This window comes from Hydractinia symbiolongicarpus, chromosome 12, assembly GCF_029227915.1.
Source record: "Hydractinia symbiolongicarpus strain clone_291-10 chromosome 12, HSymV2.1, whole genome shotgun sequence".
Lineage (NCBI taxonomy): Eukaryota > Metazoa > Cnidaria > Hydrozoa > Anthoathecata > Hydractiniidae > Hydractinia > Hydractinia symbiolongicarpus.
In genome coordinates, this window is record NC_079886.1 from 19,880,855 (window position 1) to 19,992,864 (window position 112,010).

The window sequence follows — 112,010 nt, forward strand, 5'->3', positions numbered from 1 at the left end:
TTTTCCCTGACATCTCTTTTTGAGTAGCTTCGCTCAGAAATGTCCCAGAGACAGGGTCTTTCTTCGTACAGGTCAATCAGTTTCTCGACTAATTCATCGTTTTATTTAAATTTTTGTTAACCAGGAGTTGTAGTTGCAGGATCAGCCAAAGCAGTAGCCAGGAGACCCAGCGTAATTTTTCTTACCACCGGGAAATCGGAGTAGTTAAGGTGGGAAAAATTACGCTGCCATACTATCGCCAATCTTTATATCATACTGTGAAAGTTGCAGTTCTTTGACAATTCACGAAATTACAACGTGGTAAACTATTTACATGGTTCTCTAGAACAAATTGTTAATGATAGATTTGCAGTGGAAAAACATCATTATAAACGGAAGGTACTGTAGAGAACAATTACCCAGAGCATTGCGAGACATGCCAAAACAAAATTTTAGCGAGATTAAAACAAGACTTAGTTAGTGCTGCGGAACCGTTTCTTGATGTCTAAAAACACCATTGCTGCTGACAATAAGAAGGGGAAGCAGAAAGAAATGTTACCAGGACGTAGTATGGATAAGTATGAAATGGAAAGGCAACTATGAATTCTTTGAATGTAAAACGGTGAAAAATCAATAAAATTTAGGTGAAAAAATCGGTAATAACTAAAACACATATATGTCGAAACCATTGCGATATCTGAGCTCAGAGATATGCATTATGCAACAACAGCTTTGGGCATCTTCTCCACGCATATGACAGGATTTTTATCACTCATTAATAGCATCTTTTAGTTTCATGTCTGCCACCACATGCACTATATACTTAGAAAGGACGAAAGTACCCACGCCTTTATATGATGAAATCACTGAGAGATGCAAGGTAAGTAAAATTGAATACCGAAAGGTAGTCTTTTTACAGTGCCTATCGGGACTACCTTTCATGAGTTTTTATTACTACCTTTCGTGAGTCAGATTTACTCTTTTTAGAGAGTCAAAATTATACACAATTGTGAGTAAGAATTACGACGTTAGGTAGTCATTCGTAAATGACGATCTTTCGTGAGTCAGGTTGACAAACTTTAGTAAGTCGAATATACTCAGGTCAAGTAGTAATTTCTACTACCGTGGTGAGTCTTTTGACTACCGTTACCTAGTCCTAATGACTGCTGTTACCTAGTCCAAATGACTGTCTTTACCTAGTTTATGACTACCTTACCTAAAGTTGGTGAAAAGAATACATTGGTAAAAGTTTTTTCTAGTAAAGTATAACATTGAAAGAAAAAATATATGCATAAAAATAGGAATCTTTCATAGAATAAAGAAGTTACAATGTTAATGTTAAAAGTTTCTTCGGAATAATTAAAAAATAAATATATTATATACATGCATAAAAATAGGAATCTTTCATGGAATATGATACAATTTTAAGGATACATGAAACACCAAAATCGTTATTTTTGTCAATTTTTTGATTTTTATATCATTGGAAAGCTTATAATTCATAGAATATTTATTTTAAATGTGTTTTTTTCTTAAAAATAAATTGTTAAGATATTTTCACAGTGTGAAGGTAAAAAGAACAACAGAGAAGCTCGAAAAGCAACTTTTCGATATAAATTCAGAACTAGACCCTAAAAAGCCAAACCCAGACACTATTTTAGTACTCAATTGGAGTAGATTTAAATGGTGTGATTTTTTGCGATAAGCTTTAAATGCCTGTACCTTTTAGACTCGAGAGTTGGCAACTCAAAAAATGTGTTCGATAATTTTTTATGTTTTCCCAGTTTATTATTTTATGACAACAATAACACTATTCGATAGGAAATTTATGTGGCTATCAGAAAATATATACTTTTATTTCGCAGTTTAGGAAATATAGACACTCTTCTCAACATGGGTAATATGTTTCATGTATCCTTAATATAAAAATTATCTACGGCATAATTGAAAAATAAATGATATACACTAATATAATAATCTATATACTAATCTGCAATAAATACTTTTGGAACAATTTTACTAATTAGCCCTTTTGGTCATTTATTAAACAGACTTTATTATCCCGATAATGCAACAAGTAAATTTTAGATATACCATTAAAGTTTGCTAAATAGTGAATTTTAATTACTTTAACCAAAGTCACAAAATGTCAATAGTAAAACTAACAAACAAAAAACACCTTCTCAATTTACTCCAAAAAAAGTAGGAACACAGTATTATTAAGCATACTCTCTTTCTTCTAACATTTTTAAACTATTATCTTAACATTTTATATACAACATAACAAAAAAGTTGTAGATTATTATATACTATTTGGTGCATAGAATGTAGTGATGAGGAGGCATAAACATTTCCTCCAAATGATAAATACCCAGAGGGTGGTAATCATGAAAATCATCAACCCTGACTAACGCATACACATCAGGAATTCTTTTCATGGAAAATGAATTGACATGTTTAGCAAAAGATAATACTTCCAACTTGTTGCACATAAGATAGGGTATATCATGTACAATAAAAACAGATATAATCTCACCAAATTCGACCTTGCCAGCAAAACATGATAAAACTACAGCATCTCCACTGTAGTATTTTTGGCCCTGATGAGTAACGCCACGCGCCTCACTGATAGACTCACCAAAAATCGAACACTTTTTATTTATTAAATCAAAAAACTTCTCTGGTAACGAGGACACCAGAACTTCCTTTAATCCAACGACTTCTATAGCTGATGAAAAATAAAAATCTTCTTTATGTTCTAAATACATCAGCATTTGGTGGTGTACAGCCATAGATTTGCATAAATTTATTGTATTTCGTGATGCAGCTACACAAGACTTCAAGTAGCCATTCTTTGATTCGAACCGCAACGTCTTCACAAGAGGACCAAATAGACGAATATTCATTGGATAGTGAGTGATAAAATGTGCTTTAGGTTTGATTGAGTCATCTGGAAATATTGTAAGAAATGTTTCGAAAAAAAATTTGATTTCTTCCTCAAGTTTACATAACTCTTCCTCATTAAAAGATGGTGCACACAGCCTTTCAACTATATCTAGAAAATGAATGAAGCACATCCATGCAGCATTATCATGATCTATATCATTGCCAATCATTAATGGAAACAAGCGAAGCAAGTTCCACATTTCACATGCTGTTTGTTTAAATCTTAATTGGGTTAAAGGTCGATCTGCATATGGAAATTCATTTATCTTTTTGTTGATGTGTGGTATTGTTAACAATTTATCTTTCAAAAAAATAACAACCAGCATTGAAACAAAATCCACAGCAAAACCCTCAAAAATATCATGTGCAATATCTCCAGGACAACCAGTAGTTATATGAAAATATTTTAACTGGTTCAGAACTGACCTTTCCTTGATACCATACAATTTTGTCAGTTCTGGATTTTTTTCTACTTCCAGTACTTGTGCATCGTATGCCTCCTTGGTTCTCAAAATATCATGGCAAGTCATATCACAAATTCTTGACTTCACACGATTACATACGCGACAAAATCTTTCCACAGTGGAAAAGTTCTGATAATATCCGCCAATAGCATGGGCAGCAAGGTTATCTGCTACAAGCATCGAAAGAGATCCAAAAAACTTTATCAAAGATTGATCAAATTCAATCTCAATTCCAAATTCTTCTAACTTCTTGATGTCTTCAATGCAGGGATTTAATACTGTCTTATATCCATATTTTTTTACTAACGATGCATTACACAACAAAGCTAGCTGAATGTCTTTCAATCTTGATCGGTGCTCTGGTTTTAAATTTCCCAATATAAAATAAAATCCTGAAACTTTACATTTATGTGTTTTATTCCCAAGAGGGTTGGCAACTTGGAAATCATCATGATATAAGACTATTTGTAGTGCATTTGGCTTATGAGAAAATAGGGAATTAGCTTGATGCAATGATCCATCAGAAAAGCGATTCAATCTTCCATTCTGACATTCCACTGTCACCGGCTGTAAAACTTCACCCAACACATCTTCATGGCATAACATACTTTTCAATGTCTCGAAAATGGGGACATATTGCATGGTTTCTTTTGAACCACTGTCACTGTAACCAAGAAAAACTTCACTGGGGGCCACATACTCAGGCTTTTTTGCAACAAAATTAGTCAAGACTGTCCCATTTCGGAATCTATCAAGCGATTTTTTGAAAGGACTTTCACAATCAAGAAATATTTTTGTCTCTTCATGAATTAAGGGTCCAGGATTATCATATAGTGAATTAACAATTTGCTTTTTGTGCACTTCTCTATCAATGCAAAGAATATTGCACACTTTTTCACAAATGAATGAAACAGCGTTTTGAGTTACATAATACCTTTCTCTGAGTTCGACTAGTATATCAGCAATGATTGAATCGAAATCAAGTGACAGTGGTGAACATTCAGATACATCATCAAAACAGGTATCCTCCAATTCAACCTCATTAGCATCTTTTTTGATGAGTGTCTCATAATTTACATCATCTTCAGTCTGCTTTGAAGTACCCACTGCTTCAGGAAAATCAGTTGTATACCTTTTCATATGATTAAGGTAAAAGTTTCCATGTTTTAATTTCAGATGTCTCAGAAAACTTTTCTCATTTCTGAATTTTTTTATGCAACTGGAAACGCCACAAACAACAGCAAACTTTTGAGATAATGAATGGAAATCCCACATATGTTTAATAAGCCACTTAAAACAAACTGAAGTGTGCTCACAAAATTGACAATTGTATTTCATTTTTCTGTTTGCTTCTATAAAACATAATATTTTTCAGTTTCAAAATTACAAAAACATATATATATATATACTTTTTGATTGTAGTAAAGCACACAAAAATGTTGTATTTATATCTTGCTTGGAAACCTACGAGAACTCATAAAAACACAGAATTTATGTCAAAGAATAATATAACGAAGCCCTATGTTCAATGATATTTTGTTCAAAATAGCATCTTTCTAAGTAATTACATTGCCTAATTTATCACAAATGTTTTACTTGTTTTTTATTGGTAATTATTTAGGACATTAATTATTAAACACTGGTGGCCTCCTTCAGAATAGTCTTTGACTAATAGGTGTCTCCTATCAATTAGTCATTTTTGTAACAAAATATTTATTATTATTTATTTATTTATTTAGTTTTACATTGTACCTGACTTATTGATAAATAAATATTACTACTACTACACTACTAGCTAGAGCTAGCTATAGGTATGAAAAAATTCCACCAGGAGAACCTAGCTAGCTAATATCAAAACAAGTGACAAGGGGGAATAAAACATGCAATAACTTTGTACGCAACTTATAAAAGATATGCCCATGCAATACAGATGTTTAAAAAATACTAAAGTAATTAAAATAATAATTATCCAAATCCATACCAAAAGGATTGAGCTTCCGATCAACAAATCTACAAAACTGCTCTAACAAATTTGCAACATCGTCCCCAGGACCTGTTAGGCTTTTTTATTTGAACAGCCTTGTTCAGGCCGTCTAAATATGAAAAGCCTATCAGGTCCTGGGGACGAGGTTGACATTTTTGCAGAAAAATCCTGGCAAAATTTGATTATTGTTTTGTCTCGCTTATTTTGATCTATCTTTGCAATCAATCAAAACTATATTGGGAAACGAGTTGTCACATGCTAATTTCATCCAATGAATAGCGTGCGCCATTGTTCGAATTACCGGGAAAACTTCATCCCCGGCCCTTTTTCTTTCAGTGCACAAGAAATGGCCCCAGTGTTATTTTGAGAGTATCTTGAGGCCAAACGCTCACAAGTTAGTGCGGAAATTTTATAAACGCCCGATATCAATATATATGTACTGATATATGTATACTAACGGAGAACTGGGTGAGAGTATTGGACGAAGTTTCAACCAAACATCACGTTCAGATGGTTAAATGGGCATTTTTAATTTTCAAAATTCGCAGTTAACCCTTGTGATGCGGCCTGTTTGTGGAATGACCCTTTTTTTTCAGTGAACAAATAAATTAGCTTCGCAAAACTTGAGCTGCGGTTATGGTCGTAGCGGCCTACTGGGCGAGGGGGGCGCATGTCCCCTCCAAAATTTTTGTCGACCATGGTTAAGATTTGATAGATTTATGCTATGCTTTTTTACCAATCTAGGAGGTTAAAATCCCAAATCCCCCCCCCCAAAAAAATAAATAAATAAATAAATAATAATAAAATAAAATTTCAGCTTTCTATGACTAACTTTATTGACTATCTAATGTAGTCAAAATGACTACGTTGAAGGGAGTCATTTTTTCTCAACGTGCAGTGACTACGTTAAGATAGTCACAATACCACTTTTTGACTATCATAGGTCGTATTTCAGTAATGACTACCTGAACCTAGTCAGTATGACTCAATGAAATTTCTCAGATGATGGATTTATTCGATGTCATAACCCCTAATCTATATTAGGGTTTGCCGAGATTTGTAGCAAGAGCAAACTGTACAAATTTACAAACTTTGATTCCTCATCAATAGGGATTATGCGAAGTTCATCACACCCTAAAGCTAAGCCCTTACTCCAAAAGTTTGACAAAACATAGTAAAGGTGTAATAGAATGCACTGCACCCATCCATAGATTCCAGGCACAAGTATCAGCCTCTCTGATCAGCTTATTATCAGATATTTATGCAGCGAGACACATACTGCTACAAGTAGATGTCAATGTACCTTCAGAAATAGCAAGAACAAGTGAAGAAGCTCTTGCCACAATCTGGAAGGTAGACATACAAAGAGCCTTGTAAGAAGTGATATCTCTGTCACTGACCATAGAGAACAAAGACCCTCATGGTCCGTTACAGTAAGCAAAACGATGTCATTTTTCCAGAGATTCTCCGTCTCCTTTTGATCTAGAACTAACTGGACTGAATAGGAAAACAACCATAGTGACAAAAAATGGCAAAAGTATTGAGTATAACGTAACACCTTAAACGCAAATGAACTGCAGACTACAATGTACTTGTCGTATGAAGAGACCTCTACTTTTGCCAAAGTTTAAACGCAAAATCTTATCAAAAAGGTACGATACGGGTGCTAAAGATAAAGATGTGAAGTTAAAGTTTGGTATAGGCATATTCGCCGCCTACAAGAATACCTTTTGTATCCCTCTAGGGAGAATGGTCAAGCTTACTAGAAAACCGTCTTTCTATCAATCAGGGAAGTATGATGGGTTGAATATCGCTTTCCATTTGTGCCGTATCGGCATGTGATCAAAGATTCAGCTGCTCCAGTTTCAACAGCTGTCAGAACTGCTGACGAAGTCTATAAAATTAACAATATTTCTCTGAGTTTGACCGAGGAAAGTTACATTCCTAAGAAGGAAGATGCTAACTGCAAGACTTCTTCTGTTCATAGATCCTAAAAAGTGAAAATATACTCAAGCGTTTTACAACATAAAACCGATAAAGGTTTTTATCATTGTGAAACAGAGATCTAGTGAACTTCACTTACATGCGAAGCTTTCTAAAGACCATTTCGATCAAATATTGTTTCTACAGTGACAATAGCACGAGAGACGGCGATGTATAACAAAATGAGAAAAAAGCCCTGGGATCGAGGTTGGACAATTCTTAGGAAGAAAACGTAGGGGCAATTGACGAAGTTGTGAATCAAATTGCTTGTTATTCAAAAATTGTAGAAATAACACAAAAAAATCAAATCTGCAAAAAACGACACAACAAGAATTACCTGAAAATATTCCAAGAGCGATGGTATTTGCAAATGTATAAACAAATCTGGGGGTAGTCAAGTCTATAAGCACAAGAAACAAAGATTTCTGTGCAAATAGACAAAAAGGAAGAGGTATCTACGAGCATACGTTAATAACTCTGAGCATAGGAAACAAGGGAAGTAACTTAGTACTACGAAGTACCTTGCAATATCATTCTGTTACGGGAGCCTATTAATGCAAAATCCATTCAAAAGATGTCATGAAAGAAATATGGTTCAACTTGGTTTATAGATCATAAAGTAACAAACAAAGTATCGAGATAATCGCGAAAATCACTAAATTTCCCTTATGAGTATGCATTCGTACGTTATTCCGCACAGTTTATTATGGAGTATGCAGAGCAAGTTAAACTGATTCATTTTATTTCGCTTTCCTATGTTAAAATGAGAGTAATAAATATTTTAGATTCTTAAGTATGTCGGAAAAAGTAACTGACAAGAAAGCCAGTGTACTAAGTTTTTGCAAAAAAAAATTTCTAGTAGCGCTTTGAACATTGTTTCAACCCCTCTTTTACCAACCCACAATTAAGTACTTCTTTTCTTCTGGAGATTATATAAACAGTTTGCGTGCAGTTCTTCCCAGCGAAAAAAATATATATATATCATCTTAAGAGAATCTTCATCAAGTTTTGCTGGGGACCTTATTAGCCTTAGGGTCTTCTAGCCGACTAGGACATACATAAAGACCCTAGACTTAAGTCTACCACTGTTTCTCGAAACCAGTCAATAATCTCTTCTCTCGCGGGTGGTCATTTTAACGTAACCATCTCAAAAAAAGCCTAAATCTGCTTGATTTTGTATGCGCTGTTGTTCCTGCTGAGACGTTAGGTAATAAACTGATGCGCGTAGCTGCTGCGTGGTAGTTATGTGTACTATATGCACTGGAGTTAACTACTGTTGACAGTGTGTTTTGTCTGCTTCAGTTCTTCCTTCTTTTTCTTCATCGGTGCTGCTAACTTGTGACTTGTGCTGGTCTCCCAGCAAATTGAAGACTTCTTTCTACTACATGTTTCGAAAAAGTTTATATTTTCGAGGCAAATTTAACGAGCACGTTTCAGAAAAACTGAAGACTTGCAAAAAATCAGTAAACGAGGTAAAGCAAGGTTCCCTGAGGCGCTAATTAGCATAAACTAACGCTAAAAAATAGTGCTTACTAGCGCCCAGCATTAAAACTACCTGTCTTGAAGCTAGCGCTGCTAAATGGACTCAGAAGAAATATACGGAAATGTATAAGAATTGTATATTCTTTAGATGTGTCCGCATGTCTCCACTAAGATGTGAGCATTTGCCTCGACTAGTAGTTCCTCTTGTTGAAAAGAATACAACCAAATAAAGAATACCTATTTTTGCGTTAAAAATTAGAGTTGTAATTGAGATATTTAGCGATAGGTGAATCCTAGCAATCATTGAGTTTTTCCTTTCGAATTGAAAAATCCACAATGAGTATAATTATTTCCAAAAAGGCTGTAGTAAATTACAGTGTCCCTAAAGATCCAGTCTAAAAAATACTGACGTCAAAAAAAGAATGGTACCTAATTTCAAGAGGATTTAAAATAAATTGTAATTTTCCTCACTGTATAGGAGCAATTGACTGCAAATATATTTGCATCAAATGCCCCAAAATGACAGCATCATGTTAATACAACATTCACTTGCCCATATTGAATCGCCGCTAAGGGAATTGAACCCCGATCTTCCGCACAAATCAGGAGAGTTTTAAAAATTAAGCTACCGAGCTTTATTTACTAAAGCAAAAAATGTTATTTCGAAGAAATCTCAAGCACAATATCATTAAATAGATTTGAAAAAATTAAGAGCTATTCAAACCCCCGGTTTTTTGAGGACAAAACAAGATCAAAGAAGCCGCTGCTACCATTTTGTGTGACCGACAGACATGCGTGAACAGGTATTATAATACAGGGTTAACCCGTGAAAAAATCCACGGGTTCGCCCATCTTTTATTTATTGCAATTCGTGTTTCCGTAACACGACTTTTTTCTCGCGCGCAAACAGACAGACGGAATACGGCTATTATTAAAGAGATTTACATTATAGTCATAACATGACTCGCCCTAACAATTGCTCAGACCGACTATATAAAACCCGACCTATTTTCGACCACCTGCAGAAAAAAGTTTCTGAGTTAAATCCGTCAGTAAAGTTGTGTATTAAGAAAAAAAGGGTTCCATTCAGAGTGAAATCTGTGCTCAAACCCACAGCAACCAAAGAAATGGGGATATAAATTGCGTGTTTTCATTGATGATCTAATTCACAACTTTGAATTCCGTACTGGTGCTATTGATGGTTTCCCAACTTAACTAGATTTGAAAGCATCGGGAAATATAGTACTGATATTGCTGCAGAATATACCCAGACGCACATGAGATAATTTATATTTTGACCGTTAGTACAGAGGTTTTGATCTTGTGACGACTCTTCAAGAACAAGGTAATGCAGCTTGGGTACAGTACGAGCAAATCTACTTCTAAAACACAGGATGCCCTTTGATCAAATCATGAGGAAGAACTATGGACACCAAACTATGACGGCGTATTTGAGGACTATCAAATGGTTTGATAAGCTTGACGTGACACTCTTATCGACATATGAAAGTGTTGACATCTATGCATATCTACTGGTATAACCTATAATAAGTGTATGGGTAGGGTATCCTGTTAGATGTCCTTCTTAGCCTACACAGAATAAGCGTGAGATCGAAAAAGTGACTTTAAGGGCAGAAACTTTCGTGGGCAAAAACCTTTGTGTATAAAAAAAAAAGTTTGCGGTTTCTGGAACAAATTTTGCGAATGAAGTAAAAAGTTATTTTCGCTTGAAAAAACTTTCGCGAATGAGCAAAAAATAGGACATTTTTTAAAATTTTCTAAAGCAAAAAATAGAACTTATTTTTTTCAACTTCTCAATCAGAATCAGTTTCGTCATCAGTTTCTCCATCTTCACCATTTTGCTACCCCTTAACAATTCAAGTTCTTTTACGTGACATCACAAACAGCTAGTAGATGACTGTTATCATCCACCTGCCTGTCATCATTACCCAACATTGGGTCGATGTCACGGAAAGGATAGATGGATGACATCTTGTCTGAGCCGAGCTTAATAGCATCAAAAATTCTGAAACCTTTTCAATCACCATGGATAATGTTTTTTCTTCTGTAGTAGTTATGCTTACCTAGCATGTAACCAATGCTAAATCAAGGCTTATATTGAGCCTGAAAAAAACAAAGCCATTGGCAAACCCCAGTCGTGAATACTCCACCTGTTTCAGCGGGAAATATAAAAAAAAGAGAAAAAAGCTGAAGATATTAGCGAAATTTTTAGCATTAGCATACAGTTAACTCGAACTTTTATTAGCTGGAACTGTTTTCTACGGTCCCTTGGACATTTCTTAATACTTTCTTATAAAAACTACTCGTTAACTCGATCATTTGTCTTCTCGAACCATTTTTGGTTCCCCCTCAGGTTAATTTCTTCGGATAACTCGATCTTTTTAGTGACTAAGTAGAAAATAAATGTTCGAAAAATGAATACTGGTATGTAATGTAATGAAATTTTGAAAAACCTGTTCTTACATGGTTCTCATAAATTTTCCTTTTGGTTGCAATATGATCAAAGAGAAGGCTTTTCAATTTGCTGAAAGTTTTGATCTTGCAAATTTTAAGGCGTCAGATGGATGGCTGGAGAAGTAGAAAAAAAGATTAGAAAATAAATACATTCTTGCACGTAACAAAAAGTTATTTTTTAACACGTTACAGTCCTTTTTTAAAATATAAGTTCTGTTTTTTTTTTAAATGTCCACCAAACACTTTTGTCCTGACAGTTGGATAATGCAAGGCACTTGCATGCCATCGCAATCCAAGATTTACTGCTTTTGCAGTAATAGTGATAACGCATCTTCCATAGGGATTGGCACGTAGAAGATAAAAAAATCGTTTTAGCAGCCTTCTGTTTTCCCTAACGGCAAATGATCAATCAGTTATTTTCCCATTCGTCTTAACATTGACAGCCTTATTGTCCACAGGGTTGTTAAGTTCAATTTTGCCATAAACCTTTTCTTACAGCACTGGTTTCCAAAAACTTTTATAGATGTAGAACCCTTTAACGTAAGAAACGATATTAGTCAAAGTCACAAGTACTAATGAGATACCTTCGGTCTCTTTAATATCTTTTCCCATAAATTCCATCGCGTTCCATTCAATACTGCGCTTACAAAAAACTAAAAACGTCTTCTCAGTAGAGCAGTGGCGTTGTATAAAAAGTTTGAAAGTATATATTCCGAACATATAATATATTTTAAAAATATATTTCGAATCTTTCTTTCACAAGAAGTTTGCATCATGACGAATCGCCTTTCGAACTAAATCTCATTTTTGTCTAGTTTCGAATTCAAGGAACTTCGCTTAAGTCGAACATTCGTTAAGTCAAACTGTTTTTCTGGTGCCTTGGAGGTTCGATTTACCGGGAGTTAACTATAAATAGACTGAAAAAAGAAAATTATTACATACGTATTAAAAATATCAATCCATGTGTCATTGATTTTTGAAAAAACTTTCGCGTTTTTTAAGTAAGCAATAATTTCGCGTGAAAAATTTTTTGTTTTGCTGTTTTGTGATTTAAAACGCAAAAACTTTCGCGAAAAAGAACCAAAAACGCCAAAGCGCAAAACTTTCTGCGCGCGAAATTTTCTGCCCTTAAAGTATACTATAAGTTACTGTTTCACTTTCTTGACATGTTTGTTGTCCAAGAATGGGTTTTACGTCGTCCATTACAGCTAAAAATTAGAATTTAATATTTAGATTAATGAATGCGTAATGCAAATAACCATCTATGCCAAGTGTTGAAAAAGACTTTTAACAAAGCTACAGCATCCCTGCCAACAAAGGCTATTGGTTTAGATGGAGTTTATTATTGGCCGGTGTTTATGTCGGTGAGGATGCTAAAAAAGGACGATTCAAAAATGAGGTGAGGATGCTAAAAAAGGACAAGGCAGAAATCCTTAATGCCAGCAAATAAGAGCTTATTGTGAAAAATGGAAATTAAACTTCACCGCCAAATCTAATTGTTTCAATCAATTCCACACAGAGTAGTTCTGCTTTGACTCCTTATTATTGTTGTGAATACCAAAGTATTAAATTTACTATTATTATTTTGTTCTTTTAAACTTTGATTGCAACAATCTATATGTTTGGAAAATAAGGCTAAACAACGTGACCACCACACTTTTGAAACCGCTAACAATGACTGATCCTGTAAGATATTTTATTAATCAAAGGTAAAAGAAGTCCTTCACCAGTCATATTTCCTTGCACTTATATTTTGTAGATTTTAAGGCACTTTATTAACCATTAGCTTTCTACGATTTTATATCCTTGATTGTATAGTTGTTTTAAAGAAACGAATCCATAAAAGACCCCGAAAATGTTTGCTTATAAAATTGCAAGTTAAATTCAACCATTCACTTTAAATTGTTTCTGCCAACAGTGAGTAAGCATGCCAAACACGGTTACATAACAGACTTGCAAAGTATTTACAAACCTCAATAAAGGACCTTGAAAATGGCTACTGCTATCTGCATAGATCGTCCTCCGGTCGTGTTGCGACCGGCTAGAACTTTATGTTGCTTTCGCCAATTGAATTAGACAGAAACGTCATGGGGCTTATACTAAAAGTAACGTATTATAATCTGTATATGGCTAGTCAATAAGGCCCGTTGAACTTAGTTAGGTAGAAGAACAATGAAAAAATAGATTGTTTTGGGCTTTTTGCGGATGTCAGCGGTGCATATGAGAAAATTTTTTGACGAAATTGAATTCATAGTTACTTCCAATGTATAGAGACTAAGTCGCTGATTAAGAAAATATATAGAAACATGTCATTTTGAAAAACAGTTACAGAGATTTGGGGATTTAAAGGGTTTTTTGATGACGTCATTAACGCGTCTGTTCCAGAACGGGTGGGTTGACCCAAGTTTGGGAAATTGATCTCATTTTGGTCCTAGATGCTCCCATATTACCCACGCATTAGATAACGTTAATTATTTTTACCCGTTTTCCAGTCATTAAGCAAAAAATCCACTTAGGCAGGATAAAAATGACCCGTCCATAAACAAAAAGAAAAAATATTTTAGAAATTTGTGTGCGCATTGCCTCTATTGTGTATAGCCTGAATGGTTAACCAAGAAAATGTGTATGATCATATGCTTATTTAACAATTTTTAACAAATCAGCAAAGATCCGCCAAGTTACTCACGGGGGAGAAGGCGTCAGTTATTTTCACCCATTCCCAAGTTATTTTGCCTCAAAGTTATAACTGCAATGCAATGGCTACTCTAACTTAAAAAATGCTTTTCACGTCGATCTTAACTGCATTAACGTTCTGCTGGAACACCAGAAAACAAATGAGACATAACTTTTTCGGCTGCATCAAAGGAAAATAAAGATATCTCCTTTGCCTGTCAAAGACAGACAGAAGTAACTTAATAATGTAGGCAATTAAATGAACCTCCGCTTTGGTGATAAACAGCATAACGGTATCGCTACTAAGATATCATTTTGTGCTACAAACATATATAAATAGCACGTGGAAAATTTACGGGAATTCGCTTATTACAACATAGTCGATAAAAAATATCGCTTTGTTTTAGTAGCATGAAGATTTCGTACGTGCTTAGCACGATCGGTTTTAGCCGACTTGTAAAATACGGTTATTTCTCTAGAAGTAGATATATCCATTGGCAGTTAATATAGCATAATCTTCAAAACCACAAAAGTCAATCAATCTTTATCTAGGATTATTTGATTATTATTATTCTAATTGTTTTTAAAGTAATTTGCTAATCTCTTATAAACCAACAAATTCAAAAGTAATAAGAAAAAGCCTTGCATTTCATCGTACAACCACGAATATCTTTTCAACTTGCATCCAGTATTGCAAACATTAGTCCGACTGTCCGAGAGAGAAAAATCGGTGCTACAAACACACGAAATATAATTTTGTTTACATTGGTTTCGCGTTGCTTTTATTTAGCACCTCCGCAGAGCTCAACAGCTAGGGTTTTTCACGGGTTAAAAACGGGTTGGTCATGCCATCCAAAAGCAATTAATCTGAAAAGAAAGTTGTAATTCTTATGTTTGGGTAATTGCTTTTGTAATAAGTGGAAAGTAATTAAGAATAATATTTAAAATCCTATGACCTAATGGCGTGAGTTAGAAATTCAGAAAAAAATGGCATGGTGTAAATAAGAATGTTCCCGACAACGAGGAAAATCGATTTAGTTCTTCAAGCGACTTCAACATTCCCCTGGGTCCATGTCATATATATTTATGGTAAATAAACTTTAAAAAATAAACTGCTGGTTTCAAAGTTTCACAATATTACAAAGTTACTGGTTGATATACTGCTTGTTGAAGGGAACCCCATATAGTTTATGTGTTTTCGGGATGCCGTGCAAAAGGAGCATTGTTTAGTAAAGAATGTTGTAGAAGTTTCCCTTAGAAACAGCTAATTCATTTCTTTGCTAAAGACAGCAAAGATATAATCTGTCAGATTATAACCGTGCGTCATCAAATAAACGATCCTTTATTAAAACTGCGCGATATTTGTGTCACAAAATGCAGGATTTAACTGAGAACTGTTTCTGTATACCCAACAGAACTTGAAATTTTTAGCTGTTTTTTGTAGAGTGCCTGTAGGGTATCACCATCTACAGACTGTTGAATTTCTTATAGAACAAGGAATAAGAACCAACACAACAAAAAACAACAAATAGAAAGATAAATAATAATATTGTATAATTTTCAAAATGACTAGAAGCATACAGTAACTTACCTTTTCAACAAGACTGACTATCAAACATCATGTTCGAAGTACAAACATCTCTTTATTGAAATCAAAAAAGGTTAATCTGTATTTTAAGTTTGATGTAAATCCAAACTCATCATTACACTCCTTTTTATCATGTTTGCATCATATTACCAATCAAGTACGGTTAAGAAGGAGGACACAACTTTAGAACCTTGATGATTTCAGTGGTCAGAAGGTAATCCAGCATTGATTAAGTAAAACCACATACAACGAGTTGTACGAAATGATGTGATAACATGAAGCTGTCATGAACGCGTTATGAATACTAAGCAACGGGAAGTGAATGTGTTTTCGTGTAAAGCTTAATTATATACTAATTCCATGAGAAATTTAAGCGTAAGAATGCCAATACTTAATGTCATTTCAAATCGAATCGGATGTTGTTCATAATAATCACGGTCGCCATATCAATATTCTGGAAACTCCCCTCAACTAAGCCAATTTTCATATTTTCTCTGCAACTGAGGGTACGGGGTGAGGGGGAAGGGAGGGATAGTCAAACAAGGGTCACGTAAATTCCTTCCTGCAAATAAACCTTTTTCAACATCCACTGTACAAAATATCTAGTTCGGCAGCAAAAATTAATATCCGGTTTCCGTTCGGCCAATTTTCCGCTTTTGTGGAATTTTCCGCTTAAATTGCATGTGTATATTTGCAACTGTTTCCAAAGCGGAAAAAACGTTAATGTCCAGCGGTAAAATTTCTGGTTCCGCATATCGTTTACGAATTTATTATTGAGAACCACAGAACAAGAAACTTCAATATGGCCGTTTAAAAAAAACGAAACACAGATCAACTGATTATACCTATGGAAACGTTTCTATAGTTATGAGAAACTGTGATCTCATACCATGGATGTTTAGCTGCATTAAGTTAAACTTTTTGCTTAAATTCTTTGCCCTGACACTGCTGACACGGGGGATCAAAGGGAAGAAGTTGTGGTTTTTACCCTTGATTTCTCTAAGAACGGACAAAAAAGGGGTTGAAAAGTGATTTTTACATATCTAGAGACTCAAAAAATTCCTGGCTAGCTACGCAGAGATAATAATAACAAATAATAATAACAAAAAGTAACTTTTCTATATAAAAATATTCTTGGTTTATCCAACTTAAAAAAGGGTCGAAAAGTCAGCCTATCAACTTCAAACGCAGTCATAAAGGACGTCAACAAGCTACCTAAGAATGTAGCTTCTTTAATTGAGCAGATTTCATTTTAAAAACGTAAAACATTACTCACTACAATCATAAAGTTTGGAGGAAAGATCCTTTCTTATGTTTTGAGATATAAATTTCTTTGCTATCACGTAGTGGCGGGATGGTAGCACATTGGAAAATGTGTTTTTGTGGATGCTTACACCCGCAACTTGCAAAAGTGATTTTCTTTCTCAGAAAAAAATTGTTTGTTTACGTTCATCATAGCAAAACAAAGCTCATAAAAATAGCTGTAAGTTATGGCGTCAAGCCAATTATAAAAAACCTGAAAATGAGTTAGTCGACAAAAAATGAGATTAAGAATGAATACTGGACAAATATGTGCATTGTCTCATGACCTAGATTTGACCTGAAAGGAAACATATGAACATTTGTCAACATTCTATAATAACGTTAGCCGTAATGAAGGTCAATGGGTTCCCTAATCTCAAAAGTGATCTAACAATGGTCCACTTTTGGCATCTGTGGCAAGGAAGGGGAAAAGGTGTAACATCCGGATTATTTGCTAAATTTTGTCAATTTTAAACTTAAAGAACTGTTTCACAAGATCTCTAAAGCGTAACTCATCATAGACCATTGTGGAGGAATTTTCATAAAAGAAAAAAAAACTACATAGTTGAATATCCTGCACTGTTGTTGTAAAATTATATAAAAAAAATTGATAAGTTAAAATGATTTTGTTATAGCATCTTTGTCCAAGTGTTAGATAATCTGTGGCAAGAACAAAGTACAAAATTCACACTGAGGTCGCAACAAGGCAAAAGTGTTCAGGTTAAGGAGAAGTTTGAGTAATAGAATGTTGAGTTATAGAGAGTCTACTGTATAAGTAAGTTTGTATATTTCAGAGTTGCAAAGTGATTGAATCTAATACATAGCACAGGAATAGTGAAGAAATTGCCCAGCAAGTGAGAGGTCATAAATTTAAACTACCACTCGAACAGTCAACCTTCAAACAAATTATTCCCTTAACCTTACCTCACAATACCAAATTTTTCCAAGACATGAACAGAATATTTGATTTAAGACATCTGAATAACATAAAGTTATTTGACAAACATGTTTTTCATACAACAATGTTGGCTACAACTGTCGATCATGAATCAAGGCCATTTTAAGCAATCAGATTCAATACCTGACATTCTTAAGCACTCTTTCTCGCACTTACTTAGCTACAGTGTGTTTCAAAGGAAATGCTATTCGTGTGTTTACTTACTATTGACTAATACGATTTAAAGGGTTAAGATTTCTAATGCCAGTATCTGTAAGCGTCTACAAAGAAAATGATTAAGCAACTTTAGAGTAACCTGCAAGAGAATGCGAAAAGAGGGCAACCTCGTCCCAAGGCCTATTTGCTACCCTTTTTGATAGCTCAAGAAGGATACAAAGAGCAAATAATTTAAACACTAATACTAATGAGATTTTCCCCTGAAAGCGCCTTTCATTTAAAAGTGCTCATTTAATCAGTACGATAAATTTAATTATCGTTATTTATGTAATCAAGTAATTCCTATTTTTGATGAGCTATGCATATGAAAGATTTCTGTTTCTTCCCTGTGATAATAATTTGTATTTTTTGCTTGGATAATCTTAAAAAGATGTGTGTATCCATGGATAAAGACATAAGTATTCAATGTTTACAGTTATGAATAGTGTAGATTGTTTTCGTTTTTACATTCAGTTTAAATTCTATTGGAAACACTGAAAACAATGGTGGGAACAGAACCAGACGAGAAAAAGCCGTGCTCGAACTAACACAGCTAACGGATGTTTATATTTATACTTGAAAATTTTTTTGTTCGTACAAAAATATTATCAAGCTGATAATTCTCGAAGTGTGAGGTGACTGAAATCTGTTAAAAATAACACGTCGCCAACGTATCGCACTTTTATTTCTGTTATCGTACGACACGGTATATAAACAAAACGGTCAGTATTTTCGACGTAACAAGTCAAGTGAAACCGCGATTTAGTATTAAGTAATGTGTGTTTTGGGAACAGTTGTCAATCAATCTTGTTACTGTTGATGAAATAAACAAAACAAAACGTTCATAATTATCACAACATTCATCCGATTCTAAGACTTACAACATTTGAATGATACTTGGATTATGTTTCGATAAGAGTGGAAGATACAAAAAACACATACTATTTGTTTCATGATCACGCTTTCAAAATGAAGTCGGTATTAATATTGTTTTTGCTTTTTTCAACTACGTTTGTTGTCCACAGCAGTAAGGCTTGGTTTTTGAAGAATAATATGACTTGCAAGTATTGTCTGAAGAAAATATTTTTAACAAAGTTTCTTTCCAGACTTCCTCATTTCGCCAGCGTGGTTGTAGATGTCGACTTGAATTACAAAAGATGCAAAATTGATGAACGGTTTTTGTCTTTCTCCATTGATACGCTTGAAATGATGAGAAAGTTTCGTTGTGTTCCATTACGCTTGGAGAAGTTTAACAATCTGGCCAAGGCTTTGAAACCTGCATATTTAAGAATTGGAGGCACTCCTCAAGATTATCTTACCATTTCTACAAAAACACGTAAAGAAAACGCGGGAAAAAGTTACCGAAGCAAAAGAGACAAAATCAGGCAAGCGAAAGAGACATATAATTGCACTCCTTATTTCGAAAATTGGAAAAAAATGAAGCCTTACACACTCCCCGTGTTTTATTTTGAAGAAATTGCGAAGTTTGCGTCAAGAAATGGTTTGAAATTAATTTTTGGTTTAAATGAAAAACAAAGAAAATCGCATAACAGATGGAATGCTAAACACGCTCGAAAAATCATCAGATTTGCTGAGAGAAATGGGTACGAAGTGGACTGGGAGTTGGGTAACGAACCAAACCGATATACAAAATATGGCGAGAAGTACGGTGTTACCGGTGAACAACTTGCGATAGATATTTCAAAACTGAGATCGCTAGTTAAAAGGAAAAGCAGTCAAGTATTTGGTCCCGACATTACACAACCTAATTACAAGTCGTTGATGTTCATGGAAGAATTCCTTACAAGCAGACCTCGTGTGGATGCTATCACTTATCATCAGTATTATATGCATCAAACTGCGTCAACTTTAGCGGCTTACTTAGATCCTACCTACCTGAGTAAGCTCAATGAACAAATGGCTTGGCAACGGCGTCTACTTGAAGTCACAAACACAACTTCCCCCTTATGGTTAGGGGAAACTGGGAGTTCCAGTGGTGGAGGAGCTCGTGATCTATCTGATACATACGCGTCTGGTTTTTTATATCTTGGCAAGTTAGGCCTTGCATCAACACATTGTCATAAAGTAGTAATTAGACAAAGTTTTTATGGCGGATATTATGGCATGCTGGATCCAGTTACCCATAATCCTTTGCCAGATTATTGGTCTGCTCTTATATTTAAGAAACTTGTCGGGGATAGGGTGTTGGATACAAACAGAGTGGTGGAGAGTTATTTTCAAGTGTTTGCTTTTTGTTCCAGAGCAAGTCGGTATGATATTGTAGTCATGGCAATTAACTTGAACCTAAACGAAACTATCAGATTCTCCATTCGTGGTTTAGAGAAAAAAGAGGTTGAGGCGTATGTCCTAACTGCGCCAGATAACAATCTTCAATCAAAGATGATATTATTAAATGGAAATATCCTCACTTTGACGAAAGATAACATTATACCAAGTATTAAAGGAGTTAAAGCAAAAACACCTGTATTTCTTCCGCGATCAAGTTACGGATTCTTTGTGTTCAAAAACGTCAACGCTAATGGATGCATGTAGCTATATAAACATATAACCGAACAACGACAACCATGCATTGGGATCATAAAAAAGGATTTTTTGAGAAATTTAATAGGGATTCAAAATGCGTTTAAAAATATGACTAGATCTTCACTTTCTAATACATGCATCTTCCAATAAACGCTTCCTTCTTCCAAATATTCCCTTCCCTATCAGTTTTAATAACTATTCATTTAGGCGCAATGCAGAGTTATTGTATATAGCCTTTATTTAAAAGAGCAGTATTTACATACAGTATTCGCTCGAAAATGATCTTAAAGATGATGAAGGCAAGACAACCTCTACCAAAGCTCTGCAGCTACACATATTACAAAATAAGAAGAGCCCTTAAGGTTGCAAAAATACATTTGCGTCATTGTTCTAGATAAAAAAAATGATTTTCTTTTTTACATATGTACCTTTCGTTTTAATGTGGCTTTATTTCCCGCTTCAGCGCAAAATGTCATTAGCGCATGCGCAATTTGTCAAAATTACCGCTGCTCGAGCCATGAACTCAGTGACAAATTTGAATTCATTCTACTTATAGTGATGTTTTTCTTTCTACAATCCTGTTCAAATTTCTTTGGAAATAGCATTTTGTGGCCATTTCTCAAAATAACTAAATTTATCGTATAACGAATACTTCGCAGCTGAAAGATTTGCTAGGAAAAATGTGTAGGCTGGCTTAGAAATATTAAAAACGCGCCAATCGCAGCTTCTTTGATATGCGCATTGTAGGACAGTTCTAGTAAATCGAGAAAATAGATCTTGCTGACGGCAGCAAGAATCATCACAGTTTGAGCTCAACCAAATACCTGAAGATTCAAGTCTTGACATTGACAGGGGAGTTGTGAACATTAACAAGGTAATTATGACGAGTTCAAACTGCGTGGGTCTCGTATCAAAACGACACGAACTTGTTTCAATAATATTTAAACATGATTGTAGCATCCAAAAGCCAAAATATAGTGACTTTATTTTTGCACGGATTTAATTTCGTAGACAATGGTTTAGATATATTGCTGCCGGATAGTTAATTTAAATACATTATTATTTACAGTCTCGTCGTTAACAAGAAAGAATGCCACTGTAATTCATACATACGTGGTCGTTAAATATATTGCATTTGTTATTTTGCGTGTCCTGTTGTGTCCTATTATTAACGGCAATTTAAAAAAATACATGAAGTCCATCAAATAAAAAACAATTCAGAACTACTTGAGTTAAAAGAGCTATGCTATGTTAATTTCACTAGTCGGTAATTCTGTAAATACAAAACTACCACCATGACTCATAGCGTATATTGTCTTCGTGTAAGCCAAGCTTTACTAAAGCTCCTTTCATACTTAACATCATTGGTTCCGGACCACACAAATATGCAATAAGATTCGGTATATCAGAAGTCGTGGATTTTACAGCATCACTTAAGTCCTCTTCAGTAATTCGCCTTTCTAAAAATTAAATAAATTTTTCAATCGAATAATTCCAATGATTTGGAATGAAAATATATATAACAAAAAGACTGATGAACGCAGCAACAGATGAAAATTTTCAACTTGTATTTTTGTGTGGAATGCATAGTCAAGTCATTTAAAGGTTTACGATACGCTTGACCGGGCGTTTGTCAAATCTTACACTTTCAAGCTATTTTAGGATTTCTTTCTATTTTCGGCTGTTTTTTTAAGGTGACTTTCCTCAACTTTTTTGTATTATTGCAACTAAAGCATGGAGGCACATTAGCACGAGTTACAAGACAATGTATTATAACTATTTAAGAAAGGTAACTTTTACGTATCACCACAAAATATTGGCAATTAAATTTTACTGCTAAGTTTTTTAAGAAAATGCTGGAAAACATGCTAAATGTAAACATTAATGAACCAGAAATCCCCTAAACTTTCGAAACAAACATGAAAAATGACGTCTTCTTCTGTAACTGAGAAAGTTTTGCTTGAAATAATGCTTAAAAATTCCCTTTTCGAAACACGAAATATTGTAATATTTCGAATGGTGAGGACATGATATTTTTAACAGGCAGAAAACACCATCTTCTATATAACGCATAAAAATACGGTCTTACCGATTATGTTTTTGTTATTCAAGCCTGTTTCCCTTGTAACAAAGTAGAATGACGTCATTTTATCGTGGCTTGACGTAATTAAATCCATGTCATCCTAGAACAATAATCAAACTAAAATAAGTAACACAATAATTTCATGTCACATACTTGCCTTGATAAGAAAGGATCGGAAAGGAAAAGATCGGAAAGGAAAGCACCTTTAATGGCACATATATACCTTCTCGCAGGTTTTTGAGGATATTTGAGAACTCTTGATAACATTTATTTGTAATGATAGTATTTTCATAAAAAACTGAGGAGATTTAGGGAAATTCTTAAATATTTCTCAAAAAAAACTTGAGGTGCTTTTAAAAGCGATACCATGGGTGAAGAACAAAATATTGCTGTACAAATGTAGCATTTCTTTGTATTTTGAAAATAAAAGCAAGTGACAGGTTTTAGAACTAAAATTGTGGAGATTTAAAGAAAAAGTTGTTAAAAAATTCTATTTTCAGAGGAGGCGTGGCTACCTGATAGGGCTTTTATTTAAGCCTGTTTGCTTGTTTTTCAGTTTTTTTCTTCGGGACAGTATTCAAAGCATTGCAGCTATCATACAGTTACAAATATATCCGGCTACAACGGTTTATTAATTTAAACTATATTTGATCTTTGCTTGATGCCTATCCTCATAATAGATAAAACTCTTCTCAATGGTGTCACCAAAGCGTAGTTTCCACTTGCGTAAAATAAGTTCGTCGCCTATTTTGATAAGTGGGAACGCAAAGATTCGTCGCGCAAAAGTTTGTCGATTATTTTTAAAGGCGATGAGTTTATTTTCAATATCAAGATGTTTTAATATTTTTTTTAAAAAAAACATCGCCTATTTTTTGACCTCATGGTCATATGTTTAAGATAAAAAAAGTACCGACTTTTAACAAAATAGAAATATATCTATGACTTTAAATCAAACAAAAGATCTTTTTATTTTCCTTTTAAATACACGTGCGCATTCGAAACAATTTTTATCAATGTTTGGATTTCGAAAAACTGCACAGTGAAAAAGAAGCAACATGCTGAGAACAGTAAATATGAGATGATCAAAAACTAGCCCAAAGGGTTCAAAAATTTAAATGTATCCATGATAAAGCTGATGCAGGCCACGAAGAAAAAGACTGCATTAATAATGCATTAATAGATCAATCTTTGAAAGAAGGGTAAGCAATTTCCATTTTACTTATGTGAATATTTATGTCAGATGCGAATTACTAATACCACTATTTTTCTTTTACTAGAGGCAAAGCGACGGTTTGGGAATATGAAGAAGGGTTTTGGCAAAAAGAAAAAGACACTGAAGAAAGCCACGCGTGATAGATTTTTTCCAAAACCAATAAGGAGTATAATGACAAGGATGATAGGAATGCGTTTTGGTGACATGCAAAGGTACCTACATATCAAAACACAATAGATAAAGGTTTTTCCAGAAATTTGAAAATGTCTAACGTAAAATAATTAATAATTATGCACCTAAAAAGGTTTTCTATGTCATGAATTTGTCTCAAGTTTTTAATTGTCACCGTAAATGCACTTCACTTTTTTTTCTTTAAAATCTCTTTTACCCAAATCTTGCGCCTTAGATTTTAAACGTTTTTGCCTTCTTCGCTTATGGATAAAGTAAAATAAAGCAAGCAGTTGTTTTCTTCTCGATGATCATTCGTGTTTTTCTCTTCTTACAATACTATATCACTAATTTTCCAAAATAATGTTCACAAATGCAAACACAATAGGGACGAATAATAAAAATCAAATCAGCGGCGAATCTAAATTTTTAGGTGACGAACTTATTGGGTAACAGGCTTAAAACAGAACTTTCTAAAGCTAAAACGTGATAGCAATTTTCACGATTGCTAATTTAGTTCCAAGATAACAAAACATATTACAAATCAAAAGTTAAAAAAAATAAAAAATAGGAAAAGGTCTATCAGCAAAAAAATTATTTTGTACCGTAGCAGACTGGTTTTGTATGATGTGGTTATTGCTTCCATATTACAGGCTTGGTCGTATATTTTACCATTAGTATTGAAAATAGAATGGAAATGTATCAAACAGAAACACGAGAACAAACAAACAAATGAAAGAGCAACATAAGAAAAAACAAACAAACAGAAAAACGAACTAAAGACTTCCTACAAACCTTAAATATCAATTCTTTTAAACTTGTTGCAGTATACAACATTGTTGTCTGCCCAAAACATTTTTTCACATCCTTGTTGCATTCGTGGACTTCAGAAATATGTTTAAATACTGAATACAAAGGATTAATACCAACACCGGCACCAATAAGCAACGTATCTTGTTTTAAACCCTCTGCAGCAACGTTATATAAAAACTCTCCACCAATTTGAATGGATACTTTGTCTCCTTTCGTACACTGAAAAGATGAAATTTTTTCAATCAAAATCATCCTATCTATCACAATCAAGATGTATCTAAAACTAAAATTACAAATGCTGCCTGCAATTACATAATTATAAGAAATAGGTGGGTAATTCTATCTCTATTAAAGGACCTACTATAGCAAGTTGTCTGTCAATTTTTTTACCATGATTTTCGACCATAAATTTGCTCCATTTTAAGGTTTAGAATTACATAGACAGAAGAAAAATAACAATAGGTATGAGAAATAAAGTAATTTAATATAATACATAAAAATAGTGTCAGAACATTTAAATCAAATGGAGATTTTTTTTTAATGTGTGAACACAACATCCTACTACAAGCAATGTTTCGTAAATAAAGATAAATGTTTTTGGAAGTATTCATATTTCAAGTTTCCTCCCTAGAGATTGATGGATATTCTAAGGTCACATAGTCGAGTTGCAGGGTATTCGAGGTCTGAAAAGACACTCTGTGTAAATTGACAGTACCTTTGTGTGCACCCATACAGCTGGAGGGTGGTCACTATACTTGACTGCCAAATGAAGTTGTTTTTCTTTTTTTAAAAGAGCCGGTGTAGAGCACATTGAATAGCCACCAACAACTGGTAAATTTGGAATATGTAAATCCAGCCTGTAATCAGAAGAGTTTTAATACAATCTCATTATCATGTGACAAGACAATGTATATTTTCCTACAGAAGCAGTCCAAATTAGTAGAAATATGTGTTAGTGCTACATATCAAAAATCAAAATTTATTGCCAGGGTTAAAACATTGTATGATCAAATTGTTGCTTGAAATAATAATAATAAAAAAATCCATTTTTTCTTCACAATAAATAACTTTAGCAGTTTTGAAAAAGTTTCAACGAACTGTTTGCTGATACTGTATGAAGTTACGTTTTTTTCTTATTATTAACAATAAGGTACAAGTATTTACAATTCTTCTTGAAGAAATATTAGGGATATAATTCATAATGGCCGAAAAAGTATTGACGTTGGAAAATATAACTTACCACTGACCTGGCCGAAATGTTAAATTTGCATTATCAACAGTAAGATTTAGCCATTTGATTGTAGGAGATATCGCTTGTACATCTGTGATTGTGGCTGTAGAAAAAACCTATGTAGTGTACATACTTAATGGGATTACCACAACAGGAAACTGTTAAGATATATAAGATTATTTAGAAATTGTTCGCAGAAAAAAAATTGTTTGTAAAAAAATTAATTTTAGGGGTAAATTTAAAATAATTTTTAAAAGTTGTTTTCTAAGGAACCATTAAAATTGTGAAAGACATTTTTCAAAAACTATTAATTTGAGGATATAATATACAATTGTATTCGTATCATAAATATAAATATGGCAATAAAGCATATACAACTTCTATTATATATAAATAAAAAATATATACCTTTTCTCTTAACACATCTTTAGTTCGATCCACATGGTTAGACATCTTTCTGAAAAAGAAATGATAATATTTTTCATATTAAAGCAAAACCACTTTGGGCACCACTAACATATATCTAAAGGCGAGTGGGATGTGATCTGTGTTTAGTTTTCTAAAAAGTGGGTATACATTTTTAACACACAAACAGAAAAGGGATATGCTAAAGAGGAACTTGCGGAAAAGGAATCAAATTTTTGTAATCTTACTGTAGGTGAGAATCAAACAGACTCTTATCAAGTGCCAGCTACTGCTACAGTTTTTAAACAATATATAATTAAATATATGCTGCATACAAAAAGGCCCTTACTATTAGATCACTCACTTACCCACCCTTTGTATTTTGTAGAAACTATATATTCAGCCTTACCACAACCTGTAAGTTTCCCATGCGAAGTGTAAGTGAGATATAATATTTTGAAATCATTCTTTATGTTTAAATTGATTATATATATAAATATGATTTTAACATAAGCACAAATTAGTTTAGGGGCAATAATATATACTTTTAAAAATCCCAAAGCAACACTTCTTAAGCAACATGTAAGGCCTGAGAATCCAAATTAAGGCTGACTATTCTTGGATCCGGGTTAACATTATTAAATTTTGAAAAAAGAAAACAAAGAACTGTTGAGGAAAATGAGTGGCATAATTGTATTTTATTTAGAACAGATCTTATTAAAACTTAAAGTTTTTAAATTTTATAAAAGTTTCACCATAATATTTAACTGCAGTAAAAATGTTTCACTGCAGTTGATTCCAATTGTCATTTCTTCATAAAAAGTATGCTTTTGTTTTTAAAAACAGTCTAGGTAAAAAAGTTAGGATTTTTAGCACAGGATATTTTGTAATTGGCAAACTTTTTCTAATTATAGCTACTACAGTACTGGAATCAGGACACCTAACATCTTAGACCTGTCGCAATAGTAAAAATATTTAGCACTGTGAACTTTTAGCATTGTAGGGTGTACTTTTACGAGGCATCATGATTTTTGCAATCCACATTCACAATGATACATCTTTAAACATAATAACAATTAATGTCATGAGAGAATAATAAGTTATATTTTGTTGTTTTTTTAAATTAAAAATATTTCCGTCGTCATAAGCTTCTTTCTTGTTTAGACGACTCCAACTTAATTAGTTGTTCCACAGGCACGACCAACTATAATTCTCACAAAGAGAAAAATATCAAGCAAAAAAGTTTAAACGAAAAAAAGAAAAGAAAAACAAACAAATATTTTATATCCCATCTTGTGAAAAAAGATATTATTGTTGTAACACCCTCCTTCGTAATGATATATAAATATATATGTTAAAATTACGCTTGCTAAAATCTATTACTGCAAGAGTTTTAGTCGATACTATTTAGCAAAAATAATAAAAACAAGGTATAGAATACATTTGTCGTAACACCCTCTTTCATTATTAATTTTCAAGTATAACTTGCTGTGTAACTTTAAAATCAACACAAGTGTATTCTATATAACTTTCAAAAAAAGCACAAGAATAATTCTTGCTGTATAACTTTCAACACAGCACCAGAATAATTCTTGCTGTACTTCCAAAACAACAGAAGAAAAACTCTTGCTGTGTAAATTATTATTTTTTCTTCACAACTTAAAATATAAACTGTGAGTTTATGCGAAAATACCTAGAACAATATGCTTGTCGTAACACCCTCGTAACAAGCTACTATTGACTTCGCCTGTAAAACAACTATAATTACGTTATAGTCTCCAACTTTCTAAAATTAAATTTCCAATAAAAATATATTACAGGATGTACAAGAATTTTTAAATGTGTAAACAACAACAACAAAGACACAAGATTATACGCATCTAATATTTAATATTTTTAATGTCATTCATGATCCATCATGACAGTTACAATTAATGGTGACAATCGCAATAGCATCATTATTTTTTATACATCGCGACTATAGCGAAGTTCTTTGTTAACAAATTCTATCGCGATGGTCAAAATTGGATCGTGGATCATTCGTGTGGCGCATGAGACGCGCTCACAATGTTAGGTGTCCTGATTTAAGTACTGTAGCTGACTATAGATGTCTTGCGAATGTTCACAAAGTTTTGTATATGTGTGCGCACCTTGACAGACAAGAAAAGAAGGACCACAAAGTTAAATTGAACCTTTAAGGTTTAAAAGGAATTGGAATTGTTTTTTTTGCAACTCTTATCCTGTCTTTTTAAGAGAAGACTTTACCAATTTTAGAGTCAGTTTTTTTTACACTTAATATCTTTGATCAACGCAGTCTGTTGTTTGTATTTTTTGCTGGCACTCGCGTGCGCATGCCCATTGTTCTCAATGCAAAATTACGTATATATGCGCATGCATCCTAACAGACAAGAAAAGAAGTTCCACATAGCCAAATTGACTCTTTATACTAATTTATAGATTTTTAGCAATATAAGTTTTAAAGGAATTGGAATTGTTCCTCTCAACTATTATCCTGTCATTTTAAGAGCAGACTTTAGCAATTTTAGCGTCAGTTCTTTCTTTAAACTCAATATTCTTTATCTTTTTTGCATGAGCACATGCGTACACATGTCCATTTTTCTAGGTGCAAAATTAAAACATTACGTCACACTGCAACACATTATAAACTGCAGCACGCCAGCTAGCTATCAGTCAGGGAAATCCTCTTAACTAAGCTGTACAGTTTATTCTAGATGTCAGCTTAATTATGAAGTATGATACAGTCTAATTAGGCATTTTACAGCTTAGTTAAGATGTACAAAACTTTGATCGTCTAAAACACACATTTAACTGAATTTTAGCATCTATCTAACTGAACAAATCCAATATTTACGTGCATATAAATATCTCCAATACATTAGTTTTTTCGTAGCACCCTGGAGATCCGCTAAATTTGAAGTTTTAAAAATATCCGTTTAAATAGGATGTATCATGTGACGTGACATCCTAACTAGAATGCAGTACAGCCTAAATAGACTATCGCTAACAATGAACCATTGTTTATAGTCCATATCTTTTGAACCCGGAGTGCTGGAAATACCGTTCTTCTTTTATAATATAGTGGTCAAACTGACGATGAAAGAGCTGCAGTGCTGATTCTGCTAAAATTTACATTTTTCGAGAAATCGGGGAAAAACTTTTTCTACTTCCTAATTTAGATGTATGTCACCTAATTAAGCTGTGATACAGCTTAATTAGGAGATTTCCAAATTAAGCTATACAGCTTAATTAAGAGGATTTCCCTGACTGGCTATAGCTATATGATAAAACACAATTGGCAAATTAAGAAAGCGTTGATATTGCTAGATAGCTAAAAGAAAAATTGCTTAGTTGATATAAAGGAAAAATACTAAACTTGGGTGCTTATTAGGGGAGAGTATAGTCAGATACTGACTGCTGGAGAGCCTCAATCAATTTTATACATAAAATTTTAAGCTATACCTAGATAACCTGACGAATAACGAAAATATCTGGAGGAGTTTAGCCACCATCTAAGCAATGAGCTATAATTACTCATAGAGGGATCCGTCGCGTGTCAGACCCTCACGACGGTAGACTCTTAAAATGGACTTTGGATTACCATGTTACTTTAAAATATGGCATTTACATATTTACGGCCTTACAATATGACATTTAGAGAGATGTGTAAACATTATAATGGCAGACATAAAATCAAAACAATGATTGAAGTGGATGTCAATATTTCAACTTTTGTAAGCAGGTGCTCAGGCTGTGATGTGAAATTTAGCTAGATCTTCGCTAAAGTTATTGGAAAATACATTTAAATTGGCGAAGACTTACCTGGGAGCTTGTATTAATTCCAGATACTGGTTTGTAGAGTAGGTTTTTTAAAATATATTTTACTTGCTAAATTAGATATTCGATGCCACTATTTTTAGGTTTAGAATATGCCTATACTACGCCTATTTGGAAACAAAATTAAAAACAGAAAACATTGTCTACCTTAGAATAAGTGTTTTAGCTTATCACACAGTTTTTATATCTACGGAGTGGGTATCTTTAGGAGTTTAAATAAATACATGAATGAACAGGTATATATATCTACAGTGGACAATCTTTTTAACAAAGTTTGAAGCATTAATAATCTTTAGTTAAAAATCTGCTGAAGAAGTACAATCTATAGCATCTTTTTGTTTGTCACAAAGCTGCTTGAGCCAGGCTTATAAATGTCAGAAAAGGAATAAACTGACAAGTAAACAAATAAAGATGAAATATATGTAGCTGCTATAAACACTGTTACTATACGTTTGTTTTAGATGGAATTTTACAGCATTGAGCACACAGAAGATGACATAGGTAATATACCATTAGATATATCTTTTGGTGATTCTTTTGCCTCAGTAGACGACCAAGAAGACTCTTCGTATACCAGAGTAAAGGTGCTTGGCCGAGGAGCATTCGGAGAGGCTGTACTTTACAGGAAAACAACAACAAATGAATTGGTAGTTTGGAAAGAAATCAACTTAGTAAGAGCAACAGAAAATGAACGTAATGGTGCTTTAAACGAAGTGGAAATTCTATCCCAGTTACAACATGTTAACATTGTTGCTTATTTTAATGACTTTTTTGATGGCTCCTCCTTATTTATTGAAATGGAATATGCTAATGATGGGTCTTTATATCATAAAATTGTTGCACAAGATGGCAAATCTTTTGAAGAAATTGAAGTTTTGCAGTATTTTTATCAGCTTATATCTGCTGTTGATTACATTCATGCATTTGGCATACTACACAGGGATATAAAAACTTTGAATATTTTTTTGACAAAATCAAAAATCATTAAGTTAGGAGATTTTGGCATTTCCAAAGTTTTAGAAGAAACCTATGGAAATGCTGAAACATGTGTTGGTACTCCCTATTACATGAGCCCTGAACTTGTCAAAGGGGAATCCTATAATCAAAAGAGTGATATTTGGGCATGTGGTTGTGTCTTATTTGAATTGCTGACATTGAATAAAGCATTTCAAGCGAGTAACCACTTAAAACTGCTAGTATCCATACTTGAGAAAGATCCTGGTGATATTAGTGATAAATACTCTAGCGAGATTAGAACTCTTGTGACGGAAACGTTAAAAAAAGAGGCATCGGAGCGACCATTTGCAAAACAACTTATGGCATTAGATGTTTTCAAAAAAGCGAAAGAATTTGTGTTAAATCAAACTAAAATAGCCGCTCCTCTAAGAAGAATATCGTCACAGCGATCCATAACTCAACAGTCCACTTTTTTAAGTCCGACAGTGTCAACATTAACCAGTGACGTTTTTTATTGGGGTGGTGGAAAAGCTGTTCCTCAAAAGATAGAACGTTTTAGTGAAGGGAGATGCGGTATGCAAGTTTCTGCAGGTTTTTCACATTTTGCTGTTGTTACAATCGAAAAAGAATTGTATACTTGGGCGAATATTCAAGGAGGCACCGAAATAGTGGGACAGTTAGGTCATGGTAACACAGCGATGTATCGCGCACCAAAGAAGGTTTCGTATTTTGACGGAATTGCAGTTAGCCAGGTTGCTTGCGGTGAAGACTTCACTGTGATATTAACATTGAGTGGCGAGGTATATACTTGTGGATCAAATTATTACGGTTGTTTGGGAGTGGGAGACACTAACGACGATGCTCTAACTCCAGTGCGAATTGATTCGTTAGATAATATCCCAATCCATAACATTGCTTGTGGAGATAGTCACGTTGTTGCGTTAACCAAGGAGAAAAAAATATACACTTGGGGGTGTGGAGAATATGGAAGACTTGGTTTGGGAAACGAAGAGGATTTTTCTTCCCCTCAACTAGTTAATTTGCCAGTGGGATATTCTGCTATTGTAGCCATAACATGCGGACGCGATAACACATTCTTGCTCACCATTAACGGTCACTTGCTGGCCTTTGGTAACAACGAACATAACAAAATGGCTCTAAACCAGACTGTGCAATTTAAGCGCAAAGCGTTAACAGAGGATAACATCATTCATTTCACACATACTCCAACACCTGTGAGAGCACTAAGAAGTTACAAGCTTGTCTCAATCTCATCCGGAAAATCACACTCGGCAGCTATTGATGAGTTTGGTCGTTTGTTGACGTTTGGTAGCAATAAATACGGTCAGCTTGGTGTTAGAGATAACAAACCAAGGGATAACCCATGTTTAGTACGAGGAGACCTAAATGGCAAAATTGTTATGCTGTGCTCCTGCGGTGATGGATTTACAGTGGCTGCTACGAAAGATAACCAGCTATTTTCATGGGGATTAAGTGATAATGGAAGGTTGGGTATTCAGTTAAAGGGCCGTAGTTACAGTTGTTCACCTAAACCTATTTTTGGGTCGTTGCATAAAGTTGCTAGTTTATCAAGTCGTCATTGGGCCACCATCATCCTGGCAGAACAAATGCTTAGCTCCAAAGTAATACACACTAAAATGTTAAGTGTCAGCGAACAATCCGGTAAAAAAGTTATTGGTGATCATAAACCCATTAGTGCAGAAGATGCTAGCAGTTCTGGGAGTTTTAAATTTAACGAAGAATTGGACAACTACGAGAGTAAAGGAGAAAGCGCAGGTGTCGAGAATAACCACAAAAGCGATGGCGAGGATACATTACCCCCATGGTTGGTTGACGAAATGGATAACGCAGAATTTATACCTATGGGATCTGATGAGGACAATAGCGAAGTGTTCGAAAACATCAATGCAAATGCACCGTCTTTTCGCGAGACTTTTAGAAAAGTGAAGGAGTCTTCAAAATCATTTGAATCTTGCGAAAAATGTTTGAAGAAAGATCCAAGCTATTTAGAAGTAAGAGTTAAAGAGCTAGAGCTGGAAAACACTCGTCTTGAGAAGTTAGCGAAGGAACAAGAAGTTCTGATAAAATACCTACAAAAAGAACGAGAGTGTTATGCGAAGTACACAAATCAAATGTTAGAGGTTAGCAAAGGTTCCTTACTGAATAATTCTGTCGAGTGAAAGTAAAACGCCAGGATACAAAAGTGACGTATACATTAAATCACCAAAAAAAATATTTTATAAAAAAGCCTTGTCTTTTATAATATATGCAAAAAGAAATTTTTAATTAATGATTTTAACAATATACATTTTTAACATAAATTTAGATTTAAGGGGAGGTTTTTTATGTCATATTTTTAAAGAAGATATCACAACAAATTTAAAACCATCGCCTTGTTGCGTGTTTCTTCGCTATGTCGCGTGTTGCAGAGTTTTTTAATTAATAAAACAAAGTTCGCTTAAGTTTACTTTTTAAATATAAAAACAACATTAAAAACACGCATAGTGATTTATTTTGAGAACCCAATCCTACTGTTTATTTACTCAAACTTAAAAGGAAGAGCAGTACAGTTGACTTTCGATATTCCGAGCACTAGATGATATTTTTCGACAGCTTAAATGAGTTTCACTGCCCATTATTAATAATGTATAAAAAAAAACTTTTTACGGTTTTTATCTATACAGTACTCTTTAGCGTTAAATGGGACTCCGGATAAGTTGAGCTTTTACTAATTAGGACCAAATTTCTCGATCTATTAGACTTCGTTAGCAATTGCATTAAAACATACTTCGCGTAAGTGAGACATCAATGCAATAGCTTTCCAGAAAACAGCAAAAAAATAAATTAAACTAAATAAATAAATTCGAATGATAAAAATCGAATGAAGAAAAAACAAAAAAGCACTGCTGACCGGAGTTAAAAATAAACTTTTGTTACTGTCTAAAAGTCATGGAGTGTGAAGACGTTGGCAAAAAAAGAAGTAATAATCTTAAAACAATTACTAAACAATACAAGATATTGCGAGAAGTATAAAAAGTCTCAATAAGTGGGACATTTTAAGTTTTTTCCTTTAAAAAAGTCCTAGTTAGGGAGAGATTTGGTTAAGTGTGAGACATTCGCTAAGTAGGACGAACTTTAAAGGTTCCATTTAACGCCAGTGTACTGTATTATATTTTTTTCTCAATAATCATACATATTTTCGGCCATAACGTTATGAACGGTAATACTGACAGCTGAATGATGGCAAATCAACAAGTTGCTGAAAATTGATGAAAAAATATAATGCAGATAAAATCATAAATTGAAGTTGTTGTTTTTGTATTGCAAATTTTAGTCAGTGCGAGGTTTTTTGACATAAATATGTAGTTTTTACTTGAAATTTACCATAGTAGGTAAGCAGTATTATTTTATTTTGTCTTATTTTTATTTTTAAAAGATTAGTATTTTAAATTTTTTAGTTAATGTATAATTTAATATTTTAGGATATAGAACTATTATTTCACATCGATTAACATTTCAAGACTTATACGAGCTTGAACAAATAGCACGGATTGTAAAATGTTTCAATCTAGTTTCTGTAACAGTATAGCATGTGTTTGTGTATGGAAAAAGATACACATCTTTATTTAAAAGAAACATGAAATTTGACTTGAGCCTGATTGTTTCTTAATATTTTTATTTCTTTAGTGTTCTTAAGTGTTTTTTTAAATTTTTCTTAAAATTATTTAATTTTTAATTTCCCCAGGAAACGTTTTTGAGGTCTTTACTTCGTGCTTGGTGTTCACATAAGAAGAAATGGAAGTAATTAAGGAAGATTGGGATCAAAATATTTTTTACATCATGAGCCATTCAATAAGAGCTATGCATAAGCTATACTTATACACGAACTTCGTTAGTCCTAAACTTCAATCAATTCTCACAAAGATGTCTTCTTGTTTTTTTAGCCTACCAATGTTTATTAAAAAACGTGTAATATAAGTTTTCAACACTTTTATTCGTTTAATTTTTAAATTTTATTTAGAAATTTTTTATTTTGCGAGTTTGTAATTCTTGCATCAGCTTTTTGTGGTCTGAGAATTACACTTTGTTTATCAATGGTGACGATACTTGTAAAGAAATATTCAACTTTGTGATACTTTTCTGTTTATGTCTTTTTTTTGTTTAACATTTGTGACAAAATCCTCGTTATGGATAGGATACTACCATAGGTGATAGAAGCAAGAGTGACAGAGTTATAGAATGTTTTTGTATGATACAAACTCTATTACCAAACAAAAAGGTTGGATGACATTATAGGGGTAAGTTAAAATGACGTCACTCAGATATATCAACAATGAGCTACTCTTCCCTTCCCACAATATATTTTAATTTCTTGGCAAAAACAAAATTGTTTGACACATGCAAAAAGTAGTTTTAATGACGTCATATATGCGGCAAGTTTTTTATTTTTACGGTAAACACCATAAAGAATCGTTTCTCCAAAACAATGCTCATCCTATCAAACTTAGTACTTACCTTTATAAAAAAGGAATTTAAAGATTTTTAAAGAACTGTAATGACGTCATTGTGGTAAAAGAATGACGTCATTTCTGTGGATTTTATACCGAGTACTTGCTTGCTTGCACCAGAATCCTTAACCAAAATGTTGTGTTGCGCGAAAGTTTCATCTTATCTTATATTAAAATAAAAACCTGTGAACTTGCTTTGTAGGGCACAGTCACCTGAACTAAATCTGAAAATTGTGCAAGTCGCCAGCCCTTTAGTGAAATTTCCATATTTGCGTGGCCATGATAACATCAAAATGTTATTTTTTGTCACCTGAATACCGTTTTGGGCCATAATTTGCCCCTAAAAAATAAGCCGCTCTTCTTAATTTCGACGACTATCGTTTGTGCAACTTTTGCTGATCTTGTTTTCTATTCAATCATGGAAGTAGAAATCTCTATTTCTACCTCCATGATTCAATATAATCTCCTCGGGGATATGTGTGGGAAAATGTTTGTTTTAACATTGTTGTGGTTAGTGTAGAACAATAAAATTTTTCTTTTTGACATCGAGGCGGGTTTAGCCGTCAAGTAAGCGCTAGTGGCCCTGGCATAGGCAACAAACCTTAGGGACGAGGATGTACTCGAAAGCTTTTCACCAAACGTAATAGTTTATATTGGAGTCATTCTTTATTCCCAAACGCTCCTAATGTCACGCGCGGTGGCGTCTCCATGTTTTTTCTTTTTTGAAGACATTTTTCTCACTTTCGAAGCTATTTTATCTATAAGACAAAATGAAAGAAGTCTTTAAAGTTTGGTCCAGATGAATGAAATTTTATGGACTTTTTCTCAAATGATCTTCATTTGACAGCAGGTACATTTAGAAGTCCCAATCTATCTAGAGATTTTCAAGCACTTGTGAATATGACGTACGTTTCTCATTTTCAATTTTCTTTTATTTGCTTTATTCGAATTAAAAACCATACGCGTAGAACACGGTAACAATGGTGGCCTGAGTTGTGCTCGTGTGGTCTCAACGTTTTCATTTGTTTTTTAAGTACTTTTTTTCTCCTGTGCTTTTTAGCAGATTTCTTTATTTCAATTCCCTTTGTAGCTTATAAAAGTCGTTTCCTTATAAGCATGATCTATCCATGTTTTTAGTATTGTTTGGCTAGGGAAAAAAGTTCAGAAGTATATAGCTACCAATTTTGCAAAATAAACTGACACCATTTGAGTATAGCTAGATGTGTTGTTTCATTGTAGCTACTAATTTAGGAGATGGCGAAAATAGTTGAGCACAACCTACAAATTAGAATACTGTGATCCTCAGAAGTCGATGGATCTGGAAATATTTATAGATGAGAGTTGTTGAGTTGGTGCATCATATGGTGTTAAATATAAGTTCCATTCTGGGATCCAGGTCGCAATGCTTAAATTCTTTTGATCATTTTCAACTAAATTAAACAACATATTTGAATTCAAGATCAAATTTTATTTATATTTTTTAATATGGAAATTTTCAAGTTGATACATTAGGAGCCTTCGAAAATTTTTTTTGGGCTCCATTAGCGGGATATTACCGCTAAGGGGGGGAGAAGGTCTAAAGTATAAAAAAAAAATCCGCTAAGGATTGAGAAAATTCTTCCTCGTTTGTGAGCATAAATCCTCTTGTCATCAATTCCGATAACTTTTAGGGGTCGTCTACAAATTTCGTATGATATTTTATACGAATATATACGAATTTAATTGCTTTTAATTTGTATAAAAATCGTATACAATTCGTATAGTGTTAAATAGTTATACGATTTTTAAAAAATCTAATACGAATTTTATACGATTTTCATACGAATTGTCATACGAATTATATTCTCTTTTATACGATTTTCATACGAATTGTCATACGAATTATATTCTCTTTCATACGAATTGTCATACGAATTGTCATACGAATTATATTCTCTTTCATACGAATTGTCATTCGAATTATATTCTCTTTTATACGAATTTTCATACGAATTATATTTCGTTTTTACACTTTTAAAATGCGATCTAACAAAAACACTTCTATCGCCATTTTTCGTTTTTAAACTTTTAAAATGCGATCTAAAAAAACATTTCTATCGCCGTTTTTCGTTTTTAAACTTTTAAAATGCGATCTAAAAAAACATTTCTATCGCCATGTTTCGTTTTTAAACTTTTTAAAATGCGATCTAAAAAAACATTTCTATCGCCGTTTTTCGTTTTTCAACTTTTAACATGAGATCTAAAAAAACATTTCTATCGCCGTTTTTCGTTTTAAAACTTTTGAAAATGCGATCTAAAAAACACTTCTATCGCCGTGTTTCGTTTTTAAACTTTTTAAAATGCGATCTAAAAAAACATTTCTATCGCCGTTTTTCGTTTTTCAACTTTTAACATGCGATCTAAAAAAACATTTCTATCGCCGTTTTTCGTTTTTCAACTTTTAACGTGCGATCTAAAAAAAAACATTTCTATCGCCGTTTTTCGTTTTAAAACTTTTGAAAATGCGATCTAAAAAAACATTTCTATCGCCGTTTTTCGTTTTTAAACTTTTTAAATGCGATCTAAAAAAATATTTCTATCGCCGTTTTTCGTTTTTCAACTTTTAACATGCGATCTAAAAAAACATTTCTATCGCCGTTTTTCGTTTTTAAACTTTTGAAAATGCGATCTAAAAAAAACATTTCTATCGCCGTTTTTCGTTTTTCAACTTTTAACATGCGATCTAAAAAAACATTTCTATCGCCGTTTTTCGTTTTTAAACTTTTGAAAATGCGATCTAAAAAAAACATTTCTATCGCCGTTTTTCGTTTTTCAACTTTTAACATGCGATCTAAAAAAACATTTCTATCGCCGTTTTTCGTTTTAAAACTTTTAAAATGCGATCTAAAAAAACATTTCTATCGCCGTTTTTCGTTTTTAAACTTTTAAAATGCGATCTAAAAAATATTTTATTTTGAAACTCATATACGAATTTAATACAATGTCAAACGATTTTCTTTTTTTTAAAACCATACGCATCTAATTAAAATCTCATACGAATTTTTTGTTAAACTCGTACGAATTTAACTCATACGAATTTAATTTAAAACTCATACGAATTTAATTTAAAACTCATACGAATTTAATTTAAAACTCGTACGAATTTAATTTAAAACTCATACGAATTTTATACGAATTTAAAAAAATTTCATACGAATTTAATTACTGTATGGCAAAAGAAAATTCGTATAGCATATACGAATTTTTTTTATACGAATTGCTACGAATTTTGTAGATGACCCCTTATCTACAAAACACGCCCCTGAGCCTACTAAGATTTATCTGAATGTGTATATTTCATGGACGGAAATCCGCTAAAAGAGGGGGGGAGGGGGTCCGAATCTTAGCGGATATTGGGGGGGAAATTTTATTTAACAGCAAATTTGGCGTTAACGAAGATGAAAACTAAGGGGAAATGGGCTTACTGTTAAGGAGCAGGGGGAGGGGGAATCCGACTCTAGACAAAAACTGTTTGTCGACGGCCCCTAAGGAATCGTCTCCAAGATCATTTCAGTTTTAATACAAAATGAAACGATTTTCATCTTATGGAAATTGTTTCAATATTTTTTTAGATCGTTTGATAATTGTATCCTAGCGGCGATAGAAATGCTTTTTTAGATCGCATTTAAAAAATTTAAGAACAAAGAACGGCAATAGAAAAGCTTTTTTAGATCGCATTTTAAAAATTTAAGAACAAAAAGAAGCGATAGAAATGCTTTTTTAGATCGCATTTTAAAAGTTTAAGAACAAAAAGCAGCAATCAAAATGCTTTTTTAGATCGCATTTTAAAAATTTAAAACAAAGAGCGGCGATAGAAAAGCTTTTTTAGATTGGTGACTTGTGTATTTTACAGAACAAACAGCTCAAATGTCACTGGGATACCGTATTTTCCGGTATATAACCCGCACATCGTATAACCCGCAGCTTAGCTTTTTTAGTAAGTTATAAACTAGATGCTATCAGATAGCCCACACCTTCTTATAACATGCATAAATTTTCAATCAATGTGTTTTACTTACCCGCACCTTTGAATAACTCGCATCGTGTTAAGAAAAAGAATTAGTGTATTTTTACTTACCCTAATCATTTTATAAAAATGGGCGTGTGTTCTGTTTTTTCATACTGGAGACAAGTGGGGGATGTTTAAACTGGTGAACACCAAACACGAGAACCGAGTGTCTGAACTAGCGACTCTCTCAGTCTTAACTTCCTTGTCTCGGTTTGCCGAAATAATAATGAATTAAAATTAATTCCACAAGTCGATATTCTGCTAATGCAGAAGATTGACAAACAAACAAACAAACAAAAACAACCATTCTATCAGGTTATAAACCTAAAGTAAAATCTCTGTTTTTTATAAATATTTAAGTTTTTTTGGCACAAAAAATAAACAACATAATAATTATCACGGATTGTCTGTAACAGCGATGTACGGAACGTTCTTTTCTAATATTTATAGAATTTTGTTATCTATTTTTGTTATCTACAGTACAGTCCAGATGTAAGCGTACGCGTACGCTCAACTTGCAAAAAATAATTGCTTTCATTAAAAAAAACAATAGGATAGCGAGTTCTATTCAAATTGCGCGAAAATAATTGCTTCGTGTTAAGAACAAAAGCATAGCAAGAAACATTGTTTAAAAACAATACTATGCGCCAGAAAAAATTAAACGCGAAGGCCATTGAATTTTACAACGAAACTAATTATAGTAACGCGATTTTAATCTGATATATTTAAAAAACACAAGCTCTTTTAAAAAACAAGAAATGCAATGATCTAAATATTTTTAAAAAAACTAATGCTACTTTTAAAACTTTTAGTAATATTTCTTTATCGTCGAAATATATTTTTTAACATGCGAAACTTTTAAAAGTTCTTTTTATAAAAAGCAACGTTTAGCAACGCAAACGGGAAAACCCTATGTTCGGGACTTTTCCCTTCGCGATAAGATTTCGAAAACAAATTAAATTTTAAAACCGAAGAAAGAAAAAATCTAAAAATATAACTTTTGACGTTTTATAGTATCACCTACATTTTATTGTTAAAAACATTGTCTTTGTTTTTTTTCAGCGCAACAGCTCTATCTCTTAAAAGATTTAAACAATGCATCTCGCTGTCTATTTAGTTTTCGCGCAAATCTTTTATTTTATAAACTATCAAACAATGGATCGCCATGTCACATTGATAGAGTTGATAACATTTTAAATACTTAAAACACTATCTAACGAAGCTTTCCTATCGCCGTTCTTCGTTCTTTAATTTTCTAAAAAATCATTTCTATCGCCGCTCTTCGTTATTAAACTTTTAAAATGTGATATAACGAAGCTTTTCTATCGCTGTTTTTCGTTTTTAACTTTTAAAATGCGATCTAAAAAAAAACATTTCTATCGCCGTTTTCCGTTTTAAAACTTTGAAAATGCGATCTAAAAAAACATTTCTATCGCCGTTTTTCGTTTTTAAACTTTTAAAATGCGATCTAAAAAAAACATTTCTATCGCCGTTTTTCGTTTTAAACTTTTAAAATGCGATCTAAAAAAACATTTCTAATAAAATTAAAGTTTCATTCTTTGTTAAAATATAATAATTTCTATCTCTTAAAAGCTTTATTTAACCCGCGCAACCAACAATGCCTTCTCGCTAGTTTATTTAGTTTCCACGCAAAACATTTGTTTAATAAAAATATTAAACAATGGCTCTTCGTGTCACATTGATAGAGTTGATAACATTTGCAATTATGCTATTGGGAATAGTTATGTTAACACTATTTAACAATAGTTACGCGCAGTTATAATAAGCTATTTTTTCTTCGATAATCTTTTGTTTATTACGCGCAAGTTAATGACTTACAAGACTCGCAAGATAATTAATAAGAACAAAAGACAAACAACTACCACCTCCGAGAAAAAGGTGTGAAACTTGAGCGTACGCGTACGCTTACATCTGGACTGTACTGTATATATAACGATAGGTTGTTAAATACCTGTCAATTTAACCTAAAAATGATACCTGCTATATTGCTCTATTACCAAAAGCAAATCATTTCAATGTGCTCAATGTGATTGCAAAGATATAAATAGATTATATTGAATTATATTCAACACAAAAGAAAAATGATATCTCCAGAATTGTGTTTCAGAGAGAGCTCATAATATTAGCATTTGCAAGCAATAGAAAGTTAAAGCAATTTCACTGTGTGAAAAAAATTAAATCACGTAGTTGAAATAAGATTACGTAGATATAGGATTGCGCATGGAGTTATATTAATGTACGCATTTTTTCCCGTTGCTACTATTATTTTCATTGAATGTATAAACTTTAAATTTCACAATAAATGACAGAAATTATAAAACTTATTACATTACCTGCACCACATCAAAACCCGCACCAATGGTGGAAGTCGTGAAAATCAACTTATAACCCGCGGGTTATATACCGGAAAATACAGTAGCCTAAAATTTATGCACAATGGGGATATGACATTTTAATCTATTGTTATCTTTGTAAACATTGGGCTACTTAAGGCTAGTCCTTTTTTTATTCGAGGGTCATTTTCAATATCTCAAGTTATAAAGATTCTGACATAATTTATTGGCGACCATGTCATTAGTAAAACCAAGCGGTTTTCCTCGTCTTTGAACAACTACAATTTTTGCAACAAAGGGTTAAAAGCGTGTCTTACATGGTCTATTTACAGAATAGCCCTGGCTAATTCGAACCCTAGTATACAATAAAACACGACATTTCTTATGTTTATAAGATAATTGGAAAGGAAGTTTTGTTTCAGCTCACTGAGGGAGGGTTATGGTGAGCATGTGTAGTAGGCTAAATGCGGATAAAAGAAGCCAAAGAATGCGATCTTTCTGGAATTTACTCAGAGATACACCAATACGGTAAATTTTATAAAAAAATTTACATCATGACTTTTCAGTGAGGTCAATGATATATATCCTTCTGGCATTGTTGATCAACACATATATAATGCGATCAACGGATTGTAAACAATAGCTCCAATATTTGTAGTTTTGTATTACCGTGACTGTAAGTATAAAAAGGAATGCCTGTTGTGTGTTTGCTTCCCTCTGAAATAAATATAAACCAACTCCAGAAACTGCATTTTGTCTCTATAGCCTGGTTATAATTTCTTGCATGACTTGACAAAAATTTAATAATCAAAACTGTGTCTGAGTGCTATTGTGGATATCCTGTAAATAATACACAGCTTGTCAACAAATGATTCATTGACTAAAACACTACTATTCTGATTTGGAAACAGATGAAAAAATCCATTTAGGCAGGATAACAATGAAAAAAATAGGTTGTTTTAGATGTTTAGCTGACGTCAGCAGTTTATAAACAATTTTTTTTGTAAAATTTAGTTTGTTCCTTGCCTGTAATGCGTAGAGATTAAACGCTGATCAAAATAATGTATAGGATTATACGTTTTCGATAAACGCATAAGGAGATAAGGGTTAAAAATTTTTGCTGACGTCAACAAAGACCCCCTAAAAGAGCATTTTTTTGTAGCAATTTGTATACATGTTGCCTTCATCGTATAGATCTTGAAACGCTGATCAAGAAAATATATAGGATCATGTACTTTTGACAAACGGTTGCAGAGATATTGGGGTTTGAAGGTTATTTGATGACGTCATCAACCCATTTATTCTGAAACAGATTCGGGGAGGCAGGTTTGGAAAACTTACACCAAATTGGTCTTAGGTAGTCCCTAGTTCCCCATGTGGTGAAAAATCATTGACGTCACCACCTCGTTTCCAAGTTATTTGGCCTCAAAGTTTTAAGTGCACTGTAATGGCTTCATAAATTTAATATTAGATATTGACGTTAAAACAGGTTTTCACAGTAATGTAATCGATATCTATCATTTATCATATCATTTATCATACCTCATCTATCGTACCTTTGAACTAATATAAATAAGCAATTTTAATGTTTTTTTAATGTTTTTGCGCATTTTTATAGGGAAATTTTTTACAGACTATGGTTAAATTGACAATATATATTTTACACTTTTGCAGTGTTAAAATCATTTAAAAATTCATAACGGAGGAGGGTGTTGCGACAAGCGTATTCTACCTATTTGTTCTATATGGTATTGACTAAAAGTCTTGCTGTATTACAGTTTAGCTAGTGTAATTTTAAACATTTATAAGTTAAAAATAGCATAGAATAAAATAGTGTGAAAGTGTGAAAGATACGAAAACATTTATTTTAATTTTTAGCGTAGTTAACAAATTATTAAATTGCATTACTTGCAATACGTTTTAACAATAAAACTTGCAGTTATGAGAAAATAATTACAGTATTGTTTTATCGCAAAGCGTTTGTTAAATCACTCGCAACATAGCTCTCACTAAAATCATTAAAGACATTACTATAAACAAAAGATTAAATAGCTTCTGAATAGCAGGAAAAGGAGTTGTTTAGCGCGATTCGGATTGTACTGTAGATGTTTTGCTAGTGATGTCAAAAATATCTAAAATAAATGTCAACCTAGCCAATTTATTGAGTGTGTAAAGAGGGGTCAGGTTACTTAGAATCAGCTTTTTATATTTTAGTAATACTTGATATTTTAGAAAATAAAAACTTGTTACAGCAAAATGACAAATACTGAAAATGATGCAAGAGAATTAGAAGTTGATGAGCGCAGCAAGGACAGAGGTCGGGATGACCAGAGTAGACATCATAAACACAAGCACAAAGAGAAAGACAAGAAAGAGAAGAAAAAACATAAACATAGATCACGTTCCAGGTCACGAGATAGGAAAGATCGTAAACGTCATCGATCTCGTTCAAGAGATAGAGATGATAAAGAAGGGACAGAAGTTAGAATGGAAAAGAAAAAGAAGTAAGAACGATTATCTTGGAAGTTTTGCACATGGTTTCAATCCATGTGTTAGCAATTTTGGATTTTATACATAAATTTTTTTATTAGGTTGTTGGAAAATGAATTGGCAACTGAAGAACTGGAGGAAGGGGAATGGACAGCCCCTACTAAACGTGAAGTAAAATACTCATTTTTCCTTTTTTTTCTGGGTATCTTCATTTTTTTTATAATTATATATTAATTGTATAATGTGTGTCATGTCTTTTGTAGCCTCTGTCACTTGAAGAGATGATTGCAAAGAGAAATGAAGAGAAAAAAGCATTAGAAAAAGTATATCTATTTATTTGTATTATAATACTTGCTGTCTGTCTGTGAGTCAATTTAAAACCAGGGGTTTTGTGTAATTGTAATTACCAGTATAATCACACCTATATGATTATAGTAATAGACCCTGGTTAAGTAAATTTCATTACTTCATGCGAACAGGCAGGCAAGGATGAACCCCTTAAAATTTGCAAAATTAAATTTTTAGCAAATATTCAAAAAAGAACAATTTTTTTCCTAAAATGTTCCTGAAATTAACAAAACAGTAATACCAAATAGTTTAAATGACAGTAATTTTAAAAATATTGGCTAAATTACTACTTATCTTAATGGCTTTTTTATTTTATTTTGTAAGCTTTAATTATGACAATGTTTTGTCTATAGCCTAAGTTCTTGACAAAAGAGGAGCGGGCTGCAGAAGCAATAAAAAAGCGCCAGCAGCAAGTGGAAGAAAAAAGAAAGAAAATTGAGGTGCGTGAGTTGTAGTAGAGGCCAATAAAGCATAATATATAATGACATCTTGGACTGCATGACATTGTTCAAATTTTTATTTATACAGAGCCCAAATAAGCCTAGTCTAAATAGGGTTAATTTTTAAAGACCTTTCATATAACATCAATTTTATAATATTTTTTGTTATATATGTTACGGGTCATTATGATCAATTAGAAGTTATGTATATATTCCGCAGGTATGTTATCTATAATAGTTATTGTTAGTGTTATTGCTATTATGCATAATAACCGGTTGTTATTTACAATCCCAATAACATGTTACCAATATTCTGTATAAATTCAATTAATCCTTTTTTTACCTTGTTACAAAGTTATACTAACCTATAACCTATAATTTGGAGTCAAAATATTGATTCATTAAATCTCTTAAAACTGTTTATGGTGACATCCATTTTTTTCGAATAATGGCCATATTACAGCCTTTAGAGGCCTGTACAGGTAGTTGACGGTGTTATAAAGCCATGGTGCAATGGAAAACGACTTGGGACGTCGTATTCCATTGAGATTGGAATGATTAGAGCAATGGGAACCTGCACAGAGACGTGGAACCATGTGATTTACGTGTAAAGCCTTTATTAGGCGCGAAAAGGCCATATTACAGATTTAGAGGCCTGTACACGTTGTTGACGGTGTCATAAAGTTTGGCGAAATGCAAAACAACTTCGGACGTCGTAGTTTTTTTTATTCTGTTTTATGTGACAAAAGTTTTGGCATATTGACTGGTGAATTATTTTTTACCTAAATACAATTTATAAAGCTCTGGTATACAAAAACAGGCTTTTATATTAGTAACTCTTTATTTTCTTCTTACATTTTGGCAAAATCACCTAAATAAAGAACAGTTTTTATACAATTTTTTAGTTTCAAAATACTTCAAAACCTAAAGTCTCCTAAAGTCTGGGACCACGCTGTAATAAAAAACACAACAATGTTATTATAAACATGTCAAACTAAATAAAGGAAGAGTTGCGTTTTATAAGTTGTAAGACCTCATCTAAACATCTACCCAATAAAGATAAGACTATTCTATGTATGTATAATGTTTTAATGTTACTGCAATTATTATTTCATCTAGGAGGAAAGAAATGCTAGAGAAAAATTACTAAAAGAAGCTGAACGAAGCAGAGGTAATGATTTTCTTCTTCATCAGGAGTATATTTCTTGGCTCAACATCCATTTTTTTAATGCTAGTATGGTTGGACGGGGTTTATTAATGACCTAAAATTTGATCTAGAACCTTCCACAAGATTTTTCTTGGTCTTCCTCTGGGCTTTGCCCTTGGAATTTTAACATCTCTAAAGTACACACTAACTAATTATCCTACTCTAATCTTTCCAAGTGTCCCAAGAATCTCCATTTTCTTACTGTAACCTTACCATGCAACATAACACTTTAACACAGCCCTTATACAGCCTACATAGTAGCAATTGACAAGACTGTGTCAACAAAGGAAGTAACTCTGAAAGTTTTCCAAACAGAATCTATCCTGCATGTAACATTTCTTCTAAAACCTCTTCTATTAACCAACATATCACCTAAATAACAGACGTTTTTAAGTATTCATTACAGGCCACAAAATTTTGTTTACCTCAATTTTACCTAAGAGTAACAATGAACGATCTTTTATTGCCCCCATTTCATTGTTAGTGTAACAATCTAAAATTAAGGTAAAAATTAGGGAAAAATAGTAATAACAAAAAAGAAAAACTCGTTTTACCCTTTCTGACCTCTATATGCATGCATCACTCTCTTGCCATAAAGTTTCTGTTGACTTTATGTCCTACTTGAATTATCCTCCATTATGCAAGCATGTCAAGGTTTGGCAAACTTGCCTGTAGCATGTGCTTTTCCCCCATTGATAGTACCTTATAGAGCTAAAAAGACTTTGAAGGTTGCAAGCAACTTCAAATTCTAGCTACAATCTCTGGTCTCAAATCCTTGCATCAGACACCTTCATCTCTGCAAAAATTTAAAAAATTAGTTTCTTTCTGTTTGAGCCAGATAATGTGTGCTGGATACAAGATTGGTATGACATGTATCACACTATTGACGTCAGTGTCATAATTTATCTTGATTACTATTAATAACAAACATGGCAGCATAAACTTGGCACACAAGTGAAGTCTTGTGAAGTAAATTTTCTTTTCTTGTGTAAAAAATGATTATTAAAATCCGAAAAAGATATTCGTAGAATATTTATACGTTTCAATAACTAAAAATCGTTTACACTATTTAAAAGTTTTGGGCAACAATGGGGGAATGGAACAATTTTCGTGGCCTCTTAAGGCCAGAAATTTTCGTTGTCTATTGTACCATTTCCACAATGCTCACAATAAAACTTGTAGAAAAACTTAACCTTCCTGCAGTACCACCTCTAAATAGCCAATACAAGTCTGACAAAAAAATATTTTTTTTGTCAACCCCTTTCGCCCAAACTTCTTACACAATTTTAAGATTTCATTGCACGTGCTTGGAACTTATTCACCTTGCTTCTATCCTTAGATGATTATGACCGTGATCGATATCGTGATAGGTACAGAAGAGAACGTGAATATGAAGAACGTGAAAGAGAGAGGGATAGAGATAAGGACAAAACCAAAAAAGAGGTAACCTTATTTTACTTATAAGGAAATAATTTTTTAATAGAATTATAAGCTAGTTCAATTTCTGCATTATCTTCCTTTTCATACGGATATTCATATGGATGTCACCATAAACACAATCAGAGGATGCATCAATTTCACCTTTTAGCTCAATATTTGAGTCAATATCATCATCAAAAATGACATCAAGAACTTCATTCATGTCATTGTAACCTTTTGAGACCGGCCATTTTCAAGGATTTTAAAATTGCATTGCTTCCTCAGAAAGCTATTCATTCTATCTGAAAGCTATTCATTCTATCAAAACAATCCTGAGAAATCGAGAGGCATTCAAAATCGCCCTAAAATTGATAGTCATTATTGTGCAACTCATTATTAAATTTAAATCGATGCTTATGACGTACAATTTTGTGAGTCAAAACTATATATAGTGTGTCAGATGTTTTTAATTTTTAAATGCATAGAAATGTTACATGACTACAAAAATAGTTCATGGCAATACCTTGAAATTTCTCAATTTTTTTTAATTTTTTCAAAAATTATGGAAATCTCAAGTGTCTTCAATTTGCTTTAAAAAAATTATTATTATCTTTTCAAAAATATACTTGAAAATTCTCATTGGATGTTCTCAAATCTTCTCAACTATAAAGGGAGTGGCAACTGTGTTTTATTACCTGACTGAACAAGTTTGGTATAAAAAATCAGATGATTTGATTGGTTTACAACTTATTTAAACAAGGCTTTTTATGAAGGTATACCAATCGGTTTGTAAAACCATTAATAAAATGGTACCAGAAAAATTTAAAGAAATAAAACTTCCATTTTGTCAGATATTTATTAGATTTCATAACACACATTCATCTAAAACTATTTCACCGAAAAAAAGAAATTTAAATTTTGAATTTATTGGTCAAGGGCAAATAAGTTCCTACTCATCATCAAGCCGCAAGCTTGGTCTGTACTTTTAACCTCAGGCTTTGTATCTCACAGATCAAAATGAAAACCTGTCAGTTTCCATTTAATAATGTATTTTAAAAGCTTTTTAGCAATTATTTCTTGCAATTTTTATTTATGACTGTTATAATGATAATCTTTTAGGGTACGGAAACAAAGGTGGAGCAGGTTGTTCTTACTGTAAGTATTATGGCTTGTTGGAAATACATCCATTGTTTTGTAACATAATAAAATTTGCGAATTAAATATTTAATATAATATGTAGGGCAGAGATCGAGAAAAAGAATTGGAAGCAATAAAGGTTTGTAGCATTTTACTTTTTTATCTTGTGAATAACCAGGCTATGAAAGTATCCGCTTATAGATTTAGTAAAAAAGGATAAGGTTTCCGAGTTAGTGTAACATTCTGTAGTAACCTCTACCATTCTTAAAATTTACTTTTATATGGCCAGATAACTAAAAAAAAGTTTTTTTCCTATCTTAATTGGAAAAAATTCTGCATAATGGCATATAAGGGTTCAATGAAAAATCTGTTAAACCTTCCCGTGCCTTGTAGCATGCAGGTCCTGATATATTTCTCCAACATTCTCTTTTTGTTAGGGCGTTTCTATTAAATTTTCGAGTAGATGGTTAACTTACTTTTTACCACTTAGAATCGTTATCTTGGTGTTGCTAAGAAGAAGAAAAAAGTTCGACGTTTAAATGACAAGAAATTTGTTTTTGATTGGGACGCTAGTGAGGATACATCACAGGATTATAACAAACTGTAAGTGTTTAACTCACAATCTCGAGTGTACTTGCTTGCTAATTATCTTGCCACTCTTTTCGTCTGCAACCCTTTCTTATTCTTTCCAACTGTACTCGTATCGCCAATTTTTTGTGTGCCATGTATAAATTTTTATTTTATCTTAACTAGGTATCGGGAAAGACATGAAGCTCAATTTTTTGGCAGAGGACAAAAAGCTGGAATTGATGTGAAGGTATAAAATTTAAAATATCATTTTGTTTGCCCTACTATCAATGATTTTGTAGCACTACTATGGAATATGATTTGGGGCAGTGAAACATTTCTGGAAACTGTACAACAATTATGTAATTGTTGTATGTTTTTTTTTAAAGTATAGCTACCACCTTCTACCTTTTTTTTGGTAAAAATAACAGTTTAAATTGAAATTTTAGATTATGGGAAAATTAGTACACACCTTTTTTAAGCAACATTTTATAAGCAACAAGAGGCTCATATTTTTTAAAAAACGAGACAACTTGCAAGCAACAACCAACCGGAAGTGAGTCTAAAAATTAAGACAAATCACAGGGACTATCATACAATATAAGTTTCTCAAATTTTCATTGTTATAAAACTTCTGGAATTTTCGTACGTCGATCACGTGTAATTTAAAGGAGAGTTTGAGTTCGATTGATGCACCAGCTGAGCAGATAAACGCGGGAATTTAGTCTTCCTCACAGGTCACCGCTAAATGTTTTATGAGTTATACTCCTCTTATAAAAAATGACTCCACCGTGCTCTACTGTGAAAGCTCGTTTAACGTCAACCATTTATTGCAACAAGTTTAACTCGTGTGAACTAAGCTTTATGTTAGATTCTAATTCGTATTATGTAGCTCTAAGATAAGCTCAATTCACACGAGTTAAACTTGTTGCAATAAATTATTGGCGTTTGTAGTATGAACTAAGACTGTGTGGAAACGAAATTTTAGTTATCATTATTTATTTATTTTTAGACGCAAAAGAAAAGTAGCAAATTTTATGAACAGTTAATGGAGAAACGAAGGACAGAGTCAGAAAAAACACAAGAATTGTATGAATCTTTCTTTTATTTCTTACGCTTTTTTTTCATAATTTTTTGCACTCCACCCCAATTAATTAGCTAGACAACCCCTAAGAAGCAGAGACAAACAACGGGATTATAAACACTTCTGAGACTTGACTTGTTCAAAAAATTATACAAGCTTTATACAACAACAAACGTGATCAAACAGATGTTTGATTTCGATTGGCATATCAGCCTGAGCAAGCAAATACATGAATTTGGTCTTTCCAAGTATAGATAGACAACAAGAAACAGTTTGAGCTTGAAATACAGAAGGTTGAGCAACGTGGCTCAAGTAAAATTGTGTTTCTTATAAAAGAATAGCATGTCAATGTCATTCTGGTCAGCTGAATGATTGAAAATGACTTTTTTGATGTAACTACTTCGAAGTCGCATGTACGTGTTAGTATAATTTGTTTTGTTTTATAGAAAGAACAAAAAGAGACTGTTGGATAAGGAAGATAAGTTAGCATTGAAAGAGAGACATTGGGCAAAGAAAGAGTTATCAGAAATGGCTGACAGAGATTGGCGTATTTTTAAGGAAGACTTTAACATAGCTGCAAAAGGTCTGTATTTAAGAGAACGAATTTTACTGACAATGCAGCAGTGTATTCAAGTTTGATAAGCTTGTAAATTAAAATAAAATTGAAATAATTCAACCACGAGGGGTTAAAATATTGAGGAAGTAACTAAGGGAGAAGTCTTGGAAGAAAGTGTTTATAGCCTGGTTTTCAATAAACTGCTTATTTAAATAATTTTAGTTCATCCAATCACAAAAAGAATTGTTTTTAAAAATATATTTTTATACAATTTTGACCTTTGCGTCTTAGGTGGCAAAATACCGAACCCTATACGTTACTGGCGAGAATCTAGTCTTCCGACGGATATATTAGATGTGATATACGAGTTAGGTTACACGGTGAGTTAGTATTGATGTTTTCATACGTGAAGCAACGTATTTGAATAAGTTTACCAATCATTTTCCAACGTGCAAAAGTTTTCGTCAGACAAAATGTTTCTCACCTAGAAAAAATTTGTCACTTTCATCCAATCTTAAAGTTTCTTTTCTACGCTTTTTACAACGACTTTTAATGAGAGACAGTGAAAAACTGTATTTTATACAATAATTTTTAAGTGAATATTCTAGTAAATAATTTGTTAGACAAATTTTCGTTGCTCCTAAAAAAACATTTCTTTTGTCTGACATTTTTTTGTGTGGTAATTTAAAGTTAAATCTAAAATTGCGTTATAATTATCTGTTAAAATTTTGATATTTTCAGGATCCAACTCCGATTCAAAGGCAAGCCATTCCAATTGGATTGTTAAACCGCGATATTATTGGCGTGGCTGAAACAGGTAGACAATTGGTTAAACATCTTTAGGTGGTTGTATGGCTCAAAATTGTGATGCAATAATTCTTGAAATATAGATCTGTACGCAAAGCTAAATCGAAGGATGTCAACGTAATTATTCGAAAAACATTTCTTCGTCATTACAAATCACTGAACAAAATATTTTTTCGGATATAATCCGAAACCGCAAAAATATGTTCCCCTGAAAATTTGAAAATTGGTCATCCACAACAAATTTTTGCACCGAAATTTTTTAATTTTTTTATACTTATATTTCATACCTTTATTTAAAATTCCCTTCATTGAAAGCTACTTTAGTTTATGAATCTTCAGCATTTTTTAAAAGTCAGTCATGAAAATCTTATCTGCAAAAAAATTTCAGGAAAATCTAGTCAATATGTTTAGCAAAATAAAATAATCCAACGGAACCACTGCCCCGCAAAAAAAAGTTTTGCAAAATGTTATCTTTTATTCTAACTCATCTTTATCATTTCTACAGGTAGTGGTAAGACAGCCGCTTTCGTCCTTCCTTTGTTAGTATGGATAACTGGACTACCAGAAGCAGACAGGTATGTCTACAACTGCGCATGTGCAGATAGTTGTGGTATATCTGCTTGTTCTAACATTGCAACAGTTTGAAGGGGCTACCAAACGAATTCTGCACATTCGAAAGAATGGCGTGTAATAAACGTATCACTCGAAAGGTCAAGGTGCAAGAAATTATACACACTTTAGAACCGTCTAGACAACCTGATTATGAATAATTAATTTTTTTTGATGAATTTGCTACTTTTTTTATTATTTTATTTAAAAAAACAAAACAAAACAAAACACGGTGAAGCCGTATTTGTTAAAACATGCTATGTTAGTAGCCGCTAAAAGTGTTTAATACCTCTAAAAAGATTTTAAAGTCATTGTTGTTGCTTCGACTGGCTTTATGTGCAATAAACTTATGTTTCTGTGTATAATACCGAAGGATATATCTAGCTAGCTAGTTCAAAAAGTTTTACGTTTATTTATTAGAAAACGTAAGTTAAAAACAAGGTGTGCTTAGCTATATAAATTATGTATGGCCAATATGTGTGCGACATTACTCTCATTTTCAGTTATATTTGGATACACAATATTATATTTAAGATGATTTAAGGTGTTGTTTTTGTCCTAAGTAATTATGAAATTTTACACCGCCATTAGCTCGACTTTCGTGTAAGTCACTGAAGTGGCAGTGATTTAAGTGCCATTTCTTGGCACTTAAATCACTGCCACGCACGGGTTGATATGGTGTAACGATATGGTGTAACGATACAATATAAATGGATGTCCGTGTTCTTTTTTTTTTAGAAATTCTGTTAGTGACAAAGGTCCCTTTGCAATTATTCTTGCTCCGACCAGGGAGTTAGCACAACAGGTAACTTTCTTTAACTTTTTGTTAAAAGAATAAAAGAATAGTGGCCGCTAGTTTATTCCTATTTAACAATATCGCTACTGTATTTTTTTACCATGATAAGACGTCTTCTGTACTTTTTGACAAGAGACGCACAGATTTCTATCAAGGTTTATAGGTCTAAACCATGATCTCTTTTTAAGACGTGCTTCACTTACTTTTCTTTGACGACAGTGAGGTCTCCCACAGTATAAAAATACTTGATAAAACGAGATATTTGTTGATTGCTGGTATGTTGAATCCAAAAACAAAAATCAGGAAGTATAAATTGCCGTGTAGACTATTATGCAGTATGTTGTATCGTTTTGATATTTTTTATTGCCTTTTTTTCTATTTTTTCCTTTTTTTTCTGTGTTAGATTGAAGAAGAAACAAACAAATTCGCGAAAAAGTTGGGTATCAGGACTGTTGCAGTCATCGGTGGTGTAAGTAGTGGCATATTTGCTGTTTTAAGCAGTTGAACACTAACAGCACCATATCTCGTGTCTTTTTTAAATTTTTCAGCTTTCAAGGGAAGAACAAGGCTTTCAACTTCGTCTAGGTTGCGAGGTGAGTGGTCAATTCATCTATTTAGTTAAAATCTAATATTCGCCTCTTATTTCTTCTTTGATTCTGGACATTGCATAAAGGGGTAGGTTAACACAGCTGGCAAATATACAAACTAAACAGGGTTAGAATGTTAGACAGAATTAAAATGGCGGAAACAGGTGCACTTTTATTTAAAAGGATAGTTATATAATTGTACAACTGTTTTTAGATTGTTATCGCAACACCAGGTCGTCTCATAGATGTATTAGGTATGCCTTGTTTCCATTTGTTTTATAGCAAGTCTGTAAGATTACAATCATGGACAAAATTAATGACACAAAGACACTTTTTTCGTTATTTTGTTAAGCACGGCTAAAAGGTTAATGGTCAGTACTCTGCTGCCGGCAGACTGAAAAGTCGCTACCTTTGTGCATATGTAGGTCAGGCAAAGAGCATTTAAAATTTGCTAGTCACATTGCATAGCGCGCCTATGCAAAATATTAATTAACGCCGGAGGGCCATTAAAGTCGCGCAAGTTGAAAAATACAATTAGCATATTCCCAGAACAAGTATTTAACCAAATAACCTAAAATCCGAAATGATTCACCATCAGCATTTGCCTTTAAAACTAAGGTAACTAACACTTGTTTAAGTTTTTCAAAACATGCAAATTTGGCGCAGTCATGTCACTGTTCTGCAATGTTAAAGACTAGTGATATGCCCTGGAGAAATTAACAGAAATTTGCCAGACGCAAAGAAATAGATAAAAGTATATCGCGTTTGCTATTTCTTATGTCAGTAGCACGACAAGAAATTCAAGAAGAGATATGCAGCGGCTGCATGCTTGATTAATCGAGGCTTCGGCATCATTACATGAAATATGGTGTGCAGCATAGTGTGCTCAGATATATTTATAAGATTCGAGCATTCTCCAACATCTGTTGATATACTATACTATATTTAGAAATTTTTCTTTCCTAGAGAATCGGTACCTAGTATTGAGTCAGTGTTCTTACGTTGTAATGGACGAAGCAGATCGTATGATTGACATGGGCTTTGAGCCCGACGTGCAACGCATACTTGAATTTTTACCTGTCACCAATTTAAAACCCGACACAGACGACGCTGAAAATCCGGACGTTATTGCAAAAAACTTGACATCGAAGGATAAATTTCGACAGGTAGCCGAGTTTTGTTACTTTTTTGCTTTTAAGACTCCAACAGTGTGAAAAGATTTACCGCTAAGACGTTTTTATTTCTCAGGACTTATCAAAGATTAGGTTTTTTTTTGTCGGTGACTGTTTCGATTCTTTTTTAGTTTTGACATTTTGCTGAGTTATTAATAGTTCTCTCTAAAATGCAATGGTTGTTACTTTGAGTGGAGTACTGTCTTTGTGTTCAAATTACATAATTCATATCTTTTTTTGTCGGATTTTGTAGTTGTCAACTGTCTTTGAATATGGCATTGGGGATTTGCTCATCAAATAATTTTTATCACAAATCTATTCATTGTGAACTCTAAAGCAATGCCTGACAATTGCATGTGTTAAGCAGTAGCAGACCCGCAAAAAAATTGTTTCCCCAGGCCGAAAAAGCTTGGTTATCATTAGTTCGCTCGTATTTGAAATCACACGCGAAATGTGAAACAAGAAGAATTATTTCTTTGTGAAGCAGATAAAAAAAATTGAATTAAAACTAACAGGCCTAAAACAACAACTTCATTTTGTTTTACAATTGACGCAACATAGAAACAGCCTCAATACTCCAATTCTGTTACTGCAGCGAGTTATGTTATGTCTTATACAATTAAACCTCTTGTCTATCAGATTATTATATTGAACTTATAAACATTTTTTCATAGACTGTTATGTTCACAGCTACTATGCCTCCCACGGTTGAACGTTTAGCGCGGTCATATTTAAGGTATGTTCGTTTTTTACCTGTTTATTTTTATAGTCATTTGAATATATAGTACTTTAAGGGAATTAATTTTCGCGAGTTTCGCGAGTTTTTGTTAATTTCGCGAAAATTAGTTCCCTTAAGGTAATTGTGGAATTGTTTACGTGTTTTTAGACGTCCTGCTACTGTACACATTGGATCTATTGGTATGTTGATAGTTTCTTCTTAATTCCTGTTTGTTTTCCTTTTTTCATTGATGGGATGAAGCAGCCCATGCCATTTCATTACTGGAGTGTTGTTTGATATTTCGTGTTGCTTTTTTTAATTTTTTTCCCGGTAACAGAATTAAAGCATACTTCAGCTGTATTACACGCGAGAAACATGGTAGCCGCTTTATAGCTACCATTTTCAGCAGTTTCTAAAAGGTCATGTCCTAATGAACCACTGGGAACATTTAGCCTTGTTGGAGGTTACTTGTAACACTGATTATTTCACAGGTAAACCGGTTGATCGAGTGGAACAAAGAGTTTACATGGTATCCGAAAACCAAAAGAAGTATGAATTTGGAAAATTACTAGTTTATAATTGATGATTTCACTCGTTCCTTCTGAATCGCTGTGTACCTTCAATAAACATTTCTCTCTGTTTTCTCTTTTTCATAGGAAGAAGTTATTGGAAATTCTCCACTCTGAACTAGAACCTCCTATTCTTGTGTTCGTCAACCAAAAGAAGGTGAGTTGGTGTTAGATCGTTGTTTTTTACACCGTTGTTGGCGGTGGTGTGTAAAGGGAAATGTTTATTAATGTGAAAGTTAATTGGTGACTTCCAAGGCCCTAATGTTTATTGTGACTCTTACCTAGGAAAGCTACAACGCATTCTTATTTCCCAAACTGCAAGACTCTTACAAATACTTCTAAAAATGAGATTAAAAGCTATTAATTTTGTGGGGTTTTTTGGGTTAATGCAAGTAAATCCGGTCACCAACTCGGAGTCTTCAAAAGGAATTTAGAAAAATGCGTAAATCGTTAATGGTGCTAAGCTTTTATTTTTTCCTTAACAATAAAACGCAACAGCTACGTGCATTTTTTATTTTCTTTCTGTTCGTCTACGACATCATCTTGAGATGCTGTTTTCTAGGGTGCTGATGTTTTGGCGAGGTCACTGGAGAAGCAAGGAGTAAGTCATGAATTTTTTCAAAGGTTTTAGACCTTTTAGGAAATCCTTATTTCGTAAAATTTAAAAACTATGGAATCATAAAATGAATTCGTAGCCGTGTCATTTTGTAGTTGGCGAACGTTGCCTATTACTTGGACGATCCACGAAATTAGAATTTTGACGTAGAAGTTGGCTGTCATTTCTCTATATCCCTGAAAACATTTAAAAACTGAGTTAAACTAAATCCGAAGCCATGGTTAATGAAAGTAGTAATTAGGAATACAAATATAGTATTTCATGGAAACCATACCTTTTAGTTTGCGTTTTTCCCATGCATATAACTTTTCTTCATTCAGTTCCGTGCGACAACTCTTCACGGTGGTAAAGGTCAAGAACAGAGGTAAGGACTGTCTTCTGTTTATTTTTGATACCCTTTATCAGTATTCGTAATTTTAATGACATAATTTATCTTTGTTTTCTCTTCTTATCTCTCAGTGTGTCACACTTCACTCTTCTTTTTATTTAGAGAGTTCGCGTTGAACAGTCTGAAGGATGGTTCGAAGGATATCTTAGTCGCCACTGATGTAGCTGGGCGTGGTATCGATATTAAGTACGGCTGGCACTCCTTACCATTTTTTTTCATTCGTTTCGTACCACCGTTGCTTCACTATCATAAAATTGTCTCTGTGAAATTGTTTTTTTAATTGTTTTATGTATTTTTTAGGGATGTTTCCATGGTTATTAACTACGACATGGCTAAAAATATTGATAGTGAGTAGTTACCTTTTAAAGAGTTCAAACAGTTTTGTTAGTGTGTTATTAAAACCATATTGCTGGTAGGAAGCAGGATTCGGTTGACAGTCGGCAGAATTGCAAGCCACAAACGGACACGCAACACTGCGTGCAACAATATGTCAACGACCCAATCGTATGCCTTATCAGGACTATGTCATGTCCTCCGCGTAATTATCGTTACCTTGTCTCCCCACATTACTGTGTATCCACACTCTCCTTCCAAAAGATCAGGAAAGCCAAAAGTTATTGTCAAAATGTCAGGGATATTATTTATTTCTTTGATATGTTAGAAAAAATGTCAGGAATTTCGGGTTTGTATTGGTGTCGTCAGATCGCGGTTAATTGTTGATTGTTTGAAGATATTTCGAGGATATTAGTTTTCGCGAACGTAAATTTTTTTTAAAAAAAAATATCCCTTTTCACAGTAAAACATTTACACAAGTACACTTTTAATGGTTCGATTTTCGCTTCAGCATGCCATTTTGTCATTTGCTGGTATTAATTTCTTTAAATAATAATTCACGGATACATATTTTCGCGACAAAAAGCACGCAACTAAATCTCCGCATAAATTAGCACCAGTAACCCTTTCCATACGTGTGACTTGAAAGGCTATATCTTGAAATCTAGTAATTTCCGGACAATTTATTCCGGTTTTTTTGAAAGCAGACTGAATTCCCTACAATCTAAGTGGTTTTTCGCTCCCCTCCCTGTCATAAAATCAGTACCTTCGAATCGTATCAACTTTTGAAGCTTTGTGCGCCAATCAACCACAAGAAACGATCCCTTTACATAAAGTTAAGGCTTAAACTTTTTAAAATGTATGATACTCTGATGTTTAAATGGAGCTTCCTTTCTACATATTACCGAAAGCAGTGTGCAAAACTTAAATGGCTGCTAAACCTATATGCCCAAAAAATTAAATGCACGATAAAGATGCGCAAAATTAAAAGTCCCTTGCTTTACATTCAGGTTACACCCATCGTATTGGTCGAACAGGTCGTGCTGGTAAAAGTGGTATTGCTGTCACCTTCCTCACGCAGGACAATTCCGAAGTTTTCTATGATCTTAAACAGATGTTGGTAAACAGTTCGGTAAGTTCTTATTTGTTGGCTTTTACCTACGCAAAATGTAACAATGTAATTATTATCTTCCACTGTGTCTCACCCTTCCTCACTATATCCCACTGTTTCTCCCGTGAAAATTAGTACTCCTGAGGTACTCCCACTGTGTCTCACTATGTCCCACTCATTGTCTCTTACTATCTCTCGCTGTCTCTCACTGTTTTTCACTACGTCGAACTGGTGAACTAGAATAATTTTCCAGATAAAAAAAGAGAGAAAAAAAGAGGTGTTAGGCATGGAGGATATTCGACAGTCCCTTGTTTTTCATGGAATATGGTTTTGAGGTCTACAGGTGTCAGAAATGAACAGCCGGAAGTGACATTGCTTTGTTTTTGTCTTATTCAGGTTAGTTCCTGTCCGAACGATCTCATGAACCATCCGGAAGCTCAACACAAACCTGGGACTGTTTTAACGAAAAAACGTCGCGAAGAGACTATTTTTGTCTAAACTGTACTTAGCCACATTTACAGTCGTGTTTTACGTCCAAACGTGTTGCGGGAGAACATGTTACCGTTATTTTACGTGTTTATCGATACGATCGATTCCAATGCGTGTAAAAGGAAAAAGCAGATGTATTATTTAAAATCACAAGTAGAGATCTGACCCCCGTCTTATCAATTTAATTACTTTGTGCAACATATTGCACATAAGATTGATGCGTAAAATATGTACGACGGAAACCCCGTCTGACTAATTTCATTACCTCTTGTTCACAGGCGGGCAAAGTCCATAAAATAACCATGCGGTAATATGTGAGGCGGGCGAAAATCTGAGAAACAGCGAACCTGTGCATTTTTCCACGGACTCTAGTATTACAAAAATGCCCTCTGTCTGTGAGGTAAATTAAAAAACCGGCAGTTTCGTAATCAAAAGTGGCAATATAATCACGCCTTTAATCATAGTAATAACCTACATCCAAGTAAACTTCATTACTTTATGTTAACATGGGAGTTAGGGATGCCGGAAATTTTCACGACGGATATGCAGACAGGATCCCCGTGTAAGATTCCATGTGCTAGCAACGTACAGTCTTTTATAAGTACAACAGAGCAGCTTTCAGGTCGAGATAAATGTGAGAACAAGGATATGGTGCTTTATACTTTTTTGGTTGGTTTTGTACGTTTTCGTCTAAATAATTAAAATTTACAAAAGCAAAAGCATCTCTATCTGACTGTTGAAACGTAGTCTAGAATAAACTCGTTTGTTTGTGACATATGATATAATATTTATATTATTCATTAAGAGCATCTATTCTTAAAATTGGAAGTATCAGAGAAAAGAAGCGTTTTAAAATGTCCAAACTTCGTAAGGAAATTTTTTTCATCCAAATAAGAATGGTATAAATCGATTGGGAAAAAGTAAGAGATTTTTTAATTCATCACTGTAAACTGGTTCGCTTTTATTTTTTCGATACTGCCTTTTTCTGTTAAAAAATGTAATACTAATAGTACACGTACAAGCTTTCCAAGTGTTGGGAAGGTCATGTTATAATAATCTTGCTATTAGTTTAGTGAGGTTTGCAATTTGAAGAAAAAAGAAGTTTTAGGCAGACTATTAACAAGGTTTTTTTAAAAGTTAAGAGCGTGTATATTTCACCAAACGATTTTTTAAAGTAGATGCGTAGAATGTTTTAAAAGGGCCGTGAATTGTTTCAGCGGCTTTTCTGAAGTTAAAAAATAGCGAATTCATCAGAAATGTTTTTCGTATCTTTTGCTTCTACCGCATTTTTAAAACTCGAAGGATTGGGGAAGAGATAATTCTTTGCTCTTAAAAATTTTCATACTTGTAAGGTGTGGCAAAGCATAACCAACATATTATTTTATAGAAAAATATTTTTTATATTTTTCTGTAATGATCTTAGAGGCTGATTCGTGATCGTTCTCGACCCCAGAGCTCTTTGAAATAAACCTCGGTTTTAATCTCAAAGAGCTCTGGGGAGGAGAATGACTTGCGAAATCTACACGTGGCTTTATACGCATGCGCAATGTTTTTATTTCTGGTATGAATGAACATCGTGTATATGAATTTTAAGCGCTAAATATAATTTAAAATCTTTATTTTAAGCGACTTGAGATGAACTCTGAAGTGACTCTTCTTATTCCTTCTGAAGTCATGAAAAACACGTCACAAATATAGCAAGAGACCCCAATGAAAAATTTTAATTTCACTTCCGACACGAAACTCTGTTTCTCTAGATGAGTATCCGAGTTTGTAACAAAAGAACCTCGCATAAACACAGAGTCGTGAGCAATAAAGTTTTAATTCTGGCAGGCCTTCGGAAATAAAATAATTTTGGCTGACACTACACATCTGTCGGTACAAAAAAATGGTGTTAATAGAATACGCAAGTTTCCTTCGTGTAATCAGATTATCACGTTTTCTGATAACCCTGACATGTTTTCATTATTTTTTGTTGTCATTCTTTTAAAGCTGTGTTAGGGTGCTATATATATCGCAAGGTAGATGCGCGCGAAAACCTGGATTTTGTGCACATATAAATTCACGTTATTCCACAAATTATATATCAGAAAATATTATACATGTGAAACTGGCTTTTATGACCCGCAGAAATTAATTCCCGCAAAAATAACACACTCGATTAACTAAACACCATTGTTCCATGAATGCGCTGTCTTCTTCACAAAACTTCTTTGTTTGGTTTTTTCCATTACAAAGCATGAGGAGCGGTTTCTTTGAAGACTGTATTTTTTGGCTCGTAACGGTATCTTTGGTATACATTAACATGATACAAAATACTGATAAAACACATTAAGCACGCGCTTATACTTCGAATAAGAAGAGTAGTCAGTGGCGATACGATTGTAAAATATTATCTTCACTAATTGAAATTGAGTGAGTTTTCTCACACTTCAAAATTATCACGAAGACGTAAGCGGTTTTGAAATATTGGAACGAACTTCTAGAACATAACAAGAAGAAGAAATCAGAACCCGGACACTGTATCTAATTTTATTGGCGATTAGCTGCTTGTAATTAACGATTGTTTATTACAACTAACATGAACCTTTTTTTATTCTAACTGTCCTTTGTGCCCATGGCTTACAGATGTGCACATTTATCATAGGATAAGGTGGCTGAATTAATTCTTCACCATATCAATAGAAATCACATCCTTGCTCTTAGTGGCCTACCACCCATGGCATTTACGTGTTCACTACTGTGACGTCAAAAGAATTCTATGCACATTGAGAATGCTAATCAACTTGTCATTGTCGATTTGTTTGCATGAAAAAGAAAACAATGCTGTTTTGTGTAACCACGTCCTACGAAATTTCTAAGGGCTCTTAAGGCAATGTTTGTGCATTTTGTTTTGGTCACGCATACCCACTTTAGATTGTTGGTCAAGCACGTCGCCGTTACAGAGGTCAGATTTTGCCATGGTATGATCATGTACGAATCAAAGCTAGCTGGGGATAAAACAGCTTGAGGGAAAATTATTAAAGTTTTTTTTAAATAAGTTTTTGTACTTTTAATGGAACGTGCGTAGAAGATGTAACATACGTGAGGTGGAAAAAAGATTGGATTCAATATATTGATAAGAAATATCAATCTCAACGCAACCAAACGTGTCTATTACAGATTTATTATAGCAAATACTGTACGTGTGATTAAATTACAGTCTTTTAAAACAGACTGATATAAGGTGCGACCACAAGTCATGACAACTTTCACGAATTGCTAGAAGATAATTTCGCTCATAACAAGTTCTTTTCATATTATCATGAAGTAAAATATGTATTATTTCATGATAACTTTGTATCCTCTCCAACTTTTTCTTCGGTTCTGTCATTATCATCATTATCGTCACTCACCGCATGAAGTTCCATGTACTGACTCAAATTCTCTTACGATACCAATGACCAACAACCAACAACATTTGGACGACTATTTCCCAGCATTTCCCATATGATCTTTATCAACGATGTATTTCCTATTACTGATTGGCATGTCGGTTACCAAGTTTCATTACACTTAAAATTCCTGCAGCTCTACCCCAAATTACCGACGTCATTTAAATTCATCGTAATTTGAATTAGCACCGAGAAAAATTACAAATTTTTTTAATTTCTGCAGGAGATTAATTGATAGTGGCGCTTAAATGAGGGGAAGGAAAAGAGCGGTGGGGTAGTCTTGTAAATCTTTTCAAACATTATACTAAATGAACTAGAATATAGGCGCTTTATGGAATATCAGCGATAGTTAGAATATGTGACATACATGATGGCTTTACTCTAGAAGGACGGATAAAAGGTACTGACTCTACCTCCCTTGTCAGCACCAGGTAACTTAACTTCGGCCTCATTATTCATTCTCCGAAATTACCCTCATAACATGTTTATGATAATCTTATGTTTATTCACAACACAGACTGTGTTAATATTTCTCGATTAGGAATAAATCCAGAATCATTTGTTTATCTGAGACCACGATATGATTTTCTCATGTGCATGAAATGCAATTTTATTATTGTAAAAATTATTGTAAATTCATCATGCAACAATAATTTCTTGCTTCACTGTAGTGTAAAGGCTTTGACCAATCAAACACGCCAAATTTGATGTAGAATATGAAATAAAGAAAAGAACAAACAACTGAAGTGGAAACAAAAGTTAATTTGGTTTTAACCTGTTTTTCAGCGCAGTTGAAACAGACAGAACTAATTTTTGAAAGAAAAAAACGGAATGAATCTTTTTCCTATAGCTTTCTTGCATTCATGGCTGTCTCTGAGACTGATTTTTTGGTAACTTGAGCTTATAGCTTATGTGTTTATAATACGAAGGATTTTCGGCGGAAAACCGAAAAAACTTCGGCGAAATACTGCAGGAGAAAAAATTTCGGCTGACAATTTTTCTGCGATATATATTTAAAATAGTAAAATATAAAATTTAAGTGTAAATATAAGTTAAATATGGGTCTGTTTCTGAGAAATGTCGAAACAAATAACTATTTTACAGAATTTAATCTTTTAGGCCGTTAAATCAACATTATAATGGCACGTTGCTCACAGTACCAACCCCCGTCCCGCCTTCTCAAAATATAGCGATGTAACTTTGAAGTCGAAGACGATAGTTACAACTTCTTCATGTCCCTTTCCAATTCTGTTCTGGTATACAGTATTCTCTTTAGTTATCGGACACCGTTGATGCAAAAGCAAAGTGTCCGCTAATTGGAGGTGTCTGCTTTTTGGAAAGTTTTGTAATGTAAGTCTTGAATTTGAAAATAAAGTCGAGGAGGGTGTAATTTGGGTAATAACTACTACCCATATATATCGAAAAGAATTGGAAAGATTCTTTTGCTAGAAGATATGATGTCTACATGAGCATCTGGAGCCCCCTTGGTGGGGGGAATGTTTAAATGCAGACATGAGCCATGTAATGAGGTGGACAAAAATGCAATAGCAATCATTAAAACTGATTCTTTACGAAACGAAAGCATTATTGTACATGTGCCACAAAACATTTTAAAATATACTTGTTTTTGAAAGTTCCAAACACTTCCATTACGGCCCAAGTTAGTGGAAAGAGATTGAATTGTGAATGTGGCTATGGTCTGCAGATTCCTGTTATTTACTGCTCCATAGAAAAGAAAAGTTGAAAAATGGATAATCAAGTAGATCGAAGCTATAAAAGCGAGTTAGATTGTAAAGTTTCAAAGTGTTTCAAATAAATAAATATTTGAAAAACTATTAATTTTTTCTGTTGTTCTCTGCTGTCTCCTAATGTATTTGGACAGTCCGCTAATTGGGAAGAAAAAAAAAACCAGAGTCACTCTTTTGTGCAAAAAATATGGCCTGCTAATTAGGGTATCCGCTAATTAGAAGTCCGCAATTTAGAAAGTTTTTATGAGACTTTGACCAGAAAACGATTAGTGAAAAAGTAATTTGTCTAGCTAATCAGAGGTCTCCTCCTTTCAGAGTGTCCTTAGTTAGATAGAATACTGTACTTTATATATTTATCTATTTTTTAAATTTTTTTCGCCTATATAAACATTCTGAATATATTAAATATAATAATTTTTTAGACTAGCTATACTAGTACTTTCGTTTTCTCGAATTATTCTAACACACTCATTACTCTAATGTTTTTTTACTGAATGTAACTAGCTTGGTTTTTGAGTGTATTATTTAACTTGGCATACTAGTTTAAGAGCATGACCAAACAGTTCTAACAATGGCAACATATCGTGCCAAATATGTTCAGCATAAAATTCTGTCATTTTATTCTAATCAAAAAAATATATTGATTTGTGGAATGACGAATATAGAGGATCCGGTAAATACTTAATATCACAAGTTTTAGCTATCAAGGGAGAATTCCAAAAATTTTTTTTTACTTTTTTCTTTTGAAACATTTTGGAACACCATAAATCTGTTATCCTTTAACCCTATTCGGTCCGGGGTTTTTAGAACATATTATGACCTGGGGGATTATGCCCCCCCCCCCCTCAATAACTTTTCATAGGCTTGTTTTAAATTGAATCAAACTTGGCACACCTATAGTACGTCACAAAAGGAAGTCACATGGCGGCAATAAATTTTTGCTTGAGTCAGCACATTTGTGTGACGTCATCAAAAGCTTAAAATTTCTTCAAAATGCACCGTCTGCATAGAATTCAATTACTTTAGTTCTAGAGCGAATTTTTGCATTCTGTTTTAAGTTTGTGAAAGCTAAATATAAGTTATTTTTCAGATTTTCGGGTAACATCCGAAAAATGGGGAAATCGGATTAATCACGTGTCTAAAACATGAAAAATGATTCTTCTTAATGAAACAAAGTTGTGTTGTAAGTTTCAAGTTCTAAGGATAATCTAAAGAGTTATTATATTTTCCCAGTTATGAAGATTTCATAGAGATTTTTAGGGGTAGTTTTGAGTCATGAATAGCCAATTTAAAAGCCTCTGAGAGGCATGGGATCTGAAAATTTGGCATGCAGGTGTCTAAAAGATAAATACTGAAACTCAGTAAGTATTGTTTTTGAACTTGCTAGCTAGATATATCCTTCGGAATTTTACATAAAAACATAAGTTTATTGTACATAGAGCCAGTCTAAGCAAGCCATGCACAGAGCGTTAAGAAGTTATTAAGAAAAAACTGTCAGGGGGCGGCGGAAAATTTTAATATCTTTTAGGCCCACATCATTATTCATCTCCTGGAAACAGGTAAAGGTGCAAGAAATCATACACACTTTAGAACCACATGACTTCTTTTTTGGCGCTACGGCCTATAAAATATATTAAATATCAGTAAATCGAAAGTTTGCGTTGACAAGGAAGAGAGACAACATGAGGAGCTGTTTTGTTAGAAAAAATGCTATGTTACCAGCTTTAAGAAATTAATTAATACCTCTAAAAAGATTTTAAAGTCATTGTTATTGCTTAGACTGGCTTTATGTACAATAAACATATGTTTCTGTGTATAATACCGAAGGATATATCTAGCTAGTAAGGTCAAAAAGTGTGAATTTTATTTTATTAGAAACTTTGAGGTAAAAGCAAGGTAAGGACTTATATCGAATAAATCATGGATGTCCAATATATGTATGAAAATTTCTGTCATTCTCAGTTATAATTGGATGCCTAATGTGATATTTAAGGTCATTTAAGTTGTTGTTTTAGTCCTCGCTTATGATAAACTTTTCTACCGGCATTAGCTCGACTTTCGTGTAAGCCATTAAAGTCGAAAACATCAGCTGTTTTGTAGTCCCTTTAAGTTTTAAGTTTTCTACATTCGGAGTTCTGCGTTTACAGATTTTAGAAAATGCTCTTGTAATATTTTCTTCTAAGATTGATTTGTCGTTGGAGTTTACTGGTAAGAAGATATGTGTTACAACTAGCTCACTTTACTGTTTCGATATTGCTGACTGATGTGTCTGGATAATTATTGATCAATTGTTTGTGGTTTTAGAACAGTAGCTGTTTTACGTCGTTAGTTTTTAAAAATAAATGACAAAAGTCAACAAATAGCACGTGCGCTAATTTCCTGTGTTAAGTGGTGTTGGTAGTAATCCATTCATTTTTGTCATCCAGGTTCTGGACTGCTATAAAGCATCTCTTATCAGAAAGAGACAGCTGTATCGTATTTAAACCATCTAACTTGTTAGTTTTTCAATTCACTGTAGCCTAAATCTTTGATAGCAAAAAGGTCGAATCTCAACAAGAATGTCTTCCCTTACAATTATATCAAAGGACATAAATAGATCGCGAATTCAGTACAGTGTTATAGTAGCACTTTGGAGCTTCCTCCAAAGTAAAACGTACTTCTAAAATCTAAAAAATGAGGGACTAAGATTAAGTATTTAGTACATCATTAACGAAAGTTTTATTTAAATAATAGTTCCTACTGGAAAAGTGAAAAGCTGATTCACATTACATGGTATTTGTCGCACTAGTGGAATGTGCAACGTACACATGTGCTGAAAAAAAGATTATTTTCAACCAGACACACGAATTTCGCCTATTTCCGATTATCCTTGACCTCGAATCGAACGCAACGAAACATACATCTCTCTGTTATGATTAAAACAGAGGTTTTACTTCCTGTCGAAAGCCAAAAATAACTGCAAAACCGTTGCGCAATATTCACTTTAGGTCGATTTTTACGACATACTTATATTTGGAATTATTGTCTTGATATTAAGCCGTGTAAAATATAAACAAGGTAGGGGCGAATATCTTTGGAGATCATGAAGTATTAAGCTAGATTGTGGTTCATGTTTGCTTCCTTTGTATCACCACATGCGGAATTAAATCAATATTGACATCAACATAAGAGTTAAAAAGTAAACGGTTCCATGCTGTGATGTTATATGTTTTGTTTATGTGCTTAATTTTAAAATTTTATGTAAATAAAAGTTAGGTCAGAATGCAATCACATTCATTCATTCATTCATTCATTCATTCATTCATTCATTCAAACATTTGTTCATTTATTCATTTATTCATTCATTTATTCATTCAAACATTTGTTCGTTTATTCATACATTAGGTCATTTGTTCATTTACTTATTCATTCAATCATTCATTCATTTTTTGTTTAATCATTTATTCATCCATTCACTCACATGCAAAATATTGAGCAGCAACTACAAGAAAGCGTAAGGGGAATCATACAGAGAGTGATGGCGCCAACAACAACGCCAATGTAAAATTAGATTACATGTGTACCTTGTTTCTGGAAAATTGATTTGAACTTTGACATATTTCCCATGACACTTTCGTCACTTACTATGGTCACAAGATGACCCATGCTCGAAGGACTGCTAATAAGCAGATACTCCAAAAACATGCTTACATACAATGTGCGAGGTATTACACAATTCATCTTGCAATTATACACAAATGCCTTCAATAATTGCAGCTAATTGATTTCATAAGAGAAAGACGGTTTTTCACCACTACACATTTACTGATGTGTCGAAAAATACTGTTAAATATTCATAATAGAACACGGTGAAGCCTAAGTGTGTTTCATCATCGTCTTAACGACATAATTCAAAATAGTGTGTCAAGAAATTTAAACTATTTTGAAGAGATTAACGATCAATTATAGTCCATACAATATTTTTAAGCGTCCAATTCAGAGCTAATTTCCCATATGTTACGTGCATACATTGCGAAAATTTATAAGAATTCCTCGTCGCTATGACGCTGTTTATTATTAGCCGACACATTGCATATCTCTTCATAGTAGACAATATCTAAATTCAACTCTTGCATGTTAAAAGTAGACAAAAATGACGTCCTTTCAAACTGCGTGTTTATCATTCTTTTCCATTATTACCCAGAAGAGATAAATTAAGTTAATCAGCTTTAAACAAAGAAAGATTCTATCAATTTAACTTCAGATCTCTCAAGATGCAAGCGCATGTGAATACCCTTTATGTTTTTCGCATATGAGAAATTCCTACACCAAATATTTTCTGCGTCGTCATCATTTTTTTTTCTTACTCATACCTTGCCTATTACATTTAAACAATATCTACTTGATTTTATTATCACACATGAAATTCTGAGGAGAAAGATGATGGTGTATGATGCTACGTGAATACATATACGTGAGGCTTACATAACATATACATCTATGGTGTATATACACACATATTTTACTACTGATAGTTCCATAAATATACACTTACAGAATTTATCGCTAGCATATTGACAACAGAGAGAGAGAGAGAGAGAGAGAGAGAGAGAGAGAGAGAGAGAGAGAGAGAGAGAGAAGAGAGTAAGTATTTTGTTCCCGCGCTATTTTTATAAGATGTTTCGAATATTTTACTCGTTGCACCAAAATTTCACGTGGGAATGATATGATCGCCGTTTTATTAAGGGGTTCAAAAAGGTTTTAAGCATCATACTTAGGTTTTCTTAAATGTTCAAAATGTGGTCCATGTTTTTAATTCCTTGGAAAGCTTTCTCTCACTACATTTCAAGACAAAAAATATTGACACAAAGAGGGTTTTTTTAATACGAACAAAAAAGTCGCACAATGAATGCTCTGCGGCTGGCCGGCTGTGCAGTCGCTATTGTTTTTGCGCGCATATAGGCTAGGCAAACAACATTGAAAAGTTGCTAGTCACATTCTCTAGCACACCCGCACACCGAAATAATCCACGTCGGGTCCCACGAAGGCCCCGGCCATGCTAACGTCAGCAACAATAAGCACATTTTTAAAGTTTGGACTTGCTATGGCGAATTTGGAAGTTAACTGTCTTGTGTCAACATATTTTGACTGGGATTGTAGAAGCAATGATAATAATATAAAGCTTTGTATGGGGTATACAGATCTCTTATAATAATACAGAGACTGTGTCTGTTTGTAATAGGCAAAGTGGATATGCTTATTTTCCTTTGATGTTGCCGAAAAAGTTATGTCTAATATGTTAAATTTTTTGACGTTAGGGCGCGACGAAAATAGCACTACTTTAACGTCAATATCCTATATTAAATTAATGAAGCCATTACAGTGCACCTAAAATTTTGAGGCCAAATAACTTGGAAACGAGTTGGTGATTTCAATGTTTTTTCACCGCGTGGGTAACTAGAGACCACCTGGGACCAATTTGGGTAATTTTCCAAAGCCTGGTTCCCCAATCCGTTTCGGAATGGACGGGTTGATGACGTCATCAAAAAACCTTTAAACCCCAATATCTCTGCAACCGTTTGTCAAAAGTACATGATCCTATACCTTTTCTTGATCATCGTTTCAAGGTCTATACGATGAAGGTAACAGGGATATAAATTTCTGAAATTTTTTTTTTTTGCGTTTTAACGGGCCATAGCTGACGTCAGCAAAATTTTAAAACCCTTCCTTAGTCGTTCGTAGAAAAGATATGATCCTATATATTATTTTGTTCAGCGTTTCAACCTCTACACGTCACAGACAACGAATAAACTAAATTTTGCCAATTTTTTATGGATTTGCAATGCTGACGTCAGCAAACCAACTTATTCAATGTCTTATTGCCTAAGTAGATTTTTCCACGGGTCTTTATCGACTAGTACTATATATAGTTACTTGCTTGCAGCTGTAAGCTCGTGGAAAAAAAGAAGATATTTCCCTGTCACAACAAAGTCGATAAATGTATAACGCACTTGCTATTTGGTGTTTCTGTAGCACGACTACAAAATTGCGCAGAAACAGACAAAATACGAGTATTATTAACACTACCAGTCTTTAGATGTTCTCCATTAAGATAATTATTCTGCAAGGTATCTGAAATAATCCGGCAGTGCAAATATTTTTAGCAGAATACGGATTATTATTATAAAGAACTAGTTAGAAGACCGTGGACGAATCCACGGGGTTTCCGTGAGCTTTGTAGTGCATTTCGTGCGTCCACAATACGACTATAGACTTTTAATATAGAGAAAGTCAGTCTCTGTAATCTCATTTTATTTCTAGATATCACACACTGGATTTTTGAACTTGTTACTAGACTCTAATTTTTAAGCGACTGAAGTCTTATTCTTATGTTATTAACACCTTTTTCAGATTTTGAGATATCAGAAATGTGTTGTGGCTGAGTAATTCTTTGCTTCCTTTGTTTCAATCTAGCGATCCTATAAATTGTGTCAGCGGTGTAGTTGTCATGGTTACAGATATATATGTATATACGTTGAGTATGTTTACAATCTTCTTTGTCTGTTTTCTATTAGCAGCTATGGTATTATTGCACAAATATTAATTATTAGACAGGTGAATAACAGATTACAATAATGCAATTAAGATCTTTTTCTCGAATATTCTCACTCGAACAACTCTTATGTTCAAGAAGTTTTACTTCCTTATCGGTTTTTCTTTTTCTTATGTACTTTTGGAACAAGCTAATAGATTTTTGAACAAATTTCTATAATAATAGTTGTCTGTCTTTGCGCTTAATCGTACCACATAAGGCACATAAAATACGGCCCTGTTGATTTATCCACGGGTCACTGACAGGGAATGTGCTTTCATTCAACTTTCTCTTGACCTCACATGGCTTCGAAGATAGAATTGAAGAATCTACAGGATGGTGAAAAAACTTATTCACAAGTTATACTCAAATTAGATTGGACATAAAATGTGGCTATTCTTTAAATTATCACAAAACAAAACAAGCAAACAACAAAGCAAGCATAAAACATTAAATAAGAAAACAGGGTGACAGAACTTCTATCATGAACATCTCTTCGATAATTAAGATGGTGACTCATTTAAACATATTTGAGTGTACTTAACAGAGAAAACCAAACGCACCCGTGTGAAAATATTTCAGATTTTATGTGTTTTGCCAATTTGGTGACGGACATGTAAAAATTCCATCAATTTTTTAAAAAGGGGGAGTGTCTATTTTGAAAAGAGGGATGAGAAATCATCGCATTAAGATAGCTTGTTAACAAATTGATAAATTGATCAGGTAAAAATTGCGAATTCTTTTTACGCACCAACATCAACATAAAAAACCTGTCATATTAGTAGATAGTTTTAACTAAACCCAGCAAGAGCAAAGAAAAATAAAAAACGTGTTGGATGAATCCTTGTGTTTCAACACCAGCAAATTTTTCACTCAACACTTTCTTTCTTATCCAGCATAGCTTCGTGTAAAATCGGTTTAGCTACTCTGTAGAGAAGTGATCGACTTTTTTTTATAGTCTTTGCTTTAATTAGCAGCCATTATGATTATTTCTTCCTTTACAAGTTTTTTACTCGTTACCATTCCCCCACGACGTGAATTGGCTAACACTGCACAACTTCTTAATTACGCTTCTTTCTTTCTTTACGTAGGCGTTGTACATTCGGATGATATTCAAAGTATGCGATCATGTTTTAAACAAACGGAAATGTTAATTGAATAATTAATTCCACTAATCTCTAATTTAGCGATATTTGAGCTCTCTTTTTGCGTCTGTAACATCTACACGCGGCCAAATATTTGCATTCGCACACTTCTTCGCAGAAATATCCACTTAAACAACACTTTGTTCTACTATCACTTCATGTTGTAAAGCACCGAAGAAGGAGAGCACTAAATGGACTCACCCGTTTATCTGCGTTGCTCTAAAAATTCCTTAAAAACCATCACAGCGTTCTTAATTTTTCTTAAGCACTTCAGTTTGACGTTGAAAACGCACGATATAAAAGACTCACTTAAAACAAACTAAATTGACAGAAACAGCAGATGAGAAAGCGACATGTGATACTTGTTTATTATTTCTTGACAGTTTTCTGTAAAGCTGAGTTTTTTGTGTACAGTCTAGTGAAAAGCAAGCAAAGATCAAACAGGACAATGTTGATTTGCCAATATAATAATTCACCAAGATATTTATAAAAGCTGATGTTTTTTTCAGAATATCACAACAGTAATAAGTATTATACAGTAATTAATACGCGTGTTTATTTTTAAGTAAAACTTAGAGGAAAAAATAAGGAGAAAATGGTTTTTGTTTTTTGTTTTAAAGAAGATTTACGTTAACGTGTTAGGCCTTCTTAATGTCGTCATATTATATTTAGGTATAAAAGTGAACGAACTTTAACTATACATCTATTTGGTCACAGAGTTATAACATCGCAGAAGAATATTAACGCCAGACAAAAAACTATGTTGTCACAAATTGTTTTATACTTGGTAATGTTGGCTTGCAGCCTACCTGATGTAAACGCAAGAGAAACTATGACATTAACACCTATTCCACGAACCCTCGTAAAAAGATCAGTTTTGAGAAACGTGACTAGACACAATGTTCTATTCGGAGGCGATATCCTCATTGATGTCAGCAGCACCAGGGTGTTGGGTAAGTCATTTTTTTTAAAAGGTTTACACATAAATTTCTTTGCTGATAATAAAAAGTTTGACAACTTTAACAACTTTATTTTGTAAACAGTCTGTTTATACAATAAAATTGTTATTCCTCTTTAAGCTGCATTTCGCATTTTCGTCCCATGCTTTCTTGAAGCTCGTAATAGGTCCTTAAAAATCGCTACATGGTAAAAAGCATGTTATTTTTCTTCCTGTAGTTATGCACCATTTTGATACAATTCTCACGGAAATTTTAAGCATGTTGAAGTGTTGTGTTTATATGCCTATCTTTTCTTGATGTATTGAAAATAAACAACTTCGTAAAATATATATTAAACAGACGCAGAAATAGTTCAAAACTTTTATCTTTTAATAAAATAAGCTTATTATATTGACTACAAATCTTCAGAATGACATGTTTATCCCGCGCAGTTATAACTCTTGACCTGTCAATAGCTATCTCGTCCGCTGAAGCTTAATGTTGCTCTAGATACTATATTTTACAGGTTCAGCTGTTTTTTACTTGTTGTTTATTGACTATTTATTTGGGAAGATCAAATTCATGTATTTGATTGCTCAGTCAGACTAAGTGCGGCAATTGTAATCTTACTTCCGCCTAAATTTTGTAAGAAGCATAATGTTCTTTATAAAAAGGAAAGTCTTTGAAACATCTACTATTTTTGTTATCCCTGTCTTTTACTAGCTTAAAGCTGGCTGTTACAAATTGCTTCGTTTTTTTTGACGAACTCAAAACCTCTTGTGCTTTTGAGTTGTTGCTTATTTAAAAAAAGTGCCCATAACTGGAACCTTTTCCCTTCGCTTCGGAATGCTTTAACTTAAACAAGTACAATATCCAAAATAATAAAAAATAAGGGGTTTTCTGATTGTCTGTGGACATTTTTGAATCCGTTGTAAAACAGTGTATGAAAATCCTTTTTTTTTATATCTTTGCCTATTCTATGATATATTGATATCGAAGATTAGCCAAAGCAAACATGAAGTGTTATATCTTTATATGAGAAACAAAACATATCATTCTTAACTTTTTGAATTCTGTTGATTTTTACAATGATGTGTATTATACAAACTAAAAAAAACCAAGAACGATTTAACATGAATGATAGGATGCTACTTAGTATTCTTATTCTCTATTGTGCTAAACAATAGGCCTATTGTTTTTAACCTAAAACTCCAGCCTGATATTCTTATAAAGCGTATTCCTATAAAAGAAATCGCTTTTATTATGTTTACAGTGAGAACGTGCTTTAAAAGTTGCTAATCATTATTTCTGCACTTTTTTTTGAACAATAACGTCAAATTCTTCATAGAAATTTGTTAATAAATTATTTGTGAAGCTTTCTATGAAAATATTTTTTTAATATTCATTCCACGAAAATGAGATCACCCCAAGTTAATGACGCAAAGTGATAAGAAGATCTAATCTCTCATGATCGCTCATAATTTTGCGACCCTTCAGTTCTTCACTGATTAACAATGTTTTCAGATACACATCTCAGTGAAATTATTGCGCAAGTATTGCACTAAAAGAATCTTCATCTTTGGCAGTTAAAATCAAATGCCTTAAAATGTGGGTATGTACAGGAAATGCCATGTCACTTTGCGCTTCCTTAAAAAGATACACAGCAAACTTGAAACAATATTGCATTTGTAAAGACAAAAAATAGAGTAGAAATTTTCTACCAAGTTTCCTACGTATAGATGACTTATTTGATAACGTCACTGAAGTACCTATCATGTTTATAGTGTAGAACCATATCCACTTATAATTTTTAAACTTTTAAGTGATGGGGAGGAGAACTTTTAGCTGAAATAGCAATTAGGGAGTGGCCAGGATTAGGAAGCGGCATGAATTTTCTCAAGTTAAGTATTTTTCCTAAGCCATTTCTTTGATTTGCTGTTTCGGGAAAAGAAATTTAAACTCATTTTATGCAATTAGTTTTTATACAAGATAAACTTTTTTGTATGGTTTCTACTTATGCGATCTAGGTTTCGCAATTAGCATTGATATCCTAAACATGTCTGCAATTACGGTCTGCTTAATGTTAAGTGGTAATTATTCCCGTCATTAATATATCTTAAACGTTCTTAATTGCTTTAAATATATCTCGATTAATCTGCATGATACGACGGTTAAAGTTCCCAAAATTGCATAATTGTCACTCTCTGTCCTCGAGGTATGCTCTTGAAACTATGGAGATTCTCGTCAAGGGAAGCTCATAATACCATAGAAATCTTTGAAAGATGCGGAAAAAGGTTAAGTGAGTGTGGAAAACAAGACATAACACATAACATTTTCAGTTTTCCTGTAAATTTAAAATATCAACAATTCGTGACTGTCTGAAGTTTTAAATAATTTTTTCTTCTAAAAACAAAAATAAAAAAAAACCTAATTTAAAGAACCCGTGAACAAATCCACTTAGTCAAAAGAACAATGGAAAAGTTAAATGATTTCGGCGATTTTGATAGCGTCAGCAAATACTGGGACCAGAGAAATTTTAAGAAATTTCTTTCGCCGTTACGTCTATTTTGTAGACCTCAAAACGCATATGCTGTATGTATAGGATCATGTGCTTTTTTTTGAACGATGACAGAGATTAGTTATGACGACTTTTTTAATGACGTCATCAATTCGTCTGTTTGAAAATATAGATGAATCTGTGTTAAACTGGTGACCACAGCTATATGTCCAAGAAAGAAAGAAAACAGTTAAAATTCATTTTGTGATACATTTCCAACAGCAGTAGCTAATTTTTATACGGTGATATATAAAAACATGATAATGAAAGAGGTTTCGTTTGAGCAGTTTTACTATTTATTTTGATACTGTTTTGTTTGCATATCTTACTTCAGAGATCCTCCTTTGCACTTACCGATTCTATTGATTTTATTACAACTGCGGATAATATAACCGCAAAGATAAATAAACTTTTCACTATTGCTAAGCCTATGCGGTGCTTAGAGCATAATGTATTTTAAGGAGAAGGTTAGGCAAAAAGAGAGCCATTGTGGATAATGGACGCTGACTTTACACCCTTATTCTTAAAGATAAAAATGTTGATTGTTTCCAGTGTCTGACAGGAGATTTCCAGAAGCTGACAGCAGATTCCCTGAGAATTAAACACCTTTTAATAAATGTGTAGATATCTTTAGATATTTAAATGGGTTGATTGCTTCATGGAGGGTAAAACAAACATATTATGACCATCATGAAATTCATTTTGATTGATTTTATCAATGGTGTTTACAAAACAGAGGGATTTCAGGATCATGTTCAATCACGTGAAATCATGCATGGTGGCCTAAAGTGTTTAGCTTTGTTGTGGAAGATTTATTTACCTTAAAGATACAGTAATTGTTCAGACATATACTTACTTTTTTTTTACAAAACTATATATTGGATAAAAAAGCAAATTAAATGTTCTGTGAGATATATAAATATAAAATTTTTTTTTTCCCTAGCTAGCCATAAATGCACATTTTGATTTTCACTAAAACGGTCCAAACTTTTTTATTGTGCAACATTTCTCAATCATTTCAGCATTACCATAGCAACAATCCTTTATTACACTTTTTTAAAAAGCGCGTGGTTCGTTTTTTACTTAAAACTTTAAAAAAGGTACCAAAAAAAATTATGCTTCCTGTTTTCGTCTTATTTATTATATAATTAAGATCTAGATAAAATGTTGCAAAACAATTTGCAGCTGGTATTCATTATAAGCAGATGGAGAGTTTCAGACAATTTTGTAAATAAAAAAAATGTAGAGTTATGTATACCTAAAAAAATCATATTTTTATTATTTCATAGACAATTTAATTTGTTTTTATATCATAGATTTATGTCTGAATATGTGTCTGAGTCATTACAGTACCCTTAATTTACACTTGCCAATATACATTTACTCACTCTGACAATAAGTTGTGCAAATATACAATAATTTGATGCTGTGGCATGTCGTTTACAGCTTTCTTTTAGAGATTTTGCCAATGTCTACATGACTTTGAAAGCCTTAAACCCGTCTTAAGGTAAACAACTGCAGACATTGTCAACAATTTGACTCATTTTTGTCACTAGTTAAAAATAATAACAAATACTTTTTTATTCTTTCTGTGGATTATTTAAAATTATAATCAGGTAATTTTGAAAATAACATGTTTTTGGATTGTTTATCTCAACTCTCAAGGAGAGGATTCGAAGTGTCGTGTGTAAAGCATGCTCGGCGGGACCAAGGAAGTGTAACCAGGCGTTTTTTGTTATATCGATTTTTGCTCAGTTTGTCATATTAGTTCATGGTAAAAGCAAAACGATCTGGCGTTAGCGATTGGTTATTTTTATAGGACTTCATTTTGGATTTGTTTATAAGGCATTTTTAAGGAATTTTTTGTTCTATTTAATAGAATTTTAATGTGATATCACTAGCAGAATTCATATCAAAAAGAAAAATGTTTTATCACTAAAGATAATTATCAAATGCGGCAACAGTATTTGGTGGGTAATTGCACCTGTTAAAAATTAATATTTAATAATAAGTCCATGGTCTCATGTTCTATTTCATGGGCCTACATTTCTGGTAATAAATTTAGAAGATAGTGAAAGCGAGGCAAGTTCATTTTTAGAGTTCACGGTGTGGCATAAGTATAATAGCAACAATATTTACTGACTTCTAAGTAAGTCAAATGATGATGTTTGTCGTAAGATAAAAGATGGCAGCTGCAAGTAACGGCGGACATTTTCGTAGATATTACACGGGATTACGACTAGTTTAATATATTTCAATGTAGTTTTACGTAAAACAAAAATAGCTTATGTCAACATTCATTTAAGATTTTTTAAATTGCAGCAAATCTATTTCATGTCAGTACACATACGTCATCAAGTCTATTTCACAAAAAATAGAAAACACTGCAAATGTATACCTCCCACCTTAAACAGACGCGTAGTCTACTTCCAAGCGATAACATGCAATTCGTTGCTTACAAATCTTTAAAATTTCAATGACCTATAAATCAGCCTCACACACAGACATTCACCAATTTGACAATTATTGGAAGAACGCGCTTAAAGGAGAAGTTTACAGGAACTAAAAGTCTGGCATAATGGCGAGAAAATACTGTTAACTACTGTTAAGTTAAACTTAAAAACAAAACATTTTAAATGAGGGCCGTTGGAAAAGTTCATATATATAGAAAAATGCTTCATTAAGAGGATAATCGATTATATGTAGGACAAACGCCATTTATTATATCTTTAATATCCCGAGTTGTGGGAAATGCACAACTCTGGTTGAATTAGAGTGTATAGAAAAATAAGAATTTTACGTTTTATGCAAAGTAATATATACGTAAGTATACCAAGTTGAGGCCAGAAAACTCTTTTCTGCAGCTAAGAACCGATAATTCTTGTGAAATTACTTTGACACCAAAGGTGAAAACAACAATGAATGAGGGGTAAGCCCTAAAATGACATTAAACATATTAAAAATTATATTTCAATCAAAATGAAAAGACACCAGTCGTGATTGTGTCATGTTAAAGGACAGTCATCTAAAAAATTGCTATTTATAGCGACAAATGTTGACATAAGCGTCAATAAAGTTTGCACTAGAGAAAATAAAATGTTTACATTGACGATTTAGAAGATTCAAACATATCAGTCAGAAGTTTTATTGTAGTTTGTGATGGGTATCTAAAATCGTTAGGTGATAATTGTGTTGTTTGATCAAGTGTGTTTGCTTGCATATCCTGTTCATTCATTTCAATCCTGAGAAGAAAAACATTAAACGCAGGGATTAGCGGTTAATAAAACGACACCAGACTGCAAAACAAAGTCGATGTATTTTTACAATCATATTACGCAAACAATTTAAACGAAATCAATCTTTTTATTACTTTGTGAAAAAACAGAATTTAAAGGTTTTGAAAGTCGAGAGATTTTAGCGTAGTTTCCTGTTTTTATTTTTTGTAATTCTTTAAACTTGAAGAAGTAGATATTTGTATCGGTGACTTTACACTCGCTTCCGTACATGTTTTTTCTTTGTCAAAAATATTTTCTTTTAAAACTCTTTCTTCTGATGTGGTTAATCCAGAAAGAGTCAGGAAAACAGTTGCTGGGTCAGCACAAAATGAGCAGAAAAACAAATAAATTTAGAGCAATGTTATTGTATGTTCTGTTTCTTCTTTTAATTGGAAATAAAAATAAAAGATTTGGTGATCAAATATTTTTAATTCCTAATGGTTGCATTCCTTTCAAAATGACTGCCAACCATTTTTATGATAAGGATGCACGAAATATATCCGTCAGCCGAAAGCCCTTGTTTACTTTTTGATGGGTTAATAATCCTAAATATCATACTGGGAACTGAAAATGACAAAAAAGTTCCCTGCATATATTGGATTGACCATTTTAGTGGTCGGTTTATTACACGCCCTTCTTCGGATGCGCGTATTTTTTTATTATTATTATTATTTCGAATAAAGGATAAGTATAATCAATTTACAAGAAATTGATTTTCATATACGTCCTATAAGAATAAGTTAAAAAAAATTAGCATGCAAGGCATTTGGAGAAAAAGCATCATATGATAGAATATGGAAAGTTGTTGCTGTTCTCCATGCACCCTGCAATGTATTTATATTTTATTTATAAAGTTAAAAATGTTAAAATCTAAAAATCCTATGTATTCTGAACCTCAAAAGTAAAACAAAATTCAAATATAGAGAAGAAGCTAAGTATAAATTCAATTTAAAAATTTGAAAAAATAAAAAAAATAAAAAAATAGAGGAACTAGAAAAAATGAAGAAGTAAAAGAGATCAGACAAGAGACAACAAAAAGGCTTGTAAAAAGAAAAATGTTTTAACTAAAAGAAGTGCTTCTTGCACAAGGCGTTAAACTTGCTAAACGAGTCACACTTCCTGATATCTAGTGGAAGTGAATTATATAATTTTGGACCAAAAAAATAGAAACCAGCTTTCGTACATTCCAATTTTACCATAGGTTGAGTTATCATATAACCATATAACCAACGATTAACAAGCGATTAACAACATATATACGACGACCAAAAAGGGTCTTTACGCACATGCGATGAAACCTAATCCATTATATTATGTTTTTTTTAGATAAGCTGAAGGTTGGTTGTAAAAAAGTAGTTATGAAGCGCTATGTAGGCAGTAAAAACAGAGGGTGCAGAAGCAAAAAACCGATCAAAGTTGCTAAATGTGTTGGATTTTGTTTGCCACCATGGAAACTTGCTCAACCGTTCCAAAACTTTGACAGAGTAATCAAGAAAAACCGGTACAAGTATAGATGTGTCCCTAATCGATATAAATACAAAAAAATTATGGTATACTGTGCCGACGATGGAACTGAAGTGAAATATCGAGCAAAAATCATAAAGAACTGTGTGTGTAAACTATACACACCGCAGCAAAATGAAGTACTGACACCTAAAGAGAAGTTCTTAGAAAAAAAGAAATACAACAACCAGCAAGAACAAGCTGCTGATATAGGAAAAAGAAATCGTTAAAAAGATAAACCATCAAGAAAATAATGGGTAAAAACCCATAATTAAGCAGTACCAGCATGGTTAAACGAAAAAAAAAGCCCAACTACAGCTCACTTTAAGTATAAGGTGGTTTTTGCTTAGTGTGTGTGTCACAGAACCTTTTTCGAGGTTAAAAATACTATCCAGAGGAACACTGCTGTTCCCCAGAACATGTTTCAACGCACGATGGCATCGTACGAAACGTTGCGTATCATGACATGCGTTTATTTATTTATTTGTTCGCCTTTCTTTTTGTATAGTAAGGCTAAAATGAAGTATTTGACTAACATATTTGACAATCGTATGACTAAACTTATTATTTGTATGTGTGTTGTGTGTGTGTATGTGTGTGTAGTGTACATTTCAAAAAAAGAATTAATAGGCATGTTAACTTTAAGGGTTTTAGCACTCATCTCCAGGGTGGAACTTTTAAAACATACCGATTTGCTGATTCAAATTTGATGAAATAAATTATCAGAATAGTAATGTTTTTTCAAATATTCTTATTACCAGTCCCAAATTTACATTTTAAGATTTTTATCAAGTAATTTTATACATCTAAATTGTTTGTACAACTTTTTCGAATTCATGTTTTCACACCTTTAAAGCAAGGTTTTTTTAACCCCAACACGCATCCCTTTTTCAGAGCCCCTAAAAGCTCGGCCTGAATTGGGGGTTAACATTACACTCACTCGTCTTCGTTCACTCAAGTTATTCCTGATGCATACACCACAACAAAACGCTTAATAATAAGAAAAATTTTTATTTTCTCTCTCCGTGTGCAAAACTACGACAAAAGTACAGTAAACTGAAGCAAGTAAATTCCATCCTTTTCCTGTATCTTTTTCAAATATCGTGTGGCTCTTTTTAAAAACTAAATTTGCCAGCCAGGATAAGCCACATTAGATGGAAGGGTAGGGAAATCTAATTTTGAATGCTTAAATAAGTTCAATAGCACCTCCATACATGCACTCTTATCGGTAAATTTTGTTATTGATGCATCGTCAATAAGAACAAAGTTTACCGCCACGCCAAAAAATCAGGGTTACCAGTAAGTAAATGTTGTAACGGTTCAACCTACAGGTAACCCTGCATAAACTATTTCTCTTTATTATTTTTTTTAATTGTTATTTTATAACAAAAAAGAGAGTTTTACTTTGTGAAACAAAAAATAATTATGTTTTCCTGGATGTAGGTATCATAGTAAAAACTTCGTTATTTGAAGTTTATAAATCTTTTTAATGAGAATTTTTTTAATGATCTTAAATATGTTTTTGCCAAATAGATACCACATGACTATCTATTAACCGTGTCTGTTTTGTTATTAGAGTAATTCTGATTTTTTTTAATACGAATTGACAATAGACAATATGTTATAGACCTGGTCACATTTATCAGAAAACAGTATATAATTTTTCTCTTTTGGTTCCTATGTTTTTTTTTTGTTTCTATGATTCTTTAGATTTCTCAAGGTGGATTAATTAGCCCACAAAATATTTTGCTGTTTCTTTCCACTTTTGATAATTTTTATCATGTAGATTTTGTAACTATTAAAATGCTTTTATCTAAATTCTATTTGTTGTTATTTTTTCTGTAACGAAGGTGAATTTTAAAATCTGTGAACATCATTGCATTATTTTGTTTCACTGGCAAAATATCACTTGTTTTTGCCTTCTCCTGGGGAACAATACTTTGAAACAAAAACGATATCAAACAAGCATGGAGGCATATGCATCTATAACTATGCTTATACGAACTATCGCTTCGTATAGCGATTTGTCTATTTCGTATAGGTAAAAGAATGATAAAAAGATGCACAAAGCTTATACACCGTAATCGTGTGACGACTTTAGTCCAAAGCTGAAAAAGAGCATTATATTTATTAGCTAGGAGACTTACGGCGATTTTTCTTACAAGATGAAGATGCAAAAAATCCTTTTAATTAACAACTTTAGTTTAAAATATAAGTTAAAAACCTTGTGTCGTTTATATCCTTGGACTTTTGATTCATGTTGATTCCAATTGCACTATAAAAGGGAAAAGAGAAATTGTTAAAAAATACAGTCTGTAAAAGATTTTATTTGATAAGATAAACCACACGCGAAATTTTCCTTACTTTACGTATGTTGCCGAGCCATAAATTAGAATCGGCAAATTTTTGATTGAGATTCTTTTGAAATTCAAAGGTGGTAGAGCATTTTAAACTTCTTTAACCTCGATAGGAATCTCATTCTTGACGTCAACTTCTACGATATTTGAAACCTTTTTTTTACCGTACAACCCAAGAAATGATATTATAAGAAAATCCCTCTAGCCAACTTCTTTAAACAAAATATATTCGTGTTCAACGGGATTACAAATTTAAGAAGATCATTTATCTGTCTGGTTGCCGTGGTTGCCATGGCAAAGTGCCGAAAAAATAAAGTTATGGTGCAACTTCGAATTCGCTTTCCAAAATAGAATCGTCTTCTTTGAAACCGATGACTTGTCGATGCGATAAAGATAATGCCAAAAATGGTATCTTCGTGGCTAAAAAAATTGAACCCAAATACTATGTATGTACCGTGGATCAAAGGTGGCATGCATTTTTGACTTTTTTTAACTCTTGCATAAAAGTGCTTTTCCTTTTTTTTTCTTTTGTTCTTATCTTTTCTTTCTTTTTTTTGAAAAAAAGTCTTCTTGTGACGCTAGTCAAGGTTCTTATTTTTACATGCAACCTCTAAGATTTTGAGATTTGATTTTTGAGATTCTTTACATCAGTCAACCTAAGGTCGTAAGCACTGCTTACTCCCTTTCACTTTCTCTTGTGTCACTTCCTTCCCTTAAGGTATACCGTCCTAGTAACAACAAAAGATTTCAAACTCTGTAAAAAAACATATCTTTTTACAAATAATAACTTTAAAGTTCATCATTAAGGGTGAGAATTTCTAAAAAATGTTCAGAGGGTACGTTACCTTGAAAGCACTTCTCGTCACCTCTTATTAAATCACTCATACTTCATGAAAATCCCGATCAAAAAATGTGTACTTAAACATACAAAGACGCCTAAACTCTAACTTTGCTTTAAAAGGTGTCGAAAATTCCATTACAATAATTTACGTGTACTTAGTATATTAGGAATATACGTATAAATATGCAATTCGAAATGAGCTAAATAATCATTTGGAAGACCGCATTTGTCCCAGTGCTAGAATGTCCACTCGGTTTCGTGCTTCTTGTGCAACACAAATGAAATAGGATATATTTAAGGAGTTGTATATATTAAGATAGATTCAGGAATAAGAGCAATTTCTGCTATAACTCTGGGTAAAGTTGTTGATGCTCTATATATATGTAATATCATTTACATAAGTCTTCCATCAACGTTAGACTCATTTGTGCAAGAAAGTGGAAGAGCTTAAAGAAATTGCGTAGCTTGTGATTTACTTCTGTATTTCAACAATTGTGAATTGGCATCTGATTATATAAGTATTTCAGTAAGTCCAATAAAAACATTTTGTATGGGATATATGTCTTTTTGCTAGGGTATTTGGGATTTGAGGATAAAAATCAGATTACATGTTCAGATAAACTGTGTTAGTGCTGATTTTAGCACGGTACATAATTCGGGCTGATATAGAGATGCTTAAAATGGAATTGGTAAAATTTATTGAACATGTCAATTCTGACGTGGTGTTTCTATTCAACAGTAAAATTAACATCAACGTTGCAAACGAAATCTTGGAAGTATTAGCCTTTGTTTATTGTGAATCAAACTTACTCTCGCCAGTTTTGTCATAGCATTGGTGAAATCTGCAATTTAATCCACAACAAAAATTCAATATGTCAAAATGTTAAACTATTGGTAAGTATTTGCATTATATATATATATATGGGAAGTGTAAAGAATCCGATATTATACATTTTAACCGGTTATAATGCATAATAACAATAGCCCTAAACCTATTTTATATATAACTAGTCGATAAAGCCCGTGAAAAATCAACTTAGGCAGGAAAACAATGGAAAGAGAACCATAACTTGAATTTTGATGACGTCTGCAAGGAGCCGTCAATACAAACTAATTTTTTTTGGAAATCCGTTCACACGTTGTCCTTATTGTGTAGGCATTGAATAACCTATTGATGTCACGCCGTAACGTTATAAAATTTAACATTTGAGACATACTTTTTTCGGCAACTTGAAATGAACACATCCACTTTGCCTGTTACAGACAGACACACACAGTCTCTGTATTATTATAGAGAAGTCATCACTTTTTGGCAATATCAAAAGAAAATGAACACATCCACTTTGCCTGTTACAGACAGACACACACAGTCTCTGTATTATTATAGAGATGAAGAACTTTTTGGCAATATCAAAAGAAAATGAACACATCCACTTTCCCTGTTACAAACAGACACACACAGTCTCTATATTATTATAGAGATGAAGAACTAAAAGCCTAATTGTCATGCCAATTAATACGGATTTGTCCTTATCTATCCTTAGTCTTTAGGTACTTAGCTTTCCATTTTTTTTTAATTCACTTCCATTTTCACCTTGTTTAATGATCGGTGCCTCTCGCAGACATCCACTGGTTTTATAGGCTCAAGATTATTATTTGATCAAAAATTTGAATGTCCAAACCACTAAAAAACACGTTATTACATATGGTTACACTTATCGTTGTTGTGAAAATGATAACGTTGGAAGAATTTATTAAACCAAAATAAACTTGTCAAATAATGGGTGAAATGCGGAATAAATTGTTCAATCCAGCAAACTTATCTCAATTATCCAACACGCTTTTTTTTTCTGTTTTCATTTTTCGAGAATTTTAAAACCTCTTAAACGTATTCAACATTTCATCCAACATCGAAATTGTTAAATGTCAAATGCTAGATGATATGTGATCTGTTTCTCATGAAAAGGGCCTGGAAAAGCAAAAACATGGCTAATTTTCTAAAGATACTGAAGAAGACTTTGATTTGTCCCTTTTTCAATAAGTACTAATCCTTATTTTTGTAATCACATACCAAGGGAAGAACATCTTAGTGTGTATTTGACAATTTATTTCTTTTTCATATCAGCAGCTCTCAACATCGTGTCCAAAAGATCTGAAATTAGCAAGAGCAGAAAATGAACGAGAAAAAAAAATCGACAAAGAAACAATGGAAACCACCAACAAAAGACCAAAACGCATCAAGGAACAACCAGAAAACAGCAACAAATGCAACATGCAAGCTTTCTTTTTTCATGACTGCAATCAGCTTTTTAATTAGCGGGCATCTTTTGTGCAATCAACTTTTGCCCCTAATTAGAGGTGTCCACTGTTTGAAGGGTCTCGTTTTGCTGCTTTCTAGAATCCTTACCCACAAAATAGTTAACCCATGCTCGATTCAGCTCTGCTGTCTGGGAGAGCAAATGCTAAAATCGACACAAATATTCAATTTATTTTATTTCAAAAATCCCAGAAAGCAGTCATCAAAAACCATGTTAATTGTGATGCTGACTCAACGAGCCTCATAAGAATAAACTTTAACGATGGGTCGACTGTAATTAAATGCGTTCTTGCAATGAGTGAGCATGTATAAAAATTAATTAAAAAACATATCGTCATCATTGGACATTTAACTTTTTTTAAGGCTTTTTCTTAGCTTTTCTTTATTTACACCAGCCAAGTTCTATCAGATATGGTAAGATCATTTTAACTTTGCTTCCACTTTAATTACTTCACTTGTACAAGTGTTGTTTGCATATAAATTGTTCCTTTGGTGGCTTCTTGTTCTCATTGCTGAGATATCATAAAAATCGATGCAAAGAATAAAGATAGATTAAATATGTTGACAGCTACTAACTACGAGTTTAGGCAAAAAAAAATTGAAGAAAAAAGCATTCTCAAAATGGTGCAGCGAGAAAATGTTTTTTTGTCACAAAATACTTTTTCTGCTCAAATATTGACTAAAAACGAATGCGTGCTTGTGTCACTGGCAAAATTAGCACATGAAAGGAGAAAAGCGCACCAACTACTGGCGACTTGAAATTTGATTCTTAGATCTTAGGCCAACTGCACAAAGATTAAAACGTCTTCTACCTTCAGAATATCGTGATATTAGGCATTTAAGGTTCCTTTAACGATAAAAGTTTCATTTTAAAACTATCTTTTTATAGAAGAATGTGCTCCAATCTGAAAAGTTTGAAACTGCGAAGTATGTTCGTAATACTCATAACGCTGGGAATTATGTTTTTTTCCTGATGCTGCTTCTGCAAGCATTAACCTACAATTCAATCTTCATAAAGATTTGAAAATATCACCAATCTTAAAATATATATATAAAAAATATGTCCTAGGCATTTACTGTTGGTCTATAGGAATTCATGTAAGGTGTGGCTGGCATAAATAATATACTTTTTTACTATACTATACTTTTTGAAAAAAATGTATTTCCAAGAAAGCAAATATTTATTACGTCCAAAATATAATGCTAGGCTAGTGCTTAAGAGTCGTACTTCATATGCTCATGAGGGAAAGAAATATATGCTGGTCTACTAAAAGAACTTCTCGAATCTTTTTTATTGAAGAGAACGTGAGCTCCATTACGCCTCAGTATCTAAAACAAAAAATTATTGTTTAAGTTATTAGGTGGTTAAATATTTAGAATTTTTTAGGGTCCATTTTTTTCAACAAAATATCTGGCTACAAGTACCACAAATTCCGCCATTTTCAGAAATTTTTCATCTTTTTCAGTCTTTTGTGGTTCTTGTATCTGAATTTCTTTGCCTTCCTCTGGAAGCAAGGCAAACGTAGTAGTGGTGGTACTCATAGCTAAACTAACCTGAACTTCCAGTGTAAACCTTTATTAGCCAAATTCATAGGCCGAAGGAATGGGCGCTAATGTTTTGCTTGTGGGGAAAAAAATCCATAATGGGGGGTTTGTTGGGCTTCTAAAGTGAAGCAAATGGAGTTTGCTTTATATTATGTTATAACGTTATTATAAACATTTAGCTGCATAATCGTATAGTTTAACACTTGGTGAAGACCTTTCCGAATATACTGGAAGGTGTCATTACAAACGTTAGCTAGCTAAAAACTACAACAAACAATGGTTAAGTGGTCTTGTGCATCAGCCTTGTGTTTCAACAACCACACAACTTTGGGTATTGATGGGAAACCTTTAAAATTTTATTGTTTACCAAGATTAGAATCTTTAAAATCGCAATATCGGAAGATTTTAAAACAGATGGTATTAACTGGAAAAATGGGTATATTTGCTGTGAACACTGGAGCTCCAATAAGAGATTATCAGTGACTGACTTGCCAGATGTTGTCGTTTCAGAAAGAAATTTCAAAGTTACAATACAGAAAAAAATTGGAAAAAGCAAATGCTGAAATTTTAAGACTAAATAAGGAGCTTACTGAATCCCGAGAAAAAATCGCCAGGTTAAATAAGGAACTTGCAACTATGAAATTTCAAAACAAGCTATTGGTAAATAATAACAGAAAAATACGTTCTGATAATATGTCTATTACTTCAAAACAGTTTACTTTTTCTAACATTAAAAATCCGTCAAATTTTCAATATTTATGTGGTTTAACATTGCCCCAATTTAACATGCTATTAGACTGTCTTATGCCTTACTTTCACCTGATCCCATATCCTGACTGTTGTCACACACAATCACTAAATAGATCACTAGATAAAGCAACAGAATTACTAGCTGTCCTGGCTATTTGCCGTCATGGTGTTCATCAAGGTTTAATGGCATTTTTTATGGATATATCTAAAAAAGCACCATGCAACGGATATCTATTGGCTGGGTAGTTTTTGTTGCTGGTATTTTCAATGAAATTGACTTAAAACCACCTTTTGGTTTTTTATTGAAGAAAATGCCTAAAAGTTTTATTGAAACTGGCCATGGTTTAACAGATTTAGTCATTGATGCCACTGAATTTAAATTTCAACGTGCCTAAATTATGAGTTAAATTCTTTGATGTTTTCCAACTATAAAAATACACAAACTGGAAAAGCATTAATTGGTATTTCCCCACATGGCAGTGGAATTCTTTTTAACGATATCTATCCTGGGTCAATTTTAGATAGTGATATTACAGAAAAAACGGATGCCATTCGTTTTGTTGAAGAGGAGCATCATTCTCAAATTTTTGACCACGGGCTATATTTGGTATGAAAGATATATCCTTTTCAGGTTTACCCAATTTCACAACATCCCAAATTTCTTAAAACTTTTTTCGCCCATAAATACCAAGAAGGGCTGGTAGTCTACTACCAGTAATTTTCATATATCTAGCAGATTGCCACTCAGTGGTGTTCTGAGAAATATTAAAATAATTTGTACCACATGGCTTTGGAGCTTCTAAAAAACTGATGTCTATTATTACTTCCTTATTACTTGGGTTCATTTGTTTATTGATATCAGCATGTAAATTTTTAATTTCATCTGTTTTATGAGTATACACTGTAAACGATTTTTCATTTTTGACAGCTACTTTATTTTGATTAACTATTTCGTTTATTATGTTGGTAGTGTTTGTTTTAGAAACTGGTTTGTGGACATATTCTACTATTCTTTGCTCTCTGTTAATGTCATGTCTTATAATATTTTCGTTGTATAAGGCTACACCACAATAGTCATGATCAACTAAAGCATTGGCTAGTTTTAATGTGTATTTGTATTGGAGTTGTTGGCCAAGTGAGGTAGTTTTTCCCAAATCAGTTTTCATTAACACTTGGTAGACATGCTGTTCTACAGGGTTTTCATTTTTGAGTTTTTGCTTTAAAGTTTTCATAATTGAAGTGACATCTCTTTTAAAATAAGATTCACTTGGATCTGCAGCATTAAGAACAACTTTTCCATTTTTCTTTTTTACATTTGCTGACTTAACTTTTATAGCCTTTAATGGAACCATTGGAATAGAGCCTTTTTTAGACCGCCGATGCTATTTTTGTAACTGTTGTGTCACAGTCAGTTCCAAAATTTGATTGCCAGTGTCGTTGAAATGTTTTAAAAATAACAAAACTGCAAGAACGTGACAGCATAAGCCACTTGCACCAACTGGACAACTACAATGAGCTTTTTGAGGGTACCCATTTTCAAGAACAAGCACTTCTGGCCTTGCTTCAGTACCATATGACTTTTTGACCATTGCTTTTACATATGTACATAAATTATTAACTAAAGTTTTAACAGTTACTATCTTTCTACTCTGTTCATTCTAATAGCCTTTTCTTGCTGGCCTAAACTACCATATGTTTTTATTTTGCAGTAGTTCTTAAATAGATCTTCATTGATAAGTGGTAGATCCTCATCCTTTTTACACCATTTAGCTGCAGTTGGAGAAATATCTGTGGGATCTAAGCTACAACTAAACTTGTAATTTTTATTTGCTTTGTCTTCTAGACGTTTTACTAAACGAGGATATCGCATAAACTTTCTAATTTTTATCTGCAGTTCTTGAACATTTCCTGTGGCACACTTACCTATATTTTTTAGCCATTCTGAACATTCTTTAAAGCTATAATTGCTAACATCCTTTGTATTGTCCATGTTTATAAACTTTAATAATCGATATCATAAACAAACTATATACTTTTGCAATATACAACGTTTGTCTTCGATTTATTATTATTTATCTAGCCAAGTACATCAAAACAATCGCCGCCATTATGATTTTTTTCCCTACAAGTGAATTCAGACGAACTTGACCGCGCCGTATGAATTTGGCTAATGCTCTCACTACCAACTTTCAGTCATTTTAAAACGCGGTAATCGTAGTAATTATTGTACAATTTATGCTTGTTGCGTAGTACCATAATTAGTATGTAATATAAGCATCATCAATTTCTTCCAATACCAACGAAAGCGATCGTTTTTCCGTGCGTTACTCGGCCATGTTTGTTTACAAACTAATGTATTCGGTTAACTTATGCAAATAACAACGAAATAATTATTTTATTTTCAAACTATCCATTTTCAAAATGGCGAACTAAGGTGGCGGTGTTTGTGGGCAGATATCAATTGTTTTTTCAGCCCTAATAAGTGTCGTTGGTGTATGTGGTATTTGTACCTGCTTCCTAAGTTAAAAAAAATGGAACCTTAATTGAATCCTTTTTTTATCCTTGATTGAAATTATTAATAAATAGATTCAATTATTTTATGTTACTCCGAAGGAACCATATGCATATTCTGCATGCCAAAATTTGAATGACTGCTTATTTTTACAACTGCATGGACTTATCTATCAAAGGTGAGATATTTTGAGCAAAATAAGTAGTTCTTTCTTAATTAGTACACTAATTTGAGTTGATTTAGTTAAACTGTTTTTGTCGCGGGAGGTAAGCTAAAAACATAGAAACATATTAAGTATACGTGTTAATAAGTTTGGATTATATGAAAGAAACTTTTTATAATTACAAACAAATACAACACCCACGATTAAATCGAAATAACTATCTAGGTGAGTCAGCATTCCATACACAGCATATGTACAATTATATTTAGAAAACTATAGAAGGTTTGGCTAACTGAATAAATAGTACATTAACTCCCTGTATCGTACGAAATAAAAATTTGAAATTGTTCGATTATTGTTGACAATTAAGATGATCGAGCGAACATAGCTAAAACGAAATCCCCCTAATTGATATCGAAATCCAAGGAATGACTATTTTGGTATTGTTTAGCAACGGAGATGGAAGGGTGTTTGCTGAGGGCGGTTAGGAAATAAAATTTCTGCTAGCTACATATCATGAACCACACATGGAACTGCCACAGTTTTAAAATTTCTTAACAAAACCTGATTGCAGGTGAAATTTGTTTGGTGATATAGTATGTATTGAAAATGACGAAGCTATGACCATAATTCTTAGCAGACATGTGACCTGGCATAGCAAAAATTGTTTTCAACGCACGTCGCTGAAATCAACTTCTGGATGATGGCAGTATTTTTAAACATTGCAATATTTATTTATCAATGAACATATAAACATCCGATTTCCAGAAATATTCATGCTCCTGTCATTGGGCTTTATATTCTTATAGGTTATTGCATTTAAAGATGGCTGAGTTAAAAAAAACTTCATTCCTTTGCATGGAGATCTTTAATCTGTATTTTTTACTCAGTGACCATCGCCCTAAAACTCCTTAGTAACGGCCTGATCACACACAAATAAAATGTGTACTCAATTGGTGCGACATTTCAACAACATTTTGTATTTTTCAAGCTCCAAAAATGGTATTACCGCTTTGTGTCCTTTACAAGGAGCACAGTGGTGCTAAAAAATTTCAGAAGTGTGCATAATTCTATCTGCTGTGTATTAGATAGCTATCAACTTAAATGTCTAATTCTAAGTTATTAAAAATATGTACTTAAACTGTCCATGAAGGGAAAATTTCTTGGTTTGTTATCCTGCAACTATTAGTTTATCTAACGATTTTGTTTGAGAACCGAGCTAGTTATTGGTAATCACCGAAGGCGAAAACAACGTCTTAAAAAATCATTTTATTATCTTGTTGGACATAACAAGGAGGAAATGACTGGAATGTACCCCACACCCCCCCCTCCATGTGGCACTTCGTTGCTTTTAAACTAAGTCTTCTTTCAAAAATCTTACTTTTTTTGTTCTAGCTAGCTGGGTAGCTACTTATATTCTTCTAACTTTTGCATAAAATCAATAATGGTATTGCAAATCAAGTCGGTCGTGAAAACAACAAATTTAAATTCTTCTAAGTAATTATTTAATGCGTATAAATCTCTTGCACTTTGACCCTTTGACTGTTTCTGCAGTATTAACTTTAAAATAAATACTCTGCTTAAAAAATTAACTGATGAGAATCACTATTTGCATCCCCTATACGTTTTTCGACAGGACAAAATATCCAACAATCCCGGCAGCGGACAATTAATGGAAAATTAAACAAATGTCACATATTACACACGGATGAGGATTTAATTAACGAATTTAATAATAAGGGTGAGAATACAGGTCAAATTCATCAAACATGGCTTGATTAAGTAACGCAGGTGATAATATACATTTTAAGCTCTTGCATGACACAGCATCAAACCCCCTACTGAAATGCTTTTGTATAAAATTACAATGTGCTCTAAGAAACTTCAGCTTATAATTGTGAAATATAAGATTTACTTAAATATGGACATTTTTAAGACGTTTCAATATATATATTTAATCATACTGCACCCTTTTATTTGAATTGCCAGATTTTCTTTGACACGCGAATAAAAAGAAGTTTTTATGCTAAATATTAAATTCCTGTTTGATTAGTCAATAATCAATACCGCTATTGACAACTAATCTCAGTATGGAAATGCTTTTCGGAACAACATCATGCTGATAATCCATCAATAGAATAGTATTAAAACATTTCTTAATCGGATGTGCCATTAATTTTCTTTTAAATCGTCCCTTCAAATGGATATGTTACAGCATATTTAAAAAACGTACTTCTGTTTCACCTAATTCCTGTCATTCTGTGTTTTAAATAGCATATCTTGCTTACTTATTATCCAGCCCATCTGTTTTATAATCAACAGAAGAAGACTTTTTCTTTTATAATAAGGAGAATGGTATGAAAAAGTAAGGATACAATTGAAGACAATATAAAAAAGCAAGAACCTCTTCATGAAAGGAGAATACATACCTTACATCTAAGTGTTTTTTTTCCAAAATATGTAAAGGAAACGTAAGAATACTCCAAGCTGAAACTGAATTCCTAACTCCTAAAAGACGAATGGGATTTCTCACTTCGTATATTTCCACGGGCCTTGATCTAACCGCAAATCCCTCTGCACTAGATTTTCAAATAAAACCTTAATCGTTTTTTTTTTGTTTTGTTTTTGGTAAAAGCTTTCAAGACAGAACAGCGCTGATAATTCGAATGGTAAATTCCCCAAAACACAAGCTCTTTTCTCATTTACAATTAGAAACGTAAAACACGATGAAAAAAAATGCAACAAAAAGGAAATACTATTAGCGCACATGATTATGACCTACTATTGTCTATCTTATTCCCGTCTTATGAATGAAATGATTTTTTCACAAAAAGAGGTAATGAATTCTACAATTTTTTATTCCTATATTTTTCCAGTCTTTTTTATTTTACTTTCTAAAGTCTGGACCTTGTTTCAAGACTTGTTTTTACATTATTACTCTATCAGTAGTATCTTGATGCGACAAAAAATAGTAAAATATCACTGTCTTTTGAACAGGCAGAAAAAGAACAAATTCCTGAAAGAAAATTAGAAATTACCAATGTAAGTACTCAATTTTTAAAGATAATTCAGTGTGGAATTAACCCCTGAGTCATCTTGAAACAATCACGGGGGTGGATTTTCTATATATCATTTGACCTGAATTCACTTATTCTTACGTACAAACACAACATAATCACAAGAAGATTGCGAAATGTAGAGAAATCACGCAGAATAAAGGTCGTTACGAAACGCAAAGCACCCCATAATATTTATTGAAGCGACTTCACATGATTTTATTTATATACAACACATTAAGGTTAATTCTGTTATTAAAAGGCAGGACAAAAAAAAGGTATCACAAAATAATGCTATAAATAGCTGCTTGGAGAGTAACTTCAGAGGACTTAATGTGACTTGCGAAAAGCTAGATTTACGTTAAGTTCACTTAAAATTCAGAAATAATGTTTATCGAGATTTTCTCTTTGTTATTTGCCTTGGTATCTTTACCGAACATAATTTTATCGCTTGAAATACACCATTTAAATTTTACTCGATTACCTGATTTCAACGAGCAAAGTATTCTTGCAAGTGGACCGTTCATACAATCAGCAAATACAACTGACTTGCGAAGGGTTACGTCAAATGATTTTTTGGAGGTGTATAATAACAAGACTATCCTAACAACAAAGGTAAGTAAGTGTGGGAACTGTTAGCCACAACTGTAATTATAGTCACTGTCGATATTGAGAAACACATACGGCTGTACGAAAAAAAATCGATAATCTTTTACCTGCTATTGTTTTAAGCTTCTTATAACTTCGCTCCATCCTTTTATTAAAATTTATATCTTAGATGCATATCAAGAGAGTGACGCCCATGACGGAGATATCACTTAAACCGTTTTGTAGCCCCTTTAAGCCAATCATCGATCCTCGCAAATAATTCCCCGCAGTTATAACAACCACCCATTATCTCGAACTTTCAACATTTTCAGTGTTTCAACTTCCATTTCTAAAACATTTTTTAATGTTAATTCCAATTCCTTCTTATTAAATGTAACGACCAAAATTAATTTTCATTTCTTAAAGAAGAACGCCACGCTTTTCTTAATCACAGAAAAAAATATCGTTTTCCATTTTGGTTTATTGAGAAAAAATAGTTTCAGCATTACTCGTTTTTTTTCTTGGTGTGTGTATATCTTCACCTTTAAAACGTTAAAATTGCGAAAATCAGTTAAATTTTCAGTGAAAATTGCAAACTATTTTGTTATCACCAGTACATGCTGCTTGTTCTCATCACTTCCATGAAAAATATTAGTAATATTAGTAATTTTGGCAATGAAAAAGGCATACAAGTCCCTTGTACTTAAAATTGTTCTTGGCAAACAAAAATCTATTCTTTGAATTCTTTTTGTTCAAGTAAAGAATTAGAGTTATCCGAAGAATTTAGGCTAAGGGTGACGAAAAATGGGTCGAGTATAAAATGTAAATAATAATAATGAACGTAAATTCTTCGGTATACGAGCAGAAATAATTTCGTTTTAATAATTAAAGTTCTCTGACATGTTTTTTTCGGAAAAATAAATTATGAGAACTAGTCGTTAGCCCGTGGAAAATTCACGGGTTCGCCCGTCCTTTTTATACCGCATTGCGTGCTTCTCACTATTGCGCAGCTAAGCTACCATTTTGCGTGACAGACGGACAGACGTATACGGGTATTATAATATAGACTAGTCGTTAACCCGTGGAAAAATCCATGGGGTCGCCCGTCCTTTATATATACCGCATTTCGTATGTCTCGCTACTTGAGGTGCCATCTTGCGCAGAGACAGACAGACGACGGCTATTATTATAGAGATATTTTTATTTAATTCGTCTCTAACGTCTCTAACTTCCAACACTTGCAAAAAGTAGAAATAAAATGTAAGTCTGGTAGTGTTTCTGGTTTTCTAAACATTTCACAAATTAATCTTTAGTTTTTTGCCTTTCGTAGGTATGCTTAAGAAAACTTGAAAATTTGGTTCGCGTAGTTGAAACAAAATTTCATCAGAAGTATACGTTACTGCTGTTAGCTGGATACACAAGTATAAAATGGATCTATCTTCCTGATCACTCGTTACATTACGAAGGAAGAGCATTGGATTTAACGGTAAAGAAAAGGTCTTCGAGCAACACTAAGGGTGATGACAATGCAAAGATTGATAGAATTCATCATCGACTTGCATGGTTTGCATACAAGAAATCAGGTTTTAACTTTGTTAAAGTGTTACAGAATCATTATGGCGAACACGTGCATGTATCTTGCAGAAGAGAGTAGAAGTGATATTGTAAACATTGCATTTCTTCACTGTAGACATTTCAATTTTTTCGTAAACATTTTTTTCGCAACAACTTACATGAGTAGCTTACATAGATGAGTTATATGCTCAATACCCAATAGATTAACGGTATATTTTCTGTAATCGAATATGGCAACTTTGAGCGTTGATCTATATGTGTTATTAAAAAAGTTGTCTTAAAAGTCCTCGCTTAACATCGATAGTTTTTTTATCTCGGCTGCGTAAAATATATATGTCAACTTAAAGTAAGTCTTAAGCAGAGAACAAAAAACTTGATTAACATTACATGCATAATGATTGACAGAAGTTCTGCATAAAAAGAGTGCACGAGTTTTCTCGTATTAAGCAATCATTTAGTCCAATGAAGACTAATGGCTGATAAACCCTTTAGGGCGTTCAAACAACTGAGGTTGCTGTTTTTCCACGTAGCGCCCTGCTGAACGGTTTAGAAGCCATTTAGTGTTTGGTAGATTGATAAAAACATATGAACTAAAGTAATCCATAGCCAAAAGAGATTTTAAGTCACAAAAACATTAGTATTTGAATAAAAAATAAAATACAACATGCAAAAGAAAATGTAGAGATATCACGTGAACTTGTTTGTCAAGAAAGAGTTGATGATGATTCGGGAGTGGTGTTTAGTGGATTTATTTTATTTTTGTCTGAACTCAGGATTGGAGATAATTGCCACGGTGAGTTTTGTTACCTGTTTGTAGATTTAGAGAATGTATACATTTTTATGTACACTATGTTGCGCGCGTATAGTTCTGGAATATTGGCATCTAACAGTCTCCCAATGGATGTCTTTCTTGCTGAATGATTTACTTCTTTTCTTTCGACACCATATCTATTAGTTTAAAACTCATTTTAGAACTTAGATTTTGTGTAGACATTTTACAGCGTTCAAATTTTACGACAGATGTTAACTATTTTTTTTGTTTGTGTTTTTACAATTTAACTGATAGCGCCCGATCACGTGATCGATAATAAGCCAATAAAATCTAAAAAGCAAGTGTCAGCAATACACATATTATTTTTGTCATGGCACAGAAACATCAATGAAACATTTTTAGCTATTCATGTAACGGTTATATTATTTTATTATTCTGACTTTTTTCAGTATGATGCCACAAAATCCATTTCGTTGTGTTCAGGTATGGTCAATAAAGGTCAAATCTTCACTACTCTGCAGCCGGTAGGCTACGACGTCTCTACATTGGCGAAAACGTGGGCCAGGTCCAAAGTGTTTCGAATTCGCTAGTGGTATTCCCCGGCGATTCTGCACAACGAAATAATTTTTTGGTTGGAATAAATATTTGCGCTGACGTCAGCAACAATTACCAAATTTCAAGAGAATAAATTAAACCAAATAACATAAAATCTGAAATGCTAAGTCCGCTGTGATAAAACTGAAAAGTGAAATGTCACAAATTCAAAATGCGGGACTGCAATATAGAAACAGTCTGTTTAGACACTTGTAGCAGTGAACTTCGAAATTAGATGTCCAGTTTCATTATATTTTGTCCATAATGGTAGGTGCTCATATTCTAACCAATTTAATTTAGAGTGGAGGAGAGTAACGCTAATTTAACATTGTTTTATTTATTTCAACTTTAGTACTTAAAGAGATGCAAGCTAAGAATTTAGGAAATGTTTTTCCCTATTTCAAGAAGATATGAAAATTTTTATTCCCGTTACAAAAGTGTTCCTTCCTAAATCTTAAGGGTTTGTAAAATTAGTTTATATTGATCTGTTGCAGCAATAACATTGATCTGATATGAGATTTTAGAGCTCTTTCATTTGTTTGCCTTAAACATAGGCGTAAATCTATTTATCTATCTTTAAACGTATATAGGCGTGTATTTATCTATAGTGTAGCTATGGCTATTATTGAAATGTGTGACCTCGTAATTGGAATCATGATGTTTCATTGTTAGAAAATAAAATACAAAATAAAAACATCATAAGTGCATAGCTTACTTAGTTCTTAATTAGCGATTTCATGACCTTTCCCATAATACACATTAACAAAAAGACAAGTATATAACTACCTATTCGACTAATTAAATGTGCTGAATGAGATAGTTTTTATAGCTAGCTAGCCAACATCAAAGGTGCCATAAATACACACTTTAAATACACATTCAATAAATATTCATAATTCTTGTCACACTACCGCTACTAATATCCTCTATATATATTATCCACAACGATTCTTCCAATATGGCAGTCAAAAATTATAAAACTAAATTTGTTAATAACTAAGGTCAGAACAGCAAGTGTAAACAACTTGGCATCCTGAAATTTATCTAAACTAACCTCGTTTTCTTGCAATGTTTTCATATTGCCACCACGGCTGATCATGAAAGGCAATATTGAAAAAAGACTTATTAAAGTTTTCTGAATTGCGCAGAATTCAAGAATGTTCGCAACAAATAATGTACATTTTATATCAGGTATTGAATATATAGCAAAATTGCTAGTTTTAGAATTCTTTAAAGGTAACAATATGTTTATGTTTCATGTACTAATACTGTTAAAATCGACAATTCATTTTACTTTGTTACAACAAATGACTCAACTTCTGTTTAAAATGGCAGCCGAGTCGCTATTTTGGTTCTAAGGATGCACCAAATATTGTTACCTGTAATGTATAGTATGTAGAGAAAAATGTATCTACTACAACAAGTAAAAAGCAAAGATGAAATGGAGGCAAGCGTTAAAGTAAAAGTAGCAACTTTTTCCTCTTCTGATAATTAGATGTTGGATTCATTTCGTTAGGTTCGATAAAACTTTACCACAACTTTTATAAATGAAAACTTTTTTGCTACTCTCGTTAAGTGGGACCCCGAAAAAGTAGGACACCCGCTATATAGAACCTTTTCTTTCCGTCCCTCAAACTTCCTTACCCTTTTCAAGCAAAAACTTCGCTTAAGTGAGGCTCCGGATAAGTAAGATGCCGCTAAGTAGTCCATTTTTTCTTCGTCCCTTGAAGCAAAAACTTTACTTAAGTGGGACATTTATTGGAATGGCTTCATATTTTTCCGAGGTTGAAGAAATTGCATGATTCCAAAGAAATTTTTTGAAATTTTTGTATTGTTTGGGAGTGCTTGCAATATTATGTCTTTATCGACGTATTTGCTGAAGGTATTGCATTTTTGAGGCGGATTATTTTTTGTTTTTAATATTTGAAAGTTGCTGACAGTAATGTAAAATTGTTATAAAATGTTTTATTGGTTATACATATCGATCACATGTATTTTGGTTACCAAGTGGTTACTTTATTGTGTTAAATAATCTCAAAATCTTGAAAAAGTAAAAAAAATTTTTGTAGCTGGGTCATCTGTACTGTTTATATTACTTTGGTTTATTAGTCATGAAGAGCGTTGTCATTTTTTCAATTCAACGGCGACGATGTTAAATCCGACATTAAATTAATCTCTTTTCTTGAAAGGTTAGGTTTTAAAAATTTGACAAAAAATGTTTATTAGCAGTAAAAGTGATTTTCTTTCCAACCAATAGAAGTTCTAGGAAGCATTCTTCTTTAAGTCAGGGCTATTTCTTGTCAAAGTACACATGCTTCACATTGTCAAATTTCACATGCGCCATTTTGAAAAATTTTAAGTAACTGGTATTTTATTACTAAGGTCCCTTACAAAAACGTTTCGAGTTACAATTCGCATTGTCTTGTCACTGACTGGACGGAATACCTGAGAATACTCTGGAACACTGGGACAAAATGAGCCGTACACGCTATACTTAGGGTGAAGTATGTGTACAAAGAAAATAATACTAGTATGAAGTATAGGACGCTCCACAGATACTGTATTAATTGAAAATAAAAACACTGCTACCAAGTTGCAGATTTCGAAATTCTTAAACACACATGAGCATTTACAATAGATAAATTAGATGAAGGTGAATAAAGTCAGCAGAAAAAGGAGTTAGTGAAACAATAGCTTAATGAAAATTTGACATTGTAAATGAGAAACAATAATTAAAATTCTCGAAACATAATTTTTTTTGTTCTCTTGGGTCAAATGTCTTATCCCGATATTTTATCGTTTCCAATGGCAGAATGGCTCTAATACTTGTAGATATGACAATGAAGATTTCATAACTCCCCGCCCCCGCTAATCCCCCCTTCTCCAAGATACTTCCCCTACATAGTTTTCCCTGCTAATTACCACTAAATACTGTCTGTATATTATCTGATTCACCTTCTTTTAGAAGAATTAATGCAGATGTATTATTGGGTTACATTATTACGTTAACTGAATAATTGAGAAGTGTAAAAAAGCCATCAAACTAAGCTTTCGTAAAGCTGTTCACAGCTCCTTCTTTATAACACAAGTTTCGGGAAATGTAGATTACAAATTATATCCATGTATTTTTAGTGTTTTCTATATGATGCCTTTTACACCGCGTAATGAAATTGAAGAAAGGTCTTAAATTTCGTACAGTCCTACATGTTTTTTCCGCAAAACGCAAATTTTTTGGAAATTTTATACTGTTCCATCTGTGAAATTAAACCTCCATTCAAAGCACAGGATTATTTTTCTGTCAAAATTTTAAATGTTAAATTTCGACACGTACAAAGAAAAAGGTTTTGGTGTTCGTTAGAATTGTTGCATAGGTTATCCAGAAGGCAAAGTAAATTATTTAAGCAATAAACTCTTTTTATGAATTTGCTAACAGTTTTGATTTTTTAAATTTTTGTTGAGTAGCCGAGAGGTTTTTAGTCAAAGATGAGTTTTAAAAATGTCCCGCTGCTATGACAACCATAAGGAGCAAGGTTAAAATACCTTTCAGAACTATAGATATTGACTATAAAATTACTCAAAATTAATCCTAATAATCTCTATGAAATTCTTATAATTGCAAAAGTTTAATAGCTTTAGAATTATTCCTTAGAACATGAAGCTAACTGCACAACTTTATGTCATCAAGAGGGCACATTCTGTTAAATTTAGACACGTGATTAATCCGAGTTCCCATTTTTTCGTATGTTACCAAAGAAATGGGAAAAATTAGATTTTCGAGCAATTTTTACCTCTTTTCATGCGAATTAAAAACGGAACAATATGTTATATAACATTTATTTATTACATGAGTTCACTCTATAACTAAAGTTATTAAATTTAAAACAAATAGTGTCATTTTGAAAAAATATCAAGCTCCCAATGTCATCACAGAAACGTGCTGGTATAAGCAAAAAATTATAGCTGCCAGTTTATTCCCTTCTTAACGTAAAGTATACGGAATCTAATCCAATTTGCACAAGCCTATCAAAAGTTATGAATAAACGTCATCATTGGCAAAAATAAAAGACTGGGTCTTAGCTCAAGTAATAAATACTTAGGTGTTAAACTCGACCAAAATCTGACATAGGGTGATCAAATTATGAATATTTCGGTTAAAATTAGGAGAGTTAATGGTGCGCTTTCTAAACTCAGCCACTATATTCCTCAACCCATCTTATCACTATCTATCATGCCATTTTCAACTCCCACTTAAGGTATTTATGTAACTATGGGATCAGTACGATTTTACATATTCTCACCGTATTCTAATTCTTCAGAAATGTGCTCTTAGAATAACTTCATTTTCTGAACCTAGGCCTCCTTCATCTCCAATATTTGTAAGGTTTGGAGTACTCCAAATGTTTGACCTTGTTAGTTCTAAATATTATTTTTGTTCACCAGTTTAACTCTAAACTTCCAACTGACCTTCATAATACTTTAAATTTCACAAAGATTAACAACATTTATAGTACCCGAAATAAAGCCTTGGGTATATTAAAAATTCCAAAAGTTAACTCTAAATTCTATGGTAGTAATTCACTGTGTGCGCAGTCAATCTCTCAGTGAAACTTGTTCAGAAACTCTGCCCCAACTCCCAATTATCAAATCTTACACTATGTAAATTGAAGTCCCTGGTTACATCCTACTTTCTCTACAAGTACACATATAATTATAATACTGACTAAATCCTCATTCAATACTTTCTATTAAAATGGTGGCCTATATTATTTTTATGGCTATGTTGTTTTCAAAAAACATTTTGTTTTTCTCCCCAGTAACGTTTATTTTATTTATTTTTCTGTTTATTGTTGTTTTTTCTTGTGTTAATGGTGGCCATCCCACTGTTTAGTTTTTAACTATTGGGATGGTCTCCTTGTCAATTAGATTAATTTTTTGTTGTAATTCTTGGCTTTTTTGACAGAATAAAGATATCTATCTTGGCAAGATTTATTGCATATGACCTAATACAAATGAAATAATGGCGGCTTGAAATTTCTTGCAATGATTCGTCTATTTACAATCTTTTTCAAAAATTTATTGCAACAACTGCGTAATCCAAAAGTCTCTTTAATAACATTCGTATTCTGTCTGTCTGCTTGTGCACGAAATAAACATTGTGCGCGGAAGCACAAGATATGCGATATCTGAAGGACGGGCAACTCCTAGATCTTTCCTCAGGATACCAGCTAGTTAATTTATATTGGTCCAACGAGTTTATTTATATTAGTCCAACGAGTTTATTAATATTAGTCCAACGTACCTGATTACTAAGGTAAACTTGCGACCTTGAACTGTGTTATTTCATGCTAACGTTACAATTTTTAGAATTTGACACAATTGTAGTACGACATAAAGGGAATAAATAAGCTATTATTACTTCAGTACTACAGCCGTCATCAATAATTTAAAATCGAAGAAAGCATTATTGACTAAGAAAATTGTGTTTGACAATGTTCTGAGCAATATTTAGCCGTTCTATTTTAATTTCATGTTATTACTAAATGGTTTAATAAATATATTTTTTTGGTTTTTGCACATAAGAAAGGAGAAGTATTGGAAAAGTCCTAAAAAGTCGTGAAAAACGATAAAAACGAATTTGACAGCTAGCAAAACTAGATTAACCTCAGGCACTTTATGCTCCCCCCCCCCCTTCATCCCATATTGGGTTAAAGTAATTTTTCCATCCAATTTTAATCCATCCAGGTCCGTAGCAAGTAAGGATTTAAAGGGTTTTTAAATATCTCATTAACCCGCCAGTTTCTTGACTAGTAAATTGACCAGCTTTTTGGGAAATTCCTTAATTCTGCTCTCAGGTGATCTCTTGTTACCAACGCAAAAGAAGACTTATTTTCACTCGTGTCCAAATTAACCTTAGATATATGTGACATACTATGATAACCCTGTATCTGTCTTAACGTTATAAATATTATCAAGTACGCCATACCAGAGAATTTTCGCCTCAACATCGAAAGCCAATATAAACAATGTAGAAATGTTAGTGTGTCACTCATTTCTTTGTATTTAGCATCTTAAAATAGTCAGAATATTAGAATTCATTAGCAAAACATTTAAAAATTCTGCAAATAGGCCTGCGCTACAATGATTTATGTAAATTTACGTCAAATCTGCATTTCTTAAAATCAAGGCATTACATATGACAAATGTAGCTGCAAATACATTAACCTTTATAACCATTCAATCCAAACTGCTTCTAGAATGTAAATGGTGTTTAACTTTAACACAAGCTTCCACGCTATAGCAGAAAAAGCATTTTATTTAACTGTATATTTGCCCTTCGTAACTGTGAATATTGCAACAAATTTTAACGCCGTTGTTAACCCTATTTTTTAGGGCTCCTAAATGCTTGGGGGTGGGGGGGGGGGTGATTCGACCCCCCCCCCCCCCCTGCGTAATTTCTACAAATGTTGTCCGATGGACTTGAAATTTACCACAAGTGTTGGCCAGGTATAAGTACAGTAAAAAATTTTTTGATGACGTCGGCATTTTAGGTGACGACGTCATGAATTTCAATAACATATAGAAAAATAGCAATAATGATAATAGGAACTGTAGATAATATAACAATATAAACAGAAGTCACATAAAGCTTTTAAAAACATGTAAAATATTTCAACATATCCTTCTTGTCAGCTACAAATATTATAATGTACTGATGTTATATTTCTTAATCTGAAACTTCTCTTGTTGATCCAATAAGATATTATTCATGAACGTCTCCAAAAGATTATCATGGCTTTGCCACATAACCGTAACGGATTTTTAGGAGATATAATTTAGTAATCCAGTTATGGTTATTGTTTTGCAATGTTGATAACGCAATGATTTTATTTCAAAAACATTACTGCAGGACTGCACTTACCTTGTTACAAGAAATTAACGAATCATTAACGCGGTTGGCCACCTAACGGCGTTCATTTTATGCCGTGCTAATTTCATATCCGCGTTATTTAAGTGATACACTAATTTCTATCTGTGTTAATTTTCTGAACGTTAATTTTGTGTAAAAAGTGTAAAAAAAATTGAAGTTTTTAACAAGGAAAAGAATGTTTAAAAAGGTATTTAATAAGAACAAATGTTTCTTTTTACGTTTTGTTTGATAATTATTGTACATCTAGTTCTACCATCACTCTCCTCGCTCTCGTTTGCTGGAGTTTTAACGATTTTTTTTAGAATTTCCGTTAAATCGTGTGAATATTAGAGAAAATAGCAGAAACTGAATAAGAAATACTTGATTTTTTTTGAAAATTATTTCATGACTACATTAATTTCATGCGAACGAAAAGTAATTTTTTTGGAAAACCGCCTTAATTTTATGCTCCAGTATTGCGTATTTTTAAAAAACCTCGTTAGTTTTCTGCGCGTTAATTTTCTGAGTTGTTAATAAAGTTGTTTCACTGTAATAAGGTATTTCACGAAATATGTTGCAAACACTTCTTTCGTTTTCAAAATTATGACATGAGTTTTAAATCATACCAAAATAAAATATCTACCTTATCCATAGCATATTCTCATTTTTAGTTTCCTAGTAAATCTGAGCCAGCATGTGTTTGTGTGCGCTATGTTTTGTTATATAAAAAAATGGTGTTGCCTTTATTTAGAAGAAAAATACATAAATAACTGTTTGGACAGTAAATATAAAACCCCTTTGTTCTGATATACATTAATAAATATTTTTGTATAAATAAAGAATAATCCGACATGTATTGTCGATTGTGATATGCATTAATGGACAGCTGGCTATCAAATCCATACCTCTACTTTTCATGCAACCATGTAGGTACATTTTCGTACGTTTGATTATTCGGATTATCGTTGTCATGAAAGAGTCTTTAATTTATTATTGTATTGAGCAATACAGAATAAAGTAAGGTAGGTACATAAGAGGATTAGTGAAAGCATCCTAGGAGTAATTTAAATCATCTTAAAAAACTGCATTGTCCATTAGAGGTATTTCGCAATTTTACCTATTGGAATTTTCTTAGAAAGTAGGCACATAAAGAAGTGACAACTAATATGATAGCTACCTTAAGTACATTATTGATAAGGAGAATATAGCGAAAAAAAGGTGGTTATGCCTATTAAAGATCTTTTGATTTTCGTTCAACGGAGTAGATTCACTTTTTCTAGATGCTTATCTTATCGCTTAGCAACATTACTTGCAGTACACTATATAAGATGCAAATTTAAAATAAAAATTATTCTTTGATTTGTAAAAAAAAATATGATGGGATTGGGTAGTGCTAAAGTGTCTCAGATGATTTTTCTTTTAGTAACGGTATTGACTATATATGTTGCTGCAAAGCCAGTAGAGGATGGCAAATTCACAAGATTACCAAATGTAAACGAACAAAGTATTTTAGCTAGCGGACCGTTTATTGACAAAGCAACAAAAGAGGGTCTATCTCAGATAACACCGCAATACCTTCTAGCTACGCATAACAACAACAGCATGTTTGTAACGAAGGTATCATTTTTGTCTTATACTTCTTTATAGTTAAAATGGTAGGAAGAATGTCTGCTTAATTAACAAAAAAAGCTATTGGCATAAATGAAAAAATGATGATTTTATGAAGAAAGCAAATTCTACGGTATTTCTTACGCACTCTTAACCATCTCTTTCTTATTTTAGAGTTGTTATACGAAACTGCAAAAACTATTAGAGCTCACAAACAAACAATGGAAGGATGTGTATACGCTAAAAGTTTTTAGAGCGTTTCAGGCAATTAAATTAGTTTCGCTGTCTCAAACGTCTCTGCATTACGAAGGAAGAGCGTTAGATGTAGCGTTACGCCGCAATAAACTGGACGACGTTTCTACAGATGCGTGGACAAGGACGGATAAATACAAAAACCTAATACAAAAACTTGGTAGAAAAGCATACGATGAAGCTAAGTTCAGTTTTGTGAGTATAACAACAGGAGTTCATGGAGAACATTTGCACCTTTCATGCAAGAGATAAAAAGCGTAGTTGGAATTTAATTTCCACTGAACGTTAAATTATTTATTTATATTTGCAAATTGTACAATCTTAATAGTGCTGTCTTTTTTTAAGAATATCATAAAAAATAAATTATTTGCCTTTACATTCACCCCCCTCTCTCCCTCCTTCTGTTCCCCAATGTGGATTTTCATTTTGATGAAAGATTGTAAAAGCAAAGTGGAGTGTTTAAAAAGACTCAGATGGCCATATACGTTGGCAATAACCTTGAATTTTTGTAAAACAACCAGTCAAGCCAATTTATCTCGACATGTATTCAACTTAAAAGTTCATAAATAGCCCTTTTTGAAACTTGAAATCTATTAACTATCAAGATATCCGTCCTCGTCACCCTTTATGCTTTTATGTAAAGAAATTCTCGACGTGGAAAATTTTTTTAATACTTGCTTTTTCAAAAAAAGCAAGTATTAAAAAAAAAAAAAAAAAAAAACGGTCATAAAACCTCTACGTAGCAGACATTCAAAACTGGCACCTTTCGCCAACATCGATTTCAGGGCTGTATTGTTTTAATATACATGCTGCAGAGGACAGACATATACCGGACATCAAATTTGGCAGTAATTTCTCGTACCAAGATGTCTTTGAGATAAAAACAAATCCGATTACGCAATGACGCCTATCTAATGTCTAAACTTCCATGCAGCATCTTCGTAATGAATCGAACAAAGTTTCGAACGTCACAATGTTACGCGGATAAACATTGTTCTGTGTTTGGTTTCTTTTTTGTTACATTTTTCATTTGATAAAGTCAGTCAAACCCCCTGGTATTGAAAAAGTTATAACATTAAACATTAAAAATTCTATTGTTCTTTTACAGTTTAAATATTTTCTTCCCTAGACTTAAATTACAAGACAAAGGAACTCAGTTTACCTAAACAAGAACAGGGTGCTTTGTTCATTTTTTTATCGTCGAAAAAACTTAAAGTTGGTAAACTAAATAGATAGCTACGATTTGAATAAAATCGATGATAAAACAAATCTCACAATTATGAGATTATTTTTATCTTATAATTACAAATAAAAGACATGGTTATTATAGTGTAAAAATAAAGGATAAGGAGGTACAGAAGTTTACTGGAAAAGTTTGCATCATTATGTTGCCTATGATAAATTAAAAGACAATTTTTTCTTTACCTAAGAAAGTTGAAGCAAATTTGCTATATATCTCAATTAATCTTCCTTCTTCTCTCTCCAACTCTCCGACAGTTTTGCGATAAAACTTATCTTAAAAACCATCACAAAAAGCTACAAAGGTTTATACGTATTCTTTTTGTTTCGCGCGTTAACGACATGGTTGTTCTTGTTGATTTCATTCGATATTCATGCCACAAAAAAGTCAAACTCTACCGCAGTGCACAAAATTAGACAAACAAATTTTCAAACACCTCTCCATAGCAGACACTTTCTTGAGGTTGCGATGGTGTCCAGGGTGATGAACATAGGTGGTGGCAGTTACAATCTATGTGTGTAAGTTTTGAAAGTGTAATCTTGAGTATATTACATAGCTTTCTGCTCCCCACTCCATATGTCATTTCAGAAAATTTAATGGGGATTGAATTTTTTGTAGAATTTGTCGTCCGCAGCAACCAACATCACCATCTGGAAGTGAAAGTGAAAGTGGAACTACATCAGCACAAGAAGCAGTAACTATCACGTTTTGTTTTGACACTGATATTCCAACTATTCAAGCAGAAAGTAGCAAAACCATCAGAACTACCCCAACTGTGGAAACCCAAGCTGTATCTGTAACAACCGTCGAATAAGTAACCGCACGATCTTCACGACGAACAACGACAACTGCTACAACCGTACCACAGACATCGACAATATTCATTCCGGCCGTGAAAGTATCTAGAAAGACTGCACAACCTTTTGTTCTGACATATAACTATTGAAAGATTCCATACAAGAAGTGAGATTTGATATGATTGATTTACATACATTCCTTTACATTGAACTTATGTCGATATACATATACTAGTGCAAACATTATTCCTCAACCGTATCTAAGTATAACTGAGCTGCACTATATGATGTCTGTACCATTGTTTTTGTACAATTTCATATAAGAATGACCGACACAATGTGTTTGAAAATAAAAATTTTATATTTTATACTGGAATATTTCTGCCATTTTGAAAATCTTATTGTTGCGGTGAATGACAACGGGTGTAATTAGTATTTCTCTTCTCTATGATTTACACACAGATCTCAGCTTTCAGAAAATGTATGTTTTTGTGGGTTTGTTATGAGATTTTTAGTGTTTATTACGACTGCATTAGCGTCTTCTGATTTTTTTCAATATTTCGGTATAAATGACCGCAAAATAAAAATGGCTTCTCTGGAGGATTTGTTGAAAATGGTATGAGGATTTTTAGTTTTTTCCCATAGTTATATACTTTGTAATGTATGTATGAAGTTTTCAGGCATTTTAACGAGTTACAGTGCTGATATAGCCTTCAAAAGCTCATTTTTTAACTTGTTGCTTTAAAAATATCCGCCATTTTGAATTTTTGGCACACCGGTCAGTGGAGCCAAAATTAATTTTTTTAAAAACTAATAGCTGAAATATATGCAAAAATTTATAGGCATTCAGAAAATGTACGGTTTTAATATATAAAAACAGTTAATTTTGGCTCTAATGGCAATGGTTTTAGGGGCAGTTTGAATTTTTGAAAAAAACAACAAAAGAAGGTGTGTCTTCTAGTTCTACATAAAAAACCTTGAAAAACGGTTTAAATTCAGAAACAAAATGTCATCCAATTTTTTTACGCCAAATATTAGGATTTGCTAACTTCACAAAAATTATTTCTCGCAAAAATTAAATTTTACTTTTAAAAAATTTAGTGAAAACTTATTCCCGCGAAAAATAAAATAGTCAGTTAAATTTAAGTATTTTTCTTGTTCCATTCCGTTCCTTTCCGTTGTGCTGTTGTGTAGAAAGTCAGTTAAATCCATAAGTCCAGCAAAAAAAACACTCTTATACCAAAACATTAAAAACTCTAAAAGAATAGAATAATAAATAAGGCGAGCTACTATCTTGGACAAAAATATTGAGACAAAGCAGCTTTTTTCTCATTTTCAAATATGGACAAAAGTCTCAAACAGTCAATGCTCTGCAGCAGGCTGCAAAGTCGCTGCTTTTGCACACACGTAAGCCAGGTAGACAGCGTTGATAAAATTGCTAGTCAGATTCTCTAGCACGCCCGTACACTAAAATAATCTACGTCAGGGTAATTTGCAAATTTTAAGAATTTAGACTTTGCCAAGTCTACTCTGAACATTAAAAAGTTCAAAATCAAATAATAGAAATAGCCTGTACTCCAAATTTAACTCCCCCTTCCCCCAAGCCCAGTCTGGAAGCCAAAACGGTGATTAACCTTCAAAATTTAACCTTGAAGTTGGGGGGGAGGGGAAAATTAAAAAGTCCATACATATTTTGTCCAAAATTGTCTCTAATTTTGAAGAATTAGTCAATCTTGGTTGGTTTGTTCACGTGCAAGCTTTTGAATGTCCATGAGACAAGTTGCTAGCTAGGCCACTTCGGCTTCATGCCTTGGTTTTAATATTCCATAAATGCTAAAAAGTTTCAATAATTTTCTTGTGTTTCTCATGTAAACAAACAAACAAACAAACAAACAAACACACAAACAAACAAACAAACGAACCATGGCGTCCTGTTCTTATATGAAGGTTTATTTATTTGGAGGTAGGCCATAGTCGTGTTTCTTTTGTATAACAGGCAAACAAACAGAATAATGCGTTTCGTGTTCTTATACAAGTTCTTCGTGTGGATGTAGGTTGCATATACGTTTGCCTATTGACGTAATCGATAATTTAGTTAGAAGTATGCCAACACTAATAGACATAATGGTGAAGGCTAAGGACCAGAGAATAAAGTTTTAATTTGAATTAAGTCTCATCAACTATTTACAGCGAGCTTCCGAAATATCAGGTTGGTGTCTGGCACGGTATTACCCACCAGTAACAACTTTGGTGTAAAAAAATTTTCATGTGCACGAGATTCTTGCGTTTATATATATTACGACATTTATTTATTTATTGAGGTATTTGAGCATCTAATTTATGTTGAGATCTATTTTGTGTAGGTAAAGATTGCATTTGTCCTTTAAAAAATTATGAAGACAACAAAACTCTCTAAAACATTGCACGTAAGGAAAACAATAGTTTTTTTTCCACACGTTACCGTCGCGCTACACGTTACCGTACATGTTACCATACATGTTACCCTGCTTTTTAGCCTACGAAGCGTACGATGTCCAACACGTTACCGTCAAATTTGTGATAAATAATTATATAAAACTTATAGAAATGTGACGGTAACGTATTCGTCTCACCGAAGTTTCTTAGTAAAAATAACGGTAACGTGCAGTATTACAGTAACGTGTCGGTACAGCCTGTACAGTTGCCACCAATCACTTTTGCTTTCAGTACTAATTTGCCGCCAAAATTTGAATGTTTGTTTTAGTGTCATGTGAAATCTGCGCGGAATGTTTTTGAGCTCGCAAATTTTTTGAAAATGGCAGCCGACCATGTCACCATGTGGAGATCTTCTGTGCAGGTAGTTTTTAAAGGTATTTTTTGGATTTCAATGGTTATTTTGTCCCACCTAACTTTTCAATTTTTTTTTATGAACTTTAGACAATCTTGGCCATATCTTACAGTAAAAGGTGTACATAGCTACCTAACACTGTATTTAGCATAAGAAAAGTTATTTGTAGGTTTTGTTGCAGCCACTGTACTTGGATAATTGCAGTTTGTAGCCAGGTGTAGGAAGCTAGCTAGCAGTAGTCACAACCCGATGTAAGTAGAAATCAGATTGGCCAAGATAACACAAAAATAATTTTGGCTAGGCTAGAAACTCTTATGTAAAACTGAGAAAAAATCTGTAAGAAACAGCAATAAATTTTAGAAAGCAGGAAAAAGTAAAAGATGGCCGAAAACATTTTAAACAAACAAAAATTTAATTGATGTAGGATGCACCAACAGCAATACACTATATAACACGAGCAATTGTT

At 33.0% G+C, this 112,010-nt stretch overlaps 6 protein-coding genes across 9 annotated transcripts; 4 read left to right on the forward strand and 2 right to left on the reverse strand.

The window, feature by feature from the left end:
- Positions 1-2,288: 2,288 nt before the first annotated feature.
- On the reverse strand, positions 2,289-4,960 carry LOC130621354 (uncharacterized). Its single transcript, XM_057436645.1, has one exon. The coding sequence runs from the start codon at positions 4,725-4,727 to the stop codon at positions 2,289-2,291; it is 2,439 nt and encodes an 812-aa protein (XP_057292628.1). The 5' UTR covers positions 4,728-4,960.
- Positions 4,961-18,422: 13,462 nt separating this feature from the next.
- LOC130622621 (heparanase-like) lies at positions 18,423-20,724 on the forward strand. The gene has a single exon (XM_057438104.1). The coding sequence runs from the start codon at positions 18,999-19,001 to the stop codon at positions 20,580-20,582; it is 1,584 nt and encodes a 527-aa protein (XP_057294087.1). The 5' UTR covers positions 18,423-18,998; the 3' UTR covers positions 20,583-20,724.
- Positions 20,725-21,805: 1,081 nt separating this feature from the next.
- Positions 21,806-30,107, reverse strand: LOC130622623 (oxidoreductase NAD-binding domain-containing protein 1-like). 2 transcript variants are annotated; one of them, XM_057438105.1, is made up of 7 exons: positions 29,967-30,107; positions 26,490-26,538; positions 26,091-26,197; positions 25,566-25,707; positions 24,833-25,069; positions 22,663-22,756; positions 21,806-22,033 (listed from the first exon to the last, which is right to left on the reverse strand). In XM_057438105.1, the coding sequence occupies exons 1-7, from the start codon at positions 30,014-30,016 to the stop codon at positions 21,861-21,863; spliced, it is 852 nt and encodes a 283-aa protein (XP_057294088.1). In that variant the 5' UTR covers positions 30,017-30,107; the 3' UTR covers positions 21,806-21,860. The 2 variants fall into 2 exon arrangements, with proteins under 2 accessions (XP_057294088.1, XP_057294089.1); XM_057438106.1 differs by lacking the exon at positions 29,967-30,107 and adding an exon at positions 26,896-27,131.
- On the forward strand, positions 29,968-35,460 carry LOC130622619 (serine/threonine-protein kinase Nek9-like). Of its 3 annotated transcripts, none has more exons than XM_057438101.1 (2): positions 29,968-30,364; positions 30,803-35,460. In XM_057438101.1, exon 2 carries the CDS (start codon positions 30,803-30,805, stop codon positions 33,497-33,499), a length of 2,697 nt encoding a protein of 898 aa, XP_057294084.1. In that variant the 5' UTR covers positions 29,968-30,364; the 3' UTR covers positions 33,500-35,460. The 3 variants fall into 3 exon arrangements, with proteins under 3 accessions (XP_057294084.1, XP_057294085.1, XP_057294083.1); XM_057438102.1 differs by having other exon boundaries at positions 29,968-30,355; XM_057438100.1 differs by lacking the exon at positions 29,968-30,364 and adding an exon at positions 30,377-30,577.
- A 9,001-nt stretch (positions 35,461-44,461) lies between these two features.
- On the forward strand, positions 44,462-59,837 carry LOC130622620 (probable ATP-dependent RNA helicase DDX23). Its single transcript, XM_057438103.1, has 30 exons — positions 44,462-44,733; positions 44,821-44,890; positions 44,983-45,042; positions 45,421-45,507; positions 46,627-46,678; positions 48,054-48,157; positions 49,253-49,288; positions 49,374-49,409; positions 49,761-49,873; positions 50,024-50,087; positions 50,850-50,926; positions 51,368-51,504; positions 51,769-51,857; positions 52,219-52,294; positions 52,790-52,859; positions 53,632-53,698; positions 54,093-54,158; positions 54,238-54,282; positions 54,491-54,530; positions 55,243-55,442; positions 56,123-56,184; positions 56,335-56,366; positions 56,658-56,715; positions 56,823-56,892; positions 57,298-57,336; positions 57,672-57,715; positions 57,842-57,925; positions 58,040-58,086; positions 59,083-59,204; positions 59,580-59,837. The coding sequence occupies exons 1-30, from the start codon at positions 44,486-44,488 to the stop codon at positions 59,679-59,681; spliced, it is 2,397 nt and encodes a 798-aa protein (XP_057294086.1). The 5' UTR covers positions 44,462-44,485; the 3' UTR covers positions 59,682-59,837.
- A 13,222-nt stretch (positions 59,838-73,059) lies between these two features.
- On the forward strand, positions 73,060-81,395 carry LOC130622118 (uncharacterized). Its single transcript, XM_057437521.1, has 2 exons — positions 73,060-73,523; positions 80,667-81,395. Exons 1-2 carry the CDS (start codon positions 73,331-73,333, stop codon positions 81,071-81,073), a joined length of 600 nt encoding a protein of 199 aa, XP_057293504.1. The 5' UTR covers positions 73,060-73,330; the 3' UTR covers positions 81,074-81,395.
- The last annotated feature ends 30,615 nt before the right edge of the window (positions 81,396-112,010 follow it).

Excerpts from the sequence above, each read along its gene's own strand:
- LOC130622623 (XM_057438105.1), bottom strand. The coding sequence starts at position 30,016 with ATGGTGGCTAAACTCCTCCAGATATTTTCGTTATTCGTCAGGTTATCT. Across the intron at positions 25,708-26,090 it reads ACATTTCGGCCAGGTCAGTG|GCTGGATTTACATATTCCAA; the intron begins GTAAGTTATATT and ends TTCTGATTACAG. Across the intron at positions 22,034-22,662 it reads GAATAACAAAAACATAATCG|AAAGGCGAATTACTGAAGAG; the intron begins GTAAGACCGTAT and ends TTTAATTTTTAG.
- LOC130621354 (XM_057436645.1), bottom strand. The coding sequence starts at position 4,727 with ATGAAATACAATTGTCAATTTTGTGAGCACACTTCAGTTTGTTTTAAG.
- LOC130622118 (XM_057437521.1), top strand. The coding sequence starts at position 73,331 with ATGTTGTCACAAATTGTTTTATACTTGGTAATGTTGGCTTGCAGCCTA. Across the intron at positions 73,524-80,666 it reads CAGCAGCACCAGGGTGTTGG|ATAAGCTGAAGGTTGGTTGT; the intron begins GTAAGTCATTTT and ends TGTTTTTTTTAG.
- LOC130622621 (XM_057438104.1), top strand. The coding sequence starts at position 18,999 with ATGAAGTCGGTATTAATATTGTTTTTGCTTTTTTCAACTACGTTTGTT.
- LOC130622620 (XM_057438103.1), top strand. The coding sequence starts at position 44,486 with ATGACAAATACTGAAAATGATGCAAGAGAATTAGAAGTTGATGAGCGC. Across the intron at positions 44,734-44,820 it reads AGAATGGAAAAGAAAAAGAA|GTTGTTGGAAAATGAATTGG; the intron begins GTAAGAACGATT and ends TTTTTTTATTAG. Across the intron at positions 56,367-56,657 it reads TGTACACATTGGATCTATTG|GTAAACCGGTTGATCGAGTG; the intron begins GTATGTTGATAG and ends ATTATTTCACAG.